The sequence below is a fragment of the Cavia porcellus genome, unplaced genomic scaffold (genome assembly GCF_034190915.1).
Source record: "Cavia porcellus strain 051 isolate PalLab524CR breed Dunkin Hartley unplaced genomic scaffold, mCavPor4.1 scaffold_4, whole genome shotgun sequence".
In the NCBI taxonomy this organism is placed as follows: Eukaryota; Metazoa; Chordata; class Mammalia; order Rodentia; family Caviidae; genus Cavia; species Cavia porcellus.
This window is the reverse complement of record NW_026947487.1, coordinates 108,970,213-109,114,391: the sequence shown is the minus strand read 5'-3', so window position 1 is coordinate 109,114,391 and position 144,179 is coordinate 108,970,213. Positions and strand designations below refer to the sequence as shown.

At 38.7% G+C, this 144,179-nt stretch overlaps 1 long non-coding RNA gene across 1 annotated transcript; it reads right to left on the bottom strand.

Moving 5' to 3' along the window:
• Positions 1–51,083: 51,083 nt before the first annotated feature.
• LOC134475795 (uncharacterized) lies at positions 51,084–127,718 on the bottom strand. The gene is made up of 4 exons (XR_010047056.1): positions 127,446–127,718; positions 78,191–78,329; positions 69,746–69,803; positions 51,084–52,124 (listed from the first exon to the last, which is right to left on the bottom strand). It is a non-coding gene; the product is annotated as an uncharacterized LOC134475795 (long non-coding RNA).
• Positions 127,719–144,179: the final 16,461 nt, after the last annotated feature.

Sequence of the window (144,179 nt, the reverse complement as noted above, 5' to 3'; positions counted from 1 at the left end):
ATGATGTCACTGCTCATGAAATCTTACGCCAGTACTATCCCATGTGGTATCTACTGTTGAACAAAATGTCACTTTGCAGTTTGTGACAGTAAGTACAGATGTCATCTCACTTCTGGAACTACCAGACTATATTATGGGATTTCTGCAAGCCAGTATACTGCAGTCATTAGTAGATTATAACCATCCCAACATCACTATGGACTTACACACCGGGGTGGTAGCAAAAGAATGCGTTTTGGTATCAGATTGTCCTGGCTTTGAGCTTAGTCCTTTAGTTGCTACATGGGCAAACATTAGGAAACAATACAGCCTTTTTGATTTTTCAGTCACTTCTCAGGGTGACAGTAGTGATATGAACAGTAATTATGAAGATTAAATGATCAGGGAATTAAAATCCGTACGTGTGCATGGTAGGCCCTTGTGAAGAATTGTCCATTTCTTAGTTCTTATATAGAAAAGTGGCAACAGTGTTATTCTTTAGCATCATATTGATTAAATAATTAAATTTCTCAATCTGTAATTCATTCCTATGGAGGCTCACAGATGTAATTGATACCAGGTCCAGGTCCAAGTCTTGGGAAGACTTCAAAAATGATGAGGATGAAAAGACCTGAGAGGCCAGTGTGGACAACAGACATTAGCAAACCCCAGATCAGTTGGGTAGCATTTGTGCATTAGGAAAATGACTACCAGATTTCAGAGGCAGATAATAATAACCATATATTGTTCCAGATCTTGCAGGTCAGCTGGGGTTTGGTTGAGCAGCCCTGCTTCCCGCTGCAGCAAATGGGATGGCTCTACTCCACATGGCTCCGTCCTTCTTGGATGATGCTAACCATGGGCTGCGCCTCTCATGGCAGAGGCAGATGCAGGGAAGGACAGGGAGAAATGCACAGGTCTCTTAAAGAGTGGGCTTGAATTTTCACAATCTCCCTGCTGCCTACATGTCATAAACCACACCAGGCATTTGGCTCAGCTGTTACGCAAAGCTGTGAGTGTCTGTTGCATTCATTCACAAGATCCCAGCTGTTCCAATAGAGCTCATATAGTCTATCCAGTGAGGCTCACTAAAATGCCAGAAATCCCAATTCTTATTCTGTGGTCAAACTGTGCACATTTCAACTGTCACTTCATTATTTCATTCTCTTTATGGATGTCAAAAATGTTAAGAATGACCAAAGACCTGAAACTTTCTGCCCAGTCAGTGGTCCTTCCAGCACTGTGCTCATCAAAACAATATAAGTAATAAAGAATCTTCTCAGGGCTGCAGTTGGTATGAATTTCAAGAAACAAGTTTTGTGATCTGGACCTCAAACACCTTGTAATGTGGCTCAGCAATACAAACTTATCTTTGCAGAAAGCATTTCCAATGAATTAAGCATTTGTAATCAGAAAAGTGCCCTGCTTTCAAAGATTCAGTTTCTGTGCTGTCTCTGGATTTTCGTTCTAGTCATTGGTATTAAAATGGTGTCTCATAGAACCCACAGTCCACAGATGTAAATAAATGGAACCTGGTGAAACATCATGGCTCATTGACCTCCAAGTAAGTGGCCTTTCTCTTTTTGGTATTTTAACAAATTTATTATCAGCCATTCTCCTAAAATGTCTTCTCTATTTTAAATCATGAATTCTGTTCACCTATACTTTTCATCTGTAGCTTTTTTGGTTCACAAGGTCCCTTGTATATATAATTGATCCTCTTCCATGGTCCAGTGTACCCATCTCCGAACCGCTCCGGGCTTTGATCACTAATGTCTCAGCTATGATTATCTTTGCTCTAGAAATTGTCTGTTTCATAGACGCCAGCTTATCTATCCTGCTCCCTATCACAATAACATCTTATGGCGTCTAAACGTGGACATTCTGTGGAACATTCTTTGGTCTATCTTATTTATGACATGCTTATCTGTTGAGCAAAAGTGAATACCCTGGATGAATTTCCTATGCTCAGTTGTAATCTTAATTGGCAATTATTGCAACCAATGACTGATCAAGCTTGGTAATCAAGGATTCAGTTTGCACAAGGATAAGGACTTGAGTCTATGGACCAGTCTTAATCCTAGACCTGTCAATGTGCTTGAGTGAGAAGGTACTCCAAATGTGAAGTGGGTGAGGAGAATGAAGGGACTCAGTGACAACACTGGAATCAACAGCAGCAAATAGGAGCTCCTGTTTGTCATACTCGCCCTCTATGCATTTCTATAGTACAGAAGCTGCATTGTAAGATCTGTACCATAGCACTGTGGCCATCTAGTGCTTTGGAGAAGCTGTACCTGGGGAGAGAAAAGTTCGTGTGAGAGACAAGGAGGTCCCCATAAAGCAACTCTCCCCGACTCCATTATTGCCCTTGAAGCCTCTCACCCATCCTCCTAAGTGTTGGCTTCTAACTATGTGAAGCAGCTCCCTTCTTTAGAGCATTGTCCTCCAGATTGGGTGCCATCTTGCCAGAAATGTTGTAACTTCCAGTGAGCTAACAGCTGATAACTGCCTACTTGATACGGGATGTATAGAAGTCCAGGTCACTTGCACCCCGTGGGCACTGCTGTGGGAGGGTGATATCTGCCTCAAAGCCTCTCCCTGGGATTAGGCCCTCAATGTTGCTTGGCTCTCTGCTGCTCCCTCACCCTCTGCTAATTTTTGTCTCCAAGGAACTCCAAAATAAGGTGTTATTATGAGTTTCTTAACAAACGTCTAGTCTTTCTAGTACACTGAAGCTATGTTATAAGATCATTTTATTGTGAAAGAATTTTACTTACAGAAAAGTTGCAAATGTAGCAAAGTTTCATATAACCTGTACCCAAATTCCTGTTAACACATTACAAGAGCAGAGCACACTTGTGAAATCTAAGTAGTATAATCCTTACGGTTAGACTCTATGTGCTATTTGGATTTCACCTTTTTATAAAAGTGAGTGCCATCTTTTGGTTACTGGTTTCCTCCTGGGATGTTCCACATTTAGTCATATTGTCTTCTTCGGCTTTTCTTTGCTCACAGAGAGTCCTTTACAAATTTGTAGAGTGCCGGTCAGATGCTTTGGCTCTGAGGTTAGATTTTCCACTGTTGTTTCATGGTTAGAGTGTGGTTGCAGTTCTGGGGGAGATTCCAGAATTAAGATGGGCTCCTCATACAACATCTCAGGGCACAGAACAGAAGGACTTGTCAGTGGGAATACTAATCTTGATCCCTACCAAGTTTCTTCACTGTAATCCTGGTATTTTCCCCTTTTCTGATTGTATTCTTTGGAAGCTGTGATTAAGTCTAGACCAGATTCAGTGGGGTGAAATTTAAATTGTAGCCCCTGGCAATTCATATGCACATATGATTTGGAGCTCTTCTTTAAGCAAGATCCCTTCTCTCACATTTATTTTCAATATTGACTCAGCCATTCTCTGAGTTATAAGAAAATACACCCAAGACTTGTATAGTTGACCAGAATTAACCAGTGTTGGCCTTCCAGAGCTCATTTAGGTTGACTTCTGTGTCCTTCTGAGGTGATGCATGTTTTCTTTAGCAATTCCTTGCTCGCTAACAATACCAGAAGTTCCAAGTTTGTATTTCTTATCTTGGCACTAGACTCACACATTTCTCCAAGGAGCCATAAGAGTCACTTTTAAATGTGTTTAACAAAATGAAATGTACCAAGCAAGAATTCCTATTTCACAGAGTAAGTTTGTTTTGGAGCAAGTTTTGGGGAAAATATTTAGTAGCACAAGACACCACCAAATTCTGACATATGCCTTGTTTTCTCTTGCTTTTCTTATGTTTAGTGGTGACTGCTCTCTGATATACATATTGTTCAATAATGAATAGAGCTTCTGAATGTGTATTACAATTAATCTTGTTTCCTTAAAGTTAGGTTGTAGTTAGTTCTTGTTCAGTAGTGCCAGCAGCTCAAAAGATTAACTGAGGAGGATGTAAAATGTCCTTCTGAATCGTTCAGTGGGAAGCCACTCACCAGCTGTCCCTCAAATTGCTGAACAGCAGATAAGGGATGGGCTGGGGGTGATTGGCTCCTCCTTGGTCCGCCATGGCTGTTACTTGATTCTCAGAGTGGCTGGGGAAGCACCTGGGCACCTTATGCCAAGTGCAGAGAAAAGAGCTGGAACAAAAGAAGACAGCACAGTTCTTCCCAGTCAGTGCATTCATTTATGGGCTTTTTGGCCTGTAATAATAAGCTGATTGCATGTTGAGACAGTGGCTGACTGAAAAACCTGGCATGAAAAGATAATCATTCATTCCAGTGGCTTTCAGTTTCATAAAGTGCATAATATAAAAATTAAATTAATAAACATCAAGATAAAAAGTTTTTCAATAAAACAACTTCACAATTCATTTAAGACAATTACCTATTCTTTGCCCTCTGTACAGGAATTATTTCATTGTCCTACTGACATATTTTCCTGAATACATTATGTAAATAAGGACACTGATAATTTGTTAAGAAGCTTTAGAGTGGTGAGAATTTTTGAATATAGCCACTTGCAATTTTCAAATACTTGCAGTGGTAATCATTGTATGTGATGATTTATTTCAGACATAGGGGCTGTTTATCTGGAAATGGACTCATCTCCAGCATGTCTCACTATTTAATTAATTTTCTGAAGAAACTTTATGGCATTATCTTTATGGGTGCAGAGAAAATGCTCCTGTTAAATTAAAAGAAGTCAAAATACAAAGCCTAATTAGCAGAATATATTTACCAGTAAGAAATGATTAAATACCCATTAATCAATTAAAATGAGTGTGGCCATATTCTGCTCTTTAAAGCTGTCGTCATTCCCTGCATTCCATTAAAATGTCCTCTCTTGGTGTTAGTCACCGTATCCTTGGTTTGGCCTCCCCGTCTCCTACTCCTGCTGTCATTTTTGGCTTCTCTTTTTTCCGACTCCTGCAGGCTGGTTTGTCCTGAGGTTCTGGGTGCAGCTCGCCCCTCGATCTATGTTCTCCCTGTAGAATAAACCATATCGTAGCTTTAATCATCGCCTGCATCTCCCTGCACTGATCAGTCCTCACGGAGGGCAGATTCCCCAACACCCAGGTGAATCTGTAGCTTCTCACCTGGATGATGGTAGAAATCTCACACCTCCACCTCCCGTGTGTCCCTGGGTTCTTTACAGTCCTCCTCACGCTATCAAATGAGTTCAACATCACCTTCTTCCTTTGGTCAAATTTAAAAATTATTCATAATTTTTGCTTTCGTCACTCACTACATGCAATATGTTAGTCTTGTCCCAAAAATTTCTATAGTTAAATAGTTAAGAAGAATTGTCCACTTCACTAAATATGTGGTGCTTTTAAATAATTCTTTAACATAGCTTTTAACATGTTTTTGAGGTTAATTCATATTCTAGCATGCATTGGTAGTTGGTTTGTTTTTTTGTGCTGAACAGAATATTTTTGCATAAATCAACCACATTTCTTTGTCCATTTGCTGATGGACACTTAGAATCTTCTACTTTTTGACTATTAACTTTGCTATGATTTGCATGAGTATAACATTTTGTTGCAATAAATTTTCTTTTGATTAAGGCAGATTCCTAAAGTAGTATTTCTGAGCTATCTAATAAATATGAATTTAACTGGATAAGAAACTACCAAACTGTTCCCCTAAGTGGCTGTGCTGTTTTACATCTTCCTCAGCAATATAAAAAAATTCCCATTTCCCTGCATCCTCGCCAGCACTTGTTATTCTGCCTGATCTTGCATAATAAATTCGAGCCAGTGAGTTCTCCCAGAAACCGTCAAGTCACATAGCAAGTGCAAGTGAACGTCCCACGACACTGCTTCTACTGAAGCAGTAGAAAGGAGAAAGCCATGGTAATGAAAGGGTGGAAGGAAACTATAAACAGCCCCACTGAAAGCAAGGAAAACCATTTCCCAGCATAGCAGAACAAAATCTTTCTGGACTAAGGACATTTGCTGGTGAAATTCAGTGAAATTCAAACTGCTTTGCTGATAAAACCACATGAAAGGTTAGATTGTGTAGTATGGCACATATATCGTGGGTGTGTGTGGGACCTGACTGCACAGAGAGTGTAAGGTTAATACAGGAATCCAGCAATACAAAACAGTACTAAAAATTAACACCAGTGACTTAGAAAAAATACTGTCCCTGAAGAGACTCTATTAACTTCTAGAGAGTGGAATATTTGTTCAAGGCAGACAAAAAAATGCTGAAATGAAATTATCTGATACTTATTAACTATAGAGTGAGGTAAGATTTCAAAATTGTTCTTCAAAAACTAAAATAAATTCATAATAAAATTATGTGTCTGTCTTGGGAATGCAACATGAGTAAGATTCCCTGGCCTTCTGTCATTGTGTGATTTTTATCTCAATTGATTGCCTAACCAGAGAGTCACAGTTGCCGGGAAATCAACAATTGATTGTGTGCTACATTTTAAGTTAATCATTAGTTTATATTTGAATTTTATCTCAATTTTCATCCTGTAAGAATTAATACGAATCTAGTTAATTTTTACTTTAATGTTTGAACCTACCATGACTGGAATCTAAAATATCTGACTGAAATATAAACCCACTGGGTGGTAAACCCTGCGAGGGAATTTGCAGCTTACTGTTGTCTTAAAATGATAAGAAAAGCAAATATTTTTTCATAGTCACCCAGTAGCCACATTATGCACAAATATACCTTCACAGAAAAGATGCTAAGATTCCTCTTGCGAGATAATAGCACAAATAACTTGAAAGGCAATTTATTGCCCCTTCAGAATTTTAACAAATTCAGAAGTATGACATGTAAATATAGGGCAATAAAACGTTTTTGGCAGAAGGTAATTAAAGAGATTAATAATATTTCCTTTCATTTTAATATTGAAAAGGAAAAGAGTTCCATATCTTCTTTATATCATGTTATCTATGTCTTTCCCCACTGTGCTTTATTATCCTTATTACATACAAAAATGTGTATTTTAAGATATAAATGCAACACTATGAAAAGCTTACTATATTGTAAAAAGCAAATATTTTCATTGATGGTATGCTGACAGAGTTTTTGTTAATGAATTCATTTAACTATCAGTTTTTGTTTCTTGTTTTCTTTTTTTTTTAGACAGCATCCCACTAGCAGACAGGCTATCGTTGGCTTACTGTGCAGCTCAGGGTGACCTCAAACTCTACAGTGATCTTCCTATCCCAGGTTCCCAAGTGCTGGTATTATAGGGATGCACCATCAACCTTGGCAACAATATCTTTAACATGAGTTTACAAAACCCTATAGAATGCTGCTACAATTGTGATTATTCAACAAAGGTTTAAAACAGGCAGTTTCCAGTTTGACTCAACACCAATGTGATGTTTCCAACAGCCCAAATGTCTCTTAAATACCACCTGCTCATCTTTAATGAGCACTTACTATATCTCTTGCTTTACAGTGTGTCCAACTAGTGGCCCATGGACCACTTGCCTTCTGTTTTTTTTAATGCTATAATAATAAGAACAAATATAAAAACATACAAAAGGCTTTGTTATTTATATACCTCAACTCCATTTTATATGTTATCCAGTACAATTCCTCTTCACTCAGTGGCCCAGGCAAGCCAAAAGTTTCATCAGCCATACTTATATTGCCTAACATAATGCTTCCTGTCACCCTGTGACTAAATAATCCACTAAAGTTTTAAAGGTTAAGTGACAGGGACTTACTAAATTGAAGTGCTTGTCTAAGACCCCTTGGTCCCAGAGTGAAGGATTTGGGGTTGGAGTCTCGAATGCCTGATTGCATGGCTTAATGGCATAACCCTTAGCTGTTTTATTTTGTCTTTTTCTCTAGTCACTGTTGCATTTGCACACACAGACACCAAGGCCATTTCAGTATTTGGTGACCACAGGCAAGCCCAGCATACCTGGACATCACTCTTCTTGAATATGTGTGTTGGGCATGTTATTGGGAGCGCATCCAAAAGTAGGAGGAGAATAATTAAAGCTGCAAAAGTGAACAGAAGTGGAGGCAAATTGTCACAATTCACCCAGTAACACTGGTGCCTAGGAAAGCACATTTTCAGAAAGCGCTGGGGCCTTGCTCTGCCCTTCAAGCTGCAGGTTCTCCCTCTTTCTTGGAGGTGCTGTACGTATCAGAATGAAGATGAAACTAAAGCTGCTACCATGAAACCTCTCAAATCCAGACCCTGCTCTCTGAGACCCCATTCAGATTTTAAACATTCATATAAGAAGAAAAAGTAGTAGATATTTCAAAACAACAAATATGATTAAAATCCAGGGATCCACACAAACCAGGTCTTCATCCCCTTGCATTTCCTACTTGAACACATATTCTGGAATTCATTCTGATCATGTCATGTAACCTGCTTCGTGTAAGCCTGCACAGGAACACTGAATGTTGTCCAAGATGTGTCTGACAGAAAACAAGCAGCATGACTGGTGAGTACTCATACATCAGGGTGACAGCCCACATCCCAGTCAGTCTGTGAAGTGAAACACAGATGTCACTTTGAAGTGGCTGGAGCATCCTCACTGCTCTAGGCGTCCTGCTGCAGGTGTGCGGGGGATGACGGATGTGCAGGCTGCCCGTGGACACACCCTGGAAGAGTAGTTACAGGAGGCTGAGGAGAGCTCAGCTCTCCACTCTTCTTTCTGGTTTGCCAGCATCTGTCTGGGGCTTGTGATGGGGACATTCAATGAAGACACAACCAGGCTCAATGAACACCAAGAGTCTGCAATATAGATTTTTAGGAATGTATTATCCACGGTATTTCTGTGTGGCATTTCCATGTTGAGCTGATTTATATGACTTGTAGATTTTTTTATGGTACATGGACAGAAGGTGGACCGTAGAGTCCATCTTTTGCCGTAAATATTAACAGTGTCTCAGCACAATCATGAACTGAGGCCAGGCCTGTCACATGCTTTCTCTCAGCAAACACCCCTGAAATCCATGAGACTCTAGTTGAAGGAAGGGAGCCTCATAATATGTCAGAGATATCATTACTAGAGACTCTTCAATATTAGCATCATAATCTCAGTTATAAAATGATTAAGGAAATATAATTATATTTCATCAGTTGCTTCAAAGTATTATTATCCTGGAAAAACTTTTGTAATAAAGACAATTTGTTAAGTGCCATGAAAAAAATATTAGAATCTGCAGCTTTCAAGGAAAAGTGATGAAACTCAGCACTAAAGCAGTTATTCAAAGTTCTCTGGTTATTGTTATCTTATGCACAAAAGCAATTAGGTCACAAAAATATTTGAGCTGCTTTCAGAGCATGACACAATTAAAGTCCCTAATTTGCATGTGAATGTTGTTCACAGAGTTCTAATGTTTGTAACAAAGCATCCCCTGGAGGAAGTATGGATGAATGAATAGATGGTAGATATTGGGATGCCAATATATCCAGTGGGTATACAGGTATATAGATATGATATCCATCAATTGTAAAGCATGACTAAGAATGGAAATCACCGACTTAGTATTTTAGGTTTAATAGTTACTGGAGAATAGTTACTGAGGAGGTGCACTGAAGGCAAATCCTGTACAAAGCAATGCCAACAGGCCCTGCGTGCCCTCCTCAGCCCTGTGCAGTGTGAGGGCGATGATGAAGGAGCAGCTGTCTGATGCATTTCCTAAATGCTAACACTGATCCTTTCAGTGACGCTCCTGCTTCCCGTATGTGACTTGTGGATTTCTTCTTTTGTAAACCATTTTCCACCATTGAAACAAAGCCATGACATTTTTATTTCAGTGCTAGAGCAGGTAGCAATTTAAATGATCGTGTTAATAGAATATTACCCCTGATACAAAAATAAATGTAAGAGGCAAGTGTCAGGAGTGCATCCATCCCTTTAGTCTGTCTCTGGGAAGTGGAATTGGTCCCTAAGCGTCTCTGGGTATTAACTTTGCCTGCAGATGACTCACTCTTTTTGTAGGAAACGTTTAGTATCTTAAACATGTGAGTATGTGCCCACGTGTATTTGCTAAGAAGTCACACTGTGTTCCCTATCACTAAGACAAATACCAGTCTGGCTGTCAGGAAGTACAAGGCTTAAAAGACTTATTTTCTGGGCTACCCTCTATCATTTTCCTACAGTCTTAGTTTAAATTTGCAATTGAATGTGGAGGGAGGTGAGGCACCCTGACACAGGAAGCAGGAGATTCCTGCTTTGGGCTGACTTCCTGAGAAACTGTGTCTTATCACAATGCAGATCTTTTTTCTAATCATATTTCCACCATACAACTTAAAATATTTTATGAAAGTGCCCAAACTTTTCCCTGCTTTAAACCCTATATCTTACTATATACATTCAGTCTTGGTTTTCGTAGGATAGCCACCAGATACCAGGCTTCTACGAGGTCTAAATGAACTCATTAAACTATTTCACCCCAATTCTGGCCCCAATGACTTCACAGTGTATCAAGTTTCACAAAGCAGTTGAAGCAGCTTTTCACATAAAATGCACCATTGTATTCAAGATCTGAACTGAGATGGGAGAAATGACAGAATTCATTTTATTTTATTCAGACATTTTAAAAATTCAATTCCCTCCAGACATCAGAACTCAAGAGCACACACAGCACCCTGCTTTCCCTTCTCTCTGATTCTCCTCTTCATTGTTATTCTTCCTCTTCTCCGCCTGCTGGGTCTGCAGGGTTGGAGGGCAGAGCAGGGAGGGGAAAAGAGCCCTCAGTGACTCCTAGGGCCACCCCTGCTCCAGTGTGGGTGTTTTTCTCTCCAAAAGAGTAAATATACACCTGCAGTTCCTCTTTTTCAAAGTTACATCTTTACAATAATGAGCACATCATTTTATTTTAAAATCTGATATGCATATATCAGATGTGTATTTCATATATATATATATATATATTTCATATATAAATATATTTCTTACTTCTTTTCATACCACATTATAAGCCATACAGATTTGAGATGACTGCTTTTATTAAAAGTCTAAGACACAAAACTATTGTTGAAAAATAATCAACTGTTGAAAAATAATCAACTGAAACCTAAATAAATATAAGGCACAGCTGAGTAAAAAAGAGTAAATATGAACAAAATTTTATATTTGTACACAAACTGCACATAATTTTAAAAATAAGCAAATGAGTAAACCTTGTTAACCAACAGGAAGTGTTTTAAATGCCCTCTTATTTTAAGAACAAAATAAGCCATTTCATCTTTTTCTCCTAATTTCAAAATGCCCCTGGTTTCATTAGTTCTGTTCCTGGTGTTCTGTTTCTGGAGCCATGATGAGAGCTAGTTCACAACTTTAAGAAGTGATAGTGCAGAAATAACGGGAACTCTGCACCCCAGATGATTTGAAATGGAAATCCAGGGCAGTGCTGGGAGTGATAAAGAGGAGCCATATGCGCAGACATACTCTCCTGAGCCCTAGCAGACTTCCCAGCCTTGCAAACCACTGAAGGTAGAAATTTCTCTGGGAAAGCTATGTTCTAGTTTGACTTTCTCTAATTTTATTTCAGGGACACACACAGGAAACCAGAAAAGGCCAAGGGTCTCCTAGATTCTGAGAGTTCCTCACAATGCTGATGTCTTGGTCTTACACAGACTACTTTGCCTACCTCATGACTAATGTTTCACTTAATTTTAAACATATCTCTACAGCGAGAGAACATCAGGGTGAACTTCTCTAATGGTTCTAAGGGCTTCACTACCCTGATGGCTGACCCAGGATTCCTGTCAGCAGCAATTATGAATGTCACAGTTGACACCAATTCAGAAGACAGAGTGAGTGACCTGAAACCTCAACACAGGTGCTGTTCTGAGGAGTCAGGAGCTCAGGTCACAGCTCAGCTCCTGTCAGGTTTTCAGGGTTAAATAACCAGAGATTTCAGGCAGAACTGGAGCCCAGACAGAGGGAAAAGCAGTGTTTTAAAGTCATCCTCATGGGTGGGATTTCTCCCTTGCAATCTTGTATTATCACTGTAGGATTCTTCTCGGGGACCCACTGCCCTGAGCTAGTGCCCCTCACCCCACCCAGTGCCCCACACACTCATCCTTCATGTCAGCTGGATGTCTGAACCCTGCTCCATCCATTCCTTGCAGTATTCCACAGTCATGCACACCACCCGCCCTGTAAACCCTGTCCTCATACACCGAACATGCGTGCTTATTCCCATAGGTATATTCTAAATTGTCAACTTGCCAATGTTCCCTGAAGGCAGAGTTATATCATCTTTTCTTTTATCCCCAGTATATAGTATATATAGTATCCCCAGTATATTTGGTAATTGCTGCTCTACAGACATAATGTTGCATAAATGAACCAATTGTCAGACTTTCTAAAGTCAGCCAAAATCTCCAAAGATCTGTGCCAGTAAGAGACCAACATTTCTCCAACTCTCCAGTGAGGATGATCTGTCCTGGCTTTGTGGGATTTGGAGTAAAGAAAAGACTTAAGATAACGCTGTGAGTATTACTTGACTCAGCAAAGGGTAAGAAGGGAATGCAGAACAGATGTGGTATCACTTTGAGCTTGAATGTGGAGAGATTAAAATAACAGAGCCACCACAAAACCGAAGTGCACAGCAGATTCTCTTGTGGAAGATTAGGGTCTCTTTCCTTTATTTGACTGGTCACCTTCCTCACAGGACCTAGCAGCATTCATTCCAAGTTTTTCTGTCAGCCTACTCCAAGACAAAATGGAAAGCTTAGTTAGTGTTAACTTGGCTGAAAATTAAGCCCAAATCCAATAAAATAGTTATCCTTCTGGAAAATGTAATTTCCGAAGGAACACTGCTGGGCAAGATTGCTGTTACTCCAAAGTGGACTCCCCTCACACGGTTCTTGTGTTTGGCTTTCAGTTATTTGCTCCAGGAACCTTGACTAGTGGAGAGTCATGAGTGATATCATATTTTTCACAGAACCTCAAGAGAGTCTTAAGCTGATTTATAGCAGATCATTCTTGATGTTTAGGTTTTTCCTTCCTGTAAGAACACAGACACAATACACATTCTTACACATGCAATAGCAGCACAAAACCAGAAATAGATCAAAATACTGTGGGAATTAGATGGAGAAATATGAAAATTCCTAATTAGTGTAATAATTCAGATCGGAATTGAAATAGTTTTTTAGATTAACTTGTTAATAATTATACTTAAGAAAAAATACCTGGTTTTCAAAAGAGATTTTTCTGGTGTTAAATTTTAAAATAGTTAGTAATGGAAGCCCAACAATAACCATGTCTGATCGAACAATTCATCAAAAAAAGTGTTTGCAGGGCGATGACAAAGGGGGGCAAGAAGGGAGGGAAATCGGGATTCTTAAACATGGGGTTGATGGAGAGATTGTCTTCTTAGACAAAAGCTTCCTCTACAGCCTTCCTATTCTCCTCCCACGAACATACAAATGTGCAAATATATGAAGCTGAATGAAGAAAACGTTCATGAACGAGGGAGTGTAATTCTGAGTAACTAAAAACAAATTATAAAAGAAAAATGTAGCCAGAGGGTTTTGTGATTGTGATTTCCCTTCTCAGTAAGAAATTCACCTAGAATGTCTGTTTTTGTTTTTGTTTTTTGTTTTTGTATTGCCCCTTAAGGGATTGTGAATGATTAAAAGCTTGATAATACAAAAATATCAATTATCAAACACAGAAAGGAGAGCTGTTAGCTAATCATTACATTGCAGTCAGTGACATGAAATGCAAGTTCTTTATTCTGCTTTCATTAACTTCACATGCTGAGATGTTTCTTTGAATGGCTCACAAATTGTGTTTCTATTTATGTGTAAATATGATTATTTAAGGCTAACTTCTTTTTGGTTCTCTACTAATTTACAGAGAGAGTTGCATATGAAAATTGTCTAATGAAAAATACAAATCCCAAACAAATGTATTGATGATGTTTTAGTTTGATCCAGGTAGTTTTGCCACCTGCTAAGCAGTTCGCATGTTCTTTCAAGTAGATTCACTTTCTAAAGAGGAAGTATTTACTTTGAGCACCATCTTTAACTTCCAAAAGGTTATGAGTTATAAATAAAATATGCATATAAACAACATAGCCTCCTAGGTCTCAGGCATAACTAATTATCTAACTGCAAAAAAAAAAAAAAAAAGAAGAAGAAAAAAAACTAGCTTAGGACTGTTTAATATGCATTTTAAACCAGTCTGCACTATTTGAAAACAAAGTTGAAAGCAACAAAGAAATCTAAGCTCTACCTGATTACTTTTCCGTAGCTGGCTCCGTTTGCTAACTTCCTTCCACGTACGGAAAAGCAAAGCTTATAGGCAAATAAGCAAATCTCTCAGCAAACTTTCGTTCAGTATTCCAACATCGTATTTAATTTTACTTAAGGGTAATTTTTGTTTTCTCTCCTGGGAAAAATTAGCTAGAAACTTGGCCATGTTTTTGTGGCTTGAAGTTTTACCCTTGTTTTATTCTTTTTCTTTTCTGCTGTGTTGGGACTTCCATTCCGGACTTTTCCCATGAGAGCAAATAAGAAACAAGCAAACCAAACCAGCTAGTAAATAAGTGTACATCCGAGACTTAAGTAAGGATAAGAGAGCAATGGAGTGCACCATTTATTATAAGAAAAAGTTCCCAGCGCAGTGTGAAGCCGTGGGAGGCTCAGGGAGAAACTATTGAGGGCTTCTTCAGTGTGTTCCTGGAAGCAAACGTAAGGTCCGCAGAGTGGGTGACAGGTGCAAAGCTCTTCAGATACACAGCGAAGTGTGCGGTGTTGTCTTTTCTCTGCATTAGTGTACACACGAGTATGAAAACGTTAATCACCATGTTGGGGAAGAAAGCCTGTTTTGACAGCATAAGCTTTGCAGTAGCTGTATATTGTTGCAGTCAGATGAAATGGGGGAACAAAGAAAGTCCCCGGCGTCAGGAACAAGCAGTACGCACTGCTCTCTCACTGTTGAAACTTTCTCCTGCCTCTCACCCATTTGGGTAGTTAATCTATAGTGACACGCTGTTTATTACACTGTGTCTGTTTGCTGAAAACGTGAGTCTCAGGGATATTTTTATGGACTCTCAGTGGTGTGCTGTAGCATTGTTACAACAGGGAAAATATAAAAAAAGCTTTAACTCACTCTACTTTTGAGTGTGAAAGATGAAACATGTTCATGGGTCAAAGAGAATGTCTGAGTTCTCCCCACAGGAAGAGGGTGGAGTTTGATGTACATTGTCCCAGTTACTGATGGCTTTGGATAAGACATCTTCAAGTGATCGCAGACAGATGACAAACATTTGTGGAGATAACATAAACTGGAGTGGAAACGAATGTGTCAGCTATTATTTTCTGCTTCAAAGAGCATTTGATACCAATGTATTCCAGAAATGCCTGTCAGGAAAAAATCACGGGGCGGTTCCTAGCGTGTCCTATCCCATGTTCCATCATGAAAGCATGTTGGGATCAATTCTCTCCACTTCCATAAAAGTTTTGACATTTCAGTGGTTGTTTCACAGTCACAATCCACAAATAAAATAAACACTGGTATGAATTTTGTTCCTGTTCTGGGACTATAGAAAAAAAAAAGGCTTAAATTCAGTTTCTCCTCTTTTTCATACAATGTAAATTTTTTGTACTGGGAATTGAACTTAGGACCTTGCGCATACAATATGGATCATTTCTATGATCCAAAATTTGTGAGGATTGTTCCTCAGCAGCAAGGAAGCAATCTGTCTTGCAGTAGCCAAGACTTGTTGCTAATTCCATTAGATGTGATTTGATTCAATGCAGTTCTGACGCTGTCTATCACGAGACAGTCCAGCGTTCTATAGTTGAAACTCAGTCACCAGTGTGTGGTACCCTCACATCAGACACCAACTCAAGTGCAGGTCTCTGGAACGTCTAACCAACTGGCTACAAATTAGTCTTCCATGATCCTCCTTAAGTCAGATCAGTTTGTTCCAGTCACTCACACAACCTGGGGAAATACTGTACTTATGTTTGTCAGCTTACTGTAACACATTTAAAAATATAAAAATAAGCACCTGGATGAAGACCTAAATAGGACCAAGTCTAGATGGGTCCAGACACAGAAGCTCTGTCTCTGCGGAGCTGAGATTCCCTCCTCTCCAACATGCACCTAAGTTTTGTTCTCTTCCTCCAGGCTCCTACAGATTTAGTTATTGAGAAGCTCCTGAAATCCCATTTTGGGGGATTTTATGGAAATTTCATTGCACAGGCATGATTGAAGCATAGACAGCATGATACAGATGTGTACAGAGAAAAGGATGTGGTCTAAAAGACCAGTGCGGGGGAACCCAGAAAGACCTGTGTGTCCCAATTCTTAGCCTCTCTCTGCTGCTTTCCTTGCTCCTGGGCATGAAACAGGACCTCTTTTAAATGGGGGTTTATGGTCATCTCCTACCAGGCAGGTAAGTCAGAGACTTTTTGAGGCCAGCTCTAAGACAGAAGGCAGAGAAAGATTAGAGGATAATTTTAGCTCCTGCAACCCAGATTAAGAAAGAGAAATTTCAGTTTCTATGGTCTCTTTAGGGAGATAATAAGCCAGTAAGAGGAGAGCAGGAGAAGGTCAGAGAAAAAAGCTTGGCTGCCTGAGCCCTAAATTACCCCAGCGTTATTCTGATTGCTTGAGAGTAACAAGGACTCGTGAAGTTATAAGCCAGGAATTATGGGCACAAACCACACAATACAGGTATCTCCTGACATCACACATGTCTTCCTGGGTTTCCTGTTTAAAGGGCCAGTTGCTATAGGTTTTCCTCTTTTTGCAAATTAAATTAGTATGAGGACGAAAGGCCTGAATCACCACATTATGGACTCTCCCATTGCCTATATCAAAGGAACATTTGAGAGTTTGTCTGTGAGCTTCACACATGCCCAAGCCTGGCCATTTCTACACGTGCAGTGACCTGAAGGTGGCCCCCATGCTGTTCCCTGGTGGTTGTGTGTATAATATGTTACATGAAGATTTCACATATAATTAAAGCTATAGACATTGAAACGGGGGGATTTCCCTGGATGATTTGGTTGGGCTCCATTTAATCTCAAGAGGCTTTAAAGACACAGAACTCTGCCTAGATGATGTCCAAGAGTTGGGACAGAAGAGAAAGACTGAGGCAAAGCAAGCTAGGACCTTCACAGGCCACTGCTGGTGGGAAGCTCCACAGAGAGCGTGAGGAGCAGTAAGGGGACTTCTGCCCTGCAGTGCAGGACCTGGATGTGACCAGTATCCTGCTCGCTTTGTTGTATCCCTGGGCCTTGCAGGATGGAGTAGGGCCCTGAAAGACACCCTGAGTACCCATAGGAGCTCTACTGGCCCTGGGATTCTGACTTAAAGAACTGTGAGCTAATCCAGAGTTGTTTAAACCCATTAAATTTATAGCTATTTGCCATACAAAGCCAATACAGGCCAGCAGCTAAACTACCTTTCTAATAACCAGCACTCAGCACTCCCACTCACAATGGAAAGGAGATGTTTATGTGGCTTGTGATTTCAGGGGGTCAGTCCATTGTCACGTGGGTCTAAGGTGGGAACATCTTGACACAGAAAAGATGCTTAGTCACAGCTGCTGGGAAGCAGTAGAATCAGAGACCAAAGGAGCCAGGGCCAGATATATGTAGCACCCCTTATGACATATCCATTCCATACCCAGCATGCTCAAAAATATGCTTTAGTGGTCTCCTGAATATTTCTTAATTCAGTCCAGTTGATAGATCATGATTAATACTCATAGCCTCCAGCTACCAATGGCAGATCTCTTTCTCTGAAGGCTTTTTCTTGCCTCTAGAGTTTACTCTACCCTAAAAACCTAGAGGCCAATAGGGCCAAGGAACTGAGAATTGCTAGTGTTGTGGCTGTGTCTTGATGTCCCCTCAAACCTCGTGCAATCATGGAGGGTGCTTTTCAGAGGCAGCTGAATCTAGAGTGTATAATGCTGAGATTAGGGATGTGTGATTAGTAACTCAGTCCACTGGTTAGTTTGGCATAGGATTAAGGGTGGCTAGGATTAAGGGTGTGAGTGCTACACCCACCCTAGGGCAGGTAGCCTACATACATACTAAGGGACAGAAAGAGTTTTGTCTCCTTCTCTTGTTGCCTTTGCTGTGTTCTACCACTGTGAACTGTTATCCCTCTACCATGTGCCACATCCAGCATTGGACCCAGCCGATTATGGACTGAAACCTCTACAAACTGTGAGCTAAATAAATCTTTCTATCTCTTTAACTTTGTGTGTTGGGTATTTTGTCTTAGCAACAAGAAAAGAAACTGTGACAGATGGAGAATCAGAGTAGGGGAATTTTGTATCCATATTCCTTAGTGGGTTAAACCCAAGATGTGTGGTATTCATTGGTGCCCAAAATTTCCCAGCAGAGCTAAACTGGTGTCCATGCCAGGGCATGCTCACTACTGCCGTCCTCATTGGCTTCTTTCTCTTCTGTATCTTGCTGCTATGATCTCTTCTGATGCTTTTTGTCATCAATTTCAAATAAACTCCTTGCTTTCTAATCCGCATCTTAAGAGCTGCTTCTGGAGAGACTTAAACTGATGTAGCAGTATTCTTCTATGTTGTTTCTTTTAGAGAACTGTGTCAGCTGGTAAGTTTTCAAGAATTGATAATGGATCTTTACAGTAGCAAGAACTTTATGCATCATTTTACTTAATCGTCTCATCCAAAACATAAGGCTGGAATGAGATAATCCCATTACATGGACAAGAAAACAGAGGATTCAAGATATGATTTAAGTTCCTCAAGAGTTCACATGTGATACAAGTGATCCCTTTATGAGTCTGAAGCTGTGCTGTTATAAGATGTCCTTTAGCCTCTGTCACTGTTCTTTATCTCATTGTATGGTTCTGTGGAATCACAGGGATCATTTCACAGGATTCCATCCAGCGCACTATATAAGGCATCCATGGAGAAAGCAGCAATTGTCAGAGTTTCATGGGTGCTGCTGCCACAGATCTCAGCTCGGGACCAGGCCTCTCTCCCTGCTCAGCCCTCAGCCTCCCACTCAGCTCCTGATATATCACCACTGCATGTTTGCTGATTGTGCTGACGAATCTCTCATTTCTCCCATGTTCTGAGCTCGGGGACCCTGGTTACAGCTCTGCCTCTTCATTTCCATCTTGGTCTTGCATCTCTGCAGGCTCTCATTAGGAACAAGCTGAAAAGCTGCTTTGCCAGGCTGGTTACTTCTGTGTTCTGGGCAGTCCAGGGTCCCCTGAGGCGCCTCTGAGAAGCACCAAGGAAAGCAGAGGGGGAAAAGGAGGCGTGGCTGTGGTGGGGCTGCCTGCTCTGTCCTGTAGAAATTCTTCCTCACTGGTTTATCCCCGGAGGCTGTTCCTCAAAGCTGGGTTACAGGCACTGCTGAACATTTGTCTGCGTTATTTTACTCTTTTATGTGGTCTTTCACAAAAACAGTTAGGGATAAATGATAGAATGGGCTAAGATCAAGAGAGGAAATTATTTACTCAAGGTTGTGCAATGAAAGAGTGATAACACTGTCATAATGATAACTTGTCCAATTTCTCCTAGTTTAGAACTCACAGTAAACAACTCCATTCTGTGCTAAAGAATGGAGTTTCATTTTTTTAAAAACATTGAAAAAGAATACCACCTATACAGGCTACCGTTAGAAAACATCATAAAGATGCTTATCTGTTGCCTTGAATAATCCGGGTTTCCTTCCTGGTGGACATATTTCCCTCCTTGAACCAGACATTAGAAATTATTGAAAAAAGGTAGAAGTAAAGTACTATTTTTCAGGATGTAGAAAAAGAGAAACTATCAGGAAGAGGTTATTTTAAATAAGACGACTTTTATAAAGTAGTAAGTACAAAGCCTGGCAATAGTAAATACTCGGAAAACGTGAGCCTCTGTTATCTGTGTTACTGTTTTGCTGAGTGTGCCGGTGGTTTCAGTGATGATGGGCAGCTAATGCCAACCTCACACAGCCTCACTGAGCCTGACTTCTAAGCCCCAAGGAGCAGATCAGCAGGGACTCCAGGGATCATCTGTCTTGGGAAATCAGCTCAGTGTTTATTCCCTTTGCAAATCTGACAAGCTTATCTGACAGATATATTAGGCAACTCTGACTGCCACCGCAAAATACCATAGACTGGGTGACTTAAACAACATGTGTTTAGCTTTTTTTCCACATTTCTGAAGCCTAGAAGTCCCTGATCAGGGAGTCAGCATGGTCAGAGTTCCTGTGAAGGCTTTCTGCCTGCCTTGCAGACAGCTGCCTGCTGGCTGTGTCCTTACATGATGGAGAAAGAAGCAGACAGCAAGCACTGGTCCCCTTCCTCTCCTTACCGGGACAAGCATTCCATCAGATGGACCCTAAAAACCCTAATTACCTTCCGAGGGGCCAGGCTCAGAAACAGTCCCATCAGAGGTCAGGCCATCAGCAGATGACTTTTGAAGTGACAGCATTGTTCAACCCGTAGCAGCAGATTTTCAATTCCGTCATCATAAATAAAGTGCGAGACAGAAAATAGGTAAAGGAAGCAGGGAGGGAGTTATTTCTCACGTGGGAAGGGACCGAGAGGAGGAGGGAGGATGGGAAGAGGTGAGGGAAAGGGAAGAAGAAAGGAATTGAGAATGTAAATGTTGTTACCACAAGCAAGAACCAAAACACTACCAATAAATAAAACACATGAAGCCACTGTTAATGACAGAATATAAATAAATGAAAAGGAACAAAGAAAGCAGGTGGAGGCTTCAGAACAGAGACACAGTCATTTTCCTTGGGGCAGCTACACCAGGTGATCCTAGGAGAGGGATGTCAGGCTGCCTTCTCTCCTCCCCTGGATCCAGACACCTAAGGAAAGGGTCACCTGGGTGGCACCTCACAAACTCTGGCTCTCAGCTTCTCTCTCCATGCAAAGAGCTGAGATCAGAGGTTTCCTAAAATCCTGACATTTCTAAAGTTCTCCTCCAATAAATATTTCATGTTATTACTAGATCAATTTCTTCAAATAGTTGATGTTTTAATGGTAATGTGCAATTTCAGCAACATTAAAATCCTAAAACCTACTAAAGCCCTGAAAAACATACTCAGGACCAGATTTGCTTATGTTATTTATTATAAATTGTAAAAGATACATTGTGGCATTCCTTACCTCTCTTCTGATAATTTTCATTTGAAACTGTCTAGCACTTACTAGAATGTTTCCATGCAAATTTCAGTGGATAACAATAACCAGTTGTATTCAAAGTACTCTTGATAGGAAAATTTAGGCAAATTATTGCATTATTCTTAATGCCCAGGCTGATTTTCTTTCCTTAAAAAATAAAATTATTAAAAATGATTTTATTAGTTATCAATTGCCTAAGCATTAGAGAAAGGTTCCAAGAACAGCGTCCTCAGAGCATTAAACTGGAGCAGGAGCCTCCCTGAGCTTCTGTTACTCCTGAGCCACTCTGCTACAGTAGAATCACGGTGTGTTTGGCCAATTCACTGTCATGGCTATTAGTCATGGCTCTTTATGAGTCACAAGCTTAGCTGTGTTCATTTAGGACTAAAAATTAGCAATTAATTAATAATTAGGTTAGGACTGCATGTGACCTTGAACAAAAAAAAATTTCCGTGAAAAACAAGGGAACTGGCTGTGTAATTAACAGCTTCACAGGCTCTTCTTTTCTGTAACATACTCCTCAGGTACCCCGGCAGCAACTTGGCAAATCAGTGAAGGAGGGTGGCAAAAGCTTCTTCCCGGTTTTGCTCTGTATAATTTTCAACTGCTAAAGTCTTCTAAAAGTGTCTACCCAACCGTGGCTTGTAGGGGAAAAAAGTGAAACACTAAATAAAAACCACATTATGCAGCAGAACTCACTTGAATGATTTATTTGAAAACATTACTGAAGAAAAGAAAGAAAAACTCTAGAGTATGCAGGATCTATCTCTGAAATCCTGGGGGGAGATACAAATTTATTTTGCTCACACAATCTGGGCAATAAAATTAGGGCAGAATCATAGAAACACTTTGTAAAATAATGCCGGGGATGGGAGTAATGCAAATCCCCAGGGGATTTCTAGTCATCAGCGTTATTTGCATATTGAGGCCAGGCTGCCTCTGACACTATTTTCCAGAGAGACTGCAAGGTGAGCCCCAGGGACACAGTAATGCCCAGAGCTACGGGGTGCTTCTTCTCTTACCCCACACTGACAAACACCCATTTCCACCCCTTGCTCTTGCCCTCTTTCCAGCGGTCACATGGAGTGACTTCCAGGGGAAGCCACCGTCAGGGTCAGGAGAGGACGCACAAGCTCTGCTCCTGTCCTGGCCAGGATGACAGACATGGTGACACCAGTCATAAAGAGAGAGAGATCAGAGAAAGTAACACCACACATTACAACTTCAATATTCTCTTGGGGTGATGGCAAAGAATGCAAAACTTCATTTGTAGAGACTCAAAAATCCCTCTCTTAGGGAAAATTTTGCCAAGAAGCAAGGGCATGTGGCTCAGCTGCACAGCACCTGCCTGGCAAGCACCAAGTCTGGAGGAGTTCAATTCCTGGTATGAAAAAGCAAGAAAAAAGAAAGTGAAGAAAAAGACTCGGAAGATAGGAAGAGATCAAAGGAGTATCAAGAGGACTTTGTGGTCAGTGGTGTTACAGGCAGAATGGGTTTTTAAATTTTAAGACAGTATATTCATTTCCTAAGTGCTGTAACACACTGCCACACTTAGTCACTTAACTAAAAGAAATTAATTCTATAGTTCCAGAAAGCAGAAGTCTGTAAGGTGTCATACTAACAGCTAGAGTTGTGTTCCTTCAGGAAGGAAGGGAGAATTGCCCAGGGCAGAACCCTGAAAAGTCCTGGTTCCAGAATCTACTTACATTGCTTAGTTCCGGGTACTTTGTTTCATGTTCTAACTAGGAAACACCCCAGTCTGACCCCCAGTTCTGTGACTGGCTGCGTCTCCTCCTTTCCCTTCCCTTCCCTTCTAAGGAGCCTTGTGCTTACAGTGTACCCATCTGACTGACCCAGGATAATCTTTCCCGTTTTGAGATCCTTCATATAACTGTATTTTCAGTCTTTTTTGCTATGTAAGGCAGCATAATTCTTTGGTTCTGAGATTAGAGTGTAATTATTAAGAGGGTCGTTATGTGGCCATTGTGTACAGCATCAGCTATAAGGAAAAAATAAAATGACCAAATAGTGCTTCCTCGATTCCCCCTTTTCAATCAGGAAACCTTCTTTTAGACATACACACATTTTTTGTAAATACTTTACCAATATATTTTCCTACAGTAAAAATTTATATTAGTGAAGTAAGTAGATTTTACCAAATACATAACTTGATGAACTTGATCAGTGTATACATGTGATTAATCACCATACCAACAGAGACAGAGGATTTACCAGTCTAAAAGCAAATGCTGCAGATTTCATACTTCCCAATGTCTTTTCATTATTGAAAGTTTAAAAAAGTGAATTTTAACTGATCTGCCACCATAGACAACAAGACATACACACAAATAAGTCAACATAAACTCACAAATCCATGTGTTAGTGAAAATACATGTATGTCAGTTGCTTTGCATCTTCTTGCTTTCCCAGGCTAACTGAATTGCTTTACTTAGTTTTCTTCCTCCTTGTTCAAGCTGACAAATGTTTCCTCTGCCCTGAAATCCACCCACGTCTTGTCTCACTTTGACTCTCCAGTAGAGGCAGCCATATGCATTTCTACAAATGCTCTTAGAACTTTTCAGAGGCTAGGGACCCTGACCTCCTGACACCACTTAGACCTCTGACCGCCAACATTTTAACAAATCACCTTCATTAATTTTTTCATATAGTGAGACCTTCATATCCACATCTTAGGAAAATAGTTTAGTGTATAGTTGAGATCTCTGAATAGATTGATTGCTAGTATTAAAACCTCTTCATTGAATTTTGCGTATCTAGTTTTATTTACCAGTATTAGTGATATTAATTACAAGTTTACTTTTTGGAATATATTGTTAATGGATATGAATTATAAATGAGGTAACTGGTTTTTAAAAATATTATTATTTTTCCCTAAGTAGAACAAATCAGCTATAAAATCATTTAAGACATATATTGGTTAATAAAGCCTAGAAAATAAGGATTAGATAACCTTAAAATTATACTTAAAGCTTGAGCGGAGGTCATAAATCTAAGTGTGTTGGAAAAGAGAAAACCAAATGGAAGCATCGCACCTTAGTAAAAGGTAGTAGGCATAAATAAATACATTGCACTCTGTCATTTTCAAGGGACGTGGATTTTGGTGCCAGATAATATAAGGTCTGAATTTCTGTCAAACTCTGTGTTAATACATAAACATGTTATGCTACTTAACTTTTATAGCTTTAGTTTTCATCATGTGTAAAATGAAGCTGATACTTATCTCACTAGTTTTTATGAAGATTAAATGTCGTCATAGATTTGAGGTGTGTCGCATGACTCACACAGAACTAGCTTCTCGTCGAGGGTTTCTAGTCTTTCCCTGCATTTCTGCTCTTCCTCCTTACTGCCATCCTTTTGTTGGACTTGCAGATTGAGCTCAAGAATAAAAAAGGTCAACAGGCCCAGCAGTTCTGGAGGAGCATGGGATAGAGTTTGATACAGTTCTGTACGACAAACCTCATGTTTTGCTCAATGAAGAGGAAAATCACACCCTATGCAAGAAGACAATCTTCTTAAGCAATTCTGGCTAAGGCAAAAGACCCAAGTACCTACTATGTCAGTCTGAGAGACAGTAAAGCATGCAGCAATTGCACTCTCTACATGAACACCTGGCCACCTCCACGTGGCCTGATCCCAGCAGCAGGTATTTTGGAGATGTGAACTCTCTGTTGTCCAGGTGCATTAGTCATTTTTATGCAGCTGTTACAAAATCCTGCACACTCACGGTGTAGAGGAGGAGAGGCTTAATTGGGCTCAGGGTTTCAGAGGTCTCAGTCCATGGTTAACTGGCTCTAAAGTCCTGTGCATTAGGACAGAAGGATGTCATGGAGGAAATCTGCTCACAAACCTGCCAAAAAGTAGCAAGGTAGGAAGAAAGCCAGGAGAAAGATGCTATCTTTTAAAAGCCCGCCTCCAGTACCCTGTGTCCTCTAAACATGGCTGACCTCCTTATAGCATATTCAACCATGAACTTATCAATGAAGTAGTCCATATGTGAGTATTGTACCCCATGAATTAGTCACCTAATGAAAGGCCCTGAACCTCTGAGACTTCTGAGGGAGCACTTTTAATCTGTACCACAACCTGCAGATGTCATCCCAAAGAGATCTGAAGAGAATACATTCATTCCTACCTAGGCTTATGATGCATATGTGCTGTGGGACTCTATCTGTGGGTTGCTTAAATGTATCCCAGTGTTCAATTGATACTACTGCTTTCCATGAAAATGGTCAAAAATGTCTTTCCTTCTTTATTTTGTATTTTTTGTAAACCAAACACACACACACTGATTGATGTTTGTGTTATATGTTTACAACTTTGATTTAAAAACCATAAAACAGTGGTACGTAAAAGTAATTAAATGAGCCTGAAATTATTGTAAATATATGTTCAAGGTTTAAGTTGATATTTTAAAGTTACCACCACTTACAAGCAAGTTTTAAGTTTTTGTTAAAATAAAGTGTTTTTTTTTTTTTGGTAAATTTTAGTTATTGCTTCTTCTTGTTAAAGGATGAAAGAAAGTTTTATTGTGATAATTTAATAAGTGTGTTTACCAAAGACATGTTATTGTGTTAGCATTATGATTCAGTAGAATTTTAGAGTTTAGTCTTAAGTATGTTTCAAAACAATCTTTTGGGCAGTAACAATATACGCTGCAGCTGCATGGTGGAAAATCGAGCAGAGCTCTTAGTGTGTGGAGTTGCTGGTCATTTAAATCTTGCACACATCAGTAGAAAAACTGATTTCTCAGTACTGAAAAGCACAAGACTATTTGCTTATTATAGATTTATGATTAAAACTTAAAGTTTAACTGAAAACATGTATAATTAAATGCTTTTGCAAATGTGCAATGTTCATGTAGCAAGCAAAACTTTTTTCTGTTGGTCTTTGTGATCACCTTATTCTAGAGCCTTACATGGTACTGAGTTTTAAAATGGCAGTAAAGGAACAGGAACCTCAAAAATCAATTCAATTGATTTCCATTCATGCAGATGCAGTAACTTTTACACTGGCTGATGTTCTTCCTTCCAAGTGGATTACGGCCCAGCAGTGGCCCACCTTGCCAGGTTTTTTCCCTCCCGTTCCCCACCCACCAAATTTCAGATTCTCTCAGGAGTGTTCTTGAACAAACACCTGAGAACATCGACTCTATCAAGTCTATCAAGCTACTTTCTTTAACATTTGAAGCAGCATTATACTAAAATAAATTGTGTTAATTATAATTTTAAATACAAATAGTAAGGTATTACAATAGGGAAATATTTATGAAACAGGAAAAGATAAAATGTAACCTTTATTGAATGCAAAATAATTTTATTTAGCATTTCAAACTGTAAAGATGTCTGCCAATTTAAAATATATCAGGAATTTGAAGATGAAATGCAGTTCAGTGAACAGATTTACATTTTCTTAATGTCCCTATAAAGGTAACACTACCTGTCTCATGCAGAACTATAATAAGATCAGAAGAGTCTAGTCTCAATGCTATAATTGTTTAGGAACTTGACACCTCAGTTCATAATTTTTTGGCTTCATTCACCCCTGTATCCTGATGGCTTCAGAATTTTCTAGCCCAGCCATTTCTAATAAGTAGAAATCTTGCTTATTGAATGAATGTCTTTACTGTCTCTTCTAGGTGTTTCTGTTGTCACCATCCATCCACATCTCTATTCAGCTTGTCGTTCTCCTGAGTTCTCAGGTTGCCCCTGATGTCTGTGATCAGTGGCTCTAGCAGTCACCTCTTCAGCTGATCTCAACTTGTGGAAGTGCCTGCCCTTCTCGGATTCCACCTGCATCTGCATTCTCCACATTTACATGTGATGGGCAAGACCCAGACGTTCTGATTCTGTACTGATGTCCTCTGTGGTCCTTTTCCATTATCCATTGCACTGTTGGGGTTTGGAACTCCAATGCATCTCATCTGGATCACGTTAATTAATTTATAACAGATCTCGCCCTGAAGTTTGTTTCCCTCAAATTTTCCTCTTACGATTCTCTGTAATTTTGAAAAATGAAAATCTAGTCACCTGACTGCTTCTAATCCCTGTTTCAAGCCCCCACTGGCTTTTCTTCTATTTCAGATAAAAAAAATTCCCTATTAAATTTTGACTAAAATAAAATGGTATGCAGACCTCATTTTTCACATTTACCAAATATTAGGATTTCATTTAATTAAATGCTATTCTGTCTCTCTGATCATGGGTAAAAAAATCCCCGTACCTTTTGTTTCTGGTACCAGGATCCCAAGTTTCAAAATGACAGAGCTACTCACTGTTTACATCTCTTAGCTAGAAAAGACAGAGAGAACAAATCTGTTATTGAATATAAGATGATTTTGTGAAGTTAATAATGTCTGGGGGATATTATGGAGCCAGGAAGCATCATCTGAAGGCTGATTTAGGAAGGGTTCATGATGATTTTATAGATCTTATCTGACCACCCTTGGTGCGTTCCTCTTATCCTCTCTGTTCAGCCATTCATGTCATTGTAGCAACTCAAATGTAGCAGTATGAGATCAGGATTATAAAAGCAGTGATAGGAAGACTTGCTGCTTGGCTTTGGAGAGTATTTGGCTTCTTGACATTTCAGGTATTTTTGATATTTCGTGTTGCACAGCCAACACTATTAGGTCAGGCGAGGTCCTCCCGTCATTCCAGCTTGTGTACTCATGCAACTCAGATTGATGGGACTTTCTGCTTATGTAGCACACAGCAGATTAGAGTCAACCATTCACTGTATTCACTTGTACTGAAGAAAATAAAGAAGATTGTACCTTTCCCATGCAACATGGCAGAGACAATCCTGCCGTTAGTATTCTGATGGTGAAAATTGTACTAAACACAATTATGTTCACTATGTTTTCAATGTGTCTCTAGTTTTAAATGGTAGTCATGAAACCTTGATCAATGTAGTCAGCATTTATAAGGAATAAACTAAGTTATGTGGCCCTACATGGAGGTCAGGTTTTTCTCTATGTCGGCACTATTGACACTTGGGGATGGGATAGTGCTTTGTTCTTGTTCTGAAAAGACTGGACTGTGCACTGCAGGGTGCTTAGCAGAACCCCTCTCTTCTGCCTGCTGCACACCAGGGCACCTTCTCCCGAATTATGAAAATCCAAAAATGTCTCTAAGTAGTTCCAGTTGTCCCCTTGATAACCATTAGAGGCATAATTATCTCTGGCCAAGAAGTACTAATGTAGGTAGAAGACATATTCTTTTTTAAAATAAGTAACTGTATTACTTAGTTTTCCATTGCTGTAAGTAAATACCTGAGGGTGGGTAATTTGTAAAGAAAATAGGTTAATTCAGTCCACAGATTTGGAGACTAAAGTTCTCAACAATAAGGCACCTGAACTGCTCTAGGCCCCAGAGTTGTATCAAATGATAGCAGATCACATGGAAGACAGAGTAATTATGTGATGAGGCAGGCAGCTGGAGCATGAGTCAGAGGTCAGGTGTACTCTCTGATCCTAACCAGCTCTTAAGAAAACAACTACCTCATCCCCAGACCAACATCAGCCCCTTCTGAGAGCAGCTCCCGTACTGACTCCCACCAGGCTGCACTTCTTGAAGCTTTCACTGCCTCTCAGGTCACACACTGAGGAGACAAGCTTCCAGCACAGAAACCCTGGGGGTGCGCTCACGCCATACCCTATCCAGACCACAGCTCTGCCATGCTCCTGAGCTACTGTTCTGACACACAGAAGAAGCACACATCAATTCTTTTCCCAAAACAAAGGAGCTGTCATTATATTTCTATGGAAAGGAAAAATTATGACGAAATAGAAACAGCAGAACTCTAAACTCAAAGAGCACACACTTTCCACTGTGTCCTTCAGTAAGAATTTCTCAGTGTGGTCCTTCCACCATGGTTAGTCTTTCATGGTAATCAAAGACAAGTATATCAGCAGACTCCATCGGGCTAATGATTTAAAATTTGTAGAAATAGATAAAAATTGGACCTGAGGCAAAAAAGAAAGTTGGAAAACAAAGGACAAAACTGAGACTGAAGATCAGATTTCTTCTGCTCTGTTCTGTGCATTCATTTAATTAAGCAGTCGCACTTCCTACCGCACCTAGAAAATTTCTAGATTATTTTCAAATGTAAAATTATGTCCCCCCCCCAAATCAGTGGTGGAGGTCTTGTTATTATTTCTGTCTTGCAAGTATGGAAACTGAGGCTCACAGAGGTTAAGTAACTTGAAACAAGATGACAGAGCTAATGACTGATAGAGCCAGGGTGTGAACCCAGCTAGTCTGGCTGTCAGGTTTGTGGCCTCCCAGTTTGTGCCTGGTGATGCAACTCTCAGCTCCTGTGCTTAAATCTTCTGTCTGTCTTTGCTTCCTACCCATACTGTATTATTACCCAGCAGGCATGCTCTGGGAGGAAACTTTGCTTGCATGAAATTTGTCAGGATGGCACTTGGTATCCACCTCTGTGGAGATGGGAAGGTTTTAGGACAGGGAAATAGAGGAATTGAGCTGTGATGCAGGTGTGAGAATAGCCTCAGCTACTCCTAACAGGTGATCTGCTGCAAACAATGCCCTGCAGTGTGTTGTACCTTGAGTTTGTGACTGAGCCTTTTTAACAAATCATGGATCCATGATAGGATATGGGCTACCTCCAGAAAAAGATGTCACTTTAGACAGGTGGCTCTTTCTTTCCAGCCAGCATCAGTGCTCTGAGAGAGTCTCAGCTGGAGGCCATTGTCTAGGTGATCCAGTTCAGTAAAGCTGAGCTTTCAAACTTTTTCCTGAAAAAATTGAAAAGAAACCTAGTATTTATACAGAGTATGGGGAAATAGAAAAGGCTGAATGTAGTCACAGAAGCTCTCTAGCCATTCTACCATGTAGGCCTTACAAGAATCATAGCAAACATCAAAGCCTTGCTGCGCCATCGCCCATGACTCATGTGTGGGCTGCACCGCAAAAGGTCCCTGCATGCCCATGGCCATGGGTGAGGCGCCTTCTCCCTTTGGTGTAAATTTCCTTTTGCAACTTAGAAACCTGATTCCATTTACTTGTTTTGTGATCCAGGTCGCTGAACCCACAGACTATACCAAGCTGCATCCCCGGCCTGTTTTTATTGTCTACTATGTGAGACCATCTCACTCAGCTGCCCACACTGGACTCAAATTTGCAGTCCTCCTGCTTCACCCTCCCTGAGTGCTGGATTACAGGCATGCTTCACCACGCCAGTGTTAGAAGCCAGATATTAGTTAGAATATCTACAAGACTGCCCTTGAGACTTCATCTTTTATTTGTGTTTGTCAGTCCAAGGAGATAAGAAGAGGGGCTGGACGGACCTCAACACAAATCTCAACTCACTGACCTGGATTTCCATAGTGAGAACTTGGGAGAAAGTCATCAGAATTAGCATTTTCCCACTCATTCACAGGTTTAGTGTTTCCATCAGGCGGCCGGGCTATCTCCAGCACATGGCTCCCCGGTGTCCCAGGGATTGCCACCAGTCCACAGAGTCATGGTGATGGTGTTTTAAGGACAAATGGGTCCTTCTTGTAGCTAAAGTTGGTCTCATTTATTTCTGTAAGTGAAACTGTATTCTTATTGTCTTTCTCTGGCAGCCCTAGGCCCAGAGCCCGGTAGGCTGCCACTGTGAACTCCTCTATAACAGGCAACTTTGTTTGGGGCATTTTACCTATCAAGGGAACAGAGAATTACCCACAGAGACTGACCTCAGGGTCCTCGTGGGCACAGGCTCAGCCCTCCAGTCTTCCCTGGAGATGCAGAATATCAAGGTTGGGACTAGGAATGGTGGTAAAAAACAGAGGTAGCCAAGTGGGTAGATCAGTTACCTGTTTGAAAAGGAAACTGCCATTAGGAGTTTACAACCCATTTTCAACATATTTGATTGGCATTTCAGTGCGTTATATCAAAGCTGTGAAAAGGATTCTGTCTGGAGAAGCGCATGGTCAAATATTAGATCTTGAACAGTGAGGGTGATGATATGGATGGAGGCCGCTACCTGGGCTCTCACGATGCAGTGACCTGCAGGAGGGGCCTCATCAGCCTGGAAGCTGTTGCTTCACCAGATCCCACAGCTGCCAGACATTCATGCTTAGCACAGCATGAGGAAGAACAGAGAAGACAGCTGGGGGCAGGCATCACCAAAGCCAGGCCTAGCCGTGGCTGCTGGTCCCCACGTCACTCCGATGGCAGAGTCCGCAAGCTGCTGTCTTTATGTGGATATCAGGGAGCCTCACCAACCTTGAGCAGAGCCTCCAGCATCAGTAACAACCCTGTACCAAGCACCTCTCCTGCTGCGCGAGTGAGGCAGGCACCTCATGAAACTTACACAGCTGTCAGTAAAGAAAACCGCAAAGGAAGTGATTATTCAGGCCAAATGTTATTTCATTCATTTGTTGAAAACCCTTGGCTCAAAAGTAATTTTTATGACAAGTCTTCCCATGTAGTCACCTATGAGTTTATCTAACTCATTACTGTGTGACTTTTTAAAATTAATTCTTTGCTCATTTTTTACTGAATTTTTACAAATGAAAAAGAATGTTCATTTAATTATGAGTTGAGTACTAATCTTCTTCTTGATGCAAACAATGTTGCACTTTTTAAAAGTCTATTTTTAGATTTGAGGGTTACAATCAAGGGGAAAAAAGCAGACATGAAAGAATCTTATACATAAATGCTTTTTTTAGTGTTATTTTGTCAATTTGAGAAGTTCAGAAGTTTAACTAAGAGATCCAGCAGGAAGCCAGGATCCTTACTTTGTAAACATCCTCATTCTGTGTAAAGGGGGGCACAGATATTTTGAGTACTGCATCTTCCCTGTGGGTAGGGCAGCCTGTGTATAATATAAAAAGGAGGAAAATGGGCTTGCTCTTGCCCCTGTTGGTGCTGGTCCAGTTTTGTTCTAGCTGTGGCCTTGATGTACTGCCCCTGTTTCATGCCACCCTGCTTTGGAGCCAGCTGATTGTGGACTGAAACCTCCACAAACAGCGAGCTAAATAAACCTTTCCTTCCTTCATTTGGGTGTCAGGTGTTTTGTGTCAGAAACAAGACAAAATTAACCAAGACAGCTAGTATTACAGTGTAGTAAAGAAAGAGCTTCTATATTTCTTTTCTGAATAAAATAATATGAAAGTATCTCTTTGCCTTTGGTCTCAATAGTTTATACTGGTTGTCTCTAGTTATTAAGTGGTAGAGCATTGAATTATAGACTGAGTCATATTGGTTATCCCGGGCCAACTAATTACTACTTTATTTTCCTCACTTGTTCGACAGTGGTTCCCCTGTTATGCATAGGACAACTCTGTTATATGTGGTGGGAGATACAGATATAGAACTCAGAGGTCAAATTTACATTTTTTAGAAAGGGAATACATAAACTTTAACCCTAAAATAGTGCAAAGATACTAAGATCCATACAATGGCCATACTGTGAATGCTACTGACCTGTAGAATTCTTAGTTTAAAATGCTCTTTCAGTTGTCTGCCATCATTACTTGCAGATAATTCAGGTGGAAAACAAAATACTCCGTGAACAATGAGAGTGGTTAGTCAATCCAATTAAGCAGATATTTAAATGAAAAAGAACCACATTACTTTCTGATAATGCTTCAAACACTAACCGCATGTGTTAATCAATGTTATTAACAAACAGTATTTTAATAGTTTATGTATTTATTAGGCACATGCTATTAACATTTTAAGAGTTACCAGAAAAATACAATCATGTAATGTAAATAATAATATGTTTCAAATTAAAGTACATTTTTAGAGTTCCTCACAATTTCCTATTTTTGTTCCAAATGAAATGAAAAATAAAAAAAAATAGTTGTTCAATATCAATATTCTAGTATTTTCGGTCATATTCTATATTAAGATAAGATATTAATATATTACATTTTTTGTAAATGTGGCAATCTCTTGGTGCTTTTAATTGAAAAACTAACCATAATGCAAAATAAAGAAATTCTTACTTTTACGTAAAGGAGTTTACAGAGGGGGTTGCAGGTATTTATCAGGAGAGAGCAGGTTGTTGTAAAGGAAGAGAAAGTCTGGCTCAGCATCTTCCCGGGGAGGGATGTTTTCATAATATCTGCAGAAACCCAGACTGGTTTGCCTTTGTTATTTCTGGCAGCATTTCGTCTTGTCAAAATTCTTTTTAAAAGTTTAACATTTGATACCTGCAGCAGTGAGGAGCCACAGAACTTTCGTCAGCACTGCTCTTTTACCCCGATGATGCTCTTTGCTTTTCACCGTATTTCATTACTTTGCTGGCGAGAATTCTATTTTATGTAAAAAGAGACATGTTGAGCCTCTTAGGAAAAGGGTGAAAAAATATTGTTTGTTCCCCCATCACAATATGCTTTTGATAGGATAATGTAAACTGGTCCGTCTGTCTACGGAGTGGAACAAGAGAAATAGCTTTAGTGCCTAATTTATTTCCTGGGCACAAGCTCTCAACAGTGACTCTATCAGTGCTATGCAGTAAGCACATGATTGGTTGCTTTTGATTTTTGTTACACATAGGGTCATTAAGCAGCCACTCAGCATTTTCCCTGGGCAATAGAATATCATGTGAGCAGCTTAGTTCAGTTTATGTGAACTTGTGAACATATAACTCCTCCCTGGAAAAGGGCAATTCAAGAGCCAGATTTAAACATTGCTTAATGTCCTCGTATTGGACAGAAATAGTTGTTTATTTAATTGGAGCCGCACACTGGAGTCTGCAGCAATGTGGTGTGGGAGGAGATCGTGGCCACTGCCTGGACGTTGTGGACATTTGGAAAGGAGCATATTTAAACATGAGTCACCTGAGAGTCACAGGATTCAGGATCCAGGTACCTTTAAAGCCTTTTTGTGAAAACTGACTTTTAAGATAGTTGTGCTACTCACTGTGTTCGATCATAGAGTGGCCGAGTACTGGGTCTCATTGGTTTAATCATTTAAAAAAACGTTAGGTTGAATTTGTAACTCTCCCTTTGCATTATAACCATGCATAGAATGATAAAGTAACTATAATGTGTCATAATAAAGAAAAGGAAGGACGGGGTGTGTAGCTCCATGACACAAGTGTCTGCCTGCTAGACGCAAGGTCCTGAGTGTGATTCCCAGTACAAAAACAAACAAACAAACAAACAAACACAGGCTATACAGAAATCAGGTGAATATTTTTAAAAATTTAGGTTCATGATAAACTTCATAAACATGACCTAAAATTAAAACCGTGAAAGAGGTCCAGAATTTAGCTCAGCAGCACAAGCACCATCGTGGCAAGCAAAAGGTCATGAGCTTGATCTTGGTAGCAAAAAACAAAAACAAAAACAAAAACAAACAAACAAACTATGAAAGAGAAAGTTTGAATTCTTTGATTTTGTACAAACTGAAGATATATATGGGGAAAAATGGAAAATGACATAACATGCAAAACCAGGAAAGACGTTTATAACTTATATTCGGAAAATGATTAATATTCTAAAATAATAGAGTTTTAAATTTAAAAATGACAGAGAACAAGGTAAAGGATAGAAAAGACCTTTAGAAAACAAATTTAAAATACCAAGATACTCATGGACATTGTCTTGCTCAGTTAGCAAGCAGGAGTGTGGAAATCAGTCTGTGCTGGCATTGAACCCGCAGGCTGACATGCAAACACGGGCACCTGGCTTAATTTGGTGACATTATTGCAATATTTTGCACCCACATCGAAGAGTCCACTGCACTGGCAAAGCGTTAGTTGTAGCCACTGAAAGTCTTCGCCTTGTTTTGATCCAGCAGAATAGATTTCCCAAGGGGGAAGAAACAGTGTCAGGATCCATTTTCATGTGTTCTTGTCCAGAATCTACGTGTTGACAGGGATGTGAACCAAAGTAGATCCACAATTCTACATGAACTTAAGAAGTTTAACAATGCAGAGGAGTCTTCTCCCTTTCCCACACCCAGACCCGAGTTCTCTGGTCACGAGGACTTTATTGCAAATAGCATCGTGCAGATCGGCATGGTTTAAGGTTATCAGGAGCTGTCTTGAACACTGACTTCTAATTAATCTTTTAAAGATGCTTCCGTATGTTTTGCAACCAAGTGAAATCTTTGCTACTCGCTATCTCCATTGGCATCGCGCAAAAACACTGCCAAGTTATTGTGAAGTACTCGTACTTTTCGGCTATGAAGAGCACAGCTCTACTTAGCACAGTCTGCGGTCAGACAGTCTGAAGAACTGTTCGCTATGTTATGATCATTGCAGCCAGAGGGGGCAAGGTCTTCTGCCAATCTGTTTGCTCCCAAATGTTCAAAGTTATAATTATTTAGGAGGGAAGAATGTAGAGAAAACACATTTCAAAGATAAATCTAGTCACTGAACAGTTCAGCATGCCTTATAATTTTCCCATTTCTACAGCAACTGCCAAGTTCATGTCTGTCTACAAATTTGGAACAAGAGAAATCATAGAAAGGGATGAAAAGTTTGGCAGTAAACTAAAAAAGATTATCTGACTTTGCAGATTCCTTTTAATATATCAAAAAGCTTCTACAAAAGTGCTGGACTCCTGAATGATATTTGTTGTGCTTCACAGTTTCCTGCATGACCTAGAGCGAACAGAGTCCACCTCTAATTTCACAGATCTGAAATCACAGACTCCTAGAAGTTATACTCAAGTTCTTCCCCTATTAGATAATGAAAGGAAATTCAGATTCCTTGAGTCCTATTCCAGTGTTGTATGTCCAATCAAATTGCCTCTCTTTTCTCCCTCTTAATTGGAAGGAAATTCTGTTACTCACAGCATGAATGAGGCTAGAGGATATTATCCTAAGTGACATAAACCAGACACAGACAGACTGCCTCTTTATATAACTAGATTCAGATGAACATACATATGTGGTAGAGAATTGGGTTGCCTTTGGAGTCAGGTTTACAAGAGAACAAATTTAATAAAGGGCACACAATTGATAAGGTTACGTTATACTATTCACCCAAAAAGTCAAATACTAGAGTGCAGGAGAACTGTCTACACATTAGAGTCCAAAATAATTCAGCTGAGTGCCTGGTCCCAGAGCAATATCCTGCAGGAGTCCAGCTGAAGATGTAGAGCCCATGGCAATGCCGGCCCCCATAAGTCCAGTCAGAGGCCTACAGCCTGTGACTATATCACACGCAAGTCTGTACCAACGATCTACACTGCGAAGGTCCAAAGGTCAGTGGTGGAACCTGGAAAGTCTGTGCCAGCAGGCTAAGTGATCTGCACTGCAGCCAGGAAGCAACGCTCAAGGTGAGCACCAGAGCTCCCCTCAAGAGAACTGCAGCCATCCTCAGTGACAGCAAGGACGGGAGCTCCTCTGGTGACAATAGCTGAGCTCATATCAAGAAAGCCAGCATTTTCCCATCCAGTTCTCTCTGTATGCTGCTGGCAACAATCCTCATCCGGAACCATGCTAATTCAGTTCAGCTGAGTGTTACAAATTGACCATTACAGTTGCTTTAGAAGATGCTCAAAAAGACAGGGAAGAAATGAAAAAAAAAATATGTAACCCGTCAATCATTCCTGCATTTTTGATTATCAGGTTTTTACTTTCTTAACTTTCATGAAGGGTAATTTAAAATCCTTGAAGAGGAAGGTATTGATGAGAATAAAAGAAAATAGGTGAAAGCTATTTCTAACATTTGGATATTATTTAAACAGGGACTCAGAAGAAGAAATGAAAGGTAGATTTTGCAGCTGAGACTGCTGCTCCAAAGAAGAGGTCCCTATTGGTGGGGGTGGTCTGTCTAACCACGAGGAAGAGCCTTGAGGCCACCCTGAACTGGACAGTCTACCTCAACTAAAAAGACAGGCCTTCTTCAGTCACGTTGCTTTGGTAAGAAGTGATACATGCTAAGGGCACAGCGCTTACAGTAAGGATGTCAGTAGTAGACAGGACAGTAATTACACACAGCTTTGTCATAAAGGTCACAGATGTGCTATAATAAGCATCTCACACTTTTTTACCCAGCACCCATCTCGAAGCTGAACAAGTCCCCACTCTTTGTCCTTTGGAACAAGCATGGATGCTGAACCAGATGAATTATTTCTCACCTTTCTTCCACACTTAATAGCGCATGTGCAGACAGAGAAACAAACGCTCAAACTGAACTCTCATGAGATTTTGATTTATTCTAACACATCCCTTGATGTCGTTGGATACGTCATCCTCGTCTTCTGGAACTGTCATGCAGGAAATAAAACCCGAGAATGAAGGCAGGAATATGGAAGGGAGCTCAAGGACACACAGAAAGATGAAGGCACGTATAGAGTCTGAATTCTAGGATCCCTGTTTTGCTAAAACCAAATCTATCCGTCTTGAGCCGCATACATAAGAGAGAAATTAGATTCCTCCTGGACCAAAATCTATGGTTAGTTCATTTTGCTTTCTATTAAAAGATTTTGGTTACTAATAGAGTATATGTAAAAATGATAAGATTTTTTTTTTGAACCAGAAGATCTTTATTAGAATCACACTCAGAATTTTGTTGTGTAGAGGAAGAATATTAGTCCATTCCAGGTCATTAAAAGAACTAACTTTTTTTTTTTTTATTTAAGGAGAAAAGAAAAAAAAGTGAAAGGGTACAAGTTATACAGATTTACAGAAGAAAAAAATGAACAGTAGGAAATCACTAGTTAGTGGATTACATATTGCCATCTTAAAAATAATTGTTCAAGTCACAAAATTAAAGCTTGTAGAGTGGATATTCCAACAATGATACTGCAAACAGTTCTGTTCAATGATCCAATAAAACTCTGTGATATCATTTTCTATCTTATACACTTAAATATACATGCAGTTATATAGTTTAGAGCACTTTCTTTTCCTCTCTTTTGTACAATGACTATTACACATTTTGGGTTTCATTGCTCCCACGGTTCTTATTGCTTTTTTGGAAGAGAGTAAAACCAAATGAGACATAACAGGACAGAATCGGTCAAGTCAAAAGGGTGGACATAATAGATAATATAAAAACATAATACAAGGTGATCAACAATGGTTACCATAATGCCTCCCGCTATCTCTAATAGAATTGCCTATATCATTAGTTATAATACAATTGAACAAAATAGTAAAGAACAAAACCGACAAAACCAAAACATTGGAGACATTGTAGGTCTTCAAAAGTAGATAAAAGTCAACGAGAATGGGCGTTATAATGAATCTCATTACCTTCTCAGCTGATGCCTAAACTTTCGAACCTGATACTATCCATCAAAACAGAATAGGGGAACAACAGTCAAAAACAAGATGGTGAGAGTAATACAGGGCTTCAAATCGAGATAATAGAAAGTCCAAGTGGGTTACTATATTATATCCTGCTATTTTTTTCCTTTTAATTAAACGGATAAAAATAAAAAAGTAAATAATGGAGTGGAGATTGAGAAAAAAGAGGGCATAACAGCAAAACAGCGCAGATCAAAACATAACCATTTAAGCAGAATAGTGTTTCACCACCAGATAATTCCGACCTAAAAGCAGTTTGTATATTTTTAAAAATGACTTATTTTGGAAAATTGGAATGTTTATTTCTCTGAAATTTCATATATGATTTATAATAATGTCCTTAATTCTTGATTTTTATTTACTGATAGCTTTATTAAACTCAAATTGCTTTATGATACTTATTCATCAGAAATCCCCAGGCTGCAGCACACTCAGACAAATTAATAATGTCTGTCTAATCATTGTATTTACAAGGGATATGTGTTCTATCTTACCAATAGAAAAGATGTCAGAAGAAATAATGCTGAATATATGTGGCTGTTGGCCCAAATTCTGTCTTCAAGAATATATTTTCATGGTTTTAGGATTCAGGAAAGGTGATCTTTTTAATTCTAGCAGACAAAGTTCAGTTTCATCAGGAAAAAATAATTGTAAATACCTATGATAAATCTCTCAAAGGAGTTTGCTGATTCAATACTTTGAGGCAATTACTGTTCTGCCCTCAATTTTATTTTTATTGTTTTTGAAAGATGTATATACAGGTGTTGACTAATGATTTCTTAGAAGACATTGACTAATAATAATCTCAGAAGAGGATTGCAGTGTTACTGATGGATTTAGAAATGGAACTTGAAGATATATTATAATAACTATACAGCTTACAACATTAAGCCAGTGATGCCAAAAGGAGAAAAAATATATAAGTAAATCTAAAGCTCCACTTCAAAATAAAAATTATGTGTGAGTCTTTTGACAACAGATGACAAATTATTATCGGTAACGGTGCTCAAGCATTTATAAATGTCTTGTCCAATTGGAAAAGTAGAAGGAATATAAACTAAAACCTGACCCTCTCTTATGGGATTTCAATATTCCAAATTGTGTTTAAGGCAAATGATAGCAGTAAATTTGCTTCTAATGCAACATTGATTCTAAATGGTTTTCTTGGTGCAATTTTAAACAGAAAAAGTGTACAGTTAAGATTTGAGAAGATGCCAAAATGCTGGACTTTAAGAGGATTCTTGAACTCCATAGCCATAAACTGGTCAATTTTTAAAACAATCTAGATTACACTAGAGATTTTCCTAAATTGAAGGCAACAATGGCAGCTGAGGTGACCTCTCTCTGCGTGCAGAAATCTATTAGGATTTTATATGATGAGTGCAGGGGTACAGATTTCCATTAAAGCCTGTGGGCAGTCAGACAATACACTATAGAGAGGAAAACACTGTAATTAATAATGGCACTCAGAATCTGTCACAATTGTTTCACCTGTGTTCCTTTATCCCAATAGAATGTCAAGGACACACACTACTTAAACTATGTACTTGAAAGAATATTTTAACACCACCATAAATTCATCCCAGTTTGCATTTTTAAATAATTCTAATTCATAATAAACCAGAGTGCCTTAAAGAAACAAGGTCATCTCCTAGTGAAAACACCTGATCCAGAAGCAAGAAAAGGAATTAGTTTCAATAAAAGTAATAGTAGATATTAGTACTCCACGAACAACTTAGATTATTTCTAGGTTTCAATTTTGATAATTTATAAATTAAAAACGTGATGAGATCATCTGCAATATTCCTATATGTTCTAAAAGTTGTTTAAAATATAGATATGTAGACAGCACAGTCCTTAATAAACAGAATAGACAGAGGGCTATCTAGTTGCATAATTTAATTTAAACAAACAAAGAAAAAGCAAATAAAAATAACAAAAGATATGAGTTTTAATTTTTATTTTAATTATACAAATTTATATTAATTACCCTTTAGCACTACATATTTCATACATGTCCTGAAACACAAGGTTTTAAAGTAAAGGACCTACAATTTTATTTCTCTTTGATTTTTCTGCTTCTAGACTAGCACATGAGAAAAACCTTTTCTCATTTTTCTGTTTTTGCTCAGCCTTATATCACTTACCCTATTGAAGTTTAAAAATGTAAGATATTCTAAAATCCTGTCTTGTAAAAATTTCTAAATAAATTGGAACATGGCTTACATTTGCATGTGAAACTATTGTATATTGTCCTAAAGTATTATGTGTGTTTATTTGAATATAGTGGCCTTGAACATTGGTTTTGCTTTGGGTAAATTTGCTTTCTTCATGAACTAATTATCATACATGACCTAGTTCACATGACTGACCCAGTGTGTATATACGCTATGTCCATTTATCTAAGCGCTTACACATGAACACTTACAATTCTCCTGCCATTTTGCAGGATAAAACTTTGATGAGGAATTGGATATTTCCAAATCTGCAAATTATGCGCTTATGAATTACAAGAAGAAAAATAGCATAGAAGAGACACTGGGACAGTATCACCTTAACCAAATTGTCAGAGTAAGACAAATTGGCATCCTTTCCTTTTCACAGAATCTACTGAGAAAAACACAGGCTCACTTGGGTGATATTCTTGCCTAGAATGCATAACACGAACCTAATTGGAGGAGACCTCAGACATGCTCCAATAACCCATCTACATACTCACAAGATTTCAGTCATGAAACACAAAAGATAGCTGAGCAGTGGTTGAGGTTACAGGGTAATGAATAGACTCAGTGACTAACTGGGACGTGTGCACTTGCATGAGGTCGTGGGCTGAGAATAAAAACAGTCGTAGAGGCTATTTTGGGAGCAACTGGTGAAACTTGATCGTAGGTTGAGGATTATATGATATTACATCAATTTTAAATGCCTTTTGATTTCACAGAAAATGTTTGTGGTTATGAAAGATGGGGGAAATACCTGCAAATAAAAGAGTACAGTGTCAGATTCTTACTCTCTAATGACCAAATAATTCAGAGGGAAAAAAGCATGTGTGTTGGAGAGAGGTGTAGAAATGGAAGGACAGAGGAAGGAAGGAGAAAAGAGAAAAAGTAAGGAAAATGGGACTGCAAAATGGTTTCTAGAGCACCAAAGACACACATAGTGATGTTCAGAATGCAGCTAGCAAGCGCCTCATAAGAGTTCTATGCTATTACCTGTAAAATACACCAGGTGGGTTCTCAGCAAATGTATCATTCATAGAATCACAGTACATTCAATCAAGGATAGATACCTAATTGTTAGAAGCCTGAGAAAAAGTATCCCTATCATAATGTTGTGCATTTTACATTGTTCCAGTGCACTATTTCACCATTTATTAAATTAAATGCTAGGGCTCCAACATGCAAGACAGACCCGATTAAATAAAAGGTACAATAGACAGTAACTGTTTTGAATTTTTCACTATATTTTCTTTCATTTTCTTTTTTTAAATTAGAAATTGAACTCAAGGCCTTAGGCTGGCAGGCAGCCACTGAACTGCATCTCCAGCCCTCACTGTACCTTTAAAGCTCTTTTAATGTCCCCACCACTGCACACTAATTTTAAATGATCAACTCATACAGAGTGGTTGCAGCACAGTCTTAGCTCATTAAATGTTACTCACACAGGTCTGAGCTCCCGCATCAAGCTAAGCATACAGACTTTTATGAAGCTCTTTTGTTGATACTTGGGAGTTTTCTTTTTAATACTTCAATATAATTATAATTAGTTTAGAAGGCCCAGTATTACTCTGAGATAATTGTGCATAAATTAATTGCTAAAGGGCACAGTTAACTTTGTATTAACGTTTGTGATAAACACTCTACTCGATTTCTAATATTTCATAAATTATATCCCATATTTTAATTGTTCCTATATTAAGTTTTATTACTTAATGCCCTTGAATATTTGCCTTGGGCATCAAAGCAAGCACTTGAACATGCTTAATCCGTGAGAAACTTGCATTCAATTAGACCATGTAGGGCAGAGCAAGGTGCTGGCTCAGATCTCCAACTTCTGTCATGGGCGAAGAAAGTGATTTCCAATAGAAAAAACTTCTGGGAAAGGACAAGCCTGTGACAATAGTGTTTCCATAAATGATGCAGTTTGTCTCTTTAAAGAAATCCCCATTTTTAGCTATTGAAATAAAACATCACCCTGGAGTCATTTTGAGATTCTGTTTTGTTCATTCATGAGTTCATCAGCAAGGGCATGGTGGGTGTTCAGCTGGAGGTTCACGGTGCATTCATTACTTGGAGATCTCCCCACTGGCTGGTAAAGCTTTGTTTAGTTCCTCCAAGATGGTTTGCAGATGGAAAGGAGACCAGGAGTTGGAGGAGGAGAGGAAGGAAAAGGAGAATAAAGAGAATTAAGCTGTGTTATGCGCATGTACCAGCCTTCCATGATGAATGTAATTACATGCTACAAACATGGGCTAGGAGAAATAAACATTTTTAAAAAGAGGATCTTCCGGTTTCTCTGCTGTGGAGGTACAGATCTGCCTGCTGAAAACCGGAAGCTCTGTGTGAGCAGAGGGCTGACGTCACCGCGCTCAGGAAACTTGTCATGAAGCCCTGCTGCTTTCAGGAAGATCCTACACCTTACTCTGATCTCCACTGAATGCATGTGAGTCAAAACTTCTCTTGGATGTGGTTATACATTTTTAGATACAGATTCCTTTATGGCATTTTACTATTAGCTGATGTAATAATTGATTGTATTTTGACATTGAAAATGTCTCCGCCAGTGACTTCTACTGCGTAAACTTTGTTACTCAAGTGACATTGAGCAACAGAGTCTGTAGGTACCGAGCCTTTCTGAGCTTGAACCCAAGAGAAGGACACCGAGCCCTCCACATATAACCTGATCTTTGCGAAGCCTCCTAGTGAAGACTGTCTGGAACAGAAGATGATGGAACAGCCTGGTCTTTGGGGACAAGGGACGATGACATGGGACTGGGCTGGGAAGTCACAAAAGCCCTGAAACTTGAACAGTTGGGACACAAAGGAGGATTTACAGTACAGTAGATTCCGTGAAGAGAGAAAAGCGTTCTTTGGAAAGTCTGCAAGTATCCTTACGTACTTATGTGAAAAACAAAATTAGTTTTAATAGAAGTAAAGTATGTATTTAAAAGATTTCTATTATATATTCTTTGATACAAAAGGAAATTTGTGAAACTATGTGTTTTATCACTTTATATATATAGTTTATGATTACACCTATGCATATATATTTTCAAATGCACAAGAAATGTCTTAATTCTCAAGTGAGAGATTAGGCCTGGGTAATATGAGAAAGTGGAAACTTTTAGTATTTTTATATTCTTTATTTCATATTGTATTATCATTTCATTTTTCTAAACCATTTCAGTCTAAGAAAAATATAACATAAGTCAAATGTGTGGTTTTAAATTTTTAATAACATTTAAAAAATGAAGGTGAATTTAGCTTAAAATATATATGTATATGTTATTTAACATAGTATAACAAAAGTAATATCATCTGTATATGCAATCAATGCAGAGTTATTTAGATGTGGGGCAGTACTTTTTTCCATTCAGGTTTTAAAACCTGTGGTGTCCTGCATACTTCTGTCCATTTCAGATGTTTGGAAATGATGCCTGACTAGTGGCTGTCAGGATGGATGATGCCATTCTGAACTGCTTGATTATTATTTACTTTATAATGATATGCAAATATACACGAAAAATGGCCATGTGCAAGGAACACAACTGTCTGGACCACCCTCTCGATTTCGTCACATTGACAGGAATATCTCCGAAACAGAAGCCTTTCTCATTCAGTGATCTCATTAAGTTAATTGGAGCAAATCACTTTCTCATCAAGGTTAAACCACCTTGCTACCGAATAAGAGCAACACTTTTAATCTCCTTCAGTTTAAGTGCCCGATCCAATAAGCATGCACAGTACTCATTAATATTGATAAATATTACAGCAGGAAATAAATCACAGTGCCTGTGCTTCACAAGGAACACGGAACACTGGAAACAAATGCAACAGACTCTGGTAAGCAGGAGATAAAGTGCGGTGTCACTCGCAGGTACAGTCCTAGAGCACTGGGAAGAAAATTTGACACCTGAACCAGGAACAATCAGAAAGGGAGACAGGATTCAGTGATGAGCAACTGGTTCCACACTTCCTGAGGAGACAGTTAATCTCACTGTCCATAAAGAACTCCTTAATGTCCTACACACAGTGTTAACAACAGCAAATGCTACTTCCATTTGTTTTCACTTTCTGTGAGTCCAGCCACTGGCACAAAAAGTCAGTAAAACTAGGAAACATGCGCCCCGTGGAGACTGTTTGCCTAGGTGCCCGGATCAGTATGATACCGTTGCATTGTAACAAACAGCCACCGCCTGCTTTCTAAGAAATGCCTTCTTCTACTACAACAGTGGGGCAAAGCAAGGAGAGAGAGCAAAGCAGAAACTCTCGCTGCAAATCAGCTTTATTCACTTTGCTCCAAATCCAAAGCCCTGTCATTCTGAAGACCTTGTGAGAAAGGATCTCCGTCACTCCCCCATTGGCTCTGCACAGTAAGACAGCAAGGCACAGGTCTCCTCTTTCTAAACAAACTCATTTGACTCTGAAAATGGGTGTGAGTACTTCTAAATGTCACACTCACAACATAGCCAGTGCACATGCATTCATGCTCTCATCATACCACACGAAGACAGGGACACACAACAAACACACAGAAACAAACACTACACACTTAGCTATGACAACCCTAGAATATTAAATATCAATTTACTGTGGGTTTTAATGAGTTTATCTTTTACTTATAAATTTAAGATGAAATTTCGTCAATGCTTTAAACAAATTTTTAAAAAACCTATGTGTAGCGTTTGTTCGTGATTCTTTATTTTTGTTTTTCATTAATATTTTCCATGGATTTTTAGATTTTGATTCCACTTTTGATCCATTTTTAATTAAAAAAAGACAGAAAAATCCAGAAGCAAACAATCAAAAAACAACAGGAGCAAACTGGTGACAACAATAACAAATAAAAACAATAACAATATAGTGTTTCAAAAAAGATAATAGAAATTTAACAATGGTTGTTATGTTACATATTGTTATTGTCAAAAAAGTTGCTCAGAAATGCAAATTAAAACCACACTGAGATACCATCTCACTCCTGAAAGAATGGCCAGGATCAAGAAAACCAACAACAGCAAATGCTGGAGAGGCTGTGGGGAAAAAGGAACTCTCCAACACTGTTGGTGGGAATGTAGACTGGTACACCCTTTGTGAAGGTCAGTCTGGAGATTTCTCAAAAAGCTGGGATTAGAAGTCCCATTGTTCTAGCTATTCCACTTCTAGGCATATTCCCAGAAGAACTGAAAGCATCATACCACAGTGATGTATGTGCACCTATGTTTATAGCAGCACAATTTGTAATCGCCAGATCTTGGAAATAACCCAAGTGTCCATCAACTGAGGAACCAATTAAAAAATTGTGGTATTTCTATACAATGGAGTATTATTCAGCTATAAAGAAGGATCACATTGAGATATTTATCAATAAATGGGCGCAGCTTGAGACCATACTCATAAGTGAAATAAATCAATCTCGCATGTATGAATACCGAATAGTTTCCCTAATGTAAGTAAAGATTCAAATATATAAGTATGTGGTAATCATGATTCCCCATTATGTGGCCTTGAAGCCTTATAAAGTTTTCACTTATTAATTGGAATGGCTTTATTTTGGGCTGCTTGATATGGAAGTATTTGAAGCTATAGTACATGAAGTTATATTCAAATATTTCAAGGAAAAAGACAGACACTATGGTAACTACTATTAAGTCGGGTTATTTGGTGGTGAAGCACTAGGTTGCTGAAACAGTCATGCTTTGACCTGTATTGTTATGTTGTCATGTCCTCTTTTATCTCAATCTCTCCCTTATTCATTAAAAAAATTATTTAGTTATTTTTTATGTTTTTTTTAATTAAGGGGAAAAATTTAAAACATTAGCAGGATATATTATAGTAACTTTTTTGAATTCCTAGTAACTTGATTTGAAGTCCTGTAATACTCCCACTTCTTGTTTTGACTGATTAGACTCTGTTCCGTTCTGTATGATATCAAGTTTGAGGGTATAGGCAACTCTTTGAAGGCAATAAGATTCACTAAGATGCCCATTCTGGTTTGACTATTATCACTTTTGGAAGTCCTGTAATGTTTACAATGTTTACATTTTATTGGTCTTGTTCTCTATTGTTTTGTTCAACTTTATAATACCTAATGAGATAGACAATTCTTTTTAAGGAAGCAAGAGGCATTATGGTAACCATTGTTGATAACCTTGTACGCTGTTTTTACATCATGTAATACGTCTATCCTTGGTTTTGACTGACAGTTTTGTTTTGCCATATTTGACTTTATTCTCTTCCAAAAAAAGTAATAAGAACTAAGGAGTAATAAAACCCAAAATGTGTAAATTGTGTTGTAAAAAAGAGAGGGAAAAAAGTGCTCTAAAGGATACAGCTGCAAATGTGTTTAGGGGTGTTAAAAAGATCACCATATTAATGTTTTTGGTTGGATCATTGAACACAACTGTTTACAGTCTCACTGTTTGAATGTCCACTTTGTATGCTTTGATACTGTGACTTGAGCAACTATCTCTAAGATGATAATGTGTAATCTATTAACTGGTGAATTCTTACTGTTTTTTTTTTTTTTTTTTTTTTTTTTTTTTTTTTTTGTAGTTCTGTATTACTTGTACCCTTTCACCACTTTGTTTTGTTTTGTTTTTTCTCTTTTTCCTTTTAAATAAAATTTTAAAAAAAGTTGCTCAGGTCACAAGATACAGGCATGTAAGATTGATCAAACAATATATTTCTCTTTGAATAATTTATTTCCCTTTTTCTATATCTATTGTAACTTTTGGATTCTATTTATCCTCAGTTTCTGACACTAGCGAGACAATACAGAGTTTACACATACAAGTACTATTTATTTCACTTATGAGCATGGTTTCTAGTTGCATCCACTTACCTATGAAATTCTCAAGTTTGTTTTTATTTATGGCTGAGTAATATTCCATTGTGATCATGTTTTAAACACATCCATTAGGAAGATGAAAAAATTTCGTACATTCACCCAAAACTTAACTGCACAGCCAGTGGTGCCCTGAAAATAGATGATGAGAGACTAGGAAAAACCTAGACACATACTGTAAGGAAAGTTGGGACTGAGTGACACCTGACCTCCATGAGACCTCTCTGACAACCCAGCATGTTCTGCGTCTTTATTTATACACAGAAAAAGAGGGGAAGTGTGTGGTGGAGTCAAAAGTACAAGATCTAAGTGTTTTGCTGAGAAGACTGAAATAGAAGCTCTTTCAGAGCTATCTGTGCTGTAGTTAACAGGCTGGATACCTGCTGTTAACAGGCTGGATACCAGGGCAGACACCTGCTGGGCGGGCTTTGCTCTAGTCCCATGACTTGTTCACGTGGTTTGCCTCTGACACTCCATATTCTTGGAGATGTCCTTACTCTAAACCTGAATGTGTGATCAGTCTCCAGCTCAGCTGCTCTCCACATGTCACCCTTTTCTATTTCTTACTTGCAAGAAGTGGGTGTTCAGTTGAAGTTGGAGGAGCTGTGTTTGAAGGACTTTGCAGAAGACCTTCTTTCTTGTAGAAGGCTTTTCTTTCACTTTCCCAGGAATCCCCAGTAAAGTTTCTTTCCATGAAAGCTCCTCCACCTTGAACCCTTTTCACTCTGAGTGGACTGACTTCTTTAGGCTAAATATTGCCATTCCAAGGGTTTCAGGTCCCTGTGTTTTGCAACTTAACCCTAAACAGTCTGTTAACCCATAACAATTGTCAGTTACCAGTGTAGCTGGAACTTGTTAGAAGGTATCAGTAATCAGAGTTTCTTTTTCATAACTAGCTTGTTACTATAGCATTGTATTGTACATCTTTTTTAAAATTAATCTCTTGCTATCTATCAATGTCAGTTAAGCCTCCTCAGGATTTACCTTGGAATCATGTACTGTGCCTCTCGGTCCTTCTGTCAGTGTCAGTCATTTAGATGACTCACAGTCAGTGCTTTACCAAGTTACTGTCCATGAAAGCTTGGGAGACATTTTTCTCCTGGTGATGCTTCTTAGGCACACTATACAGCATTGATCTTCTTCTGTGGCCAAACAGTCTCTTTGGTCAGGAGGTTGGGGAATCAGTTATAGGATGTCACATCAGATTCTCTTATGTCTTGGATTCTCATTCAGCTTGCATGGGCAGGGTCAAAATACTGGCTGTCCTCTTAGCCCACTTATCTTTCTAGTTAGCTACTTTAGCTATTGAACATCCAGATAAGAAAAGGATAATGACATTACATTGTACTGGGAGCAGGAAATTTAATCATTAGAAGTTTTATCTGAATATCTAGCACCATGAAATATAAAGTATAACCAAAAAATTGTTATTTCTTCTCAATCATGGATATTCTAGTATTTTAATTTCTGTAGAATGTTAACAGAAAGAAGTTATGCAATTTTATAGAGAAAAATTGAGATAAAAATCCATACACAATATTATAGAGTGATAATCATGATGAAATTTTTGTAACACACTTAAATTTCCATTTGGGCATAGAATTAGTCAGTCATCTTTATCTAGTAAATAAGAAGTTTTTATCTAATTTGTTGTCCTATAATGTGATGTCACTGAAGTGTGTGACATTTTCTAGACAGATTAATGTTTAAATATCTGTGTAGTGTAGTGATACATACATTGCATACATATCACATAAATGTTTATTAAAATATTATTATTGACTGGTGACTTCATGTTGACTTAATACGAATTTCCTATCACAAATATCTGGAGTGCAAGAGAAATGCAGATAACTAAATCTGAAAGATTCACTATAAACAACCCCAATTTTGCATTTTGGAAGATCTCTACATCTAGAAGGCATAGAAGCATTTAATAAACTGTGAGACTAGTAACAATCATCATAGCCATATGGAAACTGTTGTTTCTTAAATTAGTTTTGTACCAAAGTGTCTTTAAACCAGAAATCCATATTCTCTTATTGCTAGAAAGCTTAATTTTTTGATGATGAACAATGCAAAACATATCACAATACTATATTTTGAGCAACAGTTTAGAGGTGTCTCCCATAAGGCTATGGAGATCATTGGTGCCTCCTATTAATGAACAAGAACTAGAGAATTATTTCAAGGTAGCTGCTTTCTTATTAATTGATTGGAAAAGTTTCAACAGCTTTTTCCTACCCTAAAAGATTTTTGTTTAATTAACAAATTTTTGATGACTTGTGAGAACCAGATCATAATACATAACACATTACTTTTGAACAACAAAAGACTCTCAAGTCAATACATAAACTGCCATATTCACTAGATTTTTAAAACCAATTTTAACATCATCTTGACAGGTTGGCAACTTGTTTGGAATTATGTCTTTAATTTTGATAGCATTTATTTATCAGCTGAATTAAATTACAGACAAATGTTTAAAAGATCAAAAATGCAAGAAGAAAAATTTGTTGAGCTCAAATAAAATAGCTATTTTCAAATTAGGCAGATAGACAAATATACATAAGAATTAGGGTGCACTCAAATATATTTTCAGCCAAATTGAATTGCAACTTTTTTTACAATTTTTGTTTGCAATTATAAATAGAAGTCAGAATTTTTTACAGATCACTAACAGATAACTCTTATCAGAAAAGTTTGGAAGGAATAAACGTCTATTATCTATAATTAATATATTTTTGTGTTTAATTTTATCTTAAGAATATTGTCAGCTTTTATGACTCTTTCAGTCATGTAGCTTCCAGCTCAGTTATCTCCATATACTTTGTCACATAACTCAGAGCTTTGCTTTTGAAAGAAAAGCTGTCACACTTAATATAACTTGAGTTAATATTATCACTTATGTAGACTCCCTTTGCTGGTGCCTTTGATTTGTCATTATCTGGGGCATTCCTAGACCCCTTGTTCCTGGATTGCTAAGACTATTCCCAAACAGCTCCCTGCTGGTTGCAAATGCTACAGCCATTTGTGATGTAAGAGCAGTGAACCTGTGTGCTCAGAGGAAGGGCAGGCACTGGTGCTCTCCAAACTGACTGAGGCTCAGAAAAGGTGAACTGTGGCTGTTCACTGGCTCTAGAACAAAGGTGTAGTTGCTGCTGGGTTCTAGAGCAGGGCATACAGCCCGGATTCCTTCCTGCAGCTGACATGATACAAAGCAGGCATTTGGGTTCCTCCAACCTCCTTTGTCCAGGCCAACTTCGGGCTTGGTGGAGCTCTTGGTTCCCACCTGGCTTGTACCCCTCAGCCCTGTTCCCTCCCCACCTGGAAGTCCATGAGAAGTGGTGAGAGGAGTGGAAAGAAGTGGTTTTCTCCCTGTCAAATAACCCTTTAAATGCCTGTAGGGGTCTAGATAGATTTATACTGGCTTTCTTTTTCCCTAGCCTTGCTCTGAGCTGCTGTCCCACCTTTTCCCAAGGATTTAAAATTACAGTTCCTTCTTACAGAAATTGAATAGAGGCCTGTTAAACAAACAAAGAAATTTAGCAAGCTATATAGTCCCGATAAGCAACCCTCTAATCTTAAACAAAGTGTTAAGTGTTTCAATATAAAGTCTTTTGACTCTGAATTTCCCATCATTTTATACCCAGTGATTACTCAATGTACTCCATATCCCAGTCCTGTTGCATGCACTCCCAGAATATCTCCTTGTCTCATCTTACTGTGTTCTCTTGTGCTCAGGTCTCACGTTGGGGCACCAAGATCCATGACCCACAGCCAGTGGGGTACTGAGAGGGGGTGATGGAAGATTAAGAAAAAAATTGGGTACATATTGAAAGGAAAGCTAGGACCAGGTGGACCTGACTTCTCTAAGAGAGAAACACTAACAACCCAGCATGGTTTGCATCTTTATTTATACACAGTAGAAAGAGTGGGGAGTACATGACGGGGCACAAAGTGCAAGGTCACAGCATTTTGCTGATAAGATTGAATACGAAACATTCTCAGAGCTATCGGTGCTGCAGTTAACAGGGAGGAACACCAGGGCGGAACACCTGCTGGACTAGCTTTGCTCTAGCCATGAGTGTGCAGTCAATATCCAGTTCAGCCACTCCCCACAGTTAGCCTGATTCTTTTCTGTGTTCTCTTTAGTAACTACCTTATCACATATACTACGTAAATGAAGAAAAATACAAAGAATATATTATATATGGAATGATGAAACAAGTTCTTAGTGAATTTTGAGTGCTGATGAGCTGTCTTCTCTCTGTCTCTTTTGAAGTTGGAAAGACAAGATGCATCAGTCTGAACTTGCACATCAAAAATTTCTTTCAAGTGATTTTGTCAACATTAGTTCATGTTCATGTGCAAGAAATCTTTGATCTTCCTGAAAGAGGTTACTTGGTTTAGTAACATGACAAGGCCCAGAAGAGTACAACAAAAGCTATGTCAGAGCACCGTGTGATGGACAGGACATTTTTATACATTGACATTGAAGCATGACCTGCATCTGCTTTGAAGGAATATGCTGTACATGGTGGCTTGTTGTTTTCATCAACATTTCTCTTTGGGTCTTTAAAAACTCCAGCTGAAGCATATGCTCATCCCTTTCTGACAGGTACTATAACAATGACTGTGTCTGGAAGGCTGATTTCATCAGGTACACTGGTACGTGGGCTCCTCTGTGCCCTCAGCAGGATATTCCTGCTCCTGTTTCTTTGTTGCTCTTTTATATCTTGACCCTGCTGTCTGCTGTAGTAGGAGAGGAACAGAGTCACATGATGAGAGATAAGTTTCAAGGACGGGGACGTTCTGTCTGGATGGCTATGACAGCATCTGTGCTATTAAATGAAAGTGAATTTCAAATTTCCTACTTTGTACCGGCAACTAACACTGGATTAATACTTCATCCCTACATATATTTTTGATGTTCATTGGGGTACACTGAATCATGCAGAAACACCACTCCATTGAATCCAGGAGGTATTTGTGAAAAGGTTTAAAAGACTTTAGAGAAATCACTAGTGTAATATTTTTATTCAAAGAAAATACACTTTATACATGAGAAATGCATAGTAAATTTCAAGATCATCTTGATGGGAATCAAAGACCAGGGAGCTCAGTTAGGAGGAGGGAGATAAATACATCACCAGAGTCAGCTCAGCAGTCTTGTTCTCAGAAACACTGCTCCGACTCGGAGTTTCATGAGCTGTGTCTAGAAAAAGGGCATCTGTGCACTAGGTCCCTGTGCAGTGGCATGAAACTCCAAACTAACTCAGGTCCAAACATTGTAGCTATTATCAGAACACTACATTGTGTTGATTTGTACCTAGATGTCCCCACAAAGCCTCATGTTGGGGAGCTTTTCAGAGGTGCTGGATCTGGGGTGTGTGATGCTGAGATAAAGACTGTGAAGCTAGGATTAGGGGTGCCCCACCTGGGATGTAAGGGTAGTGTGGACAGAGAAAAAGGGACAGAAAGGGGCTGCTGCACCACTGACTGCTGCTACATCTCTGCTGCCTGTATCTGCCATGAGCTGTTTCTCCCCTGTGATGCCCTCTGTCACACCCTCCTGCCTTGCAGTCAGTCAATTAGAGACTAAAACCTCTGCAGACTGTGAGACACAACAACTTTTCCCCCTTTAACAAAATGTTGAGAAAATTAAAACATTCAGGACAGTAGCAATTAAGTAAACATGACTGCCTGTCCTCAGTGTTTCTCTATTTCATATGTTGATGCTAAATTGAACACACACACACACACACACATGCACTGCCTAATGCACATGGCTTAAAAAGCATGAGTACCTTGAAAAGAGTGTAGCAAAAAAGAATCACGTGGATCCTAAAAACAAAAAATGTACTATTTTCATCTTATTTAATAATAAAGATGCAATTTAAAATGAATTAAGAATCTAAGCAGAGTTTTCTACAAAGATTATATAGAAGTGACCAGAAAGCTTATGGAAATATGCTAAACATCATCATTTATTAGGGAAATGCAAATCAAAATTAGGACAGCACACCCTTCACACCCATCAGCCTGGCTATGATTGACAAGAAAAAAGTAAAAGGTACCAGCAAGGATTTGGAGAAATCTCTCAGAAAAAGTGCTGGTAACAATGCAAAATATTAAATCCACCTTGGAAATGTTTGGCAGCTCTTCCAAACATGAAAGGTGGAGTCACCATGGGACTTACCTATAACAACCCAAATATGCACACAAAGAAATGAAAATGTACTTGCTCAGATGTCATACACAAATGTCCATGGCGGCATTGTTCATGAGATCCAAGACGTAAAAGCATCTCAAATGTCTATTAACAATGACTAGATTAGCAAGGAGCAGTGCAGCCATACCATGGGATATATTTCAGCAACACCAAGGAGGAAACAGCGGTACATCTTCAACAGGAATGAGCCTTGAAAATGCTCACGGAGAGGCTGGGGATGTAGCTCAGCGGCATAAGCACCTGCCTTACAAGTGTGTGGTCATGAGTTCGATCCCAAGTACCAATAAAAACAAAAAAAATAAAAAATAAAATAAAATAAAATGCTCAGGGAGAGACACTGGTCAATAAATGCCACATATTATAGGATTCCATTTAGAAGAAATGTTTGGAATAGGGAAATCAATAGAAGTGGAAAGCTGATTAGTGATAGTCTGAGAAGGGATGGGAGAAAGTAACATCTAATTTTCTTTCGGGGAGACAAAAACTGTTCTAAAATTAGTGGCGTTGATTGTACAACATTGTGAATATTCTAAAAAGTATTGAACTGTGCACTTTTGGTGAATGATATGGTGCCATTACCATACATCAATCAAACTGTTTGAAAAAACAGAGCTACCTGGAACAAGGAGGTTAATTAATTAGCACAAACTTGCTTGAACTTCAAGTAAGCACAAAAGCTGGGATCTGACTCAATGCTCATCAAAGTGCAAACTCTATTCCCTTTCCACTCCAAACTGCTGGTGAGTCTTTCTAATCTGAGTAAGAAATCATCTGTGTAGAAGCAATATTTTGCAGAAAAAGATGGAAAGGTTAATTTGATATCACTTTGTTTACACACCAGAAGGCCTTTCCTTCAGGACAAGAATACCCTTCACTGAGGCCTCATACTCTGTGTTTATTGGCAAAAGGAACAATGACAGGGCTGAGGATGTGGCTCAGCTGCATAGTGCCTGCTTGGCAAGTGCCAGATCATGAGTTGAGTCCCAGTACTGAAAAAAAAAAAAAAAAAAAAAAAAGAACAACAGCACAGTGACACAGGCAAGCCATGTGGATGGTTTTCGAGGGAGCAAAAGCTGGTGTCAGCTCTGAAAAGCACGATGATGCGAGAGGACTTTGTACTCATGATATGAAGCCACCCTCAATCCTTTGCCTCTCCTTCTGGCAGAACGTTTGCCCACTCTAGGTCATCACCAGGATGCTTGTTTGCCCTTCCCTCTCCTGTAGCTACCTGCAGTCCACCACAGTCCTCTCTGGGAGTCCGCAGTCAGCTGGATCATGGAAAGGTGGACAGCATCTCTATGCACAAGCATCACAGAAATGGAGAGAGGAAAATGTTCCCACAGAAGAGCTGAAGCTCCAGGACAGACTCAGCCAGAGAAGAGAGAGGGTGCACAGCAGGTTTGCTCCCCGAGATCCATCCTGGAATACAGAGCTCAGACTCTCTATCTGATGAGCTAAGCTACTTCCCCTTAGAGTCCAGCTGCCACTTCTTTATCTTCTTGCACTAGTGTGTGTATGTGAGTGTGTGTGTGTGCAAATTTTAAATGCTGGCTTTTTAAATGCATTCACAGTAAAATGTCATAAAAAGGCACTTTTCTTGAAATAAAGCAGAAATATGAGCAATAAATTAGGTAGCGTAACCAAGAAGCTTAAACATGCACATGGGCTGTGCATCCCCGGTCACCACACACCCTGGAACTGACTGAGCCTCCTTATACTGGGCTGAAATACCAGAAAATGTCACTTTCTTCCACGAAATGCCACAGTAGAGGGTGACATTCTCCTGGTGCATCCTAGTTCTCGTTTTGCCTCCTGCAAAACTAAAAATTTGGTCCTAAAAAAAATGGAGGCTGTCCAGAAGTCCCTTGCATGGGAATCAGTCAATGTGTCACAGAGGTGGAGGGAGGTCACAGTAGTATCTACAGGACACTCCATCAATAAGTGATTCCGTGGACCGTGGTTGGGTAATTTCTTTCTAAGTACAAACTCCAGATTGAAAATTGATACCTGAACAGACTGCGGGTTGTACTGTGTTACTTTCGGCACAGATTATACCTTCAGTAGCTCTAAAAACTACAAAAGATTTGGGTTAACAACTGCATTTAATTAATGAAAATAAACATTTAATTACATATCATGCTACAAATTTACACTATACATATTCTAGACTATACACATGTATTATTTTAATATATAACTCTATGTACTTAAAGTACGTACTTAATGTACCAGCTTACACAATTGTATGTGGGTGGAGAGAAGACTAAACAGATTCACTTAAAATGAGAAATAAAATTTCTGATGAGCCTCTTAGTTATAAGGGATCAAGTCACCTGACAAAGGTACAAAAGCCACCTGAACCCTTCTCTGAGATTTCTGCATCTATCTGGCACACAGGGCTGAAATCCTCACATTTCCTTCTTTTCAAACAGTGCTTGCAGCCAGTTTCTTTGGTCTATTAACTGATTTGCAGGAAGGAAGAGTAAATTGTCCTTCACTGTGCAAACACTCCTGACTTTTTTCCATGAATACAAATGGAAGATTTTTGAAGCCTGACACTTTGCAAAAACATGAATCCCAAGACAAATAAAAGTTCACGAAAACTTTCTCTCTCTCTCTCTCTCTCTCTCTCTCTCTCTCTCTCTCTCTCTCTCTTTTTTTAAAGCTCTGGGTTTGTGGGGGGAGTGGAGGTTATAATTAGGATTCTGACACTGTTGGGCAAGCTTAGGTAAACCACATAAACTTCCTGGAACATTTTATTTTTATTAATTACAAAATGTATGGATTTGATGTAGCAAAGATTAACTCAATGATCTCAAATACTTAACAAGTCTAGACAACTGATAGTTTCTTAATTTAATATGCATGGGATTCATGCTCTTCTCCTTCTCCTGGACTTCTAACAGACACTGTTGCCACATGCTCTCCTGTGTTCTGTGCAGTGACCCATCAGAAGCAATCATTTGATAGTATTGGAACTTTCCCTTGTATCTTTATTACCCCAGTAACATGTTAACTTATATACAAGGAAGGTCCAAATCTCCTACTGTGTTTCATCTCCACATTCCGGCTTTCCAAAATGAACACAGTGATCCTAAGTATGAAGTTCCAAAAAGAGCTGAAGTAATAAATGATTTAACAGCAGTAAGTAATAAAAAATGTGTTTACTCATAGTATTTTAGAACAAAATTCATCTCCTATGTTGTGTTCCTGATAGGAAGCCCCTGGGGATGCCTTCTGATGGGACTCTTCAGTGTTTCCCTTTTCCAACATGTTAGTCTAGATGGGATTTAACAGACTTTAGGCTTCCAGTATAACTTGTAAGAACACAAGTATATTGATAGAACAGAACGGAAGGCAACTCAGAGTGTTAAAAGTGCAGCTAACAGAGTAATGATTTGGAGAAAGAAGAGCCTGGGACAAGACAAAGCAAAAAACAGGATTATTCTCTCTCTCCTTTGTCTTTAGTGTGCCAAATATGTATTAGAGCCCAGGCCACATGAAGGTGAAGGGCTTGTGGGGAAAAGACATTATGAAGCCAGCGATTCGAGCACAGAACAATCACTGCTGGGCCAGTAAGCAGAGAGAGGTAGCTTGGAGTGGCCAGAGAAAGCCATGACAACTCTGGTGAGATCTTGAGGATGAGTAAAAGATTGTACAGTGAAGAGGTGTGGAGAAAGGAGTCCACCCACAGACACAGATGTTTCTTTGGAGAGAGAGGCACAGCTCAAAATGTAAGATCCACGTAGTGAGGGTTAGGACGCTGGGAGGGCAGATGGGGAGAGATGTGTGGAAACAGACCTTTACTGTGGGCTCCTGTAAATCACTGTAAAACGTTACAGTGCCCACACATTCTGAGGGGCAGAGAGAATTCGCTCTGGAGTGTTAGAGGAGTGACTTAGCTGGTATAGACTTTTCAAAATCCTCTATGGGTTCCGGGCAAAGAGAAAAGTTCTTGGGAGAGGAATAGATTGGAAGCCAGGAGTAAGAACTAATTTTTTTCCAGAATCAAATGAAAGATGAAAGTATCCTGGATTACATTAGTACCCAGGGTAACATAGAAAAGTGGTTACATGTGGCAAGAAAGAAGCCCAGGACTCGGTCACTTAGGGGATTTAGAGGTGAAGAAGGAAGAGTCAAGACTGAATTACAGTTTGGGGCTCTGGGTGGGTTTTTAATGATGCCTTTTGTTCAAGTGGCAAAAAGTAAAGGAAAAGCAAACCTGTGAGGGGTTTGACAAATGATAGTTTGAACATATCGGCCACTAGGAAACCAGTACAGAGATTCCTCAAAAAGCTTAAACTATGAATTCCATTTGGACAAGTTACTTTCCTTGTCTTATAAAAAAATATATAATTTTATAAACAAAATTGAGATTAAAAACCATATACCATATTCTAGAATGATAATCGTGATGAAATTTTTATAACACACTTAAATTTCCATTTGGGCACAGAATAGCGTTCTTAGTCATTTCTATCTAGTAAGTAAGAAGTTTTTATCTAATTTGTTGTCTTATAATGGGATGTCATTGAAATGTGTAACATTTTCTAGGCAGATCAATGTTTAAATATCTGTGTAGTGTAGTGGCACATATGTAGCATACATATCACATAAGTTTTTGTTAAAAATATTATTATTGACTGGTGACCTCATGTTGACTCAGTATGAACCTCCTATCACAAATGCCTGAAGTGCAAGAGAAAGGAAGATATCTGAATCTGAAAGAAAATCTTTATCTCTATAAACAACCCCAAGTTTGCATTCTGGAAGACCTCTACATCTAGAAGGCATGAATGCATTTAATAAACAATGAGACTAGTAACAATCATCATAGCATACGGAAACTTGTGTTTCTTAAGTTAGTTTTGTAGCAAAGTGTCTTTAAACCAGAAATCCATTGTCTTATTTCTAGAAAACTTAATTTTTTGATGATGAACAATACAAAACATATCACAATACTATATTTTGAGAAACACTTTTGAGGTGTCTCCTATAAGGTTATGGAGATCATTTGTGCCTCCTATTAATGAACAAGAAGTAGAGAATTATTTCCATGTAGCTGCTTTCTTATTCATTGATTGGATTACTTTCAACAGTTTTTTCTTACCCTGAAATTTTTGTTTAATTAACGAATTTTTGATGACTTGTGAGAACCAGATCATAATACGTAACACGTAACTTTTGACCAATGAGAGACTCTCAAGCCATAATACATAAACCACCATATTCATTAGATTTTTAAAACCATTTTTTTTTGTTTTTATCTGTACCAAGGATCGAACTCACAACCACACACTTGTAAGCAAGGCGCTTATGCCACTGAGCTAAATCTCCAGCCCCTTTTAAAACCAATTTTGACATCATCTTGACCAGCTGGCAACTTGTTTGGAATTATGTCTTTAATTTTGATAATATTTATTTATAAGCTGAATTAAATTACAAAAAATGTTCAAAAAATCAAAAATGCAAGAAGAAAAATGTGTTGAGCTCAAATAAAACAGCTATTTACAAATTAGGCAGACAGACAAATATACATAAGAATTAGAGTGCACTCAAATATATTTTCAGCCAAATTGAATTGATAGTCTTTTACAATTTTTGATTGCAATTATAAATAGGATAGTCAGAATTTTTAAAAAATCAATTATTAGAGATCTCACAAGAAAAATTTGGAAGGAATACATATCTTTTATCTATAATTAATATACTTTTGTGTTTCCTTTTATCTTAAGAATATTGTCAACTTTTGTGTCCCTTTCTTTTATGTAGCTTTCAGGTCAGTTATCCCCATAAACTCTGGCACATAATACAGAACTTTTCTTCTAACAGTGTCTCTCTGTCAGACTTAATATAACTTGAGTTAATATTATCGCTTATGTAGACTCCCTTTGCTGGTGCCTTTGATTTGTCTTTATCTGGGGCATTCCTAGACCCCTTGTTCCTGGATTGCTATGACTATGCCCAAACAGCTCCCTGCTGGGTGTAAATGCTATAGCCATTTGTGATGTAAGAGCAGTGAACCTCTGTTTTCAGGGGAAGGGCAGGCACTGGTGTTCTCCATACCAACTGAGGCTCAGAAAAGGTGAGCTGTGGCTGTTCACTGGTTCTAGAGCAAAGGTATAGTTTCCACTGGGTTCTAGAACAGGGCACACATCCAGGATTCCTTGCTGCAGCTGACACAGTACAAAGCAGGCATTTGGGTTCCTCCAACCTCCCTTTTCCAGGCCAGACTTCAGGCTTGGTGGAGCTCTTGGTTCCCACCTGGCTTGCACTCCTGAACTCTGTTGCCTCCCAACCTGGAAGTCCATGAGAAGTGGTGAGAGGAGTGCAAAGAAGTGGTTTTCTCCCTGTTAAATATACCATTATATGCCTGAGGGGGTCTAGATAGATTTATACTGGCTTGCTTTTTCCCTAGCCTTGCTCTAAGCCATTGTCCCACCTTTTCCCAAGGATTTAAAAGTACAGTTCCTTCTTGTGGAAACCTAAGTGAGGTCTCTTGAACAAACAAAGAAATTTAGCAAGCTATATAATCTTGATAAGCAACCCTCTAATCTTAAACAAAGCTTTAAGCATTTTAATATAAAATCTTTAGACCCTGAATTCCCCATCATTTTATACCCAGTGATTACTCAAGGTACTCCATACCTCAGTCCTGCTGCACGCACTCCCAGAATGTCTCCTTGTCTCAGCATACTGAGTTCCCTTGTGCTCAGGCCTCAGGTTGGGGCACCAACATCAATGACTATGATTCACACAGCCAGTGGGTATTGAGAGGGGATGATGGGAGATTAAGGAAAAAATTGGACACATATTAAAAGGAAAGCTAGGACCAGGTGGACCTGACCTCTCTAACAGAGAGGTACTAACAGCCCAGCATGGTTTGCATCTTTATTTATACACAGTAGAAAGAGGGGGGAGTATATGATGGGGCAGAAAGTGCGAGGTCTCAGCGTTTTGCTGATAAGACTGCAAATGTGCAGTTAACAGGGAGGAACACCAGGGCCGGACACCTGCTGGACTGGCTTTGCTCTAGCCCTGAATGTGCAATCAATGTCCAGTTCAGCCACTCACCACAGTTAGCCTGATTCTTTTCTGTGTTCTCTTTAGTAACTACCGTATCACATATACTACATATATGAAGAAAAATACAAAGCATATATTATATATGGAATTCTTGGTGAATATTGAATGCTGATGAGTTGTCTTCTCTCTGTCTCTTTTGGAGCTGGAAAGGCAAGATGCACTTGTTCTTAACTTGCACATCAAAAATTTCTTTCAAGTTATGTTGTCAACATTAGTTCATTTTCTTATGCTAGAAATCTTTGATCTTCCTGACAAAGGTTACCTGATTTAATAAAATGACAAGGCCCAGGAAAGTACAACAAAAGCAATGTAAGAGCACCATGTGATGGACAGGAAATTTTTACACATTGACATTGAAGCATGACTGCATCTGCTTTGAAGGAATATCCCATACATGGTGGCTTGTTGTTTTCATCAATATTTCTCTTTGGGTCTTTAAAAAATCCAGCTGAAGCATATACTCGTCTCTTTCTGACAGGCACAATAAAAATGTCTGTCTGGAAGGTTCATTTCATCAGGTACACTGGTAGACAGACTCTTTTGTACCTTTAACTATAGATATTCCTGATTCTATTTTGTTGTTGCTCTTTTGTATCTTGACCATGCTGTCTGCTGTAGTAGGAGAGGAACAGAGTCACATAATGAGTGATAAGTTTCAAGGATGGGGACCTTCTGTCTGGATGGCTATGACAGCATCTGTGCTATTACATGAAAGTGAATTTGAAATTTCCTGCTTTTTGCCAGCTCCTGACACTGGATTAATACTTCATCCCTACATATATTTTTGATGTTTAGGTGGGTACACTGAATCGTGCAAAAACCCCACTCCATTGTATCCAGAAGGTATTTGTGAGAAGGTTTAAAAGACTTTAGAGAAATTACTAGTGTCATATTTTTATTCAAAGAAAATACAATTTATACATGTGAAATGCAAAGTGAATTACAAGATCATCTTCATGGGGATCAAAGACCAGTGAGCTCAGATAGGAGGAGGGAGATAAATACATCACCAGAATCAGCTCAGCAGTCTGATTCTCAGAAACACTGTTCCTACTCTGAGTTTCATGAACTGTGTCTAGAAAAAGGGCATCTGTGCACTAGGTCCCTGTGCAATGGCATGACATTACAAGCTAACTTGGGTCCAAACATTGCAGCTATTATCAGAACACTAGCACATTGTTTTGAGTTGTACTTAGATGTCCCCACAAAGCCTCATGTCGGGGAGCTTTTCAGAGGTGCTGGTTCTGTGGCGTGTGATGCTGAGATAAAGAATGTGATGGTAGGATTAGCGGTGCCCTACCTGGGATGTAATGGTACTGTGGACAGAGAATAAGGGGAAAAAGGGGGCTGCCACCACCACTGCCTGCTGCTACATCTCTTTGCTGCCTGTGTCTGCCATGAGCTGTTTCTCCTCTGTGATGCCCTCTGTGATGCCCTCCTGCCTTGGACTAAAATTTCTGCAGACTGTGAGATACAATAACTTTTCCTCGGTTAAGTGTTGGATATTTTGGCTCAGCAAAGGGAGAAAATTAAAACATTCAGGACAATAGACATTAAGTAAACATGATTGCCTGCCCTCAGTGTTTCTCTATTTCATATGTTGATGCTAAACTGAACACACACACACACACACACACACACACACACACACACACTACCTAATACATCTGGCTTAAAAAGCATTAGTAGCTTGCAAAGATTGGAGCAAAAAAGAATCACATGGATCCTAAAACAAAACTGGTACTATTTTTATATTATTTAATGATAAAAATGCAATTAAAAATGAATCAAGAATCTAAGCAGAGATTTCTCCAAAGATGATATAAAGATGACAAGGAAGCTTATGGAAATATGCTAAGCAGCATCATTTATTAGGGAAATGTAAATTAAAATTACAAGAACACACCACTTCACACCCACCAGCCTGGATACAATTCATAGGAAAAAAGTAAGAGTTACCATCAAGGATTTGGAGAAATCTCTCAGAAAAAGTGCTGGTAACAATGCAAAACATTGAGACCACCTTGGGGAACTGTTAGGCAGTTCTTCCAAACATGAAAGGTGGCGTCATCACGGGACTTACTTATAACAACCCAAATATGTACAAAAAAGAAATTAAAGTGTACTCCACTCAGATGTCACACACAAATGTCCATGGCGGCATTGTTCATGAGAGCCAAGAGGTGGAAGCATCTCAAATGTCTATTAACCATGACTGGATTAGTGAGGGGCAGTGCAGCCATACCATGGGATATATTTCAGCAACACCAAGGAGGAAATAGCGGTACATCTTCAACAGGAGTGAGCCTTGAAAATGCTCAGGGAGAGAGACCGGTCACTCAATGTCACACATTGTGGGAATCCACTTAGAGGAAATGTTTGGAACAGGCAAATCTATAGAAGTGGAAAGCTGATTAGTGATGGTCTGAGACGGGGTGGGAGAAAGAAGCATGTAATTTTCTTTCGGGGAGACAAAAACTGTTCTAAAATTAGTGGCGTTGATTGTACAACATTGTGAATATTCTAAAAAGTATTGAAGTGTGCACTTTTGGTGAATGATATGGTGCAGTTACCATACATCAATCAAACTATTTGAAAAAACAGAGCTACCCGGAGCAAGGAAGTTAATTAGCACAAACTTGCTTGAACTTCAAGTAAACAGAAAAGCTGGGGTCTGACTCAGTGTTCCTCAAAGTCCAAAGTCTATTCTCTTTCTGCTCCAAACTGCTGAGGAGTCTTTCTAATCTGAGTAAGAAATCATCTGTACAGAAGCAGTATTTTGCAGAAAGAGAGGGAAAGGGTAAGTTGACATCACTTTGTTTACACACCACAGGGCTTTTCCTTCAGGACTTGGATACGCTTCACTGGGGCCTCATGCTGTGTTTATTGGCAAAGAGAACAGTGACAGGGCTGAGGATGTGGCTCAGCTGCAAAGTGCCTGCCTGGCAAGTGCAAGATCATGAATAGAGTCCCAGTACCAAAAAAAAAAAAAAAAAAAGGAACAACAAAACAGTGACACCAGGAAGCCATGTGGATGGTTTTCGAGGGAGCAGAAGCTGGTGTCAACTCTGAAAAGCACTATGATGCAAGAGGATTTTGCCCTCATAGATATGAAGCCACCCTCAATCCTTTGCCTCTCCTTCTGGCAGAATGTCTGTCCACTCTAGGTCATTGCCAGGGCGCTGTTTGCCCTTCCCTCTCTGACCTGTAGCCACCTACAATCCAGCAAAGGTCCTCTCTCACAGTCGGCAGTCAGATAGACCATGGAAAAGTGGACAGCATCTCTATCCACAAGCATCACAGCAGTGGAGAGAGGAAAATGTTCCCACAGAAGAGCTAAAGCTCCAGGACAGACTCAGCCAGAGAAGAGAGAGGGTGCATAGTAGGTTTGCTCCCTAAGAGCTGTCCTATAATCCACAGCTCAGACATTGTGTCCGATGAGCCCAGCTACTTCCCCTTAGAGTCCAGCTGCCACTTCTTCATCTTCTTGCACTCTTATCTGTGTGTGTGTGCCTGAATTTTAAATGCTGGCTTTTAAATGATTTCACAGTAAAATGTCATAAAAATGTACTTTTCTTGAAATAAAACAGAAATATGATCAATAAATGAGGTAGCGTATCCAAGAAGCTTAAACATGCACATGGGCTGTCCATCTCTGGTCACCACACACCCTGGAACTGACTGAGCCTCCTGATACTGGGCTGAAATACCAGAAATTGTCACTTCCACAAAATGCCACAGTAGAGGGTGACATTCTCCTGGTGCACCCTGGTTCTTGCTTTGCCTCCTGCAAAACTGAAAATTTGATCCTAAAAAAAAAAAACAAAAAAACAAAAAAAAAAAAAAAACAAAACAAAAAAAAACAATGGAGGCTGTCCAGAAGTCCCATGTAGGGAAATCAGTCAATGTGTCACAGAGGTGGAGGGAGGTCACAGCAGTATCTACAGGACACTCCATCAAAAGCGATTCCAGGGACTGTGGTTGGGTAATTTCTTTCTAAGTACAAACGCCAGACTGAAAATTGATACCTGAACAGACTGCAGACTGTGTCACTTTCTGCACACATTATACCTTCAGTAGCTCTAGAAACTACAAAACGTATTTGGGTTAACAACTGCATTTAATTAATAAAAATAAATATTAATTACACATCGTGTTACAATTTTACATTATACAAATCTAAACTATACATATGTATTATTTTTATATATAACTCTATGGTACTTAATGCATAATTGTACCTGCTTACACAATTGTATATAGGTAGAGAGAAGACTAAACAGATTCACTTAAAATAAGAAATAAAATTTCAGAGCTGGAGATTTAGCTCAGTGGCATAAAGACCTGCCTTGCAAGCAGGCAGTCGTGAATTCAATCCTGGTACCGATAAAAAGGAAAAAGACAAAAAAAAAAAAAAAAAAAAAAAAAAATTAAAGAAATAAAATTTCTGATGAGCATCTTAGGTGTAAGGGATCAAGTCACCTGACAAAGGTACAAAAGCCACCTGAACCCTTCTCTAGATTTCTGCATCTGTCTGGCATACAGGGCTGAAATCCTCACATTTCGTTCTTTTCAAACAGTGCTTACAGCCAATTTCTTTGGTCTATTAACTGACTCTTAGGAAGGAAGAGGAAATTGTCCTTCACTGTGCAAACACTCCTGACTTGTTTCCATAAATACAAATGGAAGATTTTTAAAGCCTGATAGTTTGCAAATATATGACTCCCAAGACAATTAAAGTTCACAAAAACTTTCTCTTTTTTTTTTAAATTTAAAGCTCATTTTTTGGGGGGAGAGGATGTTTGTAATTAGGATTCTGACACTGTTGGGTAAGCTTAGGTTAACCATGTAATCTTCCTGGGCACATATTATTTTTATTAATTACAAAAAAGTGTGGATTTGATGTAGGAAGGATTAACTCTATGACTTCAAATAATGAGTCTCAGCAGTTGATGGTTTCTTAACTTAATATGCATGGGATTCATGCTCTTCTCCTTTTCCTGGACTTCTAACAGACACTGTTGCCACATGCTCCTCTGTGCTCTGTATGGTGACCTATCAGAAGCAATCATTTGATGGTACTGGAACGTTCCCTTATATATTTATTACCCCACTAACCTGTTAACTTATGGCCAAGGAAGGTCCAAATCTCCTACTGTGTTTCATGTTCACATTCCAGCTTTCCAAAATGAACAAAGTGTTCCTAAGTATGGAGTTCCAAAAAGAGCTGAAGTAATCAATGATCTAACAGCATTAAGTAATCAAAAATGTGTTTACTCATAGTATTTTAGAAACAAAATTCATATCCTGTGTTTTCTTCCCTATAGGCAGCCCCTGGGGACACCTTCTGCCTGGACTCTTCAGTGTTTCCCTCCTTAGCAAGCCACCACTAAGTACCCAGAATTTCCCATCATGTTAGTCTAAATGGGACTTGACATACGTTGGTTTTCCAATATAACTTGCAAGAATGCAAATATCTTGATAGGACAGAATGGAGGGAATTCAGAGTATTAAAAGGGCAACAAAGGAGTAATCAATTGGAGAAAGTAGTGTCTAGGTCAAGACAAAGCAAAGAACAGAGTTATTTTCTCTCTTCTTTGTCTATAGTGTGCCAAATCTGTATTGGAGCCCAGGCCACATGAAGGTGAAGGGCTTGTGGGAAAAGACATTATGAAGCCAGAAATTCCAGCACAGAACAATCACTGCTGGGCCAGTGAGCAGAGAGAGCTAACTCGGAGGGGCCAGAGAAAGCCATGACAACTCTGGTGAGATCTCAAGGATGAGTAAAAGATTATACAACAAAGAGGTGTGGAGACAGTAGTCCATCCACAGACAAAGATGTCTCTTTGCAGAGAGAGGAACAGCTCAAAATGTAAGATCCTCGTGGTGAGGGTTAGGACGCTGGGAGGGCAGATGGGGAGAGATGTGTGGAAACAGGTAGGGACCCTTACTGTGGGCTCCTGTAAACCACTGAAAAATGTTATGGTGCCCACGCATTCCGAGGGACAGAGAGATTTCCCTCTGGAGTGTTAGAAGAGTGACTTAGCTGGTATATACTTTTCAAAAGCCTCTATGGATTCTGGGCAAAGAGAAAAGTTCCTGGGAGAGGAATAGATTGGAAGCCAGGAGTATCAGCTAATTTTTTTCCAGAATCAAATGAAAGATGAAAGTGTCCTGGATTACATTAGTACCCAGGGTAATAGAGAAAGGTGGTTACATTTGGCAAAAAAGGGGCCCAGGACTCAGTCACTTAGGGTATTTAGAAGTGAAGAAGAGTCAAGACTGAATTACAGCTTTGGGGCTCTGGGTGGGTTTTTAATGATGCCATTTGTTGAAGTTGCAAAAAGTAAAAGAAAAGAAAATTTCTGAGGGGTTACAAATTATAGTTTGGACATGTCAACCACTAGGAAATCAGGATGGAGATTCCTCAAAAATTCAAAACTATAAATTCTATCTGAACCAGATAGTTTCCTCGTAGATATCTTTTTAACAGAGTTAAAGACCTCACATTATATTGATGAGTGCCTGCCTATGTCTGTAGAGGCACAATTCATAGTGCTTAATCTGGGAAGTGGCCTATGTGTCCAGCCACAGATGAATGGATAAAGAAAATGTGTTTATGCACAGTGGAGTACTACCTGCCTAAAGAAAGAGAAACTTGAATAATTTGTAGGAAAATGGATCCACTTTGAGACCATAATATTAAGTAAATAGATGCAGAAGCTTAAATAGCACATTTTCTCTTATCTGAGAAACCCAAATTATAAATAAAGAGCAAAATAAAAGACAGTAGGAAGTAGGTATTTCTCAAATGGGTAGAGGATCAAGGCATAGAGTGAGGTAGGACAGAGGAAAGGGACATGGGCTGAAAAAAGGAATTAAGGCATGTTGTGTACACACACCAACTCCACGGAGGGAATATTAGCATTTATATACTGCCTACACACAGTAATAATTTTTTTTTAGAAAGCCATGCAAAGGGTAGTTACATATTTGAGTTGTAGGAAGAAGGAGAGGGTTTAGGCCCATCAGGATGGTGGTAGATGGACAGACGGTATTGTTTGAGAAATATGCCATTTCCCTGTTGAGCAGTGTGTCACTATACTATTTTTACCCACACGGCCCAGTGGTTATAATTATGATGAGACTCCAGGTAAGTAGCCCTGGCAGTGAGATTGTTAATTGTTAATGTCAGCGAGCCTTCAGAAGAGACTGTCCAGCAGACTAGGAAAGCAGTGAGCGTGGCTGAAGCTGATCCACATGGCAGACTGCTGAGGGAAGACCCACCCTGGATGTGGTGGCATCAAACTTTTGGCTTGGGGCATTGATGGAATTAAAATAGGAGAGAAGAAAATGCATCCCTAGCCTGACGTAGTGGCTCACACCTGTAATCCTAGTACTTGAAAGGCTGAGGTGGGAGGATTATTGCGAGTTCAAGACCAGCCTGGGCTACAAAGTGAGCTTAAGGCCAGCCTGAGCTGCATCGAGAGACTCCATCTCAAAAAAGACAAAAAAAAAAAAAAAAAAAGCGTCCCTTTATGGAGGAGCTCCAATCTTCCCCTCCCCTTTGGATGTTGATCTCCAGTTCTTTTGGTCTTCCAGTGCTCATACCAAAAACCCACCATGCATGCAAACACTGATTGTTGTAAACATGAACTAAAATAATAACAAAAGTAGCAATGAAAATGGGGATGGGATGTAGAGACGGAAGGAGGTTAGGGACGTGGATGGGAAGAGAGTGAAAAGGAATCCAAGTGTGTTGTGTACGTGCATCTATTCTTAAAGACAAATGTGAACTTTATGTACAGCAATCATGGAATGAATAAAACAAAAATAAAGCCTAAGAATTAAATAAAACTATTTCTCTTAAGAATATTGCACCAAGAAAATTAAAAAACCCATGAAGAATAATATGCACACTTAAATTTGCAATGTGATATGCTATGAATTTCTCGAATTCTATCTGTGATTAAAACTATATTTATGACAAAAACTCAATTAACAACAATTTGGGCATCCCTAGCTCTCTATTACACTGCCATTTTGCATAACTGTAAACATGACAATCACATCCAAGAAGCTGACATCAGTACAATGGAATTAACTAAGCTACACAATTATGTGAATTTTACAATATTATTAAACTCCAAACTTTCTGCAAATGTCAAGTTTTCCCCAAACACAAGCAGCATATTTTTTGTCTGCCGATTCTACAATGTAACCCACAATCCTGTACTAATTTTAATTTTTAGATGCAGTAATCTGTGACAGTTTCTCAATCTTGCCTTCTTTTTCATGATGGTGACTATTTGAAGAGTACTAGTCACAAATTCTTATTAGTCTCTCTAAGCTGGATTTGTTGATTTCACGTAATTAGATTGAATTTGTGCTTTAGGAGCAGGAAATCAACTGCAATGTAGATCACAGTGGTTGTAAATGATATACATATAGATCCCTCCTAGAGATGCAAACCTTAACCTCTTCCCTAAGATGACTTTCTTCTTGGTGAAATTACTAATTTTGTTCTTGTAACAATAAATATTTTAAGGGTGATACTTTGACATTAACCAAGAAACCTATTTCTCCTTAAACTTTTGCTCACTCATTTTAGCATCTATAAATTTTGTTGCTTGCAATAGAAAGGATTGTTGTTCCAAATAATTAGTCCTATGGTCTTTGCAACTTTTCTCTAAAGTTTGAAAACTAATAGAACTACTAAGAAAAACGAGTCTCTATAGCTATACAACTTTGTTAACAGAAGGCCAACAGTTACGTAAGTGTTTCTTGGGCAGGTTAGTTTCATTGTCCAGGCAGACAGGCAGCTGGGGCAGCCACTGTGGATACTGGCCATTGTTTAGATGTGCTGGAAACCCTGTGCATAGAGGAGGGGTGGCAGATGCTGAGACAACACAGGTAAAAATGCTGTCTCTCAGTTGTCCTGGGGGCCAGGCAAGCTGCCATGGCCCCACGCTGCACAGGCTGGCTTTGGCAAAGGTCATTTAAATCACATTTAAAAGATCCAAGGAAGAAGAAATCTTACCTCCTCACTTCTTACCTGTCTGTGTAGTCTGAAAATCTCTGTCACCACTAGGCATTACATGAGAAGGGTTGGTCTGAAAAGCAGAAGACAGAAGAGAGAAGAGAGAAGGAAAGTGTTGAGGGCTTTGGAAATGTGGATCAGCAGCTGAAATTAATGGACTTCCTTAAAATGAACACAGGCCGTGTTGGAAATCAACCTTAGTGTTGCTCTCAGCATTATGAAAATGATATTGTCTGACTTGCGGCCATGATAATTCCAATTAGAAAGGGATATGAATGATACCTTACAGATTATTGTTTCAGAAACTATACAAGCTGGGTGGGCCACTTGCCAATATCTGGCCTACACCACTTAGAAAGATTTCTTTAGTTTCTTTTTATTAGTAAATGTATATAATACACAATAACTACATTATTTTAAGGAATCGGGGTATATATAGATCATACCTTAATTGTTTTACTTCCTCCTCCCCTCCCTCTCCTTCTGCCTCCCCTCATCCTCATCCCCATTTACCCTCTGCAGTCCACCATTGCTTTCTGTCTCATCTCTTCTATTTGATCTTTGAATATTTATATTCTGGATTTCTAAAAGAAACCATGTGATCATGTGATATTTAATTTGTGTCTGATTTATTGAGCATGGTGGTATAAGGTTGCGTTCATTTTCCTACAAATAACTCAATCTTATCCTTCTTTATGGCCAAGAAATACTCTACTGTGTGCATTGCCCATACATCACATTTACTTGTCCCATCCATCTGGGCATACAGGCCACTTTCCAAGATTTAGCTGTTATCAGTTTATTTATTTATAAACTGGGTGTGCAGGTATCATTGCAATACGATATTTTTATTTCTTTTTGGGAAATACCTAAAGGAAGTATATCTGGATCAAATGGAATTTTTACTTTTAGGTTTTGTGGAATATCCACACTGATCTCCACAGTGGTGATACTAGTTTATAATCCCACCAACACTGTAATGAGTGGTCAACAACTGAAGTTTGGAGGCCAAAACTAAGGGAAATGAAAGGACTCAGGGGACAGTCAGTGTTTTGGCTTTTACCCTCTATGGTCACACAGGGTCACAGGCAAGATGAATGGGCTCTGCAACTCCAGTGAGTCCCCCAACCTTTGAAGCAGAGGTATTGTGGATCCTGATGGACATGAATCAGCCAATGTGCATTGTGCTAAAAGAGGACCCCTGAAAAGGGGGTGTACTCATGCTTCCCAGAGAGGCCACAGGGTCAAGCAAGACCTTGGTCCATCCTGGAAGATGCAAAAATGGCAAAGATCTGAAGAAGATGAGAAGCTCTTTATGTGTCTCCCAAGAAGCCTTGATTGATCTTAAGAGTAAAATGAAATTTGGAGACAATCAGACCCCAGCCTTTTCCCATGAGTAAGCACCATTGTGGACTACAGGGAAAGAGAACAAGAAGTCACCAAGCAGCAAGCACTCCCTGCAAATCAGTGCTAAGTGTTGGCAACCAGCACTGCTGGGGAGACAGCCAGACCCAAGCCCCTTTTGAGGCATGGGCTGGGAAACAAGAGAAGCCGATACTCCCCCCACACCTTCACCCTGTATAAGTGACTGACTGATCTGAGGAAACACAGGCTGTGATGATGGGTATTCAGGTGAAATAGAATTTGATACTTGTGGTGTTTTATGTTCTCTTACTTTGCAGGTCTAGGGCCAGTGGTCTGATCATCTATTTGGAGGATGGTAGATGATGGCATTTCAGGGGGATCTCCTTCTGAAGATGGGAGCCATTGTTAACTCCCTTTTATCTGATTTTGAAGTCCTGATAATTTCCACTGTTTTGCGGGATTGAATTTTATTCTGTTTTGTTTTGTTTGATTTTATTATAATGATGGCATAGGAAGCTATTTCAAAGATAACAAGATATGTTATGGTAACCATTTTGGATGTATTATTTGCTTGTTTTGAAGTCCTTTATGCATTCATTGTTTTGTTTTTATTGGTTCTACTCTGTTGTTTTGTTTGATTTTTTTACTATATCTGAAGGTATCTGCAACTATTTTGAAAACAACAACAGGCATTATGGTAACCTTTGGTGATTTCCTATCGTTTTGAAGTCCTCTGTCACTTACACTGGTTTGTTTTGATTGGCTTTATTCTGTTTTATTTGCATGTCTTCATTATCTTTTAAATAAATTTAAAAATAAAATAAATCAAAGAAAAACAGTAAAATAAAATTAATTTTTAATATCTACTATGTCTTTAACACCCAACAAGAAAATACAATCACACAGTGAAATAGTTAATAATATTTTGAAAATAAAAAAAAATCTTTGTGTTTCTTTCCTATAAAAATTAAGAAGTATACAACTTCAGGGTGGGGGTACTGTCATGACATAATCAGGGACCACTACAGAGATGGGGGACAGGTACAAACCTGAGCCCTTACCTGCTACTCATTAAAAGCAAGATTTGTGTTTTCTGGAAAAATCATGCCCTTAAAGGCAATATTTGTTATGAACCATGGCTTTTAAGTTGAGCCTACAGGTGTCCAAAAGGTAACTACAAATGGATCAAAGGTTGACCTTCATGTTACATCCTTCATTACAGTAGATACTAGGTCAGATCTCTTCTCAGCTCTGCGCAGGTGTATGTTGACCATTTACTAAATGACTTCCTAGGAGCTGGTCAGCTAGGGTTGATTACCCTGGACTTTACATGATCTCATTTTTCTTTAAGAAGAGGGCAACAAGGTAAGAGGTTTACAAAGACATAGACTTATACTCAGAATTCTCCAAACATTGTCCTAGATTTGTAATCACCTGGTCTCCTTACCTGTAATCACCTGGTCTCCAGGTAAGGTGGAGCCCCATATGACTAAATCCCCACGAGGACAGTGCTCTCCTGCGAAGGACACCACCCATCATCCATAAAGATTTCAGAACTAAGACACCTGGACTGAGGTAATAAGAACTGAACCCAAACCCACCATCCAGTCCTTGAAATTTGTCTCTGACCTTTGTGGGTGGACCAGTCCGAACCTCTATATTAAAGTGTGCCTTCTCCAGCTACTTAAAATGGAGTTCTGTCCTCTCTTCCCTCTGATCTTCCAATTAAAGCATTTTTTTACTGTTAAAAAAAAAGAAGTAAGGCCCTGGTTAAATGTGTCACATGCACTTTTAATTCTACAGGGTAGAAAGAGGTCGATTCAAAGACAAGAATGCCAGCATGCACTGAGTAAGAGCAAATGAAACACACAGATGAATCCTAGGTAATAAAATGGAATTATTTTCTCTAGTTTAATGTCTATAAGTTATTGATGACATTCAGTAGATATGTGTGAACTTTGTATTCAACAGTACTTAATTTTAGAAGGTTATCATTTTCTGTTCTTAGCGGTTCAGCATCAGGTTTAATATAAGAGGTGTGTACTTCAGTTCACTTTCTTTATTGCAGGAGCAGAACAGGATAAAACCTTCTAGACTGCACCACTAGTGACCAGTCTACTCCCCTTGGACTGGACCCCATCTCCCAACAGAAAGCCGTTCTGCCACCCCACAATCCAGTCACCTGCCCAGTGCAGGAGATCTGGGGAGTCATGTTAGATCCAAATAATAACAGAATAGAAGTCACTGGCCATAAACTCTTCTTGCCTTGGTTAAAATACAAAACATTATTCCGTTATGCAGAACACTGCTGGGTGTCGCAACTCTTGCTCTTTAGAAGAATGAGATTACACTTTCTATACTGCTGCAACTACATCTCTGGTCTTATGGAGGAGAAGGAAAGTCAGACCAAACTGGTCTGTGTGAATTCGCAAGTAAAATCCCTTTTTCCATCTTAGTGAAATCAGTAAAGTTAACCTATGTATTCCACAATACTTATTTCTTCCTTCTAGATCTTAAGCTTTTCCTCCATATGTGTATGTGTATTATCATTTGGGGGAGAAGGAGGTTGTGAGTATTCTGTGGGGAAACCTGTGTAAGCTTAAAAATGGAATCTTTCATTTAAATAGCTGCCATTTTTGTTTTTGATGGAGACACTAAAAAACCAGAGAATGGAGGAAATAAAGAAATGTAACTGAGAATATGAAAATCAGGAAAGAAGAAGGATCTCATTTCAGCCTTCCAATTCCCACAAGTGCAAACAACTGATGATTTGGGGGGAAGAAATGTGAGGTGATGAAACCTGGAGAAATTACAGCATGGATTTTGGTCTGTCAGATTAACTGTTGTGGAATCACTACTAGCAGCTAACTTTAGAGCACCCGCTGTGACATGGAAGAATGTTCTTTCATAAAGACTGCAGAGACTGCCTTGTAATTTTGCAGTGTGCTCCCTAGTACATCCTGTAAACAGTCCTTTAGAATACACCAATCAAAAGGAAACCCAAGAATGAGAAGAAAGCTGCCCTTTTCTAAGCCTGGTGTCTCAAAGGAATTTACTGGAACAGTGGTGGGTCATGCTTCTCCTTTCAGACATGCCTGAAATTGACACAAGTGTTATACTCACCTCTGTACCAATGATGTTGTTTATAATTTTGAGATTGTCACAGTTTTTCAGTCTTGAATTGAGAGGGATCACACCATTTGAGCTTATAAGAAAGCCCTTTGAAGGTTTGAAATTAGGAAAAAGGGAAAAATAATTATGGCCATTTCATGACATTTTAGCTGAATCATTTTCTCAAGCATTTCTTTCAGCAAGGAAGCCTTATTGAAAGAAGAGCCTAATGACATTTCCTTGGTGGCCAAGTTGGAGCTCAAAAGCCACATTCAGAACCCGTGTGCTGCATCCTGCTTCCCATAGTGTGGATGCTGCACTGTTCAATGTTCATTTGTTCTCTAAATTTGATTCCCCTCTTTTTGTGTTGTTTTTCGGAAGAAATAGATTAATTGATTGCTCTATTTTTTCTGAACACTGATGTTTTTCCCTCCCAATACCAGACTTGAAGTCAGGGCTACATCCACAGCACCACCCCAGTTTCTGAGACAGGGTCTTAGAAATGGTGTGGTTGCCTAAGCTGTGCTCACATTGGTGATTCTACTGCCTCAGTCTCCCGGAGTGGTGAGAATACAGGTGTGCACCACCAAACTGGGCTTGAACTCGACTTTTAAGTTGGATTTCTAACTGCTTGGGGGAGCAATTGGGGGAGCAAGCGGTCGGTGGAGAATGGTATTCTTGGAAATTTAAGTGCAACAAAACCACTTTCCGTTAACTCATGGAGTCAGCGGACGGAGTTACTCAAACAAGTCTTCTCTCCTGCTGTGGCTCAGAGGCTTTGTTAAGTATTTATCTGCCATTACTCAGGTGTCTGCTATAAATCTGAGATTTTAAAAGAAGATTCTGATCACACAGTGACATGTAGTGGTTTCTTGTGGGAAGAAACAGCTTTCCTGGACAACAAAACAGAGGAAAACAGAACAAAAATCATAGTACAATATGGCCAGAAAGACTTTGTGTCTTGAAAACTTCAATTAACCTTAGTGTACTGGGGTGTATTTACTGCAGCTGTATTTACTCTGATGCTTCAGATGGACGTGGTTTTTCCATTAGGTTATTTATTCTCATTTATTAACCATCGATATAAATACTTTTAATTACTTAGTGAAATCTGCAATTCATTTTTTATGAAATTAGAATACTTATAGGTGTTAGACACTGTAATCTCAGGAAGTTAGAAGAAAGGATATTCAGTGTTTTCATCTCATCAAACTCATGAAATAGATATATTTAATCTGATTTAAACATTACACAATACACATATAAATTAAAACATCACATGGTACGCATTATTACAGATACTTTTAATATTTTTATGTATAAGTTAAAAATGAAATTAAACTTTAAAAAATAAAGGATTTTGATTTGATTGTAATGCAGAGTGAGATATATAAGTCTAGTGTCATTCTTGTACATGTAGATAACCAGTTTTCCATTTGTTAAAGATCTTGTCTTTTCTCCAGTGATATTTTTGCCCCTTTGTCAAAAATATGATGGTTGAAGATTCATGTGGTTGCTTATGTGTCTTCTATTCCATTAGTTTGTGTGTCTATTTTTCTGCCAGCACCATGCTGTTTTTGTTACTATAGCTTTGCAATAAAACTAGAAATCAGGAATTGTGATGTCTCTTGCTTTGCCCTTTTTGTTCAGGATTGGCTATCCTGAGTCTCTCCTGGTTTCATATAAATTAAAAACATTTTTTCCTAGTCCTGTGAAGAATGTTGCTTGTTCAAGTATAACGAGGGATGTCTCCATTTTCTATTATTTGCTTCAATCTCTTTCTTCAGTGTTCAATAGTTTTTGTTATAGAGGTTTTCCACTTCCTTGGTTAGGTTTATTCCTCAATATTTAATTTTTTGGAAGTAAACCTGAATGTAATTGTTTTCCTGACTTTTTTCTCCTTAGATCTTGGTGTACAAGAATGTTATTGATTTTTGTGTATTGATTGTGTACCCTGTTACTTTGCTGATTTTATCAGTAAATGAGTGGAGTTCTACTGGAGTTTTGGGGTCATCTATTGCAAGGATCACAATACCTTCAAATAGAAGTAATTTAACTTCAACCTTTCCTATTCACATCTGTTTCTTTCATTCTCTTGCCTGACTGTACTGGCTGAAGTTTCAAGTACTATTTTGAGCAAGAGTGGTTAAAGTTGACTCTCTTGTCACCTTCCTGATTTTAGCAAGAAGGCTTTCAATTCTATTTAGCAAGATGTTGGTCACAGATTTGTAAGTCACATATGTTTTTTTATCACTATGATATAAGGTCTATGTATAGCTATTTTATCAGAAAGTTAGATGTCACCTGGTTTCTCTTACATGAAAAACTCAAAATTATAAATAAATTAAAGAATAAAAGGAAAACATTTTGGAGAAGGGAAAGGGAATCAGGAGGAGAGGGAAGTTAGCGAGGGCAGGAAAAGGGGACAGAAAATAATGAAGATACGTTAATGAAAGGTCTCCCCAAGTGAATGTAACTATCAAGTATTGCCAACACACAAATGAAGGTATGTGTTTGCACAACAGAAAAAGTATGAAAAAGTAAATCCAGGAAAGTGAGATTTAATAATTCTCATTTGAAAATAAATAAACTGTTTAAATACAAAATAATGTTTTGAGTTCTAAAACCCTAACTTCCAATTTTTCAATGCATTTCCTACTACTTTAATGTTTTTTAAGGAAAAGCACAGAGCAGGTAGTGAGTAATAATGAGTGAAAAAAAAAAAAACAAAGAAATTTGTAATTTACAAGGGTTAAGGATGTTGACCAGAGGTAAACTGTTTCTTAGTGATTGATGCTTTCAGTGAACAAATGGTTGTCAAATATGGAGAAAATGGAGAGATGTCTATGTCTCTTCTCTTCCCAATTCTCTCCAAAATGTATATCATGTGTTTTTTTTTTTTTTTTTGTGTGTGTGTGTGTGTGTTAGACAAATTGTGCACGTATGTACTGTGTAACCCTAAATTTCTTTTTCAGCACAGTGTTACTGAGGATTGAACCCAGGGCCTTCGTACTGACCTACATCTCCCAGCCTTGTTATTTATTTGTGTTTATTGTGAGACAGTCTCACTAAGTCACTAAATTGACCAGGTTGGGCATCTGCGTGCAGTCTTCCTACCTCAGCCTCCCAGAGCTCTGAGATCACAGGGATGCACTACCGTATCCCACGTCCCACTTCTAACCCCAAGTTGTTGAAGATTTCCTCACGGTTATGCAGTTAGGGAGCAGTAATTTCACGAGCCCTACTTTAAGGGAATGTTGTAAATGTTAAAGGATATATGTGTCAGGAAATGAGAGGTTTCTCACTGACATCCAGGGCTGTATTAAAACAGAATGAGAGATAAATTTCATGTGTAGTTCAGTCTCTTTCTGAGAATTTTAAAATGGTTTAAAATTCATGGGAATCATCAACACTCACAAGAATCACATATTTGGCAATGAAAAGTACATTGAGAGGTTTTAAAGCCTGTGCAAACTGCCACTGAAGCTTATTATTTATGAACTCTTTGCTCTTTAAAATTCAGAACAGAGCAATTAACTAAAATTTCACACTTTTAGTAAAACTAGGAACATAGTGTGCCAGCTATTGTAAATTCCAAAGTATATTCTTCACTTAAATTCATAGTTTCATTGTGTGGAAATGTTTTCTTATTCAAAAGAAGGGTGTAAAGTGCCTTTTATTTTATTCACTGACACTGAGCAAAGCATGCCAATTTTGTTCTTAAAACAATGAACTTAATAAGCCCCATTGTAAAAGTAATTGCGAGTCCAATACCTGAGCACATTACACACGTAAGCAGATACAGAATGGGGGAGGGTATGCCTTGTTCGGTTTGTAATCAAATGTGGGGTCGGAATTTTGCAATGTGCACCTTGATAGCTCACATCAACACTTTCACATACCCAGGATACTTGCATGTTCCCAGGGCTTCCTGAGTACCCCTTAATCTTACAGTGACCTACAGTACTCACGCTGCACACTAACCTATGTGCTCTTAAATCAGCTGACTACAGAAATAGTGATTAAGTCCAGCTGGTGCATGTGCAAAGTCACGCATCTGAATGCAGGTAGTCCGACCAGATTTCAGGCACTTTGCTTCTTCTCTGCTGTATTCTGCCCAAATCTGAGTAAGAATGAGAGACGGTAAGAGGTTAAATAAGATTAGTGACTTCATGGCAATGTATTTAAGTCAACATCTTTTGTACCAAAAAGGTAACATAATGTTCCTTTAGATATCAACCATAGAAATAACTCCCTTAATTTTCACACTTAGAAGCTGCTTACAGAGGAATTAAAATTTAACCTGCTTTCTTTGTTCATTAGATCTCAGTATTGGGATCTTTCTCTTCCTGTTCCCTTTGCCTGGGCTAGGTCCCTGCTTCTTCCTCCTACCATGTCGCCTCATCCTTCCTGCTTCAACCTCCTCCTCGGATTGTTCAAAGCACAGCTCTGCTCCTTTCCACTCTCCTAATGGGAGCAAAAGGAAATGAAACAAGTGTCACTGAATGGCTCCCTGTGGCACCGTGATGAATCGAATGAATGCGGCTCCTCCCCAGTGTGTCTTCACTTCTCTCCCTGTCCTGTCAAGAAGTAACTCAAAATATGAATAAAGAGCCCAACAGGAGAGATGGTGGGAAACAGGAAGCTGAACAGCCTGGAGCTTGGCAAGGGGATGAGGGGAGGGAGAGAGGAAGACAGGGAGGAAGAGGAAGAGGCAGGGAAACTGACCAGGATACAATTCAGCTATGTGTGAATTTCCCAAAATCAATGTAATCATATGTACTACAAATATATATCAGCAGAACAACATCATTAACTATTTTCATGAAATTCTCTGCCTGCCCCAACCTCAGCTGTGGACTGCTAGATTTAGTGATCTGTGGATAAATGAAATATAAACCCTATGGAATACGCCAGATGTTTTATGGTCAGACAAGTCAGGTAAGTACACATCCAAAGGAAAATCATATCACAAAAATGAATAAAACTTTGCAGGTTTTATCTAATTTGGTTAGGAAATGTATATGGAGTTCAGACTGACGTACTTGTTAGGAAAATGAGATTTGAGAGGAGGTCCTCTATATTGTCTTCATTTCTCCACTTAGTTCACTTTTTAAAAATTTTATTCATTTTTCCCATATATATTTTCCCACATTTCCATTACTGTTTACCTAGTTTCCTGGTCTAGAAGAAGAAAGTTCTTCCTACTCTCTGCCTATCCAAGGCCTATTTTACTATTACCGTACTAACTGATCACAGTTCAGCACGGAGCCCAGGACACTGAAAAACCAAGCTGCCCCCCCAACCTGGGGGGGAGGTCCCCTGGTCCTCATTGTTCCCCTCAGTCCAACTTCTGTCACGACAGGGTATTTGGGAAGCAGTGTGCTTCCTGCACAATCAGGTCACATTCCACACAGCTATGATCTTGTCAGAGTCTAAATTGAGGACCCAAAAATGTGTTGCTCAATGAATATTTTTCTCCTCAACACTCTGTCAGCATTTTTTTCTGGGACTGAACTGCAGCTTTTATTTTACTTTTACTGTTAGAGGATTGTGATACACAGTAGTCACACTCAGCCCGGGTGACTTAGACAGGTCCGTATCACTCCGTGGTCTTTTCACCCCTCCTGTCCTTCTCCCTAACTCCTGTACCCCTTCCTCAGACCCTTGCTTTCCCATAAAGTCTGTCTCCGTGTTTCCTAACATGGCTATTTTACTCTTTACATTATACATATATAGCAACTCTTGTATTAGGGAAACCATGTGATACTTAACCTTCTGTGTCTGACCTCTTTCACTATATTATGATATCAAGATCCATCTGTTTCCCTACAGTGATTCAAATTTGTCCTCCTTTATGGCTGAGAAGTAGCCTCCGCTGTGTATATACACCACCATTTTCCTTATCCATCATCTGCTGGTGGGCACGCAGGTGGTTTCCAAAACTCAGCTCCTGTGAGTTGTGCTGCAGGAGTCATGAGTCTGCAGGCACCGCTGCAATCTGATGTCTTTACCTGTTTGAGGAGAACGCCCAGCAGAGGCACAGCCAGGTCAAACAGAATTTCTATTTTTAGCTTCTTGAGGAATCTCTGTCCTGATTTCCATAGTGGCTGTACCAATTTACTTTCCCACCAGCAATGTGGGAGGGCTCCTCCCCCAACAACTTTGTCTGCATTTGTAAATCTCTATTTTTATAAAAACTTACATTTTGTTCTTTTTTAACCTTTTGCTTTGTTTTCCATCTTTGTAATGTCAAATTCACACTTAGAAACTGCTTACAGAGGAATTAAAATTTATTTTAAAATTATTAAAAATTATTAAATTTCAGACTTTCCAGTGCAGGTTGGAGATAATGTTATATATATATATATATATATATATATATATATATATATATATATAAAACGCGTGGCGACAAACATAACTGTATGAAAGTCTTTCACAGCTGACAGCAGCAGCTGAACAACCGGTGAGAAAGGGAAAAGAGAAGTGAGAATCTGGAGAGGGGAATTCAGAGGGAAATCATTCCTCCCCTGGAGGTCCAGGTGAACATAGAGACAGCAAATAACAGGAAAATATGGAAAATATTATAAGAGAGAGAGAAAGTGAGAGAATTCTTTCTGCTGGAGCTCAATTTCAATTTCACTTGGATGTTTCATAAAAGTAGAGTCTTAGGGGTTATTTTGCATCTGAAGTTGTTTCTTGTTTCCTTGTGCCGTGACAATCAGCTGTGAGAATGGCATGGGCTAAAAATAGTTTGAGGCTCACACAACAGTGTAGCTCACACAGAATGAGATGAACCACACTTTGGGGTTCCCTTAATGCAGTCATTATACACCCACACACTGAGGATGAAGGTAGGAAACCATCAGGATGGAGAACCGGCCCTTCTTCAGAACAAAGGTAGGCGGGCCTGACATGGTGAAGCTCAAGCAATTTATTCATCACAGAGTGACTTCCTGCCCCGTGACCACATCTCTATTAAAAACTTTTTTCATGAAGGCCATAAACAGTAAATGACCCTTCCTTTTCAGAAGAGAAAAATTCACATTTAGAGCACTTCCCCAAGTGTTGCAAAAAATATACAGGGGATAGTAAATTTGTTCTTTGAAAATAATTTTTAAAATTTATCCTTGTAATATGTGTTTTTGAGCTAATTTAAATTTATTTTGAAATAGCAACAACAAAGTCACACACACATATATTATTGTCAAAGATGTTTAAAAATGTGAAGAGCATGAACAGGAAATAAGTCAGATCACAAAGCGTGTCAGTTTTTCTAGCTGGGTACCAAATTACCACAGACTAAGCAACTTAACAGAGCAATTATTAATTATGACACTGTTCTGCCATTGAGGCCAGCTATGCTTGGCTGGACCTCTGCCCAGGTCCTCATAAGGCTGCAGGAAAGATGTCAGCTGTGCTGCATCCTCACAGGGAGCCTCAAGTGGGGAGGAATTTGCTTTCCAACACTTGTGAGGTTTAGAAGACTTCAATAACTAGCAGCTGCATGAGTGAGACCCTAGCTGTTGCCTAATGTGGGCTGAGGCTGCCTTCTTGTCCCGGACCACCCGAGGTCCTACAGTGCTTTTACAGTTTTCTATCATGGCAGCTTCTCTAACGACAGCCACCTGTGATCTGCAGCTCCAATCAGCTGTGATGGAATCACACAGCATGATGATATCACTACAGCTTCACATCATGTTGGCTGTGTTTTCTTGGTTAGGGGCACTTTATTGTCCAGATTGTCCCCAAGAAGATGGCACAAAAACATTGGACAACTGGAGTGGAAACCACTAGAAACCACTGTGGGCCTGACTGCTACATTAAGTTGTGTGGCCCACACTCATGAAATACACATTTAAATTATCTCAGTATCAATATTATAAAGGCTTGGGCCATCTCAGGGAGAATAATTCTTTATGTCATCATTGTGGCTATGTGGATATGGTATTTATTTATTTAAAGAAAAAGAGCAAAACAAAAAAAGGGTAGAAATAATACTAAATTTTTTAAAAAGTAAGAAATCACTAGTTGAAAAATTACATATTTTATCTTAGTGGTTGTTCCAGGCACATAATCAGAGCATAAAAAGTGGACAATCAAACAATGACAGTACAAACCACTCTGTATGATGAACTAACAAAGCTTAGTACATGGTATTCTATCTTGCACACTTATACATACAGTTATATCCTTTAAAGAACTTTATTTCCCTTTCATTAAAAGAAATGTGGTGTTTAACTATTTCAATCAGACACTCTTATGGCTTTTTAATGGAACTTTTTAATATAATGGAAGGAAAGATTCAGAAGACAAGTCAACATTAATCTCTGTAATTACATTTTTAAAATTTTATTTTAAAGAGGACAAAATGGAAGAAAAGCAATCAAAACCAACTAGTGTAAGAGATACAGGACTTCAAAACATTATGAAATCAACAATAGTTACCATAATCTGTCTTGATGTCTTCAAAATAGCTGCTGATAACTTTGGACATAGTAAAAATGAAATGAAACAGAATTGAACAAAAACAATAAAAACAAAACAATGAATGCAATAAAGGACTTCAAAACAAGCCAATAGTAAACTCAAAATTGCTACCATAATGTTTCTTGCCATCTTTAATATAGCTGCTCCTGCCATTGGATTTGACATAATCAAACAAAACAAAGAAAATAAAACCCAAACCATCAAAACACTGGAAATGATATAGGACTTCCAAAACAAGACTATAGAGAATCAACAGTGGCTACAACCTCAGAAGGAGATCCCCTCAAGATGTTACACTGTGTACCACTCTGCTCTGAACCTGTGACCAGACCATTGGCCCTAGACCTGCAGTCTCAGTGAGACACCAAAGCACCACATGCATCCAATTGCACTTCGCCTCCATGGCTATCATCACAGCCTGTGTTTCTCCAGATAAGTGGGTCATTTATGGCTGTGGGAGTGGGATGGGTGGGGGGAGGTGGTGTTTCTTGTTTGTCAGCCATTGCCAGAAGGGTCTGGGGTCTGTCTACTCCAGTCCTGTGGCGGCCTTAGCGTGGCGCTGGTTCCCAGACTGGGCTTGCTTCCTGGTGTGGCCTTGGTCTCTCTATCTCTAATTCACAAATGACTGTAATTTGCATTTATAATTTTAGAATTTTGTATTTGAGTCAACACTTTCTTGAGCCAGGATTTTGTTTCCTTCAGAGAAATAGAAGTTAGATGAGGCAAACAAAAATAGTTGACTAACTGAAAAGTTAATAAGGAAGTTTTGTATTGAATAATTTTAAATTAAGATTTTTATTAGCTTTTAAAAGTATTTAAGTTTATTTGAATTCTATAATAGAGGAGCTATATTTTTAACACAAAGAAAAATACTCCCTGGAGAACATTCAAAGTTAATGAAAAATCCATGCTAAACTTTTATTGAGAATTATTTCTATGTTAGGCACTATTCTAGATGTTGGTGACTGTGTTAGCTATATATTGATGCTTTAAAAATTTCCCCTATTTAGCATCTAAAAATTTCAAAAATTAACATATTTTCTGAAGTTCACAAATCCAGGAGCATTTTAGCTGGAATGTTCTATTGTGAAGTTACCATAAAGATGGTCCCCAGGTCTGCTGTCACTGCAAGCTTTTGGAGGGCTTTAGAATTTGCTTTCAAGCTTATTCATCTAACCTAGATGGTGGTTTGGGTTCTTCATTTTGAAGGTCCCTTCATAGGTCTACCCAGATGTAGCAGGGGGCTTTCCTCTGGACAAGTGGACCAACCAACAGAAGCTGTAGGGCTTTCTAATTCGTCTCTGAAATGAGATGCTGTCTTCTTCTGTATTAAATTGGTCTCAGAAATCAACCATGAGAGTAAATTACACAAGTTAAGACTCACTGGGAAACTGGCTAACACAGAACAGATATGCGTAAGCCTTATGAGAATAAATATTTTTATCCAGCTAGGGGGATTACTTCCTCCTTCCCTCCCTCCCGTCCTCTTTTCCTTCCTTCCTTTCTTCCTGTGTTGCTGAGGACCAAACACAAGGCCTCATACTTGCAAGCTAAGCTAGGTACTCTACTGTGAGCAACAATCCAGCCCAGGTGGATTCCTTTCAATCATGGCACATAGTCTTTTGATGCTGAGTGGGATGAGCAAAGTGAGTGGCCAGCGGGTAATTCTAACTGTTTTTGAAGTGAATGATCAGTGTGTAGCAATCCTTCCAGTCCCTTCCCCACGTGGTATGCTGGTGTCTCCTTTGCTCCTCCTCCCCACCACCTAGAACTCCTGTCCCAGCCTGCAAAATGTTGCCTGCTCTCCAAATCTCCAACAAAGGCTGCTGCAGCCTCCTCAACTGTTTAACCCCAGCTCAACCAAATGTAATCACGCTTCTGAATTTAATTCTCAGTGTTTTAAATTTCTTTTACTCTACTTGTCACTGTTTCCATCCTGTACTGTACTTATTCTTTTAAGTATTTCCTTATCTTGGTCAAGTTAAGGAGACAGCATCTTATTTATATATTTAGTGTCTGGTAAATATTCCAGCAAAAATTATAGAAGAGCAGTGAGTAACTGTGTGAAGGTAAATACTGTATGTTACACAGAGTACTTGTTGGAAGAACTCAGAATCAGGGAGGAACCTGAGACGTGGGAGGGCACAGAGAATCGCTACCACTGAAAAAAGTGTGTATTAAGGTGAAAAGCAAATGACAGTGGAAATACACTTTTGGTGACAATCCTTATTTATTTATAACATTGACTGCCCTAGTACACTTCCCTCAGCTATTCTAGTAAAAGAAATGCTTTACACAATTGGAGTCATTTTATAGTACCACTCTTAATTTTAATATCCTTGACATATATATGTTATGCTATATTCATTTCATAACTTTTTAAAGTTTCTTAGATTTCTGTCCTCTCCTCAAAGTATACAGATCCACACTAAGAGCTGTTTGATTTCCATTACACTCAATTCCTGAATTCTTCTTGTCATACTATTTTATCACAGAGCAAGGGTGGCAAACCTTTCGGCACTTTACTTAATCTTAGACTCTGTCATTTCAGAGTAATTATTACCATTTTTCTTCAGCATATTAGTTCTATCACAATGCCTGTTTTTTCCACTGGAAGGTCTGAGATTATTTTTCTTCAATGAAAGAAGATATTTATGGATTTGTACTGGGTAACAATATAATATACAATACTAAGTATTCCAGAATTTGTATGTAATAGCAAATATTAAAGAGGTAATGAAATTTATGCATGTGTTCATCACTGCACAAATTCCAAACACTTTGTTATGGCCTACACAGAACTAAATAATCCACATTCTGCTTTCCCCAGCTTCAATTCCGCCTCCTAGCACACATTTCCTAAGCGTGCTAATCTTTGTCTATCTCTAGACTTCTGCTCATGGTATTTCCTTTCCTCAGAATGATGCTACCAAATTTTCATGTGATGGACTGGTCACATTATTGAATTTTAGTTTTAAGCACCAACTCCATGAGGGGCTCCCTACGACTGCATTCTGTGAATAAAACCTCAGCCAAATTATTCTCTACCCAACACTTGCCATCTTATAACTATGGTATGACATCAAATTGACATTTTTGTTTACTGAGTCATTCACTGACTCCCAGATTAGCTTCTGAGTTCCCTGGGGCTGTGGCTGTATGTGCTTTGTTTACCAGCTTAGACCCAAGCACCGTACAGTTCCTGGCACAGGGAAGGCACTGTGAAATACTTTGTGAATAAATGAAAGATTTAATATCTCATTAACTGAACCATGTTTTACTAAAAGCCTTGACAAATTTTCACCCCCCATTTCCACTTGTCCGAGCAGTTTTACTGAACGTTTGCATTGTCACTCACCCAAATGATCAGCCTGTCTACAGTGAAAGAGAGACGGATTGGGACGAGTGGCCTCGCCCTCTGTCGACCCATTTGCTGTGTTTGCATTCTCCTCCTCACAGACCAGGAAACCCTTCTCGCCCTTGTCTTTGATGGATTAGGTTGTGATCATCACCTTTCTGTACATGCACACAGGCATTATTGTCATTAATAGTGAAAACTTCTGAAGAATAGTTATTCCTTTGTTTTGCCCCCAATGCATTGTAAATTCCTAACAGAATCTGACTAGTTATTAACAAATGCCTTAACCACTGAGTCTGCTGATTTGCCTGATTGTATAAATATGGATCAAAAAGTAAAGTTTTGTGACTGCTTTTATACAACATTCTCCTTAATACAGAAAAAAAAAATTCAGACATTCTGGACCCACCCATATTTATTGAAAACAAGTTCTAAAATAATAAAATTAAATGATGTTAATTAATTATTTGTAGGTCTGATAAGCTTCATTTCACTTTAAAAATTCCACCGTGATTTCTTCAACCAGATCATCCAGGCTACAAGAAGTCTTATGCTCTGCCCAAGTGGAATACATTAGCATGTTAATCATGTGTACAATGCTCACATAAGAAATTTCACATAAGAAATTTCAGAAGTAAACATGCAGCTTGCATTCAAGTTTTACACAGCCAAGAGCAGACAGACAAGCCTATCACAAGACAGTCTTAAAGGCTCTTTAAATTCTGGCACATAGAATAAGATGCATAAATTTCAGACAATCCTGTGCATCACAGCATGATTATGATTTATGGGATGTGAATTGCTCTCCTAGAGTGACTAATGTGAGGAGCCAAAGGAACCCAAATTGTGCTCCAGGGGCTCCACTGAAATGCTGGCTCGTGGATTCATCTCCGGCTGTTAACCTGAGTGACCCTCACCCGTGATGCCTAAGAGGTCTCAGAGGTGTTTCAGGACTTTTCTGTGGGTTACTTCACTTTCATATTTTCCCAAATAACAACAACAGTAATTTCAACTGTTTCCCCATTGGTAGTTCTAAGTGTAGTATAGTAATTGTGTGCATCCACTGACTCCAAAGATAATATATTGAAACTTGCACTAGTGTGACACTGTGTATAAAGCACTAGTTCTTTATAAAGTTAGAAGACTAGAATTCCTCTTTCACGACTCTCCAGCCCTTCTGACCAAATCACCTTACTTGTCTGAGTTTCATTTTCTCTAAACTGATCTAAACAGGTCTAGCACAAATATGCCTATACTATATGCAAAAAGTGTATATATATATATATATATATATATATATATATATTATCACTTGTCGAGATTAAGATCTTTTAAAGGTACATATTTTCACAATAAGAAGCCCCTAAAATAACAAAACAATAACTAATAACTAATAAACCAACAATGGAGATAGCATATTATCTCAGCACTCTTGCAGCTAAGGCAGAGGGATCACAAGTCGAACTGTAGCCTTGGTAATTTAGCAGCAACCTGCCTCAAATGAAAAGAAACTGGGAAAGTAGCTCAGTTCAAAGGGCCTGGGTTTAGAGGAAGAAAGAAAGGAAGGAAAGAAGACAGAAGGAAAAGGAAGTGAAGGGAGAAAGGGAAGAAAATGCCACAGCAACAAGAATAAAGTCATGAAAAGTACAAAAGAAATAAGCAATTACCAGATGAGACCAAAAATAAGATGAAAAGTAGGTTTAAACTCAACCACAAAATAATCATGTTAAATAGAAGCTGTCCAAACATCCCACTGAAGACAAACTGACAGGACAAAAAAATAATTTAAAAATAAATGTTTAGAAATTAAATCAGGCAAAGTCAATTTTAGAGAAGACAGGGCCATTTCATAACAATCCTGCAGTAATAATGAAAATTACACCAGGAGCCCAGAACCCTAAGTCTATGCTCACTAACAACACAGCTTCAAATTACACGGAGATAAAACTAATAGAACTGCAAGGGAACTAGACAAACTCACAGTTATAGTCAAATATTTAAACACTCCTCACTCAACAAAAATAGAAAAAGTATACAGTAACTACTAAGTAAGTAAAAGACTTGAAAAACCAAACAACCTAATAGTTATTTATAGAACACTACACCAAGTGTAGAACAGCAGAAATTATTTGCAAAAGCACAGCCTGCAAAATATCTCCAGAAACTCTTAGTAAACTTAGTAAAGTTGGTACAATATCAGTATACAAAATGAATTACATTTCTATGCATTAGGAACTAACAATTAGAAATTGAAATTAAAAATAAAATGATACCATTTATAATAACATCAAATTGTGTAATTAGGAAGAGAACATAGGTGTCAACCATCAAGAAAATGCAAATTAAAGCCACTAGAGGGAACCATACATAAATTAAAATTTCTAGAATTAAAAAGATCAGTCATGCTAAGTTTTGGTGAGAATGTGGAGCAAATGCAGATCTCTTGTGTTACTGCTGCTAGTGTAAAATTATGTAGTCACTTTGGAAAATTGGAAACTTCTTTAAAACTATGAAACTACCTATAACATATGCACTTTACTTTTATATATTTACTCAGCAGAACTAAAGATTTATTTCCATAAAGTATTTTACATGAATATTCATACCACAGTAGCTTTATTGGAAATGGTGAAAATACTACAACCAGCCAAATGTTAATCGCCTGGTCAGTGGATAAGCAAATATAACATATTAATCCTATGCCATTCTATTCAGCAATAGAAGCAATGAACTATGATGCACACAACATAATGAATCTGAAAATAATTGATCTGAGCAGAAGCCAGAGCCTATACATGCACAAACCAAAAGTAGAACACACAGTGATTCCATTTCTATAAAGCTGTATAAAATTCAAAATGTAGTTAGAGAGATCAAATCGGGATTTACTGAGAACAAAAAAAATGAGGAGCTGAGATAGGAGAGTGTAGGAAGGAATTAAAAGGGACACAGAAACACAGGGAGACAGACATGGTCATGTCTTAATAATGATGATCTTGTCTTGGTTGTAACTCAGAGTTATCAAGTTGTGCACTTCAAGTATGTGCAGTTTAGTGCACCTCAATTTTACTTAGTAAATTTGTTTTTAAAACCCCCAGAAAAGCAATTATACACAGGATTGCTGGAAATATATGAGCCTTATTGTATAAATTAGGAGAAAACAAGTCCATTTTATCCAAAGACTTAATAACTTGCATTTCTAAATATGACTAAAGACAGGTCATGGTTCTCTGCTTTGGGGTGGGGTGGGCAGCTGTCTAGGAACCACATGAGTCAGAGTTCTTAATGGGAATGAAAGAAGGCTGGGCTGGCCAGCAGCACACCTGGTATATAAATACTTAACATAATCAGTAAGACAGGGATCCAATTCAGGCAATTCTTTAGGAATGTTTCTCTTAATTCAACCTGTAACAGAGTATTGCTAATGCATACAGTAAAGGAGTTGGAACAATAACTTTGGAAAATCTTAATTTGAATTACATCACATTGATTCATATCCCAGATTCTAGGAACCTTATTCGTCTACCTGCTTGTCGTGTATGTTCCATGTATTCTTAAGTAATTCATCTTTAGTGAGCACCAGAAGTGAACTATCAGGCACATATGGCCTTAAAAGTCTCAAATTAGCTGTAATTTTCAGTAGCATCCCATAGTATGTGGCTAGACTGATGATGTGGAAACCACATAGCCCAAATGGATATACCATGGAAAATAATTTTAAATACTCTGGGATTTTTGTTTTTCATATAAGAAAAACCACAGGATATTTAACTTTCTGTGTCTGACATTTCATTTAACATTATGATCCCGAGTTCAATTCATTTTCCTGCAAATGACAGATCTTCACTCTTTATGGCAGAGTAAAATCGCTCTATCTTTCCCTCTCTTCCTGTTTCTCACTCTATATATACATGTGCATATATGACATTTTCTTTTTTCATATTTTTGTTTTTTTCTGTTAATGGACCTCTAGGCTACCCCAAATTACAAATTAAGTGTAAAATATTGGAGTGATGGTAGGAACAGGGAGGTAGGCTTTTTTGAGATCAGGGAGGCCATCAGATAGAGGAACTAGGGAGATTAAAGAGGTGAGTAAAAGGACTGAAAATTATCAAGATACTAGACACACTGTAACCAAAAAAAAAAAAATGTTATTATGCATTGCAACCACACACAAATAAAACTAAAATTAAAAACATTAAAGCATCCTGGGAGAAAAAAGTCCCTTTGTTAAAAAATGTCTAAAAATATTGGATCCAGCAAATGTCACGAGGCTCTTTATAGCAGCCCTTCTCAGAGCCATTACAGAGCAACAGACCCCAAGAGCTGTGTCCAGCATGCAACTCTTTCCAGAGCTCACAGGAGCACAGAGCACTTTCCACAAAGCATCTGCTAGCAAGTAGTAGCAGGTGCCTGTAGTGCACAGTTTGAGGGTGTTAAAGAATTATTAGTGACGACTTTGAAAAGTTGTCACAATTAAATAGAACGCCTGCAGCACTGTAGTCACTAGAAAAATAAGACACTAGGGCATTACAACACACAAAAAACAACCATCAACAGGAAAATAAGAGATTCTGCTGTTGTCACATATTTAAATCACATCTGATACTCAGTCACTACAAATCCCCTTTAAACCTGTAATAATTGTAACATAATTTTTCAAAGGGCTTTAATGTTGGTGAATAAAATGATTTACAAAGAAATAAAGAGTAGGGGCTGGGGATTTAGCTCAGTGGCATAAGTGCCTGCCTTGCAAGCAGGCAGTCGTGAGTTCGATCCCTGGTACCAATAAAAATGAAAATGATCAAAAAAAAAAGAAATAAAGAGTAAATGAACTTGCAAGAACAAACAAAATGAGATGCAACTTTTAACTGATTGTTGGAGTATAAACAACAACCAGGTTTTAGATAAAATGTTCAAAATGAAAAAGAAAGACCAAGATAAATTAGAAAACTAAGTTAAATTCAGAAAATAGTAGCATCCTATAAAAAATCTAATCTGTGAAATGTTTGAAAAAGTATTACATGTATAAAATAAAAGGAAATTCTTTGAAAAAAATGATCATTGTAAGGCAAAATAATTTTGTAAATTAAACTTTTCACCTGAATAAGAAAGGAAATGAACAAATGTCAACTGAAAAATTCTTTAGAAAGCAGAGGACAACTAACAAGAGAAAATAAAAAATAGAGTAAAGATAACGTGGAGAAAAATGCAAGAGAAATAGAAATCATCTCAAATAGTATATATTCCCACTAGTTGGAGTTCTAGAAATATAGATTGAAGACAGTGAGGAAGTGAAGGTTATAAAATTAACATAGGAGAGAGAGAGAAAAAAAAAAATACCAGGATCCCAGCAACAGTGGCAGAGAGATCTTAATGACGAAGGAGGACAGTGGAATGAAGGAGAAAAACGGACAAAAGATAGCAGAAAAATAGAATAGCAGAGTTGAGGCAGAGAAGCTGGGATATAATTTTTAACATAGATAGCCTACATACAATAACAAAAAGAAGCACAGGCAGAGTAGATTAGGAGGCAGGATCTATCGAGATGCTCTGAATAGGAAATGTACTCAGCCTGAAAGAAGGTTAATAAACAGAACATCAAAGATGAGAAAACGAAGCTCTAAGTGACAGGGAATCAGAGAGAAATAGGGACAACTCGTCCAGCAGCCGCAGAGAGGTTGGAAAGTTATGACACTTTTGTGCAGTGTAGAAATACAAAGCTAGAAGGAAGGAAAATCTTGTGGCCTTAGTAAGTAAAGGAGTACAGCTCAAGATCAGGCTCAGGGGTAAAAATGTTCAGCACCACTCAGATAGATAAGGGGTTGCCCTCTTAATCTAAAAACTAAAGGAGTTAGTGGGACCCAAAATATACAAAGCATCTTGTCTTAGTTACTTTATGCTCTTCGCTGAGACAAAATACCTGAAGCCCAAAGTTGGGAAAGGAAAGGTTTATTTCTTACAGTTTTTGGAGGTTTCAGTCCACACTCAGTTGACTCTAAGACAGGTGGGCATGGGGGGGGCTGCAGTTCATGGCGGCTGCCAGCAGCAAAGAGAAAGACACACCTTCTTCCTGCCATTACATTACATCCTGGCTCCACCCCTATGTGGGTGGAGCACTGACACCATCAATCCAAGCACTATACAATGAACCATCACAAATGAATAATGCAAACTCATGAGGCCTGGGGGACACAAACATAAACCATGACACATCTTGAGAAAGGGTATGATGAGGAACCGCCTAAAAAAGGAAGGCAGAGGACATTGTTAATAGTGTATCAAAATTTAAAAGTCACAGTAATCTTATCGCTCCGCTTAGTTTGATTTTATTTTGTTCAGGTCAGTCTACTCATACTAGATTTGAGGACTCAGATAGCTATCCTCAAAATATCAAGTTTATCCCGGGAACTATCCTTAATTTCCTGTTAACTTAAACTGAAGCCCATACTTACATTGTCTTACTATGATTGATCCTATTTGAAGCTGGTTTGTTAAACTGCTGGTTTGCCTTGACTGATTTTATTTGAATTTGGTATGCTTGATAATATCGAGTCTAAGAGTAGAGGCAACAACTCTGAAGATGATAAGATGTAATAACATACCCATCTTGGTTTGATTATTTACTGCTTTTAAAGTCCTACAATATCTCCAAAGTTGTGTTTTTATTAACATACTTATGTAATTCTATGTTCAGTTATTATATGTCTGATGATGTGGACAACTCTATTGAAAATAACAAGAGAAAACATAGTAACTACTGTAGATCACCTAATATTGTGGTTTTATGTCTTTTTCATTCAATGTTTTTCTAAGAATTTGTGTTTTTGTCTTGTTATGATCTGTTTTTCCCTATAATACAGAAAGGATAGATATACATATAGAGATTCACACATGGGGAGAATTTCTATACAGTTTATAGGATATAATGCACAATGTAACGAACAGATACTCTGAAGAAGAGACACTAAGAAACCCAGTGCTAATTCTGTAACATTATGATAAAAAAGCTAGCAAAACTATTATTCACTGTTCAAAGTGATATTAGTCTAGTCTCTTAAATTCAATTTCAGCGTACGTCAAGATAAGGACAGCTACTATGAAGAGAATGAGGGACATTATGGCAGTCACTATTAACTTCCCCAATGTCAGGTCTTGAAGACCTAAAAAGCCTTCATCACTCTGTTATGATCAGATTAGTTCTATAATGTTCCATGTGTGCAAAGATGGGGACAACTATTTGGAAGAAAACTAGAGACAATAAGATAGACATTGATGATCTCCAGTGGACTTGCTTTGAAATCAATGTTTCTTAAAATTGTTTCCTTATGATCTGTTTTGTTCTGTTTTGGTATGCTTAATCTTACCCTCTTTAAGGTATGGGCAATTCTTTTGAAGATAGCAAGAGGCATTATAGTAGCCATTGTTTATCACCTTATATTTTGATTTTACTTCATATACTATGTCTATTCTTGTTAACTGACTACATTTTCCTACCTTAAGTGTGTAAAACAGATAACCATATTGCTAAGTTTTTGTTGGGTCATTGAACAGAACTGTTTGCAGTCCCACTGTCTGAATGTCTACTTTGTATTCTTTAAATTTGCACTTGAACAGCTACTTCTGGGATGACAATATGTAATCTATCAACTAGTAATTTTTTACTACCTGCCTTTTTTAAATTCTGTATTACTTCTACCCTTTTTTCTGTTTTGCTTTTTTTCTCTTTAAATAAAATTCTTTATAAAAAATTAACATAGGAAAATTTATGAGTGAAAAGAGATATGGAGATTCAGATTGAAAAGGTCTGTTAAGTGTGGTGAGAAAACTATGCACTGACACAGTTTTGTGACATTTCAAAGAGTACGAGAAGTTGCTAAAAGATTGATATGGTTAAAGAAAGCACCCACCAGGAAACAGGACTGATTGGCAATAGAATCCCCACCATCACCACTGACTGGTAGAAGTCAACAAAGGTATTTAATGTTTCTATCAAAACTTCTCATCATGAAATTCAATAGTCAGTAAATAAAGCAGTAAGTGTGATGAAATAAAGATTTTCAGATGCACATAACCTCTCTCTGCTCATCCTAAGAAAACTGCAGAAAAATGGACACAGATACATGTTATAAAAAGATTAGCTCTAGTTCAGAAAGCAAAAGGAGTAATAAAGTGAGTTTAGGAACAGTGGATGTGCTCATTTCAATAGATAGGAGAGAAAGATGGAGACTCTCAGTGCTTCTGTAAACAAGGCAGGGGTTGGTTTCTCTTAAGAAAAAAAAATAAGAATTTCTGGAAAAGAAGATAAGTACAATATTTTTCAAATATAATGTCAAAAATTTATTATGATTTTTAAAAGCCAATGAAATGAAAAACCAAATTTCTTTGATCTTGGTCTCAGGCAAACTCTTCTGTGAGTGGTGCATGAGTCAGAAACTAGATACTTTGAGAACAAAAATAAATGCAAACACTGTAATTAGCATGTCTTGGATAACATGTGCCTAGACTTAATAGCATACACAATGTTTATAGACTGGTAATGCTTAGAATCTGTCGCTAGATGAACCACAGAACAAAAACTTGGTTGGAAAATAAAGTGATCATGTCAACTTTGAAATATTGTCAGCTACAAAGGTAAAATATAACCAGTAGAATATGCAAAAGGACGCAGGAAATGCAGAGGGAAGGCTGGGCGCTGTGTTTCCTTCTTACTCAGTTGCCCAAAATGTGCTTCAGGACACTGTGGAATGAGTAGAGTAACTAGAACAGTAAAGGGTGTGCACCCCTCGGAACACGGAAAAGGGGGAGCTGGCTCTTTTTGTGTCTTCTCCATTTTCTGCTTTGTTGCTGTACCCATTTTCGATGGCTCCCATAATAAATTATCACAAACTGTGAGGCCTGAAGCCTCAGCCATGCATTGTCTCTCAGTGTGAAGGCCGAACCTAGGCTGGGGCAGGTATCCCGCGGAGTTCTAAGGGACAGTCCGCTCCATGTCTTTTTCTCCTCTAGTTTCTTGTTGTTGGGTGTTCGTGTCTTTGTTATTCTTTGGCTTGTAGCTGTGTCACTCTGATCTCTGCTTCCGTGTTCGCACAGTGTCCCTTGTGTGTGTCCAAATTTCCCTCTTCCATTGAAGACAGCTTTCATGTTAGACTTAGGGTCCACCTGCTTTAGCGTGACTTCATCCTAACTATAATTTTAAGGACCCTATTTCCAAATAAGGTCACATTCTGAAGTCTGGATAAATGAGAATTCTGGGGGTGGATGTATTAACTCATAACATTTATCGTACAAAATTAATACTTGCATAAGATTTATAATTTCAACATGATTATTTTGCCTTTCTGTGTATTTTTCCAAATATGTTGTACAAGCATATGTGTTTATCCAAACCCATTTTCCTATCTATACTAACCAAATGCTGCAGAAGTCTTCAGTGAGGTTGGTTTCTTAAGCAAGCAAAAAAAGGGACATGCTTTAGACTGTTTTCACTAGACCTTTTGTACAAAACATGGTCTGGATCAGTTATATAATTTAATCATTCTCACACCAAGATTTTTGTAACTCATTAATTTAGCATTGGAAGAACTTTCTCCTTACTTTTAAAATGGAATGCTTCCTTTTATTGTCTAATTAAGAAATCTATGATTCATTTTATTTTCTTTTCTATTTTCACTGGCGTAAAATTTACTGCTACACTTAGCAAATTATGGAGGAAATAACTTACCACTTATTGGAAAAAAATCTAAGTATTTGAAAGCCAATGTTTTTGATAAGTCATTGTAACTTTTATTTAGTTAATTGACATTTAACATAACAAATGCATTCTGTTAAATGAGGCAGAGAGTAGAGCAAAAGATAAATAGAGTAAGTGAAAATCATTTGTGGCAGTGGGAATACACATGAGATGCTACACAAACATTTCAGAAACAGTCCTCGTGATGGGACACTGTGAGCGGAGTGTCACAGCACGTCAGAAGGAGAGGATGGAGACAAATCCCAGGGTTAAAGCTGCAGGTGGCTGAGGGTGGCAGTGTGATAACAGAGCCAGGAGCAGACATGGAAGTACACTGAAGCAAACAGAATGAGCACAGACTTCTGTCTGGACTCCTGCACTGACTGCTGACTGGAGGCAGGAAGAGACCTCCTACCTAACAAAACTTCATTCATGAATGCCTTAATTAATTCACTTACTCCTTGGATTCGTGCAACATATATTTATGTCCTCATCACACTGTTTTTTTCTTGCTACAAAAGGCAAAAAAAGGACATGTCCCTCTTCTTGTAGAGCTTACATTGTAATGGATTAAAAAGGCCATTAATGAGCAACTAAATGTATGCAGGATAAGGTGTTAAAATGAATATTAAAATTACAATCCAATACTCATTGGTGAACTTGAAACAGTTTAAAAAATCTATCTGATAAGAAATGCTTATGACCTGATGGATTCATTGTAAATTTCTACAAAAACTTCAGGAAAGATCTAATACTAGCACCACTCAAACTTTTTAATGAAATTAAGAGAAAGAAGTCTTCCCAAAATCATTTCTGGAAGCTAGAATTACCCTGATTCCAAAACCAGACAGTAATCCAAACAAAAAGAGAGCTAAGGACCATTCTCTTTGATGAATATATATGCAAAAATCCTCAACAAAATTGTGGCAAACATACTGCAACAAATCCTCAGAAAGATCACACGCATCATGACCAGGAAGGCTTCATCCCAAAGATGCAAAAAATTGATTCAACATCTGCAATTCAACAAGTGGAATATGTTGCATAAAAAGAAGCAAGGATAAAACACACATGATCATTTAAATACGCACTAACAAAGACCTTTGACAAAATCTAATACCCATTCATGATAAAAACTAAAGAAAATAGAATAGAAGGACCATATCTCAATCTGATAAAAGTCATTTATAACAAACATACTGCCAACATCATATTAAATTAGAAAAACCTGAAAACGTTCCAAGTAAAATAACAAGACAAGGATGAGCACTACGATCCCTACAGTCTAACATAGTCCTCACATCATTACCTATATCCAGGCACTGTGGCACTCGTCTGTAATCCCAGCAGTCAGGAGGCTGAAGCAGAAGGATCATCACGAGTTTAAGGCCATCCTAGGCTACACATAGTCCAAGATCAGTCTCAACTCCCTCACAAGACCCTGTTACACAACAAAACAAAGCAAAACATAGCATAACAAAACAAAACCATTAACTAGAAAAATCAGTCAAGAGAAAGAAAAGAGACATGTATAGGAAAGGAAGAAACCAAATGGTGACAAAAAATTTTCTGCAAAGAATTCCACTAAGATTCCCAGAATAAATAACCAAATTCAGCAGTGTAGCAAAATATAAAATTAACACACAAACATCAATAGCAATCCAGTACATGAATAAGGAACTCACTGAAAAAGAAACTAAGAAAACAATACCATTCTCAATAGCATCAAGAAAAATTAAATATTATACTTAAGAAATAGCCTAACCATGAAAATGAAACACCTCTACAATAAAAACTACAGTACTCCAAAAAAGGAGATCAAAGAGGACACCAAAAAATGGAAAGATATCTCCTGATTCTGAATAGTCAAAACCAATATAATCAAAATAGCCACACTTTACAAAACTGATATATAGGTTCAATGCAATCCCCAAAAATGTATTAACAGCATTCTTCACAAAATTCAAACAAGACACTCCTAAAATTCATATGTAACCAGAAAAGACTGAAAATAACAAAAGCAATCTGGATAACAAAAGCAAAGCAGGTGGCATCATAATTCCAGAGTTGAATTTCCTACAAAACTATAGGAATAAAAATAGCCTCTTTCTAGTACAAAAACAGACACGTGGATCAATAAAACAGAACACAGGATATAACAACTCCAAAAAGTTTCAACTATTTGATCTTTGACAAAAAGGCCAAAAACACAAATTGAATGAAGGATGGTTTATTTAATAAATGGTGCTGGAAAATTTTGCTATCTACATGCGAGAGATTGAATTCACACCCATATATCTTATCACGTGCTAAATTAAAATAGATCAAAGATCTAAATGTTAAACACTATCTGCTCAAAAATAAAAGTATGTAAAAATCTTAAAGACATTAGGGATACACAATGACTTTCTGACCAGAACCCCAATAACACAAGAAATAGTGCAAGAATCAATAGATGGAATCACATTATCAAATTGAAAAGCTTCTGTGCAGCAAAGGAATCAGCCAGTGGGGTAAAGACACAACTTAGAGAGTAGGAAGAAGTCTACCAGCTACACCTCAGACAGAGAAATCATACCCTGAATATACAACAAGCTGAACAAAGTTAGACCCCCCAAAAAAGCTAAAATACCCAACCAAAGAAAAGGACACCTGAAATATACACTTTTCATAAGAAGTACAAATGTCTAGTGAATACATGAAAACTGTTCAGAATCACTGGCCTTAGAGAAACGCAAATGAAACAATATTGAGATTCCATCTCATCACTGAAAGAATCAAATATGGCCAGTGTTAGGGAAGCTGTGATGAAGAGGGAACCTGTCTCAATCGTTGGTAGGGCTGTTAACTAGTATAATAAGTGTGGAAATTAGTATAGAAATGCCTCAAAAGCTAACATAGAATTCTATCTAACTCAGTTATTTCCATTCCAAATACCTTCCCCCAAGCATTAAAGACACCATATTTCAGTGCTCATGCTTACCCGTGTTAATAGCAGCACAATTCATAAGAGCTAAACCTTGGAAGTGACCTACATGTCCTTCAACAGATACACAGATAAAGGAAATGTGGTACTAGTACACAGTGGAGTAGTACTGTCTCATAGAGAGGAGTAGACTTGAGTCACATACAGGAAGGTAGACACTTTTTGAGACCCTAATGTTAAGTGAAATAAATAAGGCAGTCAAGCTTAAATATCAATGGTTTTTCTTACATAAGAAACTCAAACTATAAATGAAGAGCAAAGTAAAAGACAGATAGTAGGAATCAAGGAGATAGACTTTTCTCAAACAGGAAGGGGTTCAGTAGAAGCAGGAGAGAGGAGAGGAATAAAAATAGAACTGAGATGGGTCATGTGCGTATACCAAGTCCCCACAACAAATGTGATTATTATGCAATGCAAACAGATACTAATAAAAAAAATGGAAACTGAAAGAAAAACTAACAGACAAACAACAAACAACGACAACAAAAACAAAACAAACCACACAAGTTGCCAGTCATGGTGATGCGCACCTATAACCCCAGCACTCTGGGAGGCTTTAACCGGAAGACAGGAAGTTAGAGCACAGTCTTAGGTTTAGTCCCCAGTTACAAAACAAACCAAGAAAAAGTAATAATCAGATAAGGGGTCTCACAATGGAATGTGCACCACAAAGAGTTGATACATATTCAGCTCCCTCTCCCCGTAAAAATTAAATTCCCAGTGCTTCAGGTTCTGTGGGTGCTGGGACAAAAAGTGTCTTTCACACAAGTTCTCAGGTAACTTTAATGCTGTTTGCTGGAGACCGCATTTGGAGAATTACTATGCTTTGTCCCGTAGACACATTTGCACACATTTTAGTTCATACATTTGACCATCTAAGCTGAGTGTTAAATTATACATTTAAACAGTCTTGTATAATTTAATAATCAATTTTGGAGACCCTGTGGTGTGCCAGCTGGATGTTATGTTAACCCTAGAAGCTGGAGTTGTGGGGAGTGAGATCCGTTCTGACATTTCTCCAAGGCACTGGGAACACACAGAGCACAAAATCCGCGGTCATCTGTGCCTAAGTGACCAGCATCCTGGGTGAGGAGTCCAGACTGCACTCTCACCAATCAGTTTGGTTTAGGATTCTTTTACACACACACACACACACACACACACACACACACACACACACACACCTTCACATTCACTTGAGCTAACTGATGTGAAGGGAGAAAACTGGCCCATTTGAAATTCTCTGCTTTTTGGGAACAAAAAAAGATGATTGTTATTCAGTTCCATTTTGGAAAGGTCATTATAAGGTTTATGCATTCTTACACCCAGAGAGTCTAAGAGACCTGTTTTGCAGCATTAAAATTTGACTTGGGCCAATTTTCCCTCAAAGGCACTGTATGAAAGTTAGACAAATTTCAAAAATAAACAGGCGGAGAAAAGAAAAGCAGAGAAACTGCATGGAAAATGAACAAGATACTTGAAATGCGTGTACCAATTTCCCCAAATGAACCTCACCATTCCGCATTACAGCATGTACTAATAAGCCAAAGCCAGACTTAGTGCACCACAGCTGTGACACCTCGGGTGGCAGAGCCTCCTCATGAAGAAACATCTGTGTGCTTTCTAAATCAGAGCTGGGTGAGCTTGCTGACCCCATCCTCTCTTCTCATAACTGGACAATTATTAATTATTGTCATAGCTGAGCAACCTTTATGATGCATGCCTGACACTGCTGCCACTTCTATCAGCGACCCTCGCTAACCGACACACCTGTCTTCCCCCAGGGCCAGGGAGCTTTGGTTCTGCAGAAAGACGTATGATAATTAGTTATCTGTCCTGCATCAAAATAAAGGTGTCCACATGCACACACACACAAACACACACACACACACACACACACACACACACACACACACCAATTGAGTGGGAATGATAGGAAACAGAACAAGACACAAAAGTAACATTTCATAAAATTCTTTGATTTGAGCATTACTGACACATCGCTTCCAAATTTTAAGCTTCTATACTTTTTAAATTACTAAATTGGTCTTTCTGATGTTTGTTTTGTAAATTGGGAAATATTTAAAATTCACCTTATTATTCAGAATATAACACACTAGCACATGACCACCTCCTCAGTGTGTGGTGCATTGTAGTACCGTGTGCAGTGTTAGCATGAGTGGCTGCCCAGGACTGGAGAAGTCATACGAAAGTAAAGGAGGAGAGCTGGCAGCTGGAGTTAGGGTCCTGAGGGGACCATCACGAGAAAGGCTGGGGACTGAGAGTCTGGGGACCAGTGAGGTTTGGGAAAGGTAGACAGATGGGCAGGAGCAATAATGGGGTCAAAGTAAATGTCAGTCAAGCCTCCAGATCCACCGGAAATGCAGATATCAGCTCAGCGGAGTGTGACAGTGGGTCACGGGGTAATAATTCAGGCCTAGAGCATCCAGCCAGAGGACCTGTAGCCCATCTCAGTCCTCCTAAGATGGAAAACAAATAGTCGGCTTATAATTGCAGTAGGCAGTAGGGCAAAGCTGAGTGGATTCAGGTCTCCTCTTGCATGTGAAGGATTTGGTGAGCAAGAAAATTCATGAAGTTTGCAGGTAGAGGCCAAGTTATCAGAGAAGGCTGAGAGGGCCTTGAGAAATATCTAATCTGAAATATAGTGGCTAGAAGAAGACCAGGGATATCCAGTTATACCTATGCAAGTCATAAAGCCAGTAACCATTAGGACATACACTGGAAGAATTTTAGTACAAATAATAATGGAAATCTTACATGATTCTTTACTTATTAACATTTTACAACCTAGAGTGGCTGTTCAGTAAAGTTCTGAAATACAAATTACTTCTTACATATGCTGGCTCTTGGCGCATAACAAATGGATTCGAAATCTTAGTGGCCTCTACAGCAACCCTTTAGCCATCTTCAGGTGACTCAGGTGAGCAGGGAGTTCCACTGATCCAGGGTAGACTTGCCTGGTTAGTTCATGTATTGGAGTCTCTGGCTGTTGGCTGGAAGTTAGAAGATCTGGCATAATCTCAAAGGATATGAATGAATTCTCTGCATTTCTTTCACATACCCATACCATGGAATGTTCCCACAGTGGTATCCAGATGACTAAGGAGGGCGAATGCACTAACCTTTCTCAAACCTCTGCCTGCACGCGATATTCCACTGCCTTGTTGGCTAAAGAAAGTCATGAGGTCAGAATCTATATGGGAAGGGAGGAGGGAAGGCTTACATGACTAATGGGAGGCAGAAAGGCAAGCACCTATTTTTTCAGTGTGTAAGTGTAGGAACTTTGGAAATTCTGAACGGCATCCGTTTCAGCATATTCCATTATCTAGAAAAAATATCCTGCTGTATTTCTTCTTTGTCTTTTTTCTGTAATTCTATATATTGCCATTTTCTCAATTATTACACTGCACATATTTTTTACAAGCTGTTAGCATTGTTAAGCACTACTATATTCTGTAAGCCTGCATAGCACTCTGGTTGGCTGTTAAGCTGTGTTACCTTAAACATTTTCAAATGATGGCAACTTTATTACACACAAGGCTGCCTCTTTTGGGGAGGTGTTTTAACTGGAAATTAGTGGGCCAATCATTAAGTATCTGGGTGCCTATTACAGATATGCTTTCTAAAATATTTGTTCTGTTTTCGATAGTCAACTTCAAAAGAACCACACCCTCTTCAATCATGAGGATTACTTTATTTTATTAAATATTGCTGATAAGATAACTGCAACTAGTTCCAAGGGCTGTAGATAGGGCTCAGGCAGTTAATTCTTCTGAAGACCCAGCACAAGATTAGGCACTAGATGAACTCTGTATAAATGTTAATGAAACTCGGAATATTATCTTGTTAAATTGGGAGCATGACGTTATTTTTGGGTGTGTTTAAGTGATGTGGTGGCCTATTTTGTGAATCATCTTCTTATTGTCTCTTCACTTCTTTTTATCCCCCATCTCATTTCCCTTCTCTTGGGTTTTCTTTCTTCTGTCTCCTCTATCAGTTTCTACTTTTGCATTCTATTTCATATTAAAAAGACTGCATTTTAAGTTCTTTCACATAATTCATAAGCAAATTGCCCTATATGAAGCACAGAAAATTACTAGCTTCCATGTTCTTGGTTTTCTTCAATAATATTCATTAAATCAGTCAAAGAGGAAAGCCAGGATCCCAAGACAAATACAGGGCTGGGAATACCTCTGATACTTGTTTTATTTAAAGAGGAAAAAAATAGAAAAAAGTATAGAAATAATACATAATTTCAGAAAAAATTAATAGTAAGAAATCACTAGTTGATAAGTTACATATTGTCATCTTAGAAATAGTTGTTCAAGTCACAAAATTAAAGCATACTAAGTGACATTCAAATAATGACACTGCGAATAGTTCTACTCAGTGATCCAACAAAAACTTAGTAATATGGTTATCAGTCCTACACACTTATTTTTATCTTAAAGACGGTAAGATTAAACATCAAAACAGAACAAAACAGTTCATAAGGAAACAATTTAAAGAAAGACAGATTTGAAAGCAGGTCCACTGGAGATCTTCACTGTCTATCTTATTGTCTCTAGGTTTCTTCCAAATAGTTGTCCCCATCTTCACACACAGTGAATATATACTGAACATTATAGAACTAATCAAATCATTACAGGATGATGAAGACTTTTTAGGTCTTCAAGATCTGATTTTGGGGAAGTCAATAATGACTGTCATAATGTTTCTCATTCTCTTTGAAGTACCTATCTTTATCTTTATGTATGCTGAAATTGAACATAAGAGACTAAACTAATATCACTCTGAACAGTGAATAATAGTATTGCTAGAATTTATGCCATAATGCTGCAGAATTGGCATTTTTAGTGTCTCTTCTTCAGAGTATCTGTTCATTACATCTTGCATTATATAATCTGTTCTTGTAAATGGTTTAAAAAATTCTTCCCATGTGTGAATCTCTACATACCTATCTATCCTTTCTGTATTTTAGGGAAAAACAGATCAAAACAAGAAAACAAAACAAATTCCTAGAAAAACATAAAATCAAAAAGACATATAAGACCACAATAGTAGATAATGTACTGTAGTTATTATGCTTTCTCTTATTATTTTCAATAGAATTGTCCATATCATCGGGCATTATATAGAGCATAGCATTACATACCTATTTTTATAAAAACACATCTTTGGAGACATTGTAGGTCTTGAAAGCAATTATGAATCAAAAGAATGCATATCTTTTACATCTTGTCATCTTCAGAGTATTTGTCTCTACTCTTAGACTTGATACTATCAAGCATACCAAATTTGAATAAAATCAGTCAAGCCAAAGTAGTAGTCTAACAAACCAGCTTCAAATAAGATCAGCCATAGTAAGACAATGTAAGTAATACAGGGTTTCAGTTTAATTTAATAGGAAATTAAGGATAATTACCGTAGTATAACCTGTTATTTTTGGATTAGCTGTCTATCCCCTGAAATTTCATATGAGTAGACAGAACGGAACAAAATATCACTCTTAAATAGAGCGTTCTAAGACTACTGTGGCTTTTAAATTCTGAAACACTTATAACAATGTTCTCTGCCTTCCATTTTTAGGCAATTCCTCACCTTTCCCCTTCTCAGGATGCTTTGTATATTTTGGGTCCCACCAGCTCCTATAGTTTTTAGACTAGGGGGTCTATCTAAGTGTTGCTGAACCTTTTTACACCTGAGATTAATCTTGAGCTGTACTCCTTTACTTACTAAAGCCACAAAGGTTTTCCTTCCTTCCAGCTGTATAGTCCTACACTGCACATAAGTGTCATAACTTTCCAACCTATCCGTGGCTGCTGGGCAAGTTGTCCCTATTTCTCTCTGGTTTTCTGCCACATATAGCATTGTTTTCTCATCTTTGACTCGCAGTTTATTAATCCTCTTTCAGGTTGAGTGTATTTCCTAATCAGAGCCTCTCGATGGATCCTGCCTCCTAATCTACTCTGCCTGTGTCTCTTTTTTGTTAGTGTATCAAGGTTATCTATGTTAAAAATTATAGCTTACCATCTCTGCCTCATCTGTACTATTCTATTCTTCTGCTATTATTTGTACACTTTACTCCTTCATTCCACTGTCTGCCCCATTCATTGGGGCCTCTCTGTCACTGTTGCTGGAATCTTGGTATTTTTTCCTCTCTCTTTGCAATGTCCTTCTGTATTTTTTGTAGTTTTGGGTTGGTGGCCATGAACTCCCACAGTTCCTCCTTGTCTTGGAAATATCTTGTTTCTCCATTAATTTTGAGAGAGAGTTTTTCTGGGTACATCAGCCTTGGTTGGAAGTTATTTTCTTTCAGGGCTTCTCAATTTGAGAGTTTGTGTTGATAAGTCTGTCATTATTTTGATGATTTGTCCTTTGTAGGTGATCTGCTTCTTTTCTCTGGCAGCTTTTAATATTCTGTTCTTGTGGTGGATTTCTGGTGTCTTGATTACTATATGTCTGGGAGTATATCTGTTTTGGTTGTAGGTGGCTGGAGTTCTGCATGCCTCATTTATCTGGATATCATTTCTTTTTCCTATGCTTGGGAAGTTTTCCTTAATTATGTCTGTGAATATTCTTTGTAGTTCATTTGTGGTTACTCCTGCTTCTTCATTTAAGTTTTTTATTCTTATGTTATAAATCCTCTTATCATCTTCTAGCTTTTGAATTGTTTCTTCCTGATTCCTTGCTATTTTTAAGAGATCTTTTCTTTCATACTCACACATAATAAATCTCTCTTCAAGTTTCAAAAGGCTAACTTTAGTTTCTTTCAGTTTTAAATTTGCTTACGAGGTCATGAAGGTATTTCTTTATGTCCACTGATGCTGTGTCTAATAGTGCATGATTACTGCACTGGTTCTCTTCTGTATTTACCTCTCCTGGGCTTATTTTCCCTGGGTCAGCAGCTGGAGGGTTTTTTAAAAATTTCTATCCCTTGTCATGTTTCTGGTTTCTTTCATACAGGTATGCCCTGGGGGTCTCTGGCCCTCTCGATGTTGCTTAAGGTCTTTCTGAAGCTTGCTGACTGGGGTTTTGCTGCCTTCCCTCAATTCGATGTTATCTGAGGTACAGGAAAGGACACAGAGATGGTGTAGGCTAGCCTCCAGCCTCTGTGCCAGTAGACCCACAATTACCTTCAGGGACTTATGTTGTACTTTGTGGACATCACCAAGTCATGACCTTTTTGTCCTTGGCTATTGGGTTCCAAACAGAGGCATAGCTCAGCCCCAGCAGAGCCCACCTATCCTCTCTGTGCCAGGGGTGGCCAACTGATGCCGCTGTGGTTCCAAGCTCTGCTCAATTCCAAGATGTCCTCCAGCCAGTGACAGCAGCCACATGACCCAATCCCAGCACTCACTGGGAATCAGTGCAGCTTCTCCTCTTGACTCCACTCCACCCCATGCCACTGTTCTCCTGCCAAGGGCTTGGGACTCAACAATTCCCATTATCTGCAGTCATGGCTTCAGCTCGACCTTGAATTACCTGACTCCATGGTGCTCCCAGTAAGGTGTGGCCTGGTCTCAGTGAGCGCACAGGGCTCCAGCCCTACACTCTAATTTTTTTTCCTTCCTTCCCAGAGGTAGATTCTAGCTTGATGTGGTTTTCCCATGTCTAGATCAGCATCCTGACTCTTCAGAAAAGTGTGCTGTGTGGCGCCTGGCTTTGGCACTCAGGCACATGGTCCTCTCTGTGGCCTCCTCCTGGAAAGGGGCCCCAGGACCCAATTTCTCAAGAGCCTATAAAGCTCTCCCCCTTGGCTGCACTTTATGTTGTGCTGCATCTTTCTGTCACAGGCCCGGGACTCATTCACTCCTGTTATCTGCAGCTGCGGCTTCAGTGCAACTTAGGATCTTTGGACTCCAGGGTGTGTCCAGCACAGCGTGGATTGGGTCTCAGTGAGCACGTTGAGTTACAGCCCTCCACCCGCACCTTTCCTTCCTCTTCCTACTTTTATTTTTCCCTTCTGGCTTAATAAAAATCATCCTCCAATCATCTGGCCCTCTCCATGCTGTCAAATTCTAGCATCTGAGCTGCCTTCCCCTCAGAGGCTCTCCATCCAACCCCCTATCAAGCCGCCATTTTCAATACCAGACCTCTGATACTTTTCCATGTGGTCATTTTATTTACTTTTAATTTTTTTATTTTATTTTAAAAATCCAGAATTTTTAAATCAGATAATCAGAGAATAACAATGGTTACTACACGGTGCATCACTATCTTTAGTTACTCAGAGTACAGAACATAAACTGAAAAGATTCTGCCAAAGAAAGGACAAATAGATGAATAAAAGTTTTTTTTTTTCATTGAACTAAGCTAAGGTAGTAGTATAAATAAAACCAACTCTCTCATATACTGAAGTATTTTTAAAAGATATAATTGGTAGTTTGGGAAAGTACTTGAACTTGTCCCTATTTTCTATTGTTTATTTTCTATATCATTCGTTGTTTCTCATATGAGGGAAAGTATGTGACATTTGAGCTTGTGTGTCTGAGGGACTCCACTTAATAGTGTTCTCAAGTTGCATCTATTGACCTACAAATGCCTCTCCTTTCAGCAGCATGGGGTTGTGTCGTCCACAAACACCACATTTATCCTATGCTTTCATTTATTGATAGATATATACATTGTTTCCAACATCTGGCTGTTATCAATTATGCTATGAATGTAGGTTTGTACAAGTTGCTGTATTGTGATCCTTTTAGCTCTTTCAGGAAGATACCTAGAAGGAGGACAGCTAGGTCAAATGCAATTTTTAGGTTTAGTTTTTGAAGAATTTCCCCACTGACTTCCACAGTGGCTGTGCCTATTTCACATGGCCAACAAAAATTCCTGCCACATCCTCACCAGCGTGTGCTATCATTAGATTTTGTGATGATGGTGTCTCAGCGCCATTTTAATTTGCAGTGATGATATATTTATTAACCATTTGTACTTCTGAGAAATATCTATTCACTTCAGCTGCCCATTTTTTAATTTGATCTTTCATTTGGGGCCATCTACTCTTTTTAGTTATTTATATAGTCTTGATGGTAACCCTCTGTGCAAGGAGTAACTGGCAAATTTTTTTCCATTCTGTAGATTGTCTCTTTACTCTGTTGGTTGGTGCTCATCTCCTTAGGCTTGTGTTGACCCTCAGTTACTGAAATTTCTCTGTCTCCCTTAGTTTCCAATGATAAAGCTTGTGCTGTCCAATCCATTTTGAACAGAGAATGGTGCACAAAGACACACCTCATTTTCTGCATTCTGCGAGGGCCATGTTGGTTCTGAAGGGCTTGAGTTGGCTTCTTTTGGATTGATAAGAAGCTATAATTGTTTGTTTCATCAAAAGTGTCAAAAAACACTAGAGTTACTCTATGTAGGGAAGATAAATGTCTTCTTCTCTCACTTTGTTTTATTGGCAACAATTAAATTGAGTTAAAAATCCACGTTGCCACTGTGTGTGCTCCAAGCTCAAACACTCATAATTGCTCCCTGAATGTAATGGCCTAAATGTTAAGTTTAGATAGTTGAAACGGAAAGTCATATATTTTTAAGCCACTCAGTCATTTTTAATTGATGTCTATTTGTTTTAATTTTGAAGCTCTGCTGCAATAATCAATAATGGAATTTGAAAGCCTACTTCATAGTGACAAAGTTATATAGATTCTTTGGGACTGTAAATTGTTTGTGGAATGTTTATTATAATTTTTAAAAATATTAAAGATATTCTGTTAAGTTGGCCTCTGATGTCTTCCCACAGGTCACCAAAATTATTCAGTTTTCTGTAGAAACAGTGAACAGAGTAGTTTGAAAAATCAAATAAAATGGAAGCCTGTGACTTTTATGTCAGTAAAGAGTAATGGACTTCCATGTGAGGGTGGGATGGTCTTGGTCTTTTATTTTTTTTCCATAATCAGGAACTTGGAGTCACACGTGCAGCAGGCAGAAGACTGGATTTAAAAAGATGACAGTGGGCTTAGAAAGGGGAAAGGAATTTGAGAGAAAACAAAATTGTAATTATGATGATGGGCTGTGGAAACTAAACACATAAGAAGCAGAATCAGAACAAGAAAGGAGTGTGGATGTTAAAAAATATGCTAAGTTCTTTGGAAAGGATCCACAGCACCAGTGAATGAGCTGGAAATAAAGAAGAGCAGGCCAGAGATACTTCATGCACAGCATAGTCATAAATTATAACAAGATGTAGGATCTAATTTTGAGATAAATTACAGTGAAAACAAGAACTTTATAGGAAGCCAAGACAGGGCATTGAATGGAAAATCCATGTAGGTAGTAAAATTACCCTAAAAAGATCACATGAAATGCCTGAGAGGCAGTCATTAAGCCAAGGGATGAAATGTTCAATAAGCTAATAAAGTCCAAAAATGGTAATACATATATATAGTATGTTTGAAGTCAGAAAGCTAGTGCTTTAAAGGAGCTGTTGGGGTGGAGATTTGAATAGTTCCTAAAAAAAGAAAAATAGGATTTAATATGCTCAAAAGCAAATTCCTTTCCAAATATTTGAAAGCCCTTGGGCACTTGTGTAACCTTGCAAAAAGTAAGCACATTCAATGAAGGTGGGAAATATATCTTTCTGAGATGGAGGAATGTAACTACTGATTTCTATTTACAAAACTGGGAACCAAAATACGGATTAGAAATTTGAAAAGAAAATGATGCTAAATATTTATTTACTGTATCCAATTTGAAAAGAAATGCAGAAGAAAGAAACAGGATGGAAGAATGCTGCCTGCTTTATAGACTTTAAATGCTCATGTTGTGCTCATCCTCCTGGACCAGTGTCGCAGCTGTGTCTCTGCTCATCCTGCTGACACTCACTCTGCTACCACCACAGATAAGGTTCAGGCCCTGGGTGCTGACAGCACCCTCCTCACTGCTGGACAGCAGAGGCTCAAACTAGAAGACACAGGCCAGCTTGCCATGTAGGTGCAGGCTACACCATGTTAATAGCAAATCAGGCTTATTCAGCAAATGCTGCAATAGTAGATTCTATCTGTTTCTTTCCTGGAAATATTGTGCAAATACCACATGGTCTCAAGAGAAAACAGACATGTCACACCTGAAAAAATTCTTTAACATCTTTTGTTTGTTTCCTTTGGGTGCAGTATTAGGGATTGAATCCAAGGCCTTCATACTGATCCACAACCTCAGTCCTTACATTTTATTTTGATTCAGGGTCTCCTTCAGTCACTAATTTGACGAGGCTGGACTTGAACTTCTGAACCTCCTGTCTCAGTTTCCCAGAATGATGGGATGATAGGTGTATTCCATCATACCCCTCCTGCTTTCAGTTCTAAATTAGGTGACTGCCAAAGGATTCTGTCATTCCCAACATTTTCACGTAAAGATCCAATGGTACCGGTCACTGTGTCCCTCTACCATAAACAGAAGCAGGATGTTAATGATGTCAAGAAAGTGTGTCCTGTGCTTAGGTCAGGAAAGATGCTACAACAAAAAATAGATACTCATGTGGCTGAGGCAGGAGGTCCAAATTCAAGGCCAACTTAAAAAACTCATCAAGACCCTATCTCAAAAATAAAATAACTAAAATAAAAACATATTGTGAAGCAATGCATTACTTATTTACATTAAATAATAATATCATTATCACTTAATATGATTTAAAAGACAGTAAAGTTAAAATATTATTTGAGGGAGATTATCCCTGTGTATATTTGATTTTTTAAATGTCTAAATATGTAGAGAATTTTACTGTTGAATTATGTTCACGGTGGGTCACTAGGAAGTTTATGACAAAGTCCTCAGGAACTAGTCAGTGTCCACCACTCACAGAAATGGGTTTTTGAGATTTTTTACAGAGTTTATGTGCTGTAAAATGAGTCTTGCATTATGCCCTGCACATAGTTGTATGCTGCTGTATCTCACTTTACAGCTCAGCCCTCCCGTTTTGGTGAAGGACACCTTCATGTCACTAAGTATGAAAGACTAAAAATCCCATCCTTTAAGGTTGAAGCAAGTCTTTCCCTGACCTCAAAACCTGAGATCCAAAGCCACTGACTCACTGAAAGAGCTCTGCTCCAAAACAGGGTGATCTGTAGCTGTAGAGCTCACCATTCTGGAACCAAAGATGCTGGGAGTCCTCGGGAGAGAGGCGTGGCTCATGTGATGAGCATTTTACATAAAAATTAATATAGAATATGGCCAGCCTTAGTAATACACAGATAAGCATCACCATTACAGAGAGAAGGTGTATTCTTTTACAAAAATTGTGAGCACATAGTTGCTGTGATTCAAAGCAAAACTAAATTTAATAGGACAACATGTCAGAATGATCTTTGCACCAAGCAAAATACTTATTTACATTATTACCATGTGCTACTTGAAAAAACTAAAATTGGCCAATGTGTGCTTGAGACAAGAAATGGAGAACTTAGAATTTATCAGGAAAAATATCACAGGATCACTGCCTTACTATTTTTTCTTTCTTTCTTTCTTTCTTTTTTTTTTTTTTTTTTTTTTTTTTTTTAGCAAAGTACCATTGTCAATGTATCTCCCATGGCAATACTGAAGTGAGCAGAGATGTTCTCTGCCTCCAATAATTCTCGTTTAAACAGTAAACACTGACTTTATACAGCAAACAGCCTGTAGAGACCCCAGCACAGGACGTGTGTCTTTCGGGTCTCCCGTGCTGTATTTCCATATCCTCTTTCCTTACTCTCCCATTATTCATGCCTATATTAGTGCTTCAGGCTTCAAGCAGTTTCTCACCTGTGTGGTTCTTACTCCACACAGGGGTTCTTACCCTTTTAGAGATCTTTAAAAATGTTATTTTTTAAATTAATGTTTTCTTCATGGGCGCTCATTTTCTGCAAGGTCATTTTCTCAACATCGTGGAGGGAAAGTGTAAGTACCAGACAGCTACACTTTGTTCCAGTGGACTTAACAGCTGCTTTGGTGCTTTTCACCGCCCTCTACCACAGCTATAGGAGGAGAGGATGTTCTGTGATAACAGTAACACCTAGTGCTTAGTGAGAATCTCCCATGAACTCTCATATACTGTTGGTGAAAGTGTACATTGACCCAGTCACTTTGGGAGACTGTTGAGCAGTGTCTAGTAAAACTGAAGACACACAGAGCCTGGTGCAGAGAGGCGTGTTCATGTGTGTTTCTTCCAAAGAACTAATCGGAACAGCGAAATTAGTAAAGTAAGATGAAAACAGCAAACAACCTGTCTGTAATATGTGGTATAAGAGAATAACTCACACAATCATTCAAAACTGTACAACAATGAAAACAAATAAATTATAACTACTCATTGATTCAAATAACAAAGATAAATTGCAGAAATATTACATTAAATGAAAGATGTCAGGAAAGGTGGAAAAACTGCTATAAGCCTTTGGAAGTCCGCATAGTTATCCCTTTATTTGTCTGGAATCAGAAACACAACATTGTAGGTATTCTGGTAATCACTTTTTCTGTCCAAGCATTGATCACTCCAGATCTGTCAAAATTCACTAGTTATACATTTAAGAATTTTGCACTTCTGGTATGTAAGTTATACTTTCATCACTTTCAAAAAAAAAAAAAAAGAAAGAAAGAAAGAAAGAAAGAAAGAAAGAAAGAAAGAAAGAAAGAAAGAAAAAAAGAAAGGAAATAATTTAATCACAATAACAAAATAATGTAGAAAATAATAAAATCACCACTGAGGCAGGAAAAGCATGTAATAAAATTCAACCTTAGTCAATGAAAACTTTCTTAGCAAACTTGGAATAAAAAGGAACTTCATTAATCTGATAGAGAATATCTGTAACAAACTTTCAGCAAACCTTACATCTCATTGTAAAATACTGAAAGCTTTACCCTGAGATCAGGAATCAGACAAAGATGCTTATAATCACCAATTCTCTTAGGCATTTTACTGCAAGTCTTAAGTACTACAATAAGTCAAGCATTGGAAAGGAAGAATTAAAATTTGTCATCATTCACAGATAAATTCATAACACACATAAGTAATATAAAATAATTCAGAAATAAGAAGTTATAATTAATATAGAAATTTAGCAGATTTATTAGGCAGAAATGAATAGAACACAGTAGTTCATTTCTAGATATGCACAATAAAAACAAAAATTCACCGAATCAGGACATATAAAAACTTAATTATTGACCTTTAATAAAGACATGGAAGAATGCTACACAGATGAAAACCCACTAGTTCTCCTTTCTGTTTTTTCACTTAAAATTATTCTTCACTATACATATTTGTGTGATGTAATGTAATTATACATATGTACGATATTTAATGGTCAATTTGAAGTATTAGAAATTCCCTATCCTAACACATTTATCATCTCTCTGTGTTGGAAATCCACAGGCTCCTCTCTTCTGGTTCTTTACACAGCAGATAATAAATTGCTGTGAGCTGTATCCTTCCCACTGTGCTGTGCTTGCTCATTCTAACTCTATCTGGGTACCTACTTTATGGTCTCCTCTACCCTATCTTCTCCTCTCCTCTTGCTCTCCAGTCATCATTGTTCTATTCTACTTCCATCAAATCAGCTTTTTATCTGCCAAATAGGAATGAAAATGTTACTTGCCTTTATGCACCTGGCTTTTCTTACTTAACACAGCATCCTCCAGTTCTACCAATGTTGCTTTAAATGACAGGATTCCATTCTCTTACAGCTGAATAATACCCCACTGTGTATATGGACCACATTTTCTTTATGCATTCATCAATCAAGTGGACACGTTATTTCTAGTTCTTGTCTACTGTAAACAGTGCGGCAGTAAACATGGGAATGCAGGTATCTTTTGACTGATTTCATTTCCTTTGGATCTATACCTCATAATGGTAGAGCTGGATCACGTGGTAGTTATATTTTTAATTTTTTGAAGAGCCTCTGTATTATTTTCCATAATGACTATCCTAATTCACATTTCCACCAGCAGTGTACGAGAGCTCCCCTTTCTCCGCGCCCCTACCAGAGCTTACTAGTTTTTGTCTTTTGATAACAGTCAACAACTAACTGGAGTGAGGTGACATTTCACTGTGGTTTAAATTTCCTTCATGACTAGTGATGTGGAGCATCGTTCATATACTTGTTGGCCATTTGCATATCTGCTTTTGAGAAAAATGTACGCAGATCTCTTGTCTGATTTTTAATAGAATTATTTGGTGTCGGTTTGGGTGAGGGTTTGCTTTTGTTCACTGTTGTATTTTTTTAAAGATTTTTTAATATATATTGTGATGTGAATTCCCTTACAGACGAACAATTTTGCAAATATTTTCTCCCATTTGCAGGTTAACTCTTTATTAACCATTGTCTTTGCTGGGCAAAGACTACTCAGTTTGATACAATTTGTATTGTATATTGTTGCTTTTGTTGTTGGTGCTTTTGTGGTTTTATGCAAAAAGGATCATTAGCTATACCAATGTTATCTTGGTCAGTTTAGCTTTGAATTATTTTTATCATTGGTGTCAATGAAGGTGTCTATTCATTTGCCCTTCATCTTCCTCCTTGTTTAAAATGTCGGGCTGAGTTCAGGTATAACAGTTTACTTTCTTTTAAAACCATAATTATTAATGTACATTAAGTGTAAAAGTTCATGGAATCCCTTATGTAGTATGTTTTAAAGTCAGTATTATGATATTTTGATTTTTTTTTCTCTTTTCTTCAGCGTTGTTATTTGGAATCCTTGCTCATTCTGTATGAATTTTAGGATATTTTTTCTCCTTTTGTGAAAAATACCATTTGTATTTTAATGGAGTTTGCATTGAATCTGTAAATCATTTGGAGTTGTGTTGATGCTTTAATAATATTCATTCTTCTAACCCATGAGCATGGGAATGATTATGGTAAGAGACGAGAGAATATTTAGAAAGTGGTCTACTCTAAAACAAACAGGGCTCTCTCATTAGCAAATTTTGAAACTGACTCCCTTATTTTAATATTACTAACTAATGTATTTTTTGGTATTTATTCCAAATTTGATTCAGAGGTAGAAGTGATTCATTGCTGTATAGGTCAATTGGTACTTAATAAATATAGGCTTTTTTTTTTCACCAAATAGCTTTTGACTTTTTCAAATTATTAAACTTTGCATTTTAGAAAGGACAAAAGCCAGGTGTGGTGGCAGACATCTGTAATCCTAGCACTTTGAAGGCTGAGGCAAGAGGATCGCCATGAGTTTCAGGCCAGTCTGTGAGTCTGTACACAGTGAGTTCACATTTAGTCTGGGTTACATAGCTGAGTTCAAGGTCACTCTAAACTACACAGCAAGACATTGTCTCCAAAATTAGGTGAGGGAGAGGAGAGCTATGCCATAATCAGGAATACTCCAAAGGCTCTAAAAGTAATGTAAGAAATTCACAGGATTTTGTGCATAAGTGTCATCCCTACAGCACTGGAAAGGACTGGGACTCATCTGGACAACCATCCAGCTGGTTAGGAGCATCAGGTTTCACTGTAGGCACCATGGACAAAGATGATCTCTTGAAACTTAGTTGTCTTAATGGTGCGGTTATTCTGTGTCTACTTGGTGTGTTTTGTTCTGTGACAGGCACTGGTTAAAGAGATAAGAATAAAATTACGACTCTGGTTTTTACTAGAAACCCTCCTTTCTTTTTCTGCTTTCACATATTTCAATTTCTTTTTTTTATATATTTCAATTTCCATAAAAAATGTTCATGGTCCTATAACAGTAACATGCAGCCTCTGACATCTCGGCTGAGTTTCTATGTTTTGTGTCCGATAAAATAGGGTTTGTAGATTTGGTTTACATCCCATGAGGAATGAGTTTATCAAAGATATGAACAGATTCCTTTCAAGAACTCAAATTAGGAGAGAACAATTGCTGTTGCATTTTAATAGATGATTCAGTAGCTAAAACATGAACCCCAATGGCATTATGACAAGTTACTACTAATCACATTATATTAAGTCTTAGAAATAGAAATTTTCTTAGATATATTTTTCTCACACTGAACATTACGTGTAATTACAGAATGTTTTTAACTGACCTGCATTTTTTCTTAGAACAATGAATTTAAATGCTTCATAAAGTAGTGAACTGGAGTCCTGTAACACACTTAGTTTAAGATGTGATACTAAAAATTTTAAGAGCTGTGTTTTGCCATATGTAAAACCACACATATACACTGTGGATATTTTCTTTAAACATGGTTCAAAATATGCCTTTCTCTTAAAATCACTCTTGTTGAAGAAGATGACAAAGGAGAAGGGGAAGAGGAAAGAGGGAAGGAGGAAGGAGGAAAGAAAAAGGAATTAGGAGAGAAAAGAGGGAAGAGTAAAGAGGAAAAAGAAGCTGATACCTTTCTTGAAAACGTATGTTTTCCTCTTTTTTTTCTTTCTTTAGGTAGAACAGCATTTCCCCTAGTTCTTTGATTTGCTTGTATGTTTTTTCATGTAAATCATCTTCTCTTTATGACTATTCTGATGTTTCCAATATTTTCTGGAGTTGGTATGACTACAGAACTTATGAATCTTTTTTTTTAAATATCTTCCCAGGTTTTGCTACTCTTTCTGTACTGTTTTCAGTATGTACTAAAGCTTACTATTGACTCTAAAGGAAAATGTATAATTTGATTCTTGATTTCTAGAATTTAGGATTAAAAACTTTATATAATCTTAACATGTCAGGTAATATGGGTTAGAACTGTTGAACCTGAAAATCTACATTGAACATTATTTCAGGGTGTGGATGGCAGATGACAAATTCAGTGCTTCTAAATTAGCATTTGCCTAATAAATTAAAATCACCAAGAGTTTCTAAGAGTTGAGATATTTGCTGGTATCTATTTGTTTACATTATTTTTAGTAAAATATAATTTCTCATCTGTTTAAGCATCTTCACAAATGCTTAAACTACCCATATAGATTTGAGGATATGCCTAAAATATTTTACAAGTCTAGCATTTTAAAGTTTCAAAGTCATTTGAAAATAGAGAATTGAGGCAGGAAGAAGAATAACAAGAAAATGAAGCAAAAAGCACTCAAGCAAATAAGTAGACAGTTATTTGCATAACTTGTGATTAAGTGGGTCAAAGGAGGAATCCATGGTTCTGTGGCTGTGTATGATAGTCTAAGTCTACCTAAAAAGCCTAGAACTTAACCTTGTACGTGGACTACTGATGTGAGAGCACTTAATTATGCCAACACTAAGTGTGTGCATTTAGTTGATTAGCTGTTGGATCACACAGTTGAGATACCATTTACCGCCTTTCTACCAAACCAAACCATCAAAACACTTGACCTGGTTTCAACAGCTCCAACTTTTGAGACTTACATAATAAAGCCAGGAACAGAAACTTTTTATTGCTAAGAAAGGGAAAACAGGTATCTCATTTCATGTGTCTGCATACTGCCTTCCACCGGTTACCCCACAGCCTGAGTATTTTCTCGCTCAGGTTGAGTTTGTCCTTTAACTTGTCAGTAGTATGGTTATTACACTATGTAGGAAAGAATGTATTGTTGATGACTTTCTAACTAGGTTTGCTAACTTCTTCAATCTTACCCCTTCCCCTTTACTTAAAATTGTATCAATATTATATTTTTCTGAAACACAGTTTAAGACAAAGTCTAGGATTTTACTTCCAGGAAATAACCGTTGATAAATTATAGCCCAACTTCAATATTTGTAATTATTTTATTTGTATGGTACTTATATATCCTTTCTTTGTTGACCTCTTTAGTGCACTTGGGATAGAAAGACTGACTGCACATAAAAGTGATAATGGCCAGGCCATTTCGGAAGCAGAACTCTGAGCCAATCACTGTAGCAGCTACAGTCTGCAAATCATCTCTGGCCTCCATAGGCACCAAGCAGTAATCCACAGCGTGTAACAACCAGTCCTGCAGGTGACACCACAGCTCACTTGGCAGTTAGGCCAATTGATTAACAATTGACAGGTCCCCTAACTTTTGACTGTGTCCAACTCAAGGACAATGGCAACAAACTTCATCATTGCAGCTAGAAAATTCACCACACCCACTCACACAGAAGAATTTGCTATGATTACTCTATCTACAGCTTTTCTACATCTACAGTCACAAGCCAGGACAAACCAGAGCTTTCTTTATCCATTGAAATCTCTGCCAGTTAACAAAATGAGGGTGTTGCGTGTGTTTGCTTATGGCAAGTTCTAAATCATGAGCTTTTGTTTTCATTTGAGTAATCTCTATATCTTTCATGTTGTAGATTAAACATCCACAATCTGATACTCCAAACACCTAAATCCTCCCAAATCTAAATTTTCTGCAAGTCTGCTTGACACTTGCCAACAATGTATAGTTCCACACATGGCTTCATGTGACAGATAACAGTAAAAGCACTGATACCTTAAAACAACTGTATATATAAAACCACATTAAGTCATGTGTCTAAGTTGCATATGTAACATAAGTCAATTTCATGTTTAGATTTAGGTCTCATTCCCAAGAAATGTCATTATATATTTGTAAGTATTCTAAAATCAGAAATCCAAAACACTTCTGGTCCCAAATAGTTCAGAGGAGACATTTAACCTTTTTTAGGTTATCCCTTACACCACCACCTTGTATTTCTAAGTACAGGATTCTCTATAGACTCCACATAATCATGAATGCCAATATGCTATTAATTGAAATGCAATCACATGAGAATTGACTTATTTTCAGTTGGTACCATGGGCACTAGAAAAATATAGGGCTTATTTCTCTGTGATCCTCTGCTGTCTTTGTTTGGAAGACTGGCAATATATGGATGAGGACCTCAAAATTTTAAAAAACGTGCTAATGTTTTAATGGCTGATACAATCTCAGAAAGACGACTGAAGGAAAAGAAAAGCAAAGAATGATGGGAAATAATCTCTGGTCAAAGTGTGCCCAGACTAGAAGGTGATAGCCCCATCTGCAGCTTGGGTCACCTGAAGCCATCGGCCATTGATGAGGGAAGACATGCTGCACACTGTGGCCTGGTACTTTGTCCCTGCAGAACAGAGGGAGGAGTCACACACAGCCTCAGTGGTCTATCAGGTTGGAGCTACTTGATGGAGCCCAGGAGACCATTTGAGGTTCCAGCACACCCCTCAGGAAGGCCAGGGTAGCTGTGCTATTAGATATGTGAGTGTAACCAGCCTTTGGGGACCTCTGTAAATGCTGGGGGTCTTTGCATACACAATTGGGAAAAAGCCCAAGATGAATGTGATCCATACAAGTTTGCCATAGAAGATGAAACAGAGAAAAGCAAACCCAATAAAACTCTGCAAAAAAAAAAAAAAAAAAAAAAAAAGTGGGCAGAGGAAACTCTACATCTCATAATTTATGGCCCTGGAATAAGTATCTACTTGGTCTCCTATCAGAAAGAACAAAATAAAATCGCAATACTTCATAATGGTTTTCCCCCCAAATCATTTGTCTTCAACTGATGTGAGTGTAGAGAAGCAACAGTGAAAATTAAATTGATCTCCCTCCTGGGTTTACGGGTGTGGGTCGGCCTGACTGGACTAAGACAAATATAAAGGACCATAGAACAGTTTATGCCTGAAAGCAGTTATTTTGCAGGGAAACAGCAATATTGCTTTTGATGTATAAACATATTCCTATACACATAAGACAGAAATAGCGTTAATACAAGGAAAAGCCATACCCAATGCTTACTACAAGATTTTCACCACTGACTATTTTCCTTGGGGAAAGAAATGCTGGCTTGCACGAGAAATACTAATTACCTAAGAAAATACTAGTGACATTATTTTAATTAGCTCTGTGTTCATATTACACGGTTGTAGAAAATTTCAGTCCTGAAATGATTATAAAGCTCGTCTACATGTCAGTCTCCGGGTTGTGAATGAAGCAGGTCCTCAGGGTACTTGTGGTGTTGTAAGACCATAATCACCAAAAACGGCTCTGAAGCATATTAATAAGAGAAAATTACAGCAAATTCAAGTGGGTTCTGCGACCACGTGAATACTGGATTCCTTTCCCCTCTGTACTTTGTATGTCCCACGGCATCTAGCACAGAAGTGACTTTACTGCTTGTGTTCAGGACAATTTCAGATACAGAGGGGTGCTCCTGCCCCTCTTCTCCTTTCCCCTGAATCCGACCCTCCCCAGGGAAGGTCCTTTCTTTTCTTACCCTCAAGGGATTGCCTACTTTGCATGATGCCATTACTTCATAGCACAGTATTTCTAAACACAGGACCACTTGTCAGTCAAGGACAGTCTTGTCCCCCGCTAATTCCCTGGAGTTGGTGTCTATAGTGATGAATAAATAAATGTACACATGCACAGATGAACAGGTGCCGTGGTCTGCCCCATGATGTGGTAGACATTGCAATGGGCTTGGAATTCAATGACAGGGGTTAAAGTGTGAACTGTGAAGCTCACTGTCATACTGAGAAGGACGGTCGCCTCTCAAGGTAGTTCCCATTTCTTCAGTGAAACAGGCAGGTAAAGGCAACTGCAACGCACATCAATACTAATGTCTACTGTGTTAACTGGGATTCAAGAGACAGAAACGCAAAATGAGAGTAGCTTATACAAGGCAGAATTGATTTCCTTTCTGTCTAATGAAAGGAGACTAGGGATCCGTCTGCTTACAGTAGCACTGTGCCGGGAACTCAGTTTCCTTTTTCTTATTGTTCTACCATGATCTATCCATCCATTTGGACCCAGGAAGATGGGCCTTCATCACGGCTTCTGAATCCACAGTGATAAATGGAGTGGAACTCATGACATTCTCTCTGTTATGAGCACAGCCAGCCTTTTGCTAGCACCGTCTAATCTACCTCATGAGAGCCACTTATTAAGTTTTCAAGGAAATGTGTGAGTTGGTTGCTAAGTAGAACCTTCATTAAAAATTAAATTGTACAAATCCACAGTTAAACAAATTATATTAAAAACAAGGGCAACAGAAACTCAAAACACAGCCTTCCTAGTTATATATCTACATTTCATTATTATCCTGGTCCGCTTGTGTCTGGTATGAACACACATCTCTCTGCAGCAGCGAAGAAGCTTCACACTGGTGTCTGAGAATCAGTCAAGGGCCTTAAATTCACACCACAGAAATCAGCCATTTCTGCAACCCAGGCCTTAATTTATTGTTTGGTTGATTGCCTAGACGAGAAGCTGGAAACCCAGGCTACCACCTGCTTTGATTTAGTCTTTGAACTAAGAGTGACCTTCATTCATTCATTCATTCATTCGTTCATTCTTCCTTTCACTCATTTGTTTTATATTTTAGAACATTGTCGAAAGGGGAAGGAGCAAGACAGAGAAAACGTGCCACATGGACAGACACAGACTGCTGTGGAGCCTAAAATATTTACCGGCAGCCCTCACCAGAAAAGTTTATTAAAATTCATGGACAAACATTAATAATGCAAATGGAAATGAAAAGCATCCTCCTGGGCTGTCAGGGTCCTCCAGGCTCAGCTTCCAGGGAGCTGCTTGATTTCACGCCTCACAAGCTCTTCCGGGTTCAAATCCAGGAGGGGAAATTCTGCTGGATTTATCAGATCCCTCTCATGATTTCAGTCTCTTACCATGAGTTCAGGTCCTTTGACAGGCTCAATGAAAGGGGCCAGGCCTACTAAAGACAATCTCCCTTTCTTATAGTCAATGGTATCCTCAGGATAACCTAATCAGAGCTGATCCTCATCATGTTTATAGAGCTTTGTCACAGTCAAAGAGTTGGATTACATTCTGGTTCCTTCTTTAAGAGGAGTCTCACAGCCCCACAACATCACTTCTTATGCAATGTTTTTGTTTCTAAGAATGTAATGAGATCATTGACATAAAAAGGGTTTTATAAAAATAGAAACTACAAAATTTAAAGTGTTACTAAATTTTATTCTTTCTTGGATTTATTGAACTAGACTTCTGGTAACAGAGTTTTTGGCCAATTCCTAGTTTGGAACCCAGGAGGTACATTTTTACTTGTAGTTTAGTTTAGTGTTTTATTTTATATTATATCATTTTATTTTGGTACTGGGAACTGAGCTCAGAGGAGGTACATTTGCAACTGGATTCATAACTTCTCCCTAGTCACCCTGAAGAGCTTACTTAGTGCAGGCGCTGGATGGCGTCTGGGAACAGGAATTTTATAAGGACCCTCTCATGGCCTTTGTGGCAAGCTCACTGTTTCCTGACTTTTTATTTGGCATCTAGCAATAAGATTTTTCTTACTTCCTCTTCCCTCTCCTTCACTTTGCTTTTCTTTCTTTCTTTCTTTCTTTCTTTCTTTCTTTCTTTCTTTCTTTCTTCTTTCACTCTCCTTTTATTTGCTTTTCTTGTTTCTCTTTTCTTTCTTCATATTTCCCTAACACACTTAGAAAAGTGTATCAAGAGTCATTTAGAGTTTACTAACAAGAAATTAGCATGTACCTTGAAGCAGGCTCCAGACACCGAGTCTCTTGCCAGAAGCCAGAGGATAATAATGAGAGTGTTTAAAAGTCCTGTCTAGTATGTGCATCTGTTGCCCACAGTATCCATTCATATGCTGTCCACCAACTCTGTATGAAATGAGGAAGCAAACGCCACAAATTCTTGCTCTTAGCAGAGCCAAGTCGTCCAGTGACATGATTTTTGTGCCTATGAAGAGTAGGATCACTCATGCTTCTTTACACAGAAAGGTACAACTTTTGACTTGAGCTTCTTTTCACATGAAAGCAGCATTTTAAATATTGATGGTCAACAAGAACTTACTTCAGGTACCAAAATAAAGCAATAAGCAACAAACTGTTTTTCACAAGGTCGGTGGAAAATATAGATGGCACATTAAGAAAACCTTGCATGTGCCATTTCATACTCCCAAGATGTTACCTGCAGCCCATTTTTACAAGGATAATGCCCCTGGCTCTTAAGATAAAGAGATCCTGGTAAAAAATCTCAGAAATATGTAGAACACTTAGGTGTCTTGCACTCATAAAAGCTATTTATCCCTGCTTCTTTATTCCACGAGCCATCACAGGAGGCCATGATTGCAGAACATAATTGTATTCCTAGAATTTTCTACCATCTGAAACTTAACCAATATCTCATTTTTCTATCTCCTGTTCACTGGAAGCAAGAGAAAGTAGTTGTAAAATATAATTGAAGCCCTCCAGGAAAGCAGAAAAGATTGAACAACAATGAAAAGTAAAGGAATCATGGCACTGAAGAACATGTACCTTCACGTTCCCCACTCACGGGCACAAACCTTTAAAAGCCTTCTATCTGGAGGTGTTTGGCCTCAGTGCAGAGATGGGTAACACACCTGGTCCTCTGATGACTGTGGAGGAAACGGGAGAGGGGATAAAGCAGGAGGGAGTGAGGGAGGCAGACAGAGAATGACAGGTGACAGGATGACAGCGCTGCTGAGCCCACACAGGCTGTGCTCTATCTCTGCTGCACACTTAGTGTCCCCACTGTGCAGCCTTCTGAGGAAGGAAATATATTTTCTCTCATGTTAGTTATGGGTGACTGATTTCTAGGGATTTTTTAGTGAAAGCATCATGAATTGCATGATCGGAACAGTAGAAAGCTGATCAGCAGTAAGGTTAGACCTCGTCTCCCAGAATCCTGTCACCAGTGAAGCCAGGAGCCACATAGGACAGTGGCACTGAGCAGGAGGAAACACTGACCTGCAGCATTTGCTCTGAGACTAGAAAGCCAGGAAAAACCATTTTAACAGTCAATCTTGTCAAGTCAGTGAGCAAATCTCCTGAACCCAGAAATCCCAAAAAGTGTTCTATGTGCTGTAGGACACTAGGGAAGCAAGGGTTTTCTCTGGCTACTAGAGACAGAAAATGGAAGCCATAAACACACAGAAGACTATAAATTTTTGTTCTTTCGGTCAAGGTGAGCTTGGTGACCAGAAAGGGGCAAAACTCTTGTTTCAATTTCCATAGTGTTCACGGAGCACCACACAGAATGTCTCCCGACGTGTGCACTTCATCAAGTAAACTTCTGGGTCTCTGTGTAATGAATATTGTTTCGCACCTAGTGATTATTTGATTCTATTATTTTGCTCTTTCCTGAATCACCTGAAAACTGTGTTTCCCATATTCTGTCAACTCCAAGGCTGTGGATTCCGTTTATTTTCTGTCAAAGACATTCACTCCCACAAGATTTTGAAAATGCCAAGGTGTCAGGTGTGGCATCAGTCTTCTCTCAGCTCTGAAGCCCAAACGCTGGCTGGGGAAATGGGAGGCTTTGCACTCATAGTGGCCGTCAGCAAGGGCTTCTGTGATTCTCTTATCTAGTCATCAGCCAGCAGAAAGGCAGTGACCACCCTGAAGCACACCGAAGCTTCCAAAGACTTCTTAGCCTTTCCCACAGTGTTTCACTCTGTGTTCTATCAATCTCTTTCTGCTACAGATACTTAAAGGAATATTTGTATTACTGAGTGATATACTCCTAATCTCATGTCTCAGAGATTGAGCAAACTTTCAATTCCCAAACTACATGTTCAGTGAGCAAAGTGCAACCACCCAAATAATGTGGAGGAGCTGCATCAGAAATGGCCCATTTTACCAGAGTAAGACGCTGCCTAAAATGAAGGACATCTAAAGAAATGTACCACACTCAGGATCCGGCAGCACATTGATAATTAAATAAGGACACTTGTAGAAAATTGTGACAATTAGGTAACACCCAACTGTATCCCATGCAAAATAAGTTCACTGTGCCCTTCTGTGGTACACAAGCATCGAACAATATGGGAAAGAGAGCAGATTTTTACCTGCAACTTTTATCACAAAAACACCATTGGAAGAAAGCCCCTCTAACCACTTTGAACTCATCATTATTTTTGCATTATAAAAATAATCTATCACATGATATTACGAAGCTTCTTTCACTGAGAAAGATAGAATAGTCCAATCAGTGGGAACTGGATCCTTCCCTTCAATCATCCACTTATAGTGGCAACACAGGATGCTTAAAAAAACACAGTACAAATATGGATCAACCATACAGGAGGTCCACAAGTGCGTGAAATCATGATTTCGGGTGCAGAAAGTGTGGAACACAGAAAAGAGAGAAGCAAATCCCACTTTGATGGCAGGAAAAGGGTGCTGCTATAAGAGGACTATAGTTGGGTCATACACCATTGCTGCTATGGATCACACTGGTTCTTAACAAGACCCTTTGACTTTGCCTCAGTTCTCTACCATGTTCTCCACATCAGCCAGTCAATCTAATCAAGTCATTCCCAAGAGGAGGTGAGAACTCAACGCAAGAGAAGTCACAGTCCTAGCCCCACCCATGCTACGTTAGAACATACAGATCACAAGGGGGGGCCCACACTGAGAAGAAGGGCGGGAGATTGGGGGTAGCAACACTGGGTTATGTTTGTAAAAATAAAGCATTGAGAGCATCTCTCACACCAGACCTACTGAATCAGAGTCTGTCTTTTAACAAGATCCCGGGTGATTCATCCACGAATTAAATTTTGGAAGGCTGGATCCATGGTACATGGGCAATTACCCATTACACTCTCAAAAGAAGAAGAGAGAGAGACTGATGCTCTTTGCTTTGTAGTAGAGAAATGTGCTTATAGTCACGAGAGAGCATACTTGAAAAATAAATACAAATATATGCCAAGGACATAGGGAGCCAAGCCAAAAAAATATTAATAATATCAAATCCTGGGCTGAGGATCTTGCTTTATGGAACAGTGTGACCAAGATTATGAATCTTTCATCTTATGTTTAATAGCCTTCAAATGTGTCCTGTGAGAGTGGAACAGCATTATTACACTATGAGCCAATTCAGATGTAGTTTAATTAAATAATGCCCAAGTCACTGAGCATGACTGGCAGAGTGATTTAGAACCATATTAAGGACATCTTTTACTGTGGCCATCCTTGGTTGTCATCTGATGCCTGTAAACTCTAGGAAAGCTTCTGCCATTGCAGATTTATTCTGCAGACAAAGGAACTGAATTCTCTCTTTTTCTTCCAAGCTGCAGAAACCCGTCCCTTCTTTCTATTTTTAATCCTTTGCTGATTCTGGGGCTTTCTACCCAGTCATTTGTTGCCAAGCAGTTGTTCTCCTCGCAGCTGCCAAGCAGACCGGCATTTGCAGCCTTGAGTTATGTTCCACGCTGGCTCTCTCCCAAGTGTCATTCCCTACGAGGCTTTTCTTTCAGCTGATGCATTAGGTCCTTCAAAGGAGAACATGAAATTAAATGGAAAATGGCATTCATGAGCAAAGATGTTCTTTTCCAATAACTGAGCCACTGTGCCCATCTGTCACTGCTTCCCTGTCAATCTGTCTCAAGGTACTGCACAAGTCCCAAGAAGCTCGGTACAAATGTGATCAGTGGAGGATTTTCATGCATTAAAGCAAACTATGCACAGGCAACATTTGGGCCATTTTGCCCAGGCTAATTGACGCCCTCCTGTAGAAGACTGTGTCGGAGAGTGTGGCACCAGGCTGCTTTCCATCCCATAGGCTTATTATAAAAATTACCATCAAGTGCTTCCAGCAAGTCATCAAAATGCATAATCCTTTAATTAATATGACTGTTCAGGAGCAAAAAATTAAAAATTTTAATATTTACAGAAGAAACACATACCTCTGAAAGCATACAAATCTTTCAGAGGAAGAATGGGTTTATGGATTAAAGAATAGATGGGTAGATGGGTGGATGGGTATGAATGAGTATAAGAAGAAATACACTAACTCCTTTATGACAAAACTTGCAACTTTCATGCCTGTTGCATGAAACTTATATATGTTACCTAGAAAAATTCAAGGCACAAGAAATTGAAGAAAAAAGTATATTGCATTCCATTGTTATGGGCACTCCAAAAATGGACACCAGGCATTGAAGGGTTAAATGCCTAACAGATGACAGAGAAATGCTAACAGGGCTGGTTATAATATAAGATGCAGAAAAGTGGGAAATAGTGTGTTCAAGGGATTTAAAGTTTGCTTCAGGAATAAAAACTTTGAGCCCCATGAAATTAAGTTTATATACAATGAGAAATATGTGACAGGAATAGAGAGATAATATAGAGCATGATTACCAAGAAGACATAGTTGAAGATTGAAGAAGAATGTCCATTTTGTATTGAGAGAGAGGTAGGTGAATATTTAAAGGAAGCCCCACACACCCGTGTGTGCACATTCACACACATACACACAGGTACACACTCAAACCCAAAGTGATGGAGCAGGAAATAAAACCAGTATTTTTAGCCATTCATTAATTCAGTCAGCAGACCATCATTAATCCCTTCTCCTGGAAGAAAGATCAAGACAGATCCAGGTCACTCGGCCCAGCTCTTCGAGCGCTCATGTTATTTCTGCTGGGAAAATAAACTCACGCTCTGATGAATGAAAGGAACGCGCAGTTCCAGTTATCCTTTCTGGCTATTTTAAGCAGAAGCTATAGAAAAAAAATGCTAGTGAGCTGGGTCACAGTGAGATTCAACAGACTTTAAAAGTCATTCTTTGTGTCCTTAAGTTTTCCTTTTACCAAAATTTTATAGGCTAACTTCTTAGATAGCCTAGAAAGGCATTAATTTTTTCTTTCTATAGCAAATATGATAATATGTAAATATTTTATAAGTAAAATATGCTTTGTTATCATAAAATACAACAAATGTTTAAAACCTTTTTAAAAAAAATTACCACAGTGAGACACATTGCCCTTAATCTCCCTCAAAAATCCTCCTTCTCACCTTGAACACAGGTTCTCCAGGGTTCTGGCCACTTTCTGGAGTAGTCCTGGAAGTTCTTTCTCTGGAGCGTCTCTAGTTTGGCCCTCACGGCCATCTGGACAGCCTGGATTGAGACCTTTCACGATCATTTCACACCTGGAGAAGAAGCAGACGTCACCTGGTTCCAAAGCCAGTGAACAGCGCGGGGGAGGACACTGCGATATTCTCATGCGAAGTCTCCCATTGCATACAGCACTCGGCAGCAGCACTGACTGACTTTTTTAAATCACACATCATAAAGACACAAAAGAGGACTTGCAGAGCTGCTTCAGAAAGTGGCAGCGATGACTAAGTGTGTCTCAAGCAGAGGAGGGAATATTTTGAGGGGATTAATGCCAACGTCTCTTTTACTGTAATTTTTTAACTTAAACATTAACTCTACATCTTGACCACGTCTTGTATGTAGTCTACACCTGAATGTTTGCAAGAATGTTTTTACTAAATGGACAAAGACAAATACTCATAAAATAGGAAAGGTTACAAATATTCTTGGTAGGCTAAATAATTCTTTCACCCATTAAAGTGATTACACCTGAATGCCCGGGCCCTGTGAACGTGTTCTTTACATGGTTAAGAGCTTCGCAGATGTGGTCATTAAAGATTTTGTGGTAGGGAGAGGACCTCCAGTGATCTTGTAGGACCCATTATAATTACAAGGCTCCTCCTAAGACAGAGGGAGAGGAGGGCTGGGGAAGGGATGTAATGCTGGAGCAGAGGTTAGAAAAAGATGATCCAGAGATGTCACGTTTCTGGCTTTGACGGTGAAGGAAAAGGCCAAAAGCCAAAAACAACATGCAGTCATTAGAAACTGGAAAGCCAAAGAAATACATTCCACCCTGAAGTTTCCGGATCAAAAACAACCCTGCTGACCCTTTAGGATTTCGGACGTCCACAATTGCGAGAGGCCAGCGTGTGCTGAGACTCTGAATGTGCAGAAACTTGTTAGGACAGCAATAGGAGACTGATAAAGTACACGCGGGGGTGTGTGACACCATCCATTGAAATTAAAATTTCACATACAACAAGGAAAGAGTACACTCAAGGCGGACTCACTGAAAGTGATGTGGTCAGTAAAAACTGGAAACCAGAAAAGAACCGAGATGATGGAGCACCGCGAGCCCTCACCTACTGCTGGGGGAAGAATAAATTGGTGCAGTTTCCACATTGACTTGTTCTTTTCATGGCTCCGTGTATTCTCCTGTCCTCCTAGTTGTGGCTGTGTGACTTGCTTGGGTCATCAGAAAACACAAAGAAAACAGGAGCTCAATAAGTACTGGAATAACCAGAACTCTCATGCAATGAGCCCATCACCGTGTGAGATTCTGGGGGTAGAGAAGCCCACAAGGAGACAGAGGGGCAGGCAGCTGTCTGAGCTGGTCTAGCTCAGCCTCTCCCTTGTACATTTCCTGGTGAACATAGAAAAGTAGCAGAACACAGAGTAAGCTCAGAAAGCTGTGAAAAACATTATTTTAAGCTACTAAGCCCAGAACTATGGTTTGTACTCAAGAAGCCCATAAAGCGAAACCAAGGGAAGCACTAGTCACACCCAAAAGTTAGTGTGCAGGGGCACAGAAGGAGCTGGCAAAAATATTTCCCCACTCTGCAGGCTGTGGCTTCAATTCATTGGTGACTTATTTTGCTGTGCAAAAGCTTTATAATAAAATGAGATCCCATTTGTGTTTGTAGTATTTCCCTTGTGGTCAGGGTTTTGTTTATAAGTCTTGGCCTACACCTATGTCTTCATGAATTCTACCTACTCTATCTTCCAACAGCTTAAGCACTTCCATTATGATATTTAGACCTTTGAGCACTTTTCACTTTAGTTTAGCATGTGGTGAAAGATACGAGTCTAATTTTTTTCGTTGGCAGGTGGCAAGTCAGTTTTTCTAGCATCATTTGTTAAAGAGGCTCACTTTCTTTCAGTAAGAACTTCCCAGATTTAGAAACCCAATCCAAAAATGGGCATCTGAGATGAACAGACACTTCTTAGATGAAGTAGAAATAGCAATTGCAGGCCCTGACTTGCATTGTGACCCATAATCTGGAGACTCCTTGCCCCACCTTGCGCTCTGGAGAAGCCCCAAAACTCTGCAGTACAAATCCTAAATTGCAAAGAAAAGGATTCAATGAAAATCTCCATACTCAAGAAAGAGATCCCATGTATCAGCCAGTGTCAGATAATGAGTTTAGACATTCCAGTCCCATAGGGGACACATCCTCAGAGCTGCAAGCAGAGAGCCGTGAAAGTGGAAGACTCACCCGATACCTACTCCTAGCCTTGTTTATTTTTATTTTTACTTATTTAAAGAGAAAAGAAAACAAAACAGTAAAAGGATACAAGTACCACAGAATTTCAAAAAAAACAAACAGTAAGAAATCACTAGTTAACAGATTACATATTGTCATCTTAGAAATAGTTGTTCAGGTTACAAAATTAAAGCGTGCAAAGTGGACATTCAAATAGTGACACTGCAAACAGTTGGGTTCAATGATCCAACAAAAACTTAGTAATATGGCCTCCTAGCCTTCTAAAAGCTTGTAAGTAAATTTCTCAGAAGTGTTAGAGATAGAAAAAGACAGCAGGTGTTAAGTAAATCTCTTGCTATAAAACAGACAAAGCCAGAATAAAGGGAAAAAAGCAAAACTGATCTTTGGGGCAGATTTTCTTTTTCATGTTGACCATCAATATCCTAAGAGAGATTTGAGGACGTATTTTATTAACAAAACAAGAACAAGAGAATATAAGAAAAGAATATTCTGAGGACACAAAATTTTATAGAGTTATTACAGTAACAAATATTCAATTAAAAATGAAAGTTTAAAAATAGACATCCCATGAAGATAGGAGCACAGAAAGCCAACACCCAAAATAACTCAAAAATAGCAGAAAAAGAAATAAAATCAATTAAATGATCTACTCAGGAGGTCCAAATTTACATACAACTATTTCCAGAAAGTAAAATGGAGAAACTAAGTGGAAGAGATTGTCATAGAAATTGTTCAGCAACTTTCCCTAAAGTGACGTGAATTTTCAGACTGAGTGGATTCACCAAACCCAGCACAACACAGAAACCATACAATCCAGGCAATCTAACAAGAATATTTCCAAATGTGCAGCAGGTCAGGACTTCAATCTTGAAAAAGATTGAAAATCAACATGGCATCAAGCTTCTGGAAAGAAACAGCAAAAAGACGATGCTGGACAAATGACATGAGAATTTTGAAGAAAGTTTTTTTTTTTTTTTTTTTTTTTTTGCCAATATGGAATTCTGTAATAAATATAATAATATTGGTTAAGATATACGGGTAAATCTTCTGATTTTAGGTTTTGATAAACTAGTTCTTGAGATAAAAGATAGCAACCTACTATGTATTATCAGATAACAGGTAAAAAAACCATGTCAGAAAACTATTTAAAAGATTTCCATGTGTGCTCCTTGAGATGTGCACTCTGGTCCTAACATATTTTGAGCTATAACTAATGCTTCACTGAGAACAGTAATACAACTTTGGACCAAAACGAGCAATGATCTACAACTCAAAATTTCATATTCCAAAATAAATTACCTACACTGGGTATTACATAGATTGAAACCATAATTAGAAGAAATGTTCAAATAAGACTTTTTCATGAGCGATTTCACTTATGAACAATATTTAGCAGCTTCACAGATCAACTTTTGAAATTGTGTACGTCTCTCCTCGGAAAGGAATTTCAAGAGATAGTGGATAGATAGATAGCTCTACCTTTCAGTGTTATAGTGGGAGATATGAATTAGGTACACACTTTGGTGATATTTTTAAAAGTTACCTCATTGAAATATTCTGTAAGGAACACGCTTACTTCATTTTTTTTTCTTTGTATCACTCAAAATCCCCAATTCAGTTCAGTGTAATCAGAAAGTTCTCAGTAAATACAGACAGAATAAGTTTTTAAATTCAGTATTACAGATTTGTAAAAATGTGATGATGGACACTGCACTAGAAGGTTAGGTAGGGGGAATTTATCTAACTTTCCACTCAGTAAACAGGTTTAAAAGTATTTCTCCTCCGTTGGGATTGTACTGCAACCACGTTGCAAGGTCCTGCCAGATTTGGAACAATGTGTAGGCAATCAGTCTGTCCCAGTTTGCCAGCTCTGCAGTGAGTGAGACACCAGGACGGAATGTGTTCATTCCCGCTCACTCCCCGCTTTGGTCCTTCTCTTTCCCTCTTTTCCTCTTCTCTCTGCTCTCTCTCTCTCTCCTTTTCTCTTTCCTTCTCTCTCTCTCCCTGTCAGTACCACCAAATAATGGTGAATTCTAAAAAGAAAAAAAGGATTTAAATTGCCACTGTAGGCCTTCGTAATCTGATATCAAAATTTTATATTTTCATTTGCTTCATACCAGCTTTAAATGTACCTGCTATCAAGGGAACACTGCATGTCTGTCTCCATGAAACACTGAGTGTGCCTCCTTTGTGATGCATGCCAAAGCTCTCCCATCTAAGGCTTATTTTTATTATTAATTTCGAGTCTCTAGTTGCCAATCACACGGTAGCATTGGAAAATAAGGCAGCACGTTCTCTTGCCATGAATATCTTCCTAGACCCAGACAGTCCTTCCTGCCATGGTCTCCCTTTCCTTTTCATTCTGCAGGATACCGCATTGAACTGGACAACAGTATTATTGCTTATATTATTTCTCCTCTAGCTTCCAGAAACACCCAGTCCTACAAGTTTGTGAGGCAGCTCAGAACATGTGAATAGAAACAGGAAAAAACCAAACATATGCCAGGGGTCACTTCTTACCATGTTGCGGGTGCTAAACGAGATGCTTTATACTGTGTTTAGTTCCTATTCTCAACTCTAAGAGGATTATGATCTTATTTCCATTTTGTAGGTAATTTGGCTGTGACTCAGAATTTAAGTAGTTTCCCCAGTTTAAGCCGTGTGTTGCTTAGCATTTCCTCCTTGTAAGAAATACCCAAGTTAACAGACTTACAAAGAGAAAAGGTTTGTTTTAGCTCACAGTATTAGGGATTTTAATCCATGAGTGGTTTGTGCTGCAGTTTGGGTAACCTGGCCACACAAAATGGAAAGAGGACACAGCACAAATCAGAAGACAGTTCATCTTATCACAGGGAGGAGAGAGACGGGAAGGAAGAAAACTGAATAAATACAAAACAAAACAATAATTAATTTACTGACTTCAAGTTGTGGTGCTTTTAGGAAACTAACAGCATAAATAATTATAAAGCCATTACCTGATGCTATTTAATTCATTTTATGTACTCTCAGAAAGGGAAATAATTACATTATTCAACCCTATTCATCTTTTCTACATTCAAGGAAGAAAATAAGGCGCTCTGATTAATTCCACATTTCCACTTTTCCTGCTCCTGCTTCCTCTCTCCTGCGTGCTTTGGGAGGCTGAAGTTCCCGGAGTGTAATCCCCAAGCTTCCTGCTCTCTGACTTCCAGTTGCACAGAAAATATCAGTGAGAGAAGTAGAGACAGAGAAAGCTGAAGGCAGAAGTCAAGGTGTCTTTGTCCCTGTCCCTTCCCTGTCTGTGATGGTCTTGGCAATGGCCACATTCTTTTATCTGCAGCTCCTGTCACATGGCTGCCCATCCTCCTCACTGCAGTAGCAGCTTCTAGCCACCACAGTCCTTCAGGTTTTGGGGTAACAGCCTCCAGCAGTTACCAGTCCCTTGGTGACTCAGCAGCACATCATTAAACTCTCTTCAACTGGCTCTCTCATTGTGACAACCACCTCCTGCAGGAACCCCTGCCTGTTAGAGTAATGAGCCCCAGAGGTATTCCCAGAGCTCATCCTCCAAGCCATAACAGCATAGGGCTGCTCATGTATTTCATCAGTCCAGAGAATTGCTCCTTGAAGGGGCAAATGGACCTTGGAAGTGTGGCCAGCAGAGGCATTGCTCTGACTTATACCGACAATGCAGGGAGTAGGGGACGAAGGTCAGGTGAAAGTCAAGGTCAGCACTGGGTACCAAACCAGCAACAGAATTCACTACTATCACAAGGTGGGCTACTATTCATGACTGCCCTCGGGAGTGTACAGAAATGGAAAGCTACATTTAAAGCACAGAATTATTAACTCAAATATTGGTGATCACAATTTTGCAAACTTAGTCTGCTGCTCACCCGTATCAGTCCTGCAGAGTCCAGTGTGCAGTGTGCCACTCACCTGTGTTGAAGCAAAGCCCTCATTAAGGGAAGTAAAATCCTGGCACTTGAGATGTGGAATTAGGTGATGCACAATAAAGGTTGAGAGCTCAGACTTTTAAAATCTCTCTTTCCTCAGTAGAAGCACAGAAGTGGAGGATATTAAATTTGGACTGAATTTATTTGTGGCATATACTCTCTTGGGATTTGGTGTTTAATAAACTGACTTTAGCACTCCAACAGGGTATTAACAACTTCTGTGCCTGATTAAATTAATTCCTTCAGTGGTACCTACAGCAAAAGAAGAAAAGGTAAAAGGAAAAATTTCCATGATAAATTGTGAATGAATGGGGCCAAGGCTCAGGGAATGGACCTAACATATGTGAACTACTCAGCTTCCCGTAACTGTACCCTAGAAGGGGCCAGACATGACCTTCCCAGAGCAGTAAATGTTTCAGTATGAGGTCAGCACCACCATCTGCCCAAAGCTTTTCTGGATGGGGCCTCAGTAACCAGATGAACAGATAAGCACCCGTATGCGTGCAGGGCTCCTCCTTCTCCAGTAGCCCCAGTGCTTGCTCCCTCATGATCCCTCATCCACAATGATCCCTCATCCACAGGGGCCATGGTGGCAAGAACAGAGGCCATGAACAACCTCAGTAGCACAAACATCTCTCCACATCTCATTCAGCCACTGCCAAAACTCCACGTCAACCTACCAGCAGCAAAAGCTTATGCTAAAGCCCGATGAGCATCACTCCCCAGATCTACCAGTCACTAACTTAGTGGCAGATTGATTGCATGGAGCTTATTTCATCATGTGAGAACACGACATTTTTTTCTCAAGAGAATATATCTAGAGTCCAGATATGGATTTTCCTCCCTGTCTCAAAGGTTCTGCTCAAACCGTAGCATTGCCTCTGCCCAAGGAACTCATTTCATGATGACAGAAGTACAGCAATGGGTTCATCTTGGGTCTTACTTGGTGCCTTATCAGCTAGAGGCAGCTGCATAACAGGATGGTGCAATGGCTGCTGGTAACTCAGCCTCTGTGCAGTTAATTAATGGCAAAAAACTGAAAGGCTGAATGGCCGTGCCCTAAAGCAAGCAAAATGCCACAGATGGGTGGCTCCTGAACGATACCTTAGGTCAGGGGAGGAAGGACTAAAATAGGGGTGTACACATCTCACTTGTATTAAGCAGTCTTCTGATGGAAATTTTGTTTCTTGGCCCTAAAACAGAAGCTCTAAGTATCCGGAGAAGGCAGTGCTGCAAAATAAAACACTTCAAAGCAACATAACCATAATTCATGTTCATCAAAAAGAACAGTTTATGCTTTCGTTGTTTGGTCCTTTTTGGCCATGCCTATATCTTGTAATCTGAGCAACTAATTTGGAGCTAAGACTATGTAATCCATTAGCCATTGCTAATGTCCTATTATTCTGCTTTGAAATTCTATATTATTGTTTTTGGTTTTTTTGTTTTTCTTTTAAAAATAAATGGACTCCAAAACTAAGACTTCTTCCAAAGCGTGTTAGGATCCTCAAATCTTTTATCAAAAGCCATAAGAGGCAGAGAGTGTCTCTCTACTGACTGGAGTGATTGATCCAGCCCTCCAAAGAGAAATTGTGGGGTTGCCCACAATAGGCAAGCAGGTCTTCCTCTGGCATTTAGGAGTCCATGGGGGCACCTTGTAGAAATCAGGAATAGTGGCTACCATGGAAAACCACAGCACACTGAGACAGAGGGCACCACTGAAGACTCGGACTCTGTGAATTTAGTCCTATGTGCTGTCAGAAGACGAGAGAACACAAAATGAGGGAAATAGCGTTGTTAATAGAGAGTCAGGATCAGGGTCACTAACAATGGTGCCTTTAGTAACTTCTTTATGCTGTATTTTCCTGATACAATGGACACAGAAGAAAGATGGTGAGTAAAGTGACAGTGATCATCTAGAAGAGAGTATAAATGCATGGATTTTTCTGGAAGGAACACAGTAAGAATTGGACATTTTGTGTTTCCCCTATGTGTAACTCTTTTGGTTTGAGTTCATCAATTTACCTGTCTGTCTGTGTCTGCCTAAAAAGAGAGACAGAGAGGGAAACTGAGCAGGTGGAGGTGTGGACCTCGGACTCCCTGAGCCTTTGGCGTCCAGCTGACTCTGACAATTAAAGGTGAGAAAAGAGAGAAGCTGGGATCCTCACTTTCCTGACATCTCCCATGCCAGGCTGTGTTTTGGCTGCAGATGTCTACCTAGAGCCCTGGCTCCTGCCAAATGACAGTGTCCCCACTGCAAAAGCTCACAGTGACTTCCAGGCCAGACCCTGCCTCTTGCTGCGCAGACCTTGGCCCAGAGACAGCTTCCAGCCAGGACTGTGCTCCGGGTGACTCACCATCGCCTCGCTGGCTTTCTTGCTCACCTGCACACCTGGTCTCTCCGTCATACCCCCTCCGCTTGCCCAGAGTGTGTCCTGCATTTCCTGCCAGGAGCCTGCTGGAGCACGTTGTTATGTCTGTGCACAGCAGGTTAGCTATACACAGATTGATTCAAGACTTTAGAAACGGTGCTGCCTCTGTAGAATATTATTACAAAATATTATGCATGTAAGCTAAAAACATTTTAGGTGTTTGCTCAGGAGATATCTTCATTTCTTCTAACAGGTTAGCATTTGGTGGTTCTGTAGATTAGAATTCACTTTTTGCAATGATTTCTTCAATAACAATATTTACTAATCAACTCCTCAGTGCTTCCTACTAAGGAAACAAAATGCTTACTCTTATGGAGTTTGTAGTTTTGCAGGGGAATTTTGATAATAAATAAGTACTGATGTTTCTGTTTCTGGGAAATGAAGAAGTCGGGTGGTGCCATGGAAACTGGAAGAATCTCCTCCAGTTTTGAGGGACAGGACATGAGTGGGAGGGGCTCGGGAAATGGCCCTCCCTCACTCTTCCTCACCTGCTTTAGCACTCCTGTTGATTTCTCCATGCACTCCAGGAAAATGGCGTATTCCCAGCCCCAGAAGGCAAATATGTAGGGTTTAAATTCAGTTATAGGTATTACATTCACATGACACTGAGAAGCATTCAGTGAGATCTGCATGGGGACCTGTAGTGTGTCTTTCCAGGAGTGTTCTCTTCCTAATTAAACAACAAAAAAAGGTACACAAATGTAAATGCCCCTTATTCGTGGTACAAAAGTCATTATAAACACCTGTTGCATTAGTCATTTTCCCATTGCTGGGGTAAAATATCAAACAGACATAATTTAAAGAACAAGTACAATTTGGCTCCTGGTTTTAGGGCATTCAATCCATAGTTGGTTGGCTCCAAATTAAAAAAATAATAATAATAAAAAAACATTAGAAAGCCATGCTGAAGGAAAGCAGCTCACCATATGATGTCAAGAAGTATGGAGAAGAAGAGAAGGACCTAGGAACAAATCATGCCCTCCCATGTCAGCCCCAGTGACACACTTCCTTGAATCAGGCTTCACATTCCAGTGGGTCAGAGGACCCATTTATTAGCACAGCAGAGCCGTCATCTAATCACTGCCCTAAAGCCCAGACTCTGAGCTCATCACATATTGGGAGACATTAAAAATCTAAAGCATAATATGTGTGGGCTTTGAAACTGCAGCCAACAACTTCTAGTTCTGAGGTGACAAGATCTGGTCATGTGCTGAAGCCAGCAGAGCAGGAAAGAGAGCAGAGTCAGGGCTTGGGTGGCATCACTAAGCTGATAAACCCGGGACTCTAATCACCTAAGCAACACAGCATGAAGCATGCAACTAGGCAAGACCTCAGTGAAGCCATCATAGCTAAGATGAGACCTGAAAGAGAAAAAAGTAACCAGTAGCTGAGAAATTGAAGGGAAAATTATTCCAGGGTGAGGGAAAGCAAGAATAAAGATAAGATGGCTGGAAAAGACAGGATCTCCGGAGGCTAAGTAGCTAGCACCTAATTGTGTACACCGATTATGTCTATCAGACAAGGATTTAGTATTAATTTTCTAAAATTCTCTCTCTAATGTTTGCTACATATATTTTTGCTTTTAATTATATTTGGAAAACAAATATGAAAATGTATAAAAATAAATTCCCCAAATTCCATGACTGCCTCAAGCTCAAGAAATTATTTGTTGCATTATACTCACTATAATTTAAAAACTGGAATCCAAATTTTGTTAGGAAAATATACTTACTAAATTTGTGATTCATCTTAGACCAGTATTTGTGATTGATCTGATTCACTGAAACATAGTCCCATAAATATCTTATTTTCTTTTAATAACTTTATTTACGCTACTGTAAATACAAATGAAATCAGATATCTCAGGTCTCCTTCTAGCTTTTGCCACCTCGAATGGACTCTTATGGAATTTTCCCTATTGTTTGTTCTTACAGTGCCTGTGGGGCTGGCTGCGTCTAGAGACGGCTTCACAGGAAGTCATTAAATATGCTTACTGCATCCTTTCATGAGCCACCAGCATCATCTCTCTAGTAACCATTAAGGCTCAGAACTGACTTCAGGTTTGTTCTTTGGGACCAGAAAGCATCTAGGTTTTTCAGTAGTAAGCAGAGAGCAGGATCAAGTAGGAAGCTTTTTGAACTCTAATTTCCAAGGTTTAAACAATTCTCAGGTTCCAAAATATCAGGGGAAAAATCATGTACAATAAGGAGTTTCAGGTTTGTGCTAATATTGTTTGAACAAGATACCGTGCCTGTATCTTGTATTCTGAATAACCTACTATGAAGACAACAGTATGCAATGTGTTAATTATTATAACTCTCCTACTAACTTTTTTTGAAACTCTGTTTTATTGTTATTTTTATTTTTTTTTTTCCTCAAAAAAAAAAAAAAAAAAGAGTTTCCCCATCGTGGATCCTCCAGCAGGTCCCCTGATTTAAAACTGTGAGTTTCCGTGTTCTGGGATTTTCTCTGCTGTCCTCCTCTCTGTGTTCTTTGTCTTGTACTTCAGTAAGTGCAGGAAACGTGCTTTGCCTTCACCCTACAGTGATTCCAGCTGTCTAAAGTTCATTACAAATCCAACACAATGTCACTGTTGTATTTCAGATATCTTATTTATGCATTTCAACTTCATAGCTATACAAACTGTTTCCATCTCAGCTATGCAGTAAAAACTTGATGAGGCCCTGTTTAAATCAGGTGTGGTATAAAAAGAGCTATGAACACATTAAACAGTGTTAAACAAACTGCTCCAGGATGTACGAAGGCTGCTCCCTGCATGAGGTAGCTGAGAGCCCAGCCCGGGGTCTCTCCATTAAATCTGCTGTGTTCAGCACTTTATAGCACTTGTATAAAAATTCTGTCTGAACTAAGATGAAGGATATATGGCCTCATTGAAAATGAAAGGTATTTTGGTTTGTTTAAAGCCTTGGATGTTTTGTGTCTTTACAACTTATCAGTTAATGTACATCAACAAACTAGATTGCACGCACCCTGGTTTTGTCTATTTCTTTATGAAAATATAAAGACTTATATGTAATTGATACAAATGTTAAGATCCTAAACAATAGCCTAATATGCTATATTTCTGTGATATTATTTCTTACTCTAAATCACTAGTTATAAAAAGTTTGTCAGTAATTAAATGTAGACATTGCTCTTCAGAAAATCTTCCCCAGCATTTCAGGATGTTACTGCATATACATTTTAGTGAACAGATGCATTCTCCTTCCTTTTTCCTAGTCACGTAATAAAAACTTCTTATCACACTTGTGCTGCTGTTGCCAAATAGCAAACCTCTTAAAAGCCTGCTGGTGAAAACCACACTCAGATTTTTAATTCATTTGTATAATACACAACATTATCCCTGACTTACGAAGAAATGGTAAATAGAAAGACTCAGGATAATACATGGTTAAAGGGCCACACTTGCGGATCTTTGTTCTTTGTAGTTTCATATGAAAACCACCAGTTATCACGCCCTTCTTATTCGCCACATCCTGTAACAATAGCTACCTTTTGGGGTCCACAGTTCCAGTCTCCCCACACCCTCGCCAACACATCCTTGTCATCTGCTGCTGTGCTCAGAGCTGTCCTGACAGGGGAAGGTGGTGCTGTGTCACTGTGGTTAGGTCTGCATTGCCCTGGCAATAGTGACACTGACTACTCTTTCATATGACTCTTGGCTGTTTGTGTGTCTTCTTTAGAAAAATGGCTATTAAGTCGTTTAGCCCATTTTTAAAACATATTATTTAAGTCTTTTGCTATTGAATTGTAGAAATTCTGTATGTATTTGGGAGATGAATCTCTTATCAGACATACTGCATATAAATATTTTTTTCTCTTTCTGTGTGTGACCTTTTGATTCTGTTGATATTGCCTTTGCTGTGCAAAAGCCTGATACAGATCCATTTGTTTCTGCTTTTGTTATCTGTGCCTTAAACTACCATTTTTTTCTCTCTCACTAATTCAAATCACTATTATACTGTGTGTCATGTATAAAATTATACATAATATATTAACATTTAAAATTGCGGGGAGTGGGAAAAAAGCACTAAAACCACATGGGAGAGGGGAGGCAGGACTCAGGCTTCCTGATGGCTAAAGGATCTTCTAGAATGGTTCTTCTTGGTGAAACAGGCATCAGGAACAGTGCAGGCAGGGTGGGAGCTGCAGGGGTGCCTAGGAGCAGCCCCAGATGGTCTTGGGTTCAGGGGTAGGATCCTGTGTGTTCAGGAAAGCCCAGGTGACACTAGGCAGGCTGGGGAAAACACGAAATATTCCCATACCTGGCCAGGAACTTACATCAACCCCAATGTTGACTCTAGGTTGTGAAGTCTCCCCGCTAGATGTCTAAGGTCGTGTTTGCTGATGGCACAGTGCCAGTTCTTTGTCACAGAAAGTGGATTCTGCCCAAGAACTGGACTTTCCCTGACTTCAGCTCACCCACATACACACGATTTTAACTTCTTCTGCAGAATGAGCACCGGCTCTGCATGTTCTCAGAACGAGATTGCTGATAGTGTTCGGAAAGGCCAGTTTTGCCCTTGAGAAGTGCTGGCCTTTAAAAGAGACAGCTTAGGTTTGAGTTCAGAAAACCACCTAAGGAGCAAGTTCCAGAAGTCTAATCATGTGTGGACACTGCTTCGGTGGCCAGAACAGCAGGCACAGTGGGTACAGACTGGACACAAGAAGTAGGCCACTCTGGCTCTTCTCTGCCCTGGGGGCTTAGGGAGGCCTTGAGAGCCAGGCACACTCTGTCCCTGTAAAGTCAGAAATGCAGCCGAAAGTTAAAGTCACAGAGCGAAGCCTGAGTTGTCCACACTTCTGTACAATATTCAAACAAGGACACATCCTGATGTCATGGAGCTGAGTGATCGGAAGGGAAGGAAAGCTTACAGAGGAATCAGGGAAGTAATTCTGCAGGACAAGATGTTTAGATAGAGTGGAAAGACCTACTCCACTTTCGAGCCTCTCTTCCAAAAAATAATTAAAATAAACCTCTGCTTCCAGCCTAATACCATCATGGGTATCTCCCCGGTTACCATGAAAAGTCAGTTATAATTAATTTGTGCCCTAAACTGTTCTTAGCTTGTTTTCTGGGTAAAAATGTTGTCTCCATGATTAATTGAAATCTCCACCAGGACGGTCACAGTGTTGGTCATTTTTCATACTCCCCAGTGTTTAACAATGCTGAAAATAGAAAATTTAATTAATAAACTCTCATTACATGAATGATTGAATCGCATTTTAAAAAAATGTTTGCTGGTATTTTGTGAATGTTGACTTGCCTACTCTGTCACCCTAAGGCAAGAGCGTCTCTTGAAGGGGGTGTAACTTTTAGGCCACTTTTCAGGCTCATCTGCCAAGGTTGTTTGTTTTCTCTAAGCATTTGAACTATAGCTATAATCTAAGACACATAACTCTAGATCCCTCTCAACCAAGAAAGCATTGTTTGCTTAGTGAAGATCTGTAGGGAATGGAATTTCCCACAAGGCTGTTGGTGAGCAGTGGCTGTGTCATGATTGATGTGAAAATGGTGGATTACACCAGTTCCAGCGTGCACATGCCCCACAGGGCCCTCTGCATCAGTTCTCCTGCAAGCTGCCGCAGAATGTTACTCGCTTTGAACTCTCTTTTGTTTCCAAGCTGGTAAATATTTTTAGGCAACAGCAAGAATAATGTGAGCATATATTAAAAAATGGCTGAGTTGGTATAAACAAAATTTATTTAACATCAGAAAATTGCATCTGTGCAATTATCTGATACACTGTGTTTTAACACAAACAGACTATTTACAATTACAAACACCTGTTGACAGATTTCTAAGTGTCAGTGACAGCAGATGATGCTAAATTAATGCTCTATTCCTGAATTTAACAGTTTTTCTTAAAGGAAGTAATTATGGCCATTTTAAAACACAGTCCTGAAATAAAATACTGACTCCTATGGAATGCATGTTGCCTGAAAATAGCATAAATTAAAGTTTAAGAAGAAACCTAACTAGAAGTAGTTGATCAACAGCATTGTCATGCATTCCTAGAAGATTATTTGTGTGACTGGGTCTGGGCAAAAGTTAAAGCCTGTCAGGTATTTTAACATGAGGAAAAATATTTTATTTTGAGATTTACAAAGATGCCTGCAAATTCTTCTTGTGTTTTATTGTCTGTCTGCAACATGTATAATATTTGTAATCTAACAGGCTATATATTTATTGCTCATAAACCCAAGCCATGTCCTATAGTTCACAAGAATTGCTCATGGGCACTTGGACTTTTAACTGTGTAAACTAGAAAATGTGGGTCACTCCTGGACCCTCACTGTTGGGATCCTGTCTCTAACACAAGCACAGTCACCCTCAGGTCAGCTCGGCTGAGACTGTGAGTTCTATTTTTCCCTCAGCAGTTTGCCCTGTTAGGCTTCGCTGTTAGCTGTTTGGAGGAGCCTGCCAGCCCGCAGAAAGGAGCAGGGCTTGCTGTTCCCGGTCCCTGCTCCTGCAGAGCCTGTCTACTTCCTTTTCCGTGGCCCTCACCTCTCCTGGCTTCTTCACTCTGACAGCAGCAGCTCATGTCTGTAGCAGCAACTGAATCACTCTAGGGTTTTTCCAGTGTTTGCAACCTGCCCTAATTTTAATAATCCCGAACAATTCCAAAAAAGAATGGCTGTTTTCTGAAATTGGGGCCTGCAATAGTTCAGTTGTCTCTATTCCTTTTCTTCAGTTATGTAGTAATTAATTGATTGTACCTAGTTAAGAATTCTTTACGTCAGATTTCCTCTATTAAAATAACTAGTAACTTTGTCCCCTAATTGGACCCTGCCTGATAAAACATAAACCTCTATATAATGTCTCATCCTTATTGTAAAGGGCATGTTCACTCCTTTCCTATCCAGCTGCATTTACTCTGGCAGGGCATCTTCTTTGTGCTCAGCACTGTCTTAGACAGTGGACACAAGAGAGTGACTAAAACATACAAGATTATACTGTAGAATAAAGTTTGATTTAATAGTACTAGACACCAGACACTGTCCAGAAATCTTGAGAACTTTCTGGTTGTAACTGATTAGCGTACTTACAGTCAAGCCACTAAAAACAAAGCATATTATACATGGCAGGATAGCCGAGAACTGCAAGAATCTATCTAGCCTCGGAGGCTTCAAAGACAGTGAGAAGTGGAGAGGTTTTCTAACAAGTATTCACTCCTGCAAAGTGCTGCTATGAATTATCCCTCCATTGCAGGGCAGTGAATTTTTTGCCTTAATTTGTAGAAGCTGCCCTGGCTTTCAGTTTAGCTCATTGAATTGACACAAAGAAGGAAGCAAAATAGAAGGAATTCTGAGAAGTTAAAAAAATATCACTTGGAACAATGGAAGAGAAGAGTAATGAGGGCAGATTGCAATGACTAAATGTATTTTTATCTGGTATTCAACTAAACGCGTTTGTGATGTCTAAAAGTAAGTCATGCAGAAAAAAGAAAAAATAATTATAGGAAAGATAATATATAATAATTAACTCGCAAAAAATAGTTTGCTTTAAATAATGGGATACAAGAAAAGCAGGATAACTTGAGCTGATTATACAGACTCAGTTTCTCACATGGAGGTGGAAGGAGCATTATCATTTAAAATTCACAGCCCTTAAAAGATGAACAGACAAAACATGTAATTACTGTCTGCCAACAGTATAAGGAAAATAGTGCAGTGGTGTTTGTCTGTTTTAAATTTATAAATTCTATGTGTTTCTCAAGTTATGCAATCCATTGACTTCTGTTTAATTAAAGGAGTCTGAAAATTTTTGTTCATCTTGGAATTACTGATTATCTTTTACAGTTATACAAGCAGTGGTAAGTGATATGTGTGCATAAAACAATTGCAAAAAGTTAAAATTAAAGACCTTACAGGTACAGAACAATCTCAAAAGAATGTAGATGTGTGGCTTACAAGTACAAAGTATGATCTTTGATTCTAGAACAGTTCACTGTGTTATGGGAATTAAACATAGGTATGGTCAAAATCAAGTAACAAAACTCAGTATTTTGTGGCCATTGGTTCACAAATGGTCAACCTTT